The sequence below is a fragment of the Podarcis muralis genome, chromosome 5, assembly GCF_964188315.1.
Source record: "Podarcis muralis chromosome 5, rPodMur119.hap1.1, whole genome shotgun sequence".
NCBI classification, from domain to species: Eukaryota; Metazoa; Chordata; class Lepidosauria; order Squamata; family Lacertidae; genus Podarcis; species Podarcis muralis.
Genome location: NC_135659.1, coordinates 65783152 through 65927330, shown reverse-complemented (window position 1 = coordinate 65927330; position 144179 = coordinate 65783152). Strand labels below are relative to the sequence as shown.

Below are 144179 nucleotides of genomic sequence, written 5' to 3'. Positions count from 1 at the left end.
TGGTTGGACACAACTCCAAGACTGGTTGGCAGAAAATCTGTCTATATGAAACATGTATCTTTGTAAAATATGCTTCGTTATATTTGACTGGTCCAAAACTGGCAAAGAACTAAACCTTCACTAAGTAAAAGTGCGATTGAAACCCCTTATTTGCTGGACTGAAGGTGCCTTTGCTCACCTCCACGGATTACCCTACACTGGCTGAAGTTCCTCCCAGACAATACTGAACAGGATTTGGCCACAGCTGTTTATATGCTAGTGTATCACCAGCAGCCACTAACCATGAGAGATACTTAGAGCTTGGATTGCTGAGCCCCTGACTAACCCAAAGGACGCCTTGTGAATATGTGCTTCCTGTACAATGTCTGCACACAGATTTATTTGTGTGGTTTTTTAAAAATGTGAACTTTAAAATAGAATCTTGTGGGATCCTAAGGCTGCAGAGCTGGGGAACCTGTGGTCCCCCAGATGTTCCTGAGCCATTTGCAATCCTAGCTGAGGCTGATGGGAGGTGAAGTCCAACAACTTCTGAAGAGTCACAGGTTTTCTATCCTTGCTGCGCACAGTTACCTGGAGATGAAGTCCAGGAAAGTCAGTGGAATTTTCTTCGGAGTAAACATGCATAGAGTTGTGCCAGAAATGGTTATGCCTCTTTATTTCTAGGAGAAAGCCAGAAGTATTCATGATTCATAGCCATGCAAAATAATTGCAAATCTTGTGGCGCAATCCACTAGGAATGCCTTCTAAACAGTGCCTCCCGGTAACTCCAATTCATTTAAATGAGGTTTGTACAGCAGTAGTTTGCCTCTCCTTCCTTTCTTCAACTGGTTCAAAACAGTTGAAGTTCAATAAGCATTTATTGAATATATGGGAAATAACTGTATACAGCTGAAAACACTGGCAGCATTAAGATAAATTCAACAGTGTAAATAAGTTTTGATGGATGTAATAATGGAATACTGAATGGGATAGTTTTTGTAAAATATGCAGGGATTTATGATATGTAAAATGAACCGTGGAAAGAGAGAGAAGAAGGGAAGTCATTGATATTTTAAGGATGTAAAAACGAGTATTTCAAATTTCAAAACAGAAAATTTAATAAAAATTATTAAAAAAAACAGTTGAAGTTTACCAGAGAACCTTTCCACATCCCTTGTGTATATGGCAGCAGGGCCTGTATATGAAAGAGACCTCAATGGATGCCAGGAGAAGACATGTGGTGCAGGGATGTGCTGGTGGCCTGGGTCAAGTCTGTGCATGGATGGAAGATCATGTGGGTACTCTGTGTACACTGCCCTGACCCCTTCAGGAGCAAGGCAGGAAATAAATAAAACAGAGGGGCTTCCTCTCAAACCACGATTCCAATTTAGGATGCTCCAGCATGACAGCATTGGAAACAGCACAACGGTATAGAAGAGCAGGACATAGGTTTGAGAGAGTATCCTCTCTTAGTTGTCCCGCAAGCTCATTCCAGAGAGGCCTGCTGTATATCTGATTCATGTACTGTAAGTGCCCTTGGAAGGTAGTTTAAAAAACCCAAAACAAAACCTTGAAGTGGGCAAGAAAGTAAATCTATAAATGAGATATATGAATGTGCAACTCAGCATTCCAATTCACAATATCCATTATTGACTATAGTGAATGGGAGGTAGGGGGGACACTTGGAAACAAAGCCATAGTTTAACAAGGAAAGAAATGAGGACAGAAGAAAACAGCCTGGTTGATCCACATTGGCACTGCACATTCAAAGGGCATGCATAGAGATTCCATCTCCATCTGTTTGATTTTGAGTTCAGCTTATGTTAACTCTCAGGCAGTGGATTCCTGAATGAGCCAAGGGGAATACTGCTTTCACAACTCACTGACACAGCCTGAAGCTGCAAATCTATTAAAAGCTCAAGGCGAGGCTGATAAACTTGCCTAATGTAAACTTTTCAATGTATAAAAATCTGGAAAACTCTTGAGGAAGTAAATGCAATAAATTCCTGGTGACACCCCGCACTCCCTCTCTTTAACTTCATGTTCCCCAGAAGTGGTGTGTTGTGGCCACACACAACTCTGCTTTCGCGGTCTTCCCTAGCACTCCAAAGCATGATCTCTGCACATTAATATAGATTTGATTTAATTTATTATTATTTTTTAATTACATTTTTATTACGTTTCCTCCAGGGAACTCAGGGCAATGAACATATTGCCTTCACAACAACCCTGTGAATTAGGTTAGGCAGAGAGATAGGGGTTGGCCCAATAACTGGCACATAATATTTGTGGCCAAATTAGGAGTTGAATCCTGCCACCTAAGTTGCCTTACACTGGCTTTCAACTAGGGATAGATGGATAAATCAGTTTTGGTCTCAGTTTCTCAATTTTCCACTTTCCACATTCTGCAGTTTGCAACTTTTAAAAAAAAAATCCTCTTGAAAATGAATAAGCATTTTAGTGCTAATTTCTCCTAACACACACACACACACACACACACACACACTATTTTCATGAGTATATGTATACTTTACCCTAGCATATTCATTTTTGTACACACTATGTATCTGGGAAACTGCATTTCAAAATTCAGAGGAGTGCAAATTTTATCAGACAGCTGTGTTTTGTTTCATGTATTGATTCAGAAATCAATACATACAATAAGCAATAGCAAAACAAAGGCAAAATAAGCAATTTTGCCTTTAAATGCAAATTGACTCAAATTTCTTCCCCATCTCTACTTTCATCTTACTACTAAGTTACACACACACACACACACACACACACACACACACACACTTTCCTAAGTACTCGTCTCAGTTTTTGTTAGGGTTTCTAGAGTGAGTGTTGGTGAGTGCAAACAGCAGTCAAAGAAAGGTAGCCATGGATGCTGTTAATTCCACACTTTCTTTGCAAATCAACAGCCACCACTTTGGTTATCTTGAGTTCAGCTGGAAAGTCCCAGATATTCCAGCCTATCATGTGAAATGCACTGTAATCTACCAAACCTATGTTTTCAGAGGTATGTAGGGATGCCACAAATATCTGTGATTTTCCGCTCCCAGTGAGAAAACCACACACTGACTGTTGTGGATAACTGACCTGAAAAGGAAGCAAGTGAAAGAGTATTATTGTCAGATCCATGATAACAGTGACAACTGAATGCTCAAGAAGAGTCACAATGAAAACTAATTGTGGATAATAATGTCACATGCAACAATAATTGATATCAGTGCTATGCTGTGCATCTGAATGGGGAACAACACATACAATCAAGCCAATTCATTATAATAACACACAAGCAACTTAAGGGAGACTATGGTAGTGTGGTATAGTGGTTGGACTTTTGTATTAGGACTGGAGAGAGCTGGCTGAAGGTAAATCTCTCTCTCTCTCTCTCTCTCTCTCTCTCTCTCTCTTCTTTCTCTCTCTCTCATGTTCTGAGAACAGTTTTGACAATGTCTAGGAACAGGGGATAACTGCAAGTGTTTTGAGAAAATACCTGGATTAGACCAAACAGGTGGATTCCTTCTCTAGAGTGGCACATTGGAAGAGAGTGCCACAGGGCATTGGACAAAAGATTACATGGACTTGGCAAATCTGACTACCCCCTCACTCTGAGATCCATTGTACGTGAGCCAAACCAAACAGCCTCTGTCTCATTTTCTCCCCTTCTGTATGAATGATATTGGCTCCTGGTGCTTAGATCTCCAAGGAAAACAGGTGATAAGGAGCACTTTCATTTCCAGACCTGCCTGCAGCTGCCAGTTTGCAGTTGCTATTCATGTTTTACTTGCAATGTTCTTTCCTCATGACCTCCTTCTGTTTATCTGCTGCGGATTCTTTGCTGCTTTGGGATGTACCCCGGCAGTTGCGCTTAGAAACTGAGAACACAGCTCTGGCTGAAATGCTGCCTGCAATGGAAAACGAACAATTATGTTTGAAGGTTGTTTGTTTGCCATTTCCCTGAACCACTTCCTCTGGTCTCCTCCTCTCCTCTCCTTGCTCTATGTTCTGTTTCTTTCCATATCTGTCAGCCTCTCCAGCTGTTTATTGTTTTTAGGGACCGCAGCTTCAGGCTGCGTGTCAGATCTGTTCCTTGGATGCTGAGATCTCAGTGTTTACAAAATGCGTCTGCTTTCCTTTTGGGCTAATTACTGAGATCATCTGAGGTGATCCCCATGCGGCAGCTAATTGGACAATGATGGAGATAGTTCTGGCACTGCCTGCCTCTGATCCTGTCACATTTTAGCTGAACTACACAAAAATTGCAATTTGCAAAAAGTATCCACACAAACGTTTGTGCGTGTGTGTGGTGCCTGCAATTCTCATTTAAAAAACAATGTATTGCATTTTTTAGTTGGCTCCAGTTAAATATACTGACATAGAAATAAGCCAATTCATACAATTCACATGGTAGATTCCAGGCAGACTGTATTCTTACATGTCATCCTTCAGGTGCCAGGGTCAGGACTTGGCTGGAGGCTTGAATCCTAGCTGCCAGGTTTAACCCCTCCCCACCTTATATGGGAACAGAGACCTCTGTGAATATAGCCAGTGGTAGATGAAAACTGTTTTACAACCTTAGGAAAACCTTGGAAGCAGCCCCATCTAGCAATAGTGCAGTCGGGCATATTTTTAAAGCCTCAGGACAGCTCTGCGACTGCAGGATAGTAGAAGAAGACGAATAGGAAAAGCAGCAGGTGGAAGAAGAACTGCTTCCAAGTCTATAATAATCATAATCATAATCACAATTTATTATTTATACCCCACCCATCTGGCTGGGTTTCCCAGCCAGTGAATAAGTGTGAGTAAGTCTCAAGATTGATCAGACATATTTTACATCATCATCATGATAAATCACAATCAACCAGAGAATTCTCTTAAACTGAAAATTCCCCCCAGCCATTTCTGCTTGATTTATCAAGATCTGCCCATGTCTTCCATAACCATGGGGGTGGGGATGGATCCAGCCAGTAAGCCAGATAGATCCAGAACTTGGCAGACATCAGTTTTAACAGGTGGGCTCGGTTGGTCACCTGTCAGTCACCTGGCATCATGTGATATCAGGTGATTCAACGTTGCAGGAACAACCCTGAAAGTGCATGCTGGATTCTGCCCATTTCGCAAGGATTCCTGCTGAAATCAGGGGTTACATTCAGCAGTAAATGCAATTCCCCACTTTGGGCAAGGTTCGGTTCCACTCAGGAGTTTTGATCAGAAGCTCCCGAGTGGAACCAAAATCTCAGAATTGTAAGTTGGAAGGGACACAGAGGGTCCAATCCCACAATGTCTTGTATTTGGTAACAAACTTTAAAGATACCTGATGCAGGCCCTACCTTCAGAGGAACGATCTGAAGCACACTCTGGGGCTCCAGATTGCTCCTTTGCAGCCGCTGCTTTATCTGCCATGCAGGACATCATGTGAGCGGGTATGGCTGGAGGAAAATGTCCTTGCAGGCCAACACAGGACCCCTGGTGGGCCTAATCTGGCCCATGCAATGGAGGTTCCCCATGCCTGCCTTAGGTATTAGTGAAAATCCATTGTTACTTTATGTATCCCAACATAGACTGCAGTGATGCGTAGAGTTTATATTTAGTGAAGTAATTCAATATAAATCCCCTGTTCCTCTCCTCTCCCTCATGCTGAAATAACCGTGATGCCCCGACAGCTGTAAACATCAATGAAGCTGTTAGTAGGATGAAAGGGAGTTCAGTTCAATGCAATCTACAAATAACTCTTCCAAATAAATCCACATGGAAAAGAACTCTACTCTGCAGCATCTACGGGCTAAAAAAGCAGGGAAGGTCTTAATGCTGAGGTGGTGACATCTGGATCGGGCGCTCTATACAAGAAGCCATTTTTCTTTCCTACAGCTGTTGCAATGTTTTATGGCATGAGCAAACCTTTCCCATATACAGCAAGTGGCTTCCACATGCTTTGATGGTGGTGCATCAGTCTAATATAAACCAGAACAAATGCTAAGGGAAAATTGCAGGCATTAGACCTACCCTGATGGTTCCTGTCAAGGACCCCATGTGCTTTATTAAGGGGGCTCAGGTGCTGGTGCCAAACTGGTGCCAAGGCTTTGCTTGAGAGACATGGCCTCTCCTCTTCTGATTCCCACAATGGATGCAATTCAAAGAGGTAGATTTACTGAAGGCTAAGACCAAAGATGGCTTGAATTTTCCAATACAGAAATATTTATGTTGGAAAACTGTTTGGGGACGAGGAAACAAAAGGTAAGCAGTTTTAAGTCTCATTGATTTCACTGGGGAATGTTGGGCTCATCATGGTTTCTATCATGGCAAAATAATGGGGACATTTGGCTCAGTTGTGATTTATTATTTGTAAACCAGATTACCACCCATAATTTCAATTCCAGGAGAATTTCCAGGGATATTTGGTCCCAACAGAATTTGACTGGGTTTCCCCTCTTATTTTTTGTTGGTATAAAGAGAGCAATTGAATGGGTTATAGCATAAGATCTATGTCAATTAGTTTTTTTAATTGTTTGTAGTTAATGGCTGTATCTTGAGAAACAACTTTATACTAATACTGATATCGAGTTGGCAGGTCCAATTCCAGTGGCAAAGGGAGTTAAGCAGGGCTGAATCTTGGCACCACCCCTATTCAACCTATGTCAGACCAATGGAGATGCTAGTCTTACAACATGCATATACTGTATTATGATTATCATAACATACATATGTACCTCAGTATGGCAAGATTGGGAAGAGAACTGGCAATCAAGGGGGAAGCAGGGTAGAAGTCACTCTGTACTGTATAACTATATAATTTGCTATATTCTTCTTGCCCTTATATTGGCACATAATCAGCCCTGAGAAGATGATTTTGTAATGAGTACTTTCTGTGGCCATTTGTGAAAGAGTTTTGCAGTAGGACAAGAACTGGAGTCTAGAGGCCTGGAACTGAGGACTGAAAACTGAGTAGTCTAGATTAATGTTCACCCCAAGTTAAAGAATGAACACGCTGATTTATTCTGGTAGGAAATCTTCTATTGGCGCAGGCCTCCCAACATTGCAGGGCTGTTGTGCATTAATTTGAAAACACACCCACTTGTGTGTACAAACAACATGTATAGTAGCTGTTGAGTTATTTATTTCATAAAATTTATATATCGTTTGAGTGTAAAAAAGGAAAAAAAGGTCAAAGTCTTTTACAAAAAGAATAAAACAATGAAATTATTAGTAAAAAGAATTAAAACGTTCAAAAAATAAAAATTGGTTGGAAGGAAGAGACAACCCCGGCTAAAGAAGAATGGCAAATCAAGCTGATACAAAATTAACTGGGAAGCTCAGGAATCAAGAAGACAAGAAATTTTAAAAAGAATGGGAAATGTTTATAATGTATTTACAAAATCATTGTAAACAGTTTAAAACATTAGCAGGATTTTAAACACACTTGTAAAGAAACAGGATGTATAGATAACTTGAAGAAGTATTGATATGCAGTTGAAAATATTGTAGAATCAAAAGGACCCATGGAGGGGATGGGGGGGGGGGGAGTCAAGAAAGTCAGGGTAATCTCGGTATGTGGACATTGTATGGTTTTTGGATGTATGTTTATTTTCTTTCTTTTTCTATTTTTGAAAATCAAATAAAAAGTTTATAAAAAAATAAAATAAAATTGGCAACAAACTAAAAACACACAAGCATTCTAGATATCTGAGCACTCTTATCGAAACAAAAATATTTTTAGCAGGCACCAAAAAATAAAATAAAAAAATACAACAAAGGTTCCTGCCTAATGGCAGCAGGCAGAGGGTTCTAAAGTGCTGGTGCCGCCACACTAAAAGACTGATTTCTCTACAAATGTGGAAATACTTTAGATGACGTTATTGATCAAAGCTGCATACAGTTGCAAACTGCTATGTAGAAGAGCTCACCGTGGGGTAAAAACAAGACTCCTGTGCATTTCAAAGGCTTTCTGTGTCCACCGTCTGACTGAAGTCAAGGCAGCAAGCTTAGGGCAGCAAGTACTAGTCTAAATAAGCGGCTAACTTCCTAGCCATTGTGTACCTTCGGGCTCAGTTCTGTTTATATTACATCTCCAGAGTACTTGAGCCTTTTATGAGCCCTCACAATTACTGCCTGTTTATTGGTTTCTAATGGGGACGCTATCTCCAGCACCACCACTGGGATCGCCTGAAGTCCTGGAGAGGTTGAGAGCGGGCTGTGAGAATCGAGGCCGCCTATGTGAGCAGGACTCATCTGCCTAAAAGGAGGCCCTGGCTCCCTGCCAGCACACCTCGGAAGAATGAATCCTAATCATCTGAGAAAATCACCCGACAACCAATTTATCCCCAAAATGTCACTCTGGGAATGTTAATAGTGCATGATTCCAGGGCCTTGCCTGCTGAAAAATGTGTGGCAGTGCGGTGGGCCTTCGTAGGAAGACTGTTAAAAGGGCACCAAGGGAAAGGGTCAGTGATTTATGGGTGCCAGTTTATATCCCAACGACTAACCTCCCTAGAGCGCTATGCATCTTATTGGCCATTAGGTTGGCAGAGGGGCTAAGCTCCAAAGGTGTGATTTCTGAACAGTGCTCCTGACCACCCCTGTCTCCTGCAGTATCAAATAGGACTCTTGTTTATTGGAGCTGATGGTGGAAACACAAGCAGTTGTCATTCCCTGCTGCTAAAGTGGTGTCTCCTGATGGTGGGGCAAACATAGCAGGACCTGTGGCAAACACAACTCCGACTTTTATGTGCTCCCTGATAATAGGTCCCATATGGTCCTTTGGCAAAGCTAATGCAGCCGGACAAGTATATAGGGGGCAGCATAGTCTTTCAAGTAGTTAGGGTCTTGTATACCAGTACCAAACCTCAGGCTTGACTTGCTAGCATATAGTAGAGTACAGATCTTTCAACAAAGGCTGTTGCATGATAGGAGTAGGACGCTCCTGTTAGCAGTCTGCACTAGCTATGGCTTCTGGACCAAACTTAGTGACAGCACGATATAGAGGACATTGCAATAATCAAGCCTTGAGGTTACCAGCACTGCATAGAAAACGATTGACAAATGAATATTAGTACTACTCTTCTTCTTTGGCGATCATTCGTAGCTGAGTAAGATTGTCTTCCATGAACACAGTCTTAACAGTGAGTCCATAAGTGACTGTGGAGGCCAATTCTGGATCCACATGTCCTTCCACAGTGGAGACATAGGTTTCCAGGCAGGAGTTGATCACGGTGAGGGTTTGCCAAGCGTGCCTTCCTCTTAGCCTGTTTCTCCCTTTCATCCTGAGTTTGAGCATCTTCAAAGCCCATGACACTGATGGCTTCGCTCACAAGGGTCAAAGGAACGTGCAAGCCCATTCACCATGAAAAGGTGATGATCCAACAAGTGAGATTAGTGCTACTAATAAGGCATTGACAACTGTACTCAAGCTATCCCCTGGCCAGGAATAGCTATAGCTGTCATCAAGTGAAGCAGGTAAAAGGCAATCCCAGCCACAGAAGAAACCTGAAGCTCCAGTGACAGAGATGGGTCAAGGAGTGTTCCAAAACTACACGTCTCTCCATTGAGAGGAGTCCAACCCCTTCAGCATAAGCCAGTAGCGCCAGTGGCCAAGGATGATGCTGTCCAACAACAAGCTGCTGTCCAACAACATCAGGAGGGCCACAGGATCCTCACACCAGTTGTAAGGTTAAAAAAGAAGGATGTACGTGCTCTTCTGATCTTTCTGCAAGCAGGGTGGGATAAAAATAAACTCCATAGGCTGAAACACAATTTTATTTATTCATTTATAAAAGTATTTATATACCGCCCTCTCATTAAATACCAGGGTGGTGTTCAGCAGTATAAAAACATAAGAAATCCCATTAAACACAGTATTTAAAGAATCATTCAGATGCCTAGCTATTAAAAAAAGCATTTCAACAACTGCATGGCCCTAAGCGTAAGAAAGTTCTCAAGAGATGCTTGGAAATCAAAAGCAAGGGTGCCTGCTGAATCTTTGCTGGGAGAGAGTGCAGGGAACCAGCAAACTAAATACCTGACTTCTGGCTGAGGTCAGTCAGGCCCCTATAACCTGGAGGAAATTTGGTTACAGTTAAAGAGGGTCTGTATTTTTCCGTGAATGCTGTAGGCTTAAGTGCCTGTTATGTGCAGTTTCCCTTTCCTGCACATTCTATCACAAGTTGTCCTGGAGATCTTGAGGTTCATTTACTGCAAAACGCCCCCTCCCCCATGTCCAACCCCATACCCTCAGAAGCCTTTGCTGTAATCTTCTTGGACCTTTCAATACCTGCTTCACATTTGCTGTGAAGCTTTGATCCCCGATTGGCTATAAAAATGCAAACCTCCTCTCTCTCTCTCTCTCTCTCTCTCTCTCTCTCTCTTTCTCTCTCTCTCTCTCTCTCTCTCCTGCCCCCAGTACAGCTTAATTCTTCCAAATCTTGCTTTTGTAGGATATTTCCCTTCAGTTTCTGATTTGATCAAAGCATCGTTCTTTCATCTCTGGTTGAACTTGCCGGCTGCACTTTGTATTTCACACTTCTTGGGCTTCCATAGCAAAATCTCCCTAAATGATGCCCACATTTATACACATATTTCCCGCACCTGTGCAGTGTGTTATTAATAGATTATAAAGCTATATATCATGCCTGTTATGAAGGGCCTGGCAAATGTTTTCAACTCCATCCTTGTCATATCTTAGCGAGGTTTCAGCCAGGCATTTTCAGCAAAGAATTATAGGGCAGAATTGTCTGGCTGGTCACCCACCACTTTGGCTTAAATGCACTTGATCTCAGTCGGTAAACCAAAGCAGAAAATAAGAGCTCTCCAAAAATGTAAAGGTACTATGACTTGCCCTCAGATCCATCAAATTTTAACATGTTTTCAATATAGTAGGTGTTTCGCTGCATTTTCAACTGCAAAATGTAGTAATAATAATATATTCCTGGACTAACAGACACTGTGATCCAGAAACAGTGGCGTAGCATGGTTTTTCAGTGCCCAGGGGTGTGTGGAGAGAGGGAAACAGATAGAAAATGCATGTGCATTCAACTGCCTAATGCTGTCTGTGTCACCCAGGAGATCGTAGCTGCAGAGATAAGAAAATAAGAGTTGTTCCATTGTCTGGAGAGGTCACTTCCTGTTTCACATGGAGAAGCTGTTTTCAACAGAGCCCAGTGATGGAAGCACACAGCTGTATTGAAGTAGAACCAGGTGTTGAAATTTTATGCCCCTAACAATTTTGTGCCCTGGGCAACTCCCATGCTATTGCCACTGTCCAGCAATCCTGTGGAGATATAAGAACTCTAGTATATTGGCAAGAATATGTTTATATATTCATTTCAATGGAAACAGCAGCTATGCACTTGCAAACAGTGTTAGAAACTGAGATGCTAGGAGCTAAATGGCACCTCAAACCTAGGTTGTGGGCACAACAATGGAATGTCTAGGTGCGCTTTTTAATAGCAAGAATACAAAGCTAAAAATGAATGAACTGCAGCTAAAATATTATGTTCATTTTTCACATGGTCTAGTCCTTCCCCTGCCCACCCCCCTAATATTCTTAAAAGAGGGTCTCTTCTCCAGTCTTCAGAGAGTAGCTGGAAGTGGGGAGGCAGAAAAAGGTCCTCCTTTCTCCTTCCACTCTGCAGTTTTAATCTGAAATCTTAGGCGCAGTACTGCGCCCAGAGCTCAGAAACCGCTCGCGCTAATGAAATTCCCTGTCACAAAATGTGCCTAGAACAATGGGAGTTTTGAGCACTTCTTGCAAAGGACCTGTCCATGTGCAGTTGCCCCTTATAGTGGGGCTCCATATGTTCAGCAGAAAATATGGGGCCTTTGGGTTGTGGAAATATACAGAAGGAACAAAGTCAAATTCTTTTACTGCTTTTAAGATCAGGATATATGCACAGGTCCCCAAAATCTGAGAATGACATATGCCTCATTACAAGAAATAAAGGCAAACCACACGCACACATGACATCAGAGCTGGCCTTTTGAGCTTTTAGCTGGAATTCATATTGTCAAACAAGAACTTATTGATTGTGGAAAAGATAATGCTGTCTCCTCTGCTGACACAACCTCAAAATAAATATCAACGGCCAACAGAACAGGATCATCGGTATAATAAATTTCAGATTATGAATGAGTTTGAAAAATGACTGGTAGGCTACAATTGCCAAGCAACTCAGGAGAGATGTTTGCCTAAACTACTTTGTGGGCAGATGACCAACTCTCTGTGGTTCATTTAGCTGACTACATGATAAAAGAGAAAAGGAAGAAAAAGTGATCTATTCCTATTTCCCCTAAAATATGGGGGAATAAATGGCACAGTGTCTTTTAAATACCCAGCACTCCTTTTATTTCTGTTTCATGGAATCACAGAGCTGGAGGGGGATTATAGGTTATTTAGGCTGCATTGACACCATACATTTAAAGCGCTATGATATCACTTTAAACTGTCATGGCTTTCCTCAAAGAATTATGGGAACTGTAGTTTCTTAAGGGTGCTAAGAGGATACCCCTATTCACCTCCCACAGTTACTATTTCCAGAGTTCCCTGGGAAGATTTATTGTTAAACCACCCTGGTTGTTTGGGATTTCTTACTCTTCCATTTTGGAGAATTCACCCAATTGCCTGCTCATGTCCTGAAAATGATGCACTTCTATGCTGGATTAGCACTTCCATAAAAATAACAATGGAGAAAAGGTCCAAGGATAAAGATGGTCATTTGGCAACTTGGTAGACATGCATCAACATCACATGAGCAACAGCATCACATACATTGCAGCTGTGCTGAACCCTAACAGGGCAGAGAAAGGGGCCTACTGCAATTCTGGAGAGCCACTACAAGCAGTTGAGCTAGATGTTCTGACTCTCTGTAAGGCACCTTCCTATATTCTGTTCTGATCACTGCTGGCCAGACAAGCTAGTGGGATCTGCATGGATAACATAGTGGATGGAAGCACCAAACCAGTCACAGTTGTGCCAGATCTCTCCTCACTTCCTGAAGCTTTTGGCATTGGTGCTTGTGCTGTTGGTATAGTTACCATCCTAGAAGCATCTCCAGAACATTTAAGTGACATGTCTTCTCTCGCCTGTGTGTGGCTTTGTTATTACCACTAGAGGAAAACAACCCCAATGGTTTTTTACAGTCACTTCTCATAATGTGGACATGTTAAATGTCCTCTGGAAGTGCAGCAACGCAGGCTCTCTTGTTACCATTGCTTGTTGTCATGTCTTCAAATCATCTCCCACCAACTGCTTTGCTTCTTTGATATACCCACCCAATAAATTCCTGGTTTGAACACTGCCCTAGCACACACCCTTGGCTCCAAACTCACCCCCCTTGACTTTCTTGTCAGCTTTCTGTGGGTATTGCTCTTTCACTCCACAGGTGCTTTGAGAAGAACATACTGGAAGTGGAAAATGAATTAAGTCAGTTATCAGGGTGTGGGCAGCACACTCTAGACTTTTGCACACAGGGAAGGCTGCAAGGGTGATTCTACAGAGTCAGGCAGCAACATGTGTTTAGGGCTGTGGAATACATTTGGTTTCATTTGCATTGGTTTGCATTTTAATGTGATCCTACCAAATTTGCACTTAACAATATGTGGACTGAAAAGCAGGTCACCCTTCAGAATTCACAATTCTCCGAAAGTTGTGAGGCAGTTATCCAACCAAATAATGTTTTGTCAGGGTTTTATTGTTTAGAACAGGGATTGTGGCTTGTTTCACTCCAAACAAACTATAACAATAAGCCAAGGTTTGTTTTTGAATTCTCAGTCATGGTTAGTTTGAGCGAAACAAACCATGATCCCTATTTCAGACCTAACGCTAAGCCAGGGATCATAATTTGTTTCTGCCTGGAGTAGTTGGGAGGTGTGAAGCGGATGCTATTGGCTTGAGTGTGGTAAACCATTAACTCTGATTTACTGTGATGTATGGATGCTGCCACTGCGTGAAAATAAAAAGTATGAAACGGTTTGGAAAGGATAAGAGTATAGAGTCAAACTAGGCACAGTGACAACTCTAGAGCCGTAATTTAGTCATGCTGTAAATTATTCCAAACAACACTCCCTCCCGCCAGAAAATCAAATGCCCAGTAGCACACATTCATTTAGAACACTACACTGAACATATGAAAATAAGGTTATGATTGCAGACATTGTGGTGTCTGTAGGTAAAGGAAAACCTTGTGTAGGTATAGTTGACTTTCTAGCCACTTCCATCCTCTATTAGCTATGCCTCCTTAGCACCATCGCCTTACATTTTGTCTGTGCCTCTTTTCTAAGCATAGCATTTCATCTGACTGAGATTTGTAGCTGCTGGCCAGCCATTTATTTTGCTATGTATGCACCATACATTTAAAGCACCTGACTTGCCCCAAAGAATCCTGGGAACTGTAGTGTATCCCTCACAGAGGTACAATTCCCAGAATGCTTAACAAACCATAACTGGTGCAAAATTCTAGATCTCCTGCTTACTTACAGGGAGCAGGGTGGGCCCTTGTATTGGTGTCTTAATGAGGCTCCAGCACCGCCTTGCCAACTTCCCATGCATTGGACCAGTTCATAAATGGTGTTGCTGTACAGGTTATTTATGACAGAGGATGAAGATGCAAGTTCACATGCCCTCCGTCACTGCACACAGGGTTCCTAATTAGAACTGGGATTTCTGTACACAAACACTAATGTGAATAGAGACTATTCATGTAATCTATCCAGTCAAATGGTGATAATATAATATATAAATATTTTTTTGCCCTTTTGGTGGCTAATGCTTGTAGGAATGAAAAACGGTTTAAATTGAGTCACCATAAAAAGGATGCTTAAGATAACCAGTTTACCATCCGATAACTGCCACCAACATTTGAATAACATGTTTCTCTGTATAATATGCAGAATGATATTTACCAGACTAATGCTACTGCTACATTTTGCTGTGAACCATGGGCTCAGACATCACCGGGGGGTGGGCGTTAAAATGAAAAGCAATAAATTAAAGAGGCTTCTTGCCACACATAGGAAAATATTTGAAGGCACAGCTTTATAGAGAACATCCATCACACTGGAGGTGATGGAGCTCCTAGAGAAATATAAGCAAGACTGAAGTGTCTATGGACGACTTTAAACACTGTCTCTTGTTATCCTGTGTGTCTTTCATGAATGTAAACTATGGTTGGGCCTAGAGACCCTTCTGCTTCCACAGCCTGTCAATCCAGCACCTTTCACCATTGCTAAATTTGCTATTTAAAAAAAGGGTAAGGGATTACAAAAACAAACATAGTGCTTGCCTGTTCTAGGACAATGGCTAAAAGGCACAGGGTAAGTATGGAAAATCACCTGCCACCCTACAGATGATAAGACTGTTTGCCTTCCTGTACAAGGCTTCAGTGTCTACCACAGAGAAATCATAGGAGCAAAGAAACTCACTGCTTTGGAAGCTCTGTGGCAGCCTTCCCCAACTCAGTGCCCTCCAGATTTCTGGCTGGTGGGAGTTGTAGCCCAAATCATCTAGAGGGCACCAGATTGGGTAAGGCTGCTGTATGGTGCTACATTTCTTTGTGATCAGACTGCCTCTATGCTTATTAGAGATCTCACAGCATTTGGAGGTTCCCACTCTAGGAAAACTTCCGAGGAAGTAAAAAGGATTCTTTAAGTGCATGGTGGAGGGAGGACTGCTGAAGTTTCTCAAGATGTCTGTGTCCTCAAATCCCTAAATTAGCCTTCCCAAAGCTGCTGCTCTCCAAATATTGTTGGACAGTCCAACCACATCTGGAGGGCATTCTGTTAAGTCATTGCTGAGTTTCATTTTTACCAGATTAGTGACATCTATCTTGTTGTTGTGCCTGAGAAACTGGGCATGTGAGGGGATGTTCCTAGTCCATGGTAGACACTTGTCTCACATGCTCTGGGTCTTCATGATGATGAGAAAACCAGTAGTGGTTGATGCCCATTGGGAGTGGTAGGGGAAAAAGCAAGGAGACCAACAGGAGGTGGAGCTAGAGCCAATTCCCACCCTCTTTTCTGCTGAGTTCCACAAGGATGATTCTGAAGAGAAGAAGGAAGGAAGCAGTGCCAGCCTCTAGATTGGTTGTATGCAAGAAGACTGAGATCAAACTGAGGTTGGTGAGGTGGTGCTTCACTCATCCTACTGGATCAACCTCCACAGAAGAAAACAGAGCTTCTTCACCCCACTGGAGACTTCCATTTATTTCCTAAATGGTCTCCAAGCATCTGCTCTCCTGGTTGGCATCACTATTAGTGCAGTAAACTGTGTGCTCACCAAAACATGCTGCGAGTCTGTAGAAATGGTTATACTGCTGGAAATTCAAAATAGAAATGGGGCCCTTTGAACAAGAAGGATCTGATGTGACAGCAGACGACAAGGAAATCAGCTCTACATACTTCCTATTGTGCAAGCGTAGCTCGAGGTTCATTTTCCAACTCTCCTCCCTGCGACCCTCACTGATCCCACAGCCAAGAAGAGGATCAAATTCCTTTTAATGAACAGATAGATATTGGTTTAGCCACAGAGGGAGAAAAGGAACTCCTGCTTATAGGACCGTCAGTTCCGATTGCACATCCCAGGCAATTCATTATGTGGAAAAGGGTTAATTCTAAATTGCAAAACAGTCCAAACTAGTTTCTGTCAGTCAGGGGATATCAAATGGCCAGGAGATTAATGGAACCATAGCCCAAAAGACATGCTATAATGTGATGTTTACACAAGAAACAGAATCAAGAAGACCTTGAGTTTGAATTTTAATTATAATATCTCATTTTCTTAAGCTAGGCCAAGACATGAAACTTCCTGAGTATTAAGAGGGGCGTTGTAAAGAGAGGCACAGTAAAGAAACCACACAAAAATCACATCAACAGGAACAAAGACCTTTTGTTTGTTTGTTTAGACCAAGTGTAAAATTTCAAAAATAGACAGAAAAGCCAGAGGTGCTTTGGATATTATATAGCTCATGTATTTGAGGATTTCACTCATCTCCCTGCACATCTGCTCATTAAGTCATATAGGATGAGGGTATCAAGATGCTTATGTAGTGCAGAAAGTAAGTAAATTAGCTATATGTATACAGTGGTACCTCGTGTTAAGAACTTAATTCGTTCTGGAGGTCCATTCTTAACCTGAAGCACCACTTTAGCTGATGGAGCCTCTCAGTGCCGCCGTGCCACTGCTGCACGATTTCTGTTCTCATCCTGAAGCAAGGTTCTTAACCAGAGGTCCTATTTCTGGATTAGCGGAGTCTGTAACCTGAAGCATATGTAACCCGAGGTACCACTGTATATGCTATCAAGGTTCCTGCTCATATTATGTATGTATTTCCCATTCTGGCAGGACCTGATGGGAATTGGAGTCCTACAACATCTGAAAGGCCACAAGTTCCCCATCCCTTCTGTAAATAGTGGTATTATGGATAGATAGAATGTGGGTGGGATACTCAGCTGAGTATGTTAGCCATCCATCTCAGCAAAACTGTTCATGTATTTTGAGGCATCATTAGGATAATAAATAAATATTTCCAAATGTCATTTCAGAGGGGGTTCACATTAATATGTGGTTGATGAGATAATCCAAAAATAGCCTAAGCCTGACACTCGCCTTCATCTCTGTCCATTTTCAGATTCCTTGTTGATGTTATTGTTCATTCAAACATCTGAAAGCAGCTCCACTCCTTCCTTTCCCCTGCTTTGACATCAGTGTTCAGCCAACCCTTCCAGAAGTTCAGAGGATGACAGGAGATGTGTCAAGAATAATGAAGAAGAATAGAGGAGCACATCGAGCCCGTCAGAAGAAATAAATCTCCTTGCCTTAATCCCTGCCTGTTGTTTGTTTCATCAGAAAGACGTTGACAAATGGCAAGCCAATACGACGTACGCTTCTTCCAATCCCATCTGATACTCATTTCCAAAGAAGACACAAAACACTCCAAGAATGTTACAAGGGCTGTAAGGAAGGAAGATTGACTTCAAACTTTTCCCTCTAACCCTGACCTCAAGGAGTCCAGTCTCCCCAGCATTCAAGTTCTCTCCCTGCCCTGTTTTTCTGTTTTTCTTCAAAATGTCCTGGCCCTTCTCTGATATGAAGAAAGGATGTTAAAAGCTCTTGCTGGTTAACATTCCCCCAGGTAGTTTGGAGCCTGATTTAAACGTCTTGATGCAGTTTTCTGCATGCAGTTCAGATTTTTTTCCTCTTAAGGCTGTGTATGGACTATGCCTTTAAAACACATTCAGAGCACATCCTCTGCCTCAAAGAATTCTGGGGACTGTAGTTTACCCCTCACAGAGTTACTATTCCCAGCAACCTTTTAAGAAAACTACTGTGCCCAGAATTCTTTGAGGGAAAGAATGTGCTTTAAAGGCATAATGTGTATACAGTCTTAGACAATACTGGTCTCTATAAATGAGGCCTGCATTTAAACCTCACCCACCCACTTGCCTACCCTTAAAGCTCCCCCCCCCCCAATGTTCACCTACAGCCCCACCGCTTTTTAATGGAGGGTGGAGGTGCTTCATATTTATTACTGTTTACACTAGAGTTGGCTAATCCTCCAGGACACACACACACACACACACACACACACACACACAGCTCATACATGCAGATCCCCTCTGCATGTATCATTATCTACTTCATTTTTAAAAACTGTTTTGCTTCCACTGCCAAAATCAGTGGGGTATTGGGGTCTGTAATTGGGAGGCAATTGCATAAAGGGGGTGAGGTAGGGCTTGGGAGACTTGATGAATTCCCCAGACAGGGGTGAGCCACCCTGCTCTATGCCCCAGGGTTTCAGACAGGGGTCTTCGCAGCCATTCTGAATATGATGAGCACTGAACCTGGGATTTTCAGCATGCAAGCACATTTCCTGCCACTGAACTATATTCATTCCCCAGCTAATCAAAAGAGAGGCAGGCAGCAGAAAATTCTTTGTGGAAGAAGAAAGACAGACTCCTCGCTATGAAACATTTCACACAGAAAGGCTTTCATTGCTTTGCATTTAATTGTTTTTAAATCACTTATTATTATTTTAATCCAGAGCATTATGGAATTAACTGAACAAATCGTAGGTTGCAATCTGATGCACACAATCCTGGAAAGAAGTCCCATTTTACTCATTGGGGTTTACATCTGAGTAAAAGAGGTATAGGATTATCCTGTTAATAACAGTAATTGCTGTTGTTGCTGGTGAGTGTTTCCTTCAACTTCTTGGGGCTTTTGTTAGCTTACTCCACATCCAGTTATGTGCTTCTTGTCTCTTGTCCTCATAAGGGAATTACATGAAGAACTCGGTGGAGAATGAGGCAACATTTTTCTGTAGAATGAGCCCCGTTGGCTGCATTCATCAGTTGTTGACATTTTTGAGATTCTGAAACACCCGAGGTTGAAGACGAATTGGCTTCAAAATCATTACAGACGGCAACAATTCACACAGTCTTTCTTCAGGACTTCATTAACCACTAGGAAGAGGAGGGTATTGAGGAGGGTCCAAGCCACACAAGGTTTTTCTGTTGTAGCATAAAACTCTGGAAGTACTTCTGCGTTGAAAGTGTGCCATGTAGCTATAGCATATTCATGTTCACTATGTTGTCATTTTGATGCTACAAACTTATTTATTTTTTGTTTAAGTGTGTCAACCTTTCCTGCTTGCTGTGCTGGAAACTCCTTCACTTCTCATTTAATGGTGATTGTGTTCTCACCACACAAAAGGAAATTGGTAGCCAAATACCCAGTTTGGGGGACAATTAAAATCCTGGAAGCTTAATCATAATGAGAAACAGAAAGACCATGCATTCTTTTTATGTACTATAGAAAGCTGTTTGTTTGCCATGGATTTAGATCCCTCTTAAGATATTGCAACCAAATTTTGCTTGATGCTTCTGGTGACGAAGGAGCAGATTTTCATATATGTTTCGATGCAGCTGAATGCCATTTTGAATCAAGATGGCATATTGAACCTTTAAAAACGGCACTGATTTTAAGCACTGATTTTCTGGTTTCTTAGAATTCTGAGCACCACCAGATACAAGGCAGCTAGAAATTTATATTTTCCTGTCAAAAGATTAATAAAATAGTAACTGTAAAGGAAATGTATGGTCACATATTTTCTACAGTGGCGTTACACTCAGGTTAAAAGCATGACTTGGGAATCCCTGGGTCAAATATTAGCTTTCCATTAACCCACCGAGTAGCTTGAATTCAGCCACTAGCTTTAAACCTCTAGCAATAATGCAATAATCTTAAGCATCAACTTGTTAAAGTCAGTATTTTCACATTTTGTTTTCCCCTGCTGCCTAAAATGCCTAAACTAGCAGCACTGATAATTGCGAGTGCTGAAAAGAAAAAAAATCAAATACATAAATTATTCTTGACTACATATCTACCCTGAACCCTTCCCCAAATGTGAAGCAGGTAGCAACGTGAATCTTTCTTGCCACATGAGTAATATTGGTCACATTAACACCATACAGTTAAAGCACAATACATGAACATTTAGAACACATGGCTTCACCAAAGAATCTTGGGAACTGTAGGTTTTTTTTTTACAAATTTATTTACAGTCATACCTTGGGATAAATACGCTTCAGGATAAGTATTTTCGGGTTGCGCTCCGCGGCAACCTGGAAGTAATGGAGCGTGTTACATCCAGGTTTCGCCGCTCGTGCATGCGCAGGCGGTCAAAATGACATCACACGCATGCGCGGAAGCAGCAAAACGCGACCTGCGCAGTCGCAGTTGTGCAGTCACGTCTTACGTTCTGTTCAGGATGCGAACGGGGCTCCGGAACAGTACCCAAGGTACCACTCTATTTGGTTTTTCAAATCAAAAATTTACAGAGGTATATCAAACATAAATCATAAAAATAAGATTCCCAGGAATCTTCTGGACTTCCATCCTTCCCTTTGTGGGTCCTATTATTAATCATTTCCTCTTGCATCTTTTATAATACTCCAGATCCTTACCTCTTCCATTATGTCCAGAATTCAAACTACAAGTGATATTCCAGTCCTATTAATGGTTTTAACTTTTACAATGGTCTTTAAGATAAGTTATAAATTTCCCCCATTCCTTATTAAAATTTTGGTCTTCCTGGCGGGACTGTGTATATGAATCTCACCCCACTGGACCTGCTGAGTTTGGCCTGAATGCATGCCATCTATCCCCATGAGCTGCATGGTTGCTTGTGGGGGCAGCCTATGGGGAGATCATTCTGTTGTGCTGTTGATGAAACCATCTGCTTAATGCTAGTTTTCCCATCACAGAGCTACACTTCCCAGCACCCTTAACACACTACAGTTCCCATGATTCTTTGGGGTGAAGCTGCGTTCTTTAAATGTGCAGTGTGTCTGTGACCCTATTCTCCTTTCCAGTTGCTGTTCTGAGCCCCCCCCCCCCCGGACTTTGCTTTATTTTTTGAGAACCTACTTCCTTCTGCCCCAGGCATTAGACTTCTGACGGGTCACCACTGACAATGGTTAACTTGCCCATCTCCCCAGTGAAGAAATTAGCACCGTTTTCTCTTTATGTGATCCCAGTTTTAACCTTCAAGTAGAAAGTGGTGTTAGTTCAACTAATAATAGATGTGGGAGCCCGTCCTCTCCTTGTGTCAAAGTCAACTGTTGTTTTCCTTTCCCCCTCATGCCCTCGGGTAGCAGACAAATTGCAATGTATCGAAACAACCTGAGTCACATAATTTGAGGCAGCAGAAAATGCTAAGCGTCTGGATTTTGAAACTGAATTTATGCTTTTCTCTCCAAAAGGACCCCCATCCACTAACGAAATGGATTTCAAATGGCAAGTTTAGCATCTGTACCAAATTTAAAGCTAACCTTTTGTGCTGTGCTAACCCCTCCAAAGGGGGCTTTGCTTTCTGTTCCCAAGGACATCTGCAGGCCTCATGTTTGATTTTGGCAGGGCTCTAGCCTGTTGTCAGCCAGTTACATTTCATTAGTTGGTAATGGATATAAATACATTCGCCAAGTTCCTCCACATATATACACATCAGATAGCAGTCTGGGAACAAATATGTGCTATATTTTCCTGTTGCCTGTTGAGAGAAGAGGGATGCGACAACACCCTTAGAAGCAACTCAAGGCGCACCTGTTGAAATGGCCTCACCTAGCTGTGCACAAAGTTGCCATAGACTCTCCTTCATGAATTGTGTGACTGGATCGGGTAATTTGTAGCCCCAAGTGAGGAACTTTTGTGTGGCCAATAGCAACTTTGAACTGCCCCTGTATGCAGTGGAGAAGGACTTCGTTTTCTCAAGCTAGTGCTCCTATACCGGCTTCAAAAGCTTCAGCCGCTTGCGAGGAACATCAAAGGATCATCTAGTTTCCTGGCTGCTTTCCTAAAGTTTTGGCAGATGAGGTCCCTGAGTGTTACTGTTTGGGGTAGAAATATGAAGATAGTTAGGAACTGAGGAAGGGGTGGATGATGTGGAGATTGTGGCAGAGATAACAGGGGGTGATTTTTCTATGCTTCCTTTAATAAGGGGAGGGACATGGTGATAAGGAAGAGGTGGTGGCTGGGATCCAAGGAGATTACAGACAGTTTTCTCAGCAGCATCAACTCCTTCACCCCCTCTATTCCTTCCCTGAGAGGAGTTTCAAAAGCACTTGCAACACAGTATTGGATGCCAGCTGTTCAAAGAAGAAAGGGAAAGATATCACTGGCCTAGTGTAATTTCCTTAGCCGATATACTCTCAGATGATTTTACTGTCCAGCAGTAATATTATTAGTGTTGCGCCAGATTTTTGACAGGGTCAATCTGAATTTGGGGAGGGGGAATGTTCTGGCATGAAGGAGGCAATACTAGCTTGGTACCAGCTTTGACCCATCTTATACTGGAACTAGCACTCATGGCCCCATTCAAAGGTTGCAAAAGGAAGGGGCTGTTCAGCTATTTTGAGGGGGTTTTAAAATCAGAATGGGGGCATGAAGCTCACCAGAATTTCTCCCACCTCTTTCCCCACTGTTATTCTTAATTCCCCCAGAATGCCATGGGACAACACTGTGGGAGGAATTCAGCATAGTGCTAAGGGGATGGCTCCATCACTGCAAAGCATTCCTCCTTGCTTGGTGGAATGATTTCCCCTTCCCTTCCTTTGCACACTGTTCTGGGGGTCCTCCTGACTGCCCTGAGCCAATTGCGGGGGGACATGGGGTAGAGAAAGGGGGAAGCCCTGTTTTGCTAGCTGAAGGCCTTGTGCAGGCCTTCCACTAGTGGGACCATAGAGCTGAATCCAGTTCCTTTGTCAACACTACAGCATGTTGTTCTGAACAGGATTCCAGAGGGGAAATTGTGGTCCCAAGTTTTGGGATGACAAGTATCAGGATTATTTACAACTGTAGGATGCCTTCACCTTATTGTAATCCTGCCTATATTAAGCATTATTGCAGAAATTATTTTTCAGTCAGTCAATAACTTTAAAATACATCTGTTCAGTATATCCTTCAGTACACAGCCATGTATCTCTCAGGCACAAAACAGCCCATTCAGAAGACCTGGAGAAAGAGGAAAGTCTTCGGTGGTACCAGAAAATGACCAAAGCACTTGGAGGGGAGGATGTCCTAAAACTGGGGTACTAGTAGTAAAAAAAAAGGGGGGGGGAGAACCATTTATGCTTCCCTGACTTCACAGGGGGAAGAACATGTAGTCAACAACAGCAAGAGTCGAAGCTGCAAAATGGCAATGAGGTTGGCATGGTGCAAATGTCAGTGATCTTGACACCACATCACCTCTCCTGCTCAGCAGCAGTTATACAACCGACTGGAGGTCATGTTGAGTTCCCGTATGCCACCACACCATCTGCTGCTGCATTTAGGTTTCAGCCAAACAGATCCCTCTAGCTCAACCAACCATGAAAAATGTAAGAGGGTTTGCCCCCCTAAATAAATAAATAAATAAATAAATGCCAACACATTTCCAAAAAGCGCATAACAGATCTCTGCCTAATATCCATAGCTCAAAAAGCTTCGAATCCTTGCAGTCCTTTGAATTCAGTCAACTGCACAAAGATGAGCTCCTCCAGCTCCCAGCCACCTAAGTAACAATGGCCTGACACTGGGAGTAAGTAGAAAGGTGATTGGCTAATACCTCTCTCCTCCATTCCAATCATTCAGAGGGTTTTGATGTATCCAAAAACATAGAAATGACAAACTAGATGCAGATCAAAAGGGAGCCCAACAGGACAATGACAAGAATCTGCCAACAGCATACAAATCAATCTGGCTAACCTGATTCAAAAACCCCCACTCACCCCATTCACACATGAAAACAAAGTTCATCATAGCCAATCCCAAACAAACAACCACACCCTAGGCCAACCCCAACCTCTCTCACCACCAAAGGAATGCAAGTAAGTAGTAAAGAGAACGTGCACAAGCGATGCTGACACAAAACCCCACACATACACTAAGTAGAATAGAAGCATTGACCCCCAACCCCACCCCCATATCCCCTCCACCTCTTTCCCCCTTTTCTTCCTAATGTAACACTAATGTCTCAACAAATGAAACTAATCTGCAGAAAATGTAACTTGAAAAAAGAGACATTGCACATACTTTTGTAAACCAAGAAATCTTTAATAAAAATATTTTTAAAAAAAGGGGGGGGGACTGAAGACCTTAACCCCTGCCCCAGGAGCTGTTAGACCAGGAGGGGCTAAATGGCAGACACATTACACTTTCACTACAATTTTCACTCATGCAGTTGTTGCAGCTGAACATCTCTATATCTGGCCTTTCCTTTGAAACCTTCCTCTAGTTTGATATTTTATTAAGAGTCCCAATCCCAATGGGTCAGGGCTGCACAGCAAACACATTTTAAAAAACCTGCCCTTAATAAAAGCCTAGCATCTTAAGGGAGCGAAAGAGAGGGGATTTCCATAGCTGAGATGGTTGAACAGGGCTACATTCTTGGGCAAGTCAAATAAAAAAGGAATCCTCTTGTATTTTCCAAAGGAACTCTAGGAATTGTTGATCTGTGAGACGAATAGGGAGGGTACTCCTAACAACAATCTTCCCCACTCCTGGAAAGAGGGAGAAAGAAAAATTCATATTCCTTCATACACTGACTGAACTAGAACTGAATCATTTGACCCATTTGACCCTTATCAGAACTGCCAGATGTCTGAATGCAAGACACCCTCCTATGATCCTGATACGTTTTCAGGATCGCATATATATATATATATATATATATATATATATATATATATATATATAAAATTTTATTTATATATATATAAAATTATTGCATTTATACCCCATCTTTCTGCTTGAAAGATCAAGGGTGGTGTATTCACATCTCTCCCTCCCCATTTTATCCTCACAGTAATCCTGTGAATTAGGCTGGGCTGAGAGATGGCAACTGGTCCAATGAGCTTCATAGCTGAATGCAGATTTGGACCCTGGTCTTCCAAACCAGTACACACAAGTCGGTCTGTGTGAATGGCAGCCAGGATTTCAAACTGGTCTGTGTAGCATTTCTAGCTCTAGATGCCACATACTGAATGATGATGTCTTGCAAGTACCGTATTTTTTGCACCATAACACTCACTTTTTTCCTCCTAAAAAGTAAGGGGAAATGTCTGTGTGTGTTATGGAGGGAATGCCTACAGGTGGCATGCCTACGGATTTTCCTCCTCTAGAAACTACGTGCGTGTTATGGTCGGGTGCGTGTTATAGAGCGAAAAATACGGTAACTGAACACAGATCACTTTTCATATGCTGGGGTGAGAGTCATTTTCTGAATGTTGTAAAAAGCACATAGACATCCCTCCTTATGTTGAGTCTTGCTTGTTCTGCTAGTAGTCGCATGATCACCTCAGCATGTGGCATTGCAGCTATGAGGCAATTCAGTGATTCAAAATGGAAAGGCCCATGCATATGAACTCTCCGAATCATATGCCGAAAGAGTAGTTTCAGCTCAGGGGGGACTTTTAAGTAATAAAGTGCTATTCAAATTGTTGGTTCCTCCTAAGCAAAAAATGTTTACAGCACCAAAACTTTACTACTAAAGCAGCCTTCAAAGAGATTAGAGCTATCAATTAACAGCCCAATCCACAAACTACTTAAATTGAAATAAGCTGCTTCAGTCCTATTGAAGTTTGTGGATTGAGCTATAAATCACTTCAGGTCTTACCATCTGTAAAAGATGTTCCCCATTTGTAAAATGTAGATAATAGTATTCCTGATAGGGGTGTTATGTGGAAGAATAGATTAAAACAAGGCTTCCTAAACTATTAAGCTGCGAGTCTAGATGGGATGTTGCTATCAGCCAACAAGCAGGCTTAATGCAGGTCACTTTTTAAAAGTACATACATATATACATCATTTTATTTGAATGTTGCCTTTCTATAGTTAAAACCATGCTCAAAGCTGCTTACAATATGAAAAAATACATAACTGCAAGCATAATGAAAGTCATCACAAGCAATAAATAAAACATTAAAAATACACAACCAAATCAAACAATGTCAGCTTAAATCTTAACAAAATCTAAAATAAAGATACAAAAAATTAACATCAATAGTATCAGCTCCCTTTAAACAATACTCCAGCCCAAGAGTAAGCCCAAAAGATGGCTAAAAAAGTCTAAGAAGTTGCAAATATTTTCTCTCCCCCCCCCGCCCCCTCAGCACAATAGCCCCAACTCTGTAATATGGAGAACAATGAACAGCATTCCTCCATATGTTCTCAGTGATGGAACTACGATATAAGGGTTCCGGCAGTCCTTAAGATATACTAGACTGAAGTAGTTCAGGGCTTGTATATTACATTGAGTTTGGCCTGGCAGCATATGGGCAGCCAATACAGATGTTTTACCAGAGGTGTCACATGCTGTCCGCTATCTGCTTCCAACAGCAATCTAGCCACTGCATTCTGCATCAGCTGGGGCTTCGGAACTGGGCCAACTGGCAGCCCCACACATTGTAATAATTGCACCTTTATATATAAATGTTCATCAATACAAATAATGTACCATCTGATTATGTGATCTTCAAATGAGATCCCTGTTACTCCCTTGTTTTGATGGAAGGCTTCTGAATTGTGCAAGATCGTTTATAATTTTGGGTTCTACTGGACTAGATTGTGAGACTGGCAGGTACAGTAAGGGATTGGGAAGGCCAGGCTGTGACTTAGAAAGCTGTCACATTCTCTGGCCTTTGTGCCGTTGCCTCCAAACTCCCTCTCCTCTGACTCATTCCCCTTTGTCTTCTATTGGCCTAGTTCCTCGCCGGAATTATGAGCATACATGAGCAATGCAATCACGACACTTCATAAAAAATTCTTTAATCACATTTCAAAACCTCTTTTCATAAACTGTCTGTGGCATGTTTATAAACTTCCTCAGAATTCCTTTTAATTCCTCGATGTCAGAAGGAAAGACTCAGCTTTGGCAGAATCAGTGATCAAGGAGAAGTGTCTGGAATACCCATGATGCATGAGCTTTACTCGAGGAAAGAATCTACTCACTCAGTATTCAAATGTTCATTGACTCAGACTACTAAATAATATTACACATCGGAGAAGTTGCACAGTCAAATGTAAAAATCTGACATGCTTTCATGCACTTGGTACAAAGCATATGAAAAACTTGCCTTCATTTTTTCATTGTACACCGACCAAGTCAAAGGATATAACAGCAACAACAACAATTTATTATTTATATGCCACCCATCTGACTGGGTTGCCTCAGCCACTCTGGGTGGCTTCCAACAAAACACAAAAAACTCAAACATTAAAAACGTCCCTGTACAGGGCTGCCTTCAGATGTCTTCTTAAAAGTCAGTAGATGTTTATTTCATTGACATCTGATGGGAGGGTGCCCCTTAGGGCAGGCACGACTAACAAGTAAGGCCCTCTGCCTGGTTCCCTGTAACCTAATACTTAGGAGCAATTAGGTGGCTCACGTAACATTATTTCTTAGGTAATAACTTCCTCTCACTTTGCTTAAGTTACATCAGGGGTGGGAAAGCTTTGGCCCTATAGATGTTGCTCAACTACATATCCTATACAGGTAATCCCTGGCCACTGACCATATTTCCTTGGGCTAATGTGAGTTTTATTTCAGCAGCATCTGGAGGGCCAAAGGTTCTCCCCACTTCTGATTTACATGGATATTTACAGTTGCAGGTCATGCCTATCCTTGCTTTACTAAGAAGTTAATTTCAGTTTCTCTTAGTTTTTCATCTTTCCAGTTTAAGTTCCATTTACCTCATTTGTGCAGATGTGATTTTTATTTTAAGTTCACATGAAATGGTGCATGCATTTTCATATCCTTTCATTCTAATATAGACATTTTTATACACTTTTTGTAATACATTCAGCCAAGAAATTTCCACCTAACAGAATGGATTTATGTATGTTCATTTTCACTAATGTATGCATTTGTTTGGACTTTCCCCTAAAATATACATTTTTTCGTACACATTCTTTGCTTCAAGAACTACTTGCAAAATTCAGAGTTTTGTTCACTTGTTTGGGAAATAAAAAATGTGTAGGTTTGTTTTAAAATACAAACAGAATGAATCTTGGCTCAATCCCTACTCTGAAGTCGATATGACTGATCACAATGAAAATGTCCTAGGTAAGTGTTCATTGAATTGCAGCCCCAGAAACAGTTTTTATTTGCTTTACTGGTATGAATTTTATTTTAAGTCAAAGATCACAAAGCCTTCTTTGCATGATATGTATGCTGTTTCCACTTTTGAAAACTTATTATACTGCTGGGAACTTGAACAGAGAGATAGATGTGAGGTTTCCTTCAGCAGGTTAACAACTTTTAGCTTTCAACATTTTAATGTGTGCAGCTTTCCCAGAAAGTTCAGTTTTTGTCAGTTAAAAGTCATTAAAGCTTCCATGAAGATCCAGGATATAGAAGTTGGTTTAATGTGGCCAGACAATAGGCTGTTACTCATAGGACATTAATCAATTCATCCTTTACCAATGCAGCCCAAATTAACAGGGCGATTGGCCAAAACATTCTGTGTCTCCTTTTCACTCCTTGTCAATAATTTCCTTTGTTGGAATGCTGAGTAATGCAACCATGGTTGCTCTCTCTTTTTAAATGTGTTAATGTTATTGGCTAATAATCTGGGATGACAAAGGCCATTTGCAAACTTGGCTTTAGTATCAGTTACAGATAGGTAGCCGTGTTGGTCTGCTATAGTCAAAACAAAAAAAATTCCTTCCAGTAGCACCTTAAAGACCAACTAAGTTAGTTCTTAGTTAGTTCTAAGAACTAACTTAGTTGGTCTTTAAGGTGCTACTGGAAGGAATTTTTTTTGGCTTTAGTATCTTATCCTCAATTACAATGCTACCTCATCTGGAGTAATGCGCAACACCTTCTCTTCAACAGATGTTGAATAATCTTATAAAGAAGGCTTGTTAGTCATGAACTGGTTTGCTTCTGATTGAGCCATCTGGTTTTATATTATACTGAAGCTATGAGAAAGTAGGTCTGCCCACCAGTGGAACATTATGAGAAACAGAAAGTCCAAGACTTCTGGAGGGCATGAGGTTGGAGAAGGCAGCTCTTAGAGAACCAATGTCATAAAGAGTGAAGATGACAAAGTCTGGATGGTGGCTTCTATCCTAATATGATTTGCTCTGGAGGGTATTTTTGAATAAACAAGCTCTGGCTTCTTGGAGAAGTGAGCATCAGTAGAACCCTGCATTGTTGTTGTTTTTATTGCTGGTGGTGCCTTATGGGGAACATCTAAGATGCTCACACATGTATGTTCCTGTCAATTGATTTATCTCCTACTGCTTGATTGCTCAACAGTTTCATTTTGATGGTGATGAAAATGTATGGCTGGAAATTGAATGAATCTTGTGAAGTTTGATCTGTGATGGCTCTTTCACACATCATAAATGTGATCATAAAGTGATAAACATGCACATGCAAGAGTGCTTAAAGTAATGCATTTTAAGAAGATACATTACATTCCCCAAGTGGGGAATAAGACCTTGGATGAGAGTCCTTATGGTTGAGGCAATTTTCACAGATGAATCTGTAAGGAAAGGCCGCTCTTCTGATTTGCAGGCAGGAAGAGATTCTGATGTGCCAACTCCCTCCAAGACACGCAGCACCCTTCTACAGAATGCATTACAGTGATACCTCTTTTGAACAGCTTAGTTCACGAACAACTTGGAACCTGAACACTGCAAAACCGGAAGTAGGTGTTCCAGTTTTTAACTTTTTTTTTGGAAGCCGAACGTGCTCTGTTTTGAGTCCCCCTGTGTTTCCTGTTGCGCTGCTAATTTGCGGCCCCCCATTGTAATTCAATCCTATTTCCTTGTTTCCTGTTGTGCTGCTAATTTGTGTCCCCCCATTGTAATTGAAGTTTAATTTTAATTTTTATTATCTACAGTACTGTTTTATTTATTTATTTTATAGTACAGTACATTGGTTATTGCTTTCATTTTATGGATCGATGGTCTCATTAGATAGTAAAATTCATGTTAAATTGCTGTTTTAGGGGTTGTTTTTAAAAGTCTGGAATGGATTAATCCATTTTGCATTACTTTCTATGGGAAAGTGTGCCTTGGTTTTGGAACACTTTTGTTTTGAAACAGACTTTTGGAACAGATTAAGTTTGAGAACCAAGGTTCCACTGTATTCTTCCTGGGTAGATTAATACAGCAGACTGGTAGAACTGTTGGGGAATTCCAGTCAGCACAACTGACATAGCCCATAAGTGGGAAGAGCATACAAAACCTCATGTAATATGGGCCTTTTATTATTTGCACTCTTGTCAGCTATTCTGGTTTGGCATTTGCCTCTCATTGGCCAAGAAACTCCTGTTTTATCCATGTGGCTTTATTTATTTATTTAATTTTTATCCTTTCTTCCATGGCCCATAAGGCAACCTGCCTAGGTTTCCCAGGCAATCTCCGATCCAGGCACTGACTTGACCCAGACCTGTTTAACTTCAAGCAAGGCTCCTGCTCCATCTGCCTTCTAGACCATGCTCCAGGTGCACGCTCCATGTCAGCAGAGGGTGACATGCCTGCTTCAGAATATGGGGTGGAATCAGCCTGGATAATTTTGCATCCCTTCAAGTCTTGCTGAAAGTACATCTCCAAAGGTCAAGGGATGTTAACATGTGGACAGAATACAGGATAGTTGAGGTGAAGGATTTCTCCTCAGCTGACTCTGCCAATAAACTGAACTGAGTATGATACTGGATTCTATTTCGTCCACAGAAGAGGGGATTTAAAGAGGACTAGATCTCTGTAGCAGAGCTTGACAATGTACAGCCAGAAATTGGCAAATTTCTGCCCTAAATTATACCTCGGATATATTTCTCCAGACTTTTGTTTTTTAAAAAGTAATGTCAGCAAAGCAAGCTCTACAGCATCCTTGGTAATGTGTTCCATTGTCTTATTATGCTTATGCTCACAAAAGATGATTTCAGAATTGGCGTTTTAATTATTTCCTCCTTAGGTTTAACTTAATTGCCCCTTAGTGGCCACAAACTATTGGCACATGTGTCACAATGGCTGACGTATTGGAAAGCAGATCTCATAACCTCAGCCTTCCCATGCCATTTGCCACTTGTATCAAAATGATCCCAAATTTCCCCCTCCTGCCCCCACTACTGTTCCTCAGAAGTCTTGAGTCATTGCTCCTTTATTTTCTGAAATCCATTTCCCAATTTCTCAGGGTCAGTCTTAAACCTTGGAGCACCCAATTTCTCAGTCACTGCTAAGGGGACATCCTTAACTAACCTGGGTAGATGCAGTTCAGAGGTAAGAGATCATGAGAGGAATAAAATATGTTCAAGTCAAAGCCAATCAAGAAAGAGAAGGGGGAAAAAACCCCAGGGGAGGGAAGAATAAATCTGTAATTTGAGAAACTGAGGCACAATAGCACAAAGAATTCAGTTACTGCAAATATTACACAAAAAGGGATGTCAGCTGTATTGGCCCATAAGAAACCTTCCAAAATCTGTATTAGGGCAATATGTGCATTATGCTACCCAAAATATCACAAGATACTCTACAAGCTTTTGAGTTCTCCAGAACACTGCATCAGGCGAGATCTGCCTTTGCCAACAGTGCCCCATGCTGGCTGGGGCTAGGTGAATTGTAGTGAAAAACATCTGCCATGCTGATTCTGACTGAGTCAAAAATCCGCTGGCTGGGGCACCAGGTTGGCAAAAGCTGATCTAGATCTGTCAATCTGGGTGCCCTCCAGATATTTTGGACAACTCCCACCAGCCCCAGCCAACAATGGAACCATAGTCCAAGACATCTGGACGACACTAGACGAAAAACAAAACAGTGGGGGGAGATTTTTTGAGGCTGATGCTGAAACCATGGAATCTGCATCTGGTCACAATCTTAAAATGGAATAGGGAAAGAAGTAAAAAACTTTCAAATGTGGTTCTTTGAGGTGCCATCTCTATCCTTAGGTTAAACAACAGCCAAGCTCCTTGAAAGGTGGAAAACAGAAATCAAGAGTAGCTAGGCAGCCCTTATTTGCAAAGGTGAGAATTAATTTTAGGTGTCGAGCAAAGCATAAATGCTATTTGTAAATGCAGAACCGGCCCAATCCATTTTGGCACCTGAGGTGAACCACAAAATGACATACACCCCTCCCCAACCAGGGAAGATGGGGTGAGTGAAGATCTACATCAGGAACAAGAGGGGATTGAAGATCTACATTGGGATCAAATCAGATGGGAATCAAAAGTCATCATGGGCGGGAAAGAGGCCCACTCTGAATTATGCCAGGTGTGTGCAGAGCCCAGGAGAACCCATAGGGCTGCCCCTACCATTTCCTCCCTAGGGGTAGGAAAAGACCAGTGCTTTTTATTCACTGAGAGGCCGCTGTGGAGGTGACATTGACAGCAGCCTCTTGGCAAATAGGAGGTGCTACTGGTCTCCTCCTACTCCTAGGGCGTGGGGTGGGGGAGCTGCTGAGAAGGTGGCAGATCCAGAATCCAAGAAGCGTGCTGCAGCCATTGCTGCTACCACAGCAGCAGCAGCAGCAGCAGCAGCAGCAGCAGCAGCAGCAGCAGCGGGCGATGCATTCCTTGGAAGTCGGATCTGCTGTCCCTGTGGATCCTGCTGCCTGAGGCGTTTGCCTCACTTTTCCTCATGGGTGGCTCAGCCCTGGGTAAAAGGGCACTGTATAATGAATATGGGGGTGGGGGTGGGAAACCCCTTTGGGAGCCTCCTCTCATCGGCTAAGAATTGGAAACCAAAACCAAACAGCTATTTCACCACCCAAAGGCACTTAGGAATATTATAAACAGTCCTGTCAGTTTATAAGGCTCCAGAGATGCCTTGAAGCCTCCCAACTCCTTCCCGCACAAAGTTTATTCTTCCCACCAGTCAGTTATGAAAGATGGGCTTTTGGCAATGCTGGGGAGTAGTGTTTTATTCCTCAACAGTATCTCGGCACTGTTGGACGTTCTTCTGTTGCATCCAGGTTGTGTAGTAATGGAATCTTGGAAGATTCCGCTTTTGGGGTCTGTGTGAGTCATTTCTCCAGAAACACAAATTAGCCTGCAATTAGTTGTTTCCAGCATTCTCAGAGTAGAATGTGAACATGGAGTTTGCCAACCGTTTGGAAACACAAGATTAACCCTTTGGCCTGAGCTGCGCTGTTGCCATTCCCCACAACATTTCTAAAGCCAGTGCAGTGCTTAGCCATGAAGTTTACTTGTTGCAACTTTGGTCAGTCAGTATTATTCAGTCTGACCTACCTCACTTGGTTGTGATGAAGGCAAAATAGGATATGTCCCTATATTTTTCCATTTTGTTGAAGAAAAGTCAGGAGCGCAAACAATATGACAAACAATAAATTGTTGGGGACATGCAGGCAGCACTCAGTCCCAGAGTCCTGGGAATGAAGACAAGGCCACATACATCTGACTAGAATTCCCAGGTACCCAAGTAAATCCAGAAGTCTTTACAGCATGACATTGAAGAAGCTCTAGGTAACTAAGCAATAGCTAGAATTTGAGGCAGCAAGCTGTGGACCAGAGAGAGAGACAGGCTTGAATTTCCTGGGCAAAGCCTGTCTGGATTCACAGAGAGATCTACCTTGCCATCCCAGAAGCCAGGCAAGATTCACATGGTCAATAAGCGAGCTTTATGCAGAGGAAGGGTCATAGTTCTGTGACAGAACACTGAGTTTGCATGCAAAAGGCCCCTGGTTCAATCCTAAGAATCTTCAGATAGGAAATGGAGAGAACCCTAGATGGAACATTGGCCTAACTCTCTATGACAGGTAGCTCCTTATGTACTTTTTGCTGTATGATAGTTTTTTCACACACACTCCTTTTCACATCTAGGCAAGCAAGAGGCATCAGAGTTCAAGAACACAACACAAAAACACTTGAGGATGTGACCCAAGGCTGTTGAGGGGTATAGTCTGGGAAAAGAGGCTGTTGCTGTGGAGTTCCTCACCCTTCCCATATGTGCTCACCATATCAACCCTTGGTTTTCAAGCCAATCTAGTGTATTCAAGAAAGCGGGTGAGCTCAAATGGTATCCAATGATTGAGCCTGAACTAAGTTCTATGACACGTTGGGGCCATGCCTGAACAAATCCCCCTCCTTCCCTTCTCTTATCTGGGCTGTGACCCTAGGCAATTTCTCAAAGTCAGAGTGACTGAACAGTTTGGCTTTTTAAAGAAGGCAGCCCATTATCCTCGATCTTTGCCCACAGATTACTTCCACATAGGTCACTCAAGGGCACCAGACAGCATTACTTAACTGCGATGTAATACACCGGGTAGTCTAAATGGGAGGATCTATATTCCATGCTCAGAACTCAGGGCTTCTTTCTCATTTTGAGAAGTAATACATGGTTCATACATAGAGAACACCTACTTCATCTTGAATATATTCCTAGAGGCTCATCCAAATAATCTGCTTTCTAGGTCTTGGAACTTGCATGGTAATCCAGCGATTGTACCCAGTTCATAGTATTACGAGATTAGGGACTGAGCGGTCTACAGCAGGGATCAGCAAAATTTATCTTGCCTGGGTCGGATCACGATTTTCGGCGTCTGCGCAGATGTGATTTTTGGCGCCGTGGAAGCGAGTCCCTGTGCCATGCTGCACTGGTTTAGCATAGCTAAACCTGGTCTACAGGGTCCCTTCTAGCCAAGAAAAGAATGGTTTAAGTAATGAAATCTGGTTGGCAAAGCTCATTCCTTTGTTAAGCAAATAGAGGAGATATGGTGCCATGGGAATTAGACCATCTTTCTGAAAAGGGCATATCTTTCTTTCCCTTCTTTCTCCCTCCCACCTAACATTACTGTAATTCATTTGTTGACTGTAGTTTTGAGTCAGAAGCTGAGAAAGCAAGTTTTAACTCTGTAAAAGCACCCTAGGGTGCTTGCTGTTCCCCTGGAGTTCTGACGTGGGAGTAGCGACTGTCTTTTGGAGTGTAAAAGCTGTGCCTCCACCTATGCACAGCCTGTATATTTGTAAACAGACAATATATTTCCAAAATAAATATTCAGTTACCGCTGTACTCCTGAAACGCCTCACTGTTCAGACAACTCTAGTGCACACAGCAATCTATCTATCATCTATCATCTATCTATCTATCTATCTATCTATCTATCTATCTATCCATCTATCTATCATCTATCTATCTATCTATCTATCTATCTATCATCTATCTATCTATCATCTATCTATCATCTATCTATCTATCATCTATCTATCATCTATCTATCTATCTATCTATCTATCTATCTATCTATCTATCTATCTATCATCTATCTATCTATCTATCTATCTATCATCTATCTATCTATCTATCATCTATCTATCTATCTATCATCTATCTATCTATCTATCATCTATCTATCTATCTATCTATCTATCTATCTATCTATCTATATCTATCTATCTATCATCTATCTATCTATCTATCTATCTATCTATCTATATCTATCTATCATCTATCTATCTATCTATCATCTATCTATCTATCTATCTATCTATCTATCTATCTATCTATCTATCTATCTATCTATATCTATCTATCTATCATCTATCTATCTATCTATCTATCTATCTATCTATCTATCTATCATCTATCTATCTATCTATCATCTATCTATCTATATCATCCATCTATCTATCTATCTATCTATCTATCTATCTATCTATCTATCTATCTATCTATCTATCTATCATCTATCTATCTATCTATCTATCTATCTATATTTATCTATCTATCTATCTATCATCTATCTATCTATCTATCTATCTATATCTATCTATCTATCTATCTATCTATCTATCTATCTATCATCTATCTATCTATCATCTATCTATCTATCATCTATCTATCTATCTATCATCATCATCATTATCTATATCTATCTATCTATCTATCTATCTATCTATCTATCTATCTATCTATCTATCTATCATCTATCTATATCTATCTATATCTATTGTCTATCCATTTACTTCACTTCAGTTACAGACCTGTGGATTTTCTATAATTTCAAAACTGGACCTGGACCATATGCAACAAGTCCCACCACAGCGTTTCCATTGCTCATTTGTGGTGTTTTGTAATCTTTATTCTGGAAGTTCAAGTAGCACTGTACATTCTCATTACAGCATTTTCTACATGCTTGCAAACTTTCATTTCCCATGTTCTGCCCTGAGCATGTGGTCCAACCTGGCGTCATCACTCATTTTTGTTGTCTTATCTTATCTTGTGCATTTGTACCACAAATCCAACACTACTATTATGTGAAAGTATGCATTTTCGGGTTGGGGTGGTAGAATGAGAAAATACCAGAAAACCTGCAAAAATCAAAACCCAGACTCAACAGAAACACTGAGGTCTTTCAGCATATGACTCGTGAGATAATGAATACCCTGGACTGACTCTTAAATCACTCTGAAACTGGAGTTCTGGGAGGGGGAAATTGGTCTCCTAACAACTCTCAGCACCCTTAACAAACCATAGCTCCCATGATTCTTTGGGGGAAGCCATGATAAAGTGGCGTGATACAGCCTTAAATGTATAGCAAAGATGAGACTTTATTTTAGAGTTGCTATATGTCCCCATCGGGAACCATGCCCGGGTGGAAATCGCTGAAATGTCCAACCCTTATTGGAAGAGCCGATTTCAACAATTTTGCCTAAGAAAGCTCAGCAACTTTTGTGTTCGGATTTTCACTCTCTGAAATATGGCAACCCTGCTTTATTTATAGCACTACTTTCTGCCTAATATACAAAATAAATCTCAAAGCAGCTTGCAAAAGATTAACAACATTTTCTTTAAAAAATAAAGGTAATTTCATATAAGAATGCAACAACATTCAACAGAAAGCTAAATAAAAGAAGAGAAAATGATATGTCATAAACAAAACTGAGCAAGGCACAAAAGGAAAAAAAAGAAGTTAAGAATTAGGACCCGGAGTCAAGGAATGTTTGGGTTAACTTATATCTCTTTAAGAGGCAAATAGCCAAATAGACTTGCCTGGTGTAAGACAGCGTCCTACATTTTCTTATGACATTGTTATTTACTAGATAATTGGACTGTACAATCCAGATAGCTCAGAGTAATTTGCTACAGATACAGTGATGCTGAGTCTGTGGCCCCAGCCAGCATGACTAACAGTAGTGGGTGATGGGAGCTACAACTGGAGGTCTGCAGTTTCCCTACCCCAATAGATGGCTGTGGCTTGAATCTCAATCTGTCTGATGTAGGACATTTCTAGGTCAGTCATAAGGCAAAATCGTTAGGATCTTGCTGCCTTCAGGATGAACCAGAAGTGATGCAGATAATCAACATCCATTAGGGGCCTATAGAAATAAATAATTTCAGATCAGATCACTATATGTTAAATACCATTGGGTTTTTTTAAATTTATTTTTAGGATCTAGAGGCAGTTTGGCTCTTCTATCTTGGATTGCAACATGTTTTTAGTGGGGGGTGGGAATTCCTGAAAGACCCAGGTTCTTGGAACTTCATCATTTGCAGACTTCTTCCAAATTGGAGCCTTAAACATGTTAATAGGCAGAGTGTAATTGGGATGGAGGAGCATGACTGATAGGCCACCCATGACACACCCTTCATTTCTATTACCTAGAGTGCCAGCAGATTTATAAACTCCACTACGTGACTGACAGGCCAGGGTCTCCCACAGAGTGTAGGGACTGGGAATCCACATTTTTGGATCCGATTCAAGGAATTTGAAGCCTATCTTGTCAGAGCAGGTTCTAAGGAAGAGGTTGCCAAATCTCACTAACCATAAAAATGTTCCTTGAGAAAAAAAGGTCTGGGTGAGAGGGGACTATCCACAAGCATTGGATCTTGCCCTGGTATTTATGACATGCACATGTAGAGGGTTGAAAACAGAAGAGACATTTTTGCAAGTCCATAAAATGGAGAGAAAGAAGAAAGTTTCGACTTAGCAAAAAAAGGAGTTGTTACTTTGAACAAATTGAAAGCAATAAAAAGGATCATTCCATTGTTTTAAGATTTCCATAACTCATTGTGTTTAAGCACATAAAAGCATAGGCATTTGGCAATAAAATTTGGATCATTTGGACAATAGATCAAAATGCAATGTTTTTTTATTTTCAAGAAGAGTTTTATATGGTTCTGAAAAAAATTAAAATATATTTTTCTTGGTTTTTGTGACCAGAAAAAATAGCCTTACTCTGGACCAGAAATCTCTAAGGTTTCCTTTTAATCCTCAGCATCTGTGTCCAACCCATTCACTTCTGCAGTTTGTCTTTCTTATTTAGTTTTCTGTATGTTTACTTGGAAGTGCAGACTTTTCCCAATATACACATTTAACATTTCCTGCTGGGCAAAAAAGTGACTGAAACTAGAAAATGATGCTTAAGTCTCTGTTGGATTTCCACATAGAAAGAGGAAATATACACAACTGTGTTCTGCATTGATGACAGCTGCCTGTGCACATTTTCTCTAATTTAATTTTTCACATCACCCTGGCATAAATTTGTGTAAAACTGCTGTGAATATCTCATTGATTTTAATGGTCTGGGGAGGCAATCTTGATTAGCTCGTGCAGAATGGAAAGCTGGGGAAAATTAATTAGGAATGTATTCTGTTTTTTTACTTATTTGCAGACAGATCCTAAACTCCATCCCCTTAGAGCTCTTTTGCACATTACACAGAAACAAAACTGGTTTGGCAAGGAAATCTACAATTAACAGGGAGCTAAAGTTAATATGGCCTTTGTAATGGGCATACAGGTATGATATATGTGTGCTCAAATACATGGTTCTGTTTTGTACTTTGCTTTGTCAAACCAGGCATAAGAGATGCTGCCTCTTGTTTCTCTTTTCTTTGTACTAAAGGAACATAGGAAGCTGCCTCATACTGAGTCAGACCCATTGTCTAACTCAGCTTTGACTGGCAGTGGTTCTCCAGTGTTCAGGCAAAGAGAAATTCCTAGCCCTACATAGAGATTCCAGGGTTGAACCTGGGACCTTCTGCATGCAAAGCAGGTGCTCTACCAATGAGCTATGACCCTTCTTGACATCTAACTCATATATGTGATGTTATCCCAGTCCCTGCCCCACTCCCATTACAGTGGTACCTCAGGTTACATATGCTTCAGGTTACATATGCTTCAGGTTACAGACTCCGCTAATCCAGAAATAGTACCTCAGGTTAAGAACTTTGCTTCAGGATGAGAACAGAAATCGTGCTGCGGCGGTGCAGCAGCAACAGGAGGCCCCATTAGCTAAAGTGGTGCTTCAGGTTAAGAACAGTTTCAGGTTAAGAATGGACCTCCGGAACGAATTAAGTACTTAACCTGAGGTACCACTGTATTAGCTGGTGAGGGCAGAGGCAGGGAGATGCACATCAACACATTATTTGTTCCAAAGAAGAGAAAGAAGAATGGCAGAGTCTGTTCCACTGTTGAACAGCTCTTACTATCAGAAAATTCTTTCTGATTTTGATCTCCTTTCTTGAAATTTGAATCCATTGCTTTGGGTTCTACCCTCCGGAAAGGAAAACAAGCTTTCTCCATCTTCCATGTGACAGACCTTTAGGTATTTGAATATGGATATCATATTTCCTCTCACTGTCTTCTTTTCCAGGCTAAATGCAACCAGCTCCCTCAGTCGTTCCTCATAAGGCTTGGTTACCAGACCCTTTATCAACTTGGTCGCCCTCCTCTGCACATATACCAGCTTGTCAATATCTTTTTTACAGTAAATTGTGGCGCCCAGAACTGGACACAGCTAAGTTGAAATTGCTGAAATACTGTAGCTAAGTTATTAGAAATGAAATGGTTGGGGAATGAAACAGGGTCACCCCAAAATAAGTTACTGCCTTTTGCATACTCCCTAGGTATGTGGAATTATGCTAGTTTGTAAATTTAAAAGATTTCTTAAAAAACCCAATGGCTCAATAAATATCTGTGCTCAGGGACTTCCAATGCCTATGGAATGCTGAGATCGGCTAATTCACAGACAGTTGAACCGAGAACAGAATAGAATGAAAGGAAAAGGGAGAGGGGAAATAAGAGTATTGGCTTGCTTGAACCCCTAGTAGAACATGGAGGTGGTGTAGGAACAGGATTGTTTGTACTAGCAGTTGAGAAATTCTCTTACCCCCAAACTGTGGGGAAGTTTCAGGAAACAAAGGAAGAGAAAAGAACATTTCCCCCCTTTCTCACCCCCTGGAAACTCCCTTTGCTAGGTTCAGTGTCAGGAGCCCTTTACTGCAATACAGCTGGTGACCATTTCACACGTGGGTTCTGTTCCTGGCCCCTGTGCACATCGGCAGAGTATGTATAAGTGCTCCCTGCACCGTTATGCCCCACCCTACGCCTGTTCAGTCCCCATGCAGCCTTCTTCTGGGTCCAAATGGACCCATGCATTGGTCATCACACATCAATTGGTCGCGCCTAAAATGGTTGCCACCTATATAGCACAATGGGGGACAGTTTCAGGATGATGGGAAAGGGGGGAAATGACATTTTTCCTTCTTCCACTCCTAAGGCTCTTCCTCTGAAATCCCCAAACACTGCTAGAAGGTTCATAAGCCACTTGACATGCTATTCAAGAGCATTTCTGGGCCTACACTATAAAAATTTGTTGCAGATTCCCACTTGTAATCATGCATGACTCCATGACACTGGATGAGTCCATGGAACAAAAGGACGTCATTGTCACATAAGTACAACAATGGAACATCATCCTCTGCTTTTGTGTTAACAGCTGTCTGTCACTGTTACTTGCCTAACTTCTGAATCAATGACATCATTGAAATATAGGCAATCTCATGCGTGCTGTCGAAACAATTCCTTATGCCACAGATATAGATATGATCATGACGTGTGTGTTTACAAATGTATCTTTGCCATCAAATATCACATCCAATAGCACTAAATTAACTTGACCTGTCTGCTTTAAGAGTAATAATAAAGGTGTATATCAAGAATGGATAATGAGTGACCCTCCAGATGAAGATGGAGTCCAACTCCCATGGGCCTATGGAGCAAGTCACCATCACCATTACGTTTGCATTATTATTATTTTACCCCAAAAAGCATCTGTATAGATCTGATTATGCTATGACTATCATCCCTTGCAATTTGTGGCATTGAACAAGCAATTATGAGATTATTTCTCAGTTCAGAGTCTGAAACTCTGCCAGACTTTTTGAATCTGGACATCAAAATTCAGCTGCAAGATACAAAGCTACTAAGAGGTGTGAGTTTCTCTGCATACATACAAGCCTGCAGTTGCCTGGTTTTGCTCATTCCCTAAATGCTCTAGGAGGTAGAGTCTGGTTACTCCACTAGATATTGTTGGGTCAATCAATGGGGCAAGAAGCAAGTGGGGCATTACTTGGGTCAGTTCTCACCTTTGTGGCTAGTTCTCTTTTGGCAATACCACCGGTAAGTTTAATATTTTCTCAACATCTTTCCTATTATTATTATTATTATTATTATTATTATTATTATTATTAAATATTTAGTTTGGTTGCACCATGTTATTGATTGAAGGGGGAAAATTTAAATTTTGTTTGCATTTTCATGAAAATAATCTAATTCACACTTCTCAAACCAATACACAAATCACAGTGCAGTACTCCTTTGAAATTTGCACTTCCGGGAACTTTGCAATGCAGCTCTCCTACCAACCAATATTTATATATTAGCAAATAGTGTGCCAAAAATGCATACATTAGTAAACATGGCATGCGCAAATGCATTGAAGAAAATGTCAATGACAATCAAACTTGGGAACAGAAATGTGCTGATTAGGAAAAAATAATCCTGAAATGCTGAGGAATTTCCATGAGAATTTCTCTCTCTCTCTTTTGCTGTGTAAATGTTGAGAACTGAATGTAATATTGGAGAGATGAGAACTTGAGAGAAATCAAAATTGACAGATTTGTACACCGCTAGCTCCTAGTAACTAAAGTCAAGGCCATCTTGACAATATGGGCACCACCCATCAAGTTTATGGCCCTCCCTCCCCTGGATGGCTTGCTTGGCACCTACTGGGTATTTTGTAAGTGCCAAGCAAGGGAGAGACTGTACCTCACTGTTAAATTTCATGCCTTGCATACAGAAGGTCTGGGGTCAATCCTTGACATCTCTGGGTAGGTCTGGGAAATACTGCTGTCTGAATCCCTGTACAGCTACTGCCACTCCGTTTAAACAGTGATGGATCAATGGCATCACCAGATAAAACTGGGAAAAACCTCTGAAACCCTGGATAGTGACTACCCCTAAGTTCCAACAATACTGAGCTAGATGACCACTGACCCAAGCTGGCATAAGGCAGCTTGATCCAATTCCAATTAAACTTTTTATTGCACTAGCCATAGGCCATGGCATCATTCAGAAGGAGAACAACAACAAAAAACCCCCACAATAACCATAAAAATCATCGGGCACAGACATACAATAAAACCATGGTTACAGCTACTAAAATTATGTGTTGCATTAAATAGAATAGCAGAAGATTCTCAGGTAAGATGTGCCAAATTAAATATCCAAATCTCCTTTGCAGTTGACCGCTCGTTTGTCTAGTTCCTTCCTCCTGATCTTCTTATCTGCCAGTGCATAGACTGCTACTTTATAAGTAATAAAGTCGTCGGTGTCACTCAGCAGCCATTTCACCCTTTCCACCCTATTCAAATGTGTTCCATTCGTAAACAGGGTTTTTATAAATTGGTCTCTTGGGTCTATATATAACGGGCACTGCAATAAATAATGGCACAGGTCCTCGATGCAGGGTTGTCCACACAGACACAGACAGGGTTGTCTTCGTAATGTACTTTGCCGTACCGTCCATCCAACACCGCTGAGGGCATCAATTGGAATCGTAGTTCTGTAAAAGTGATTCTTAGTACGGCAAGTGGGAGCTTTGTCAGGTATTTGGCTTGGGCATGCTCCATTTTGATAAGTGGGAACCATGGTGAGCTCTTGGTAGAAGCAATCATAGTTAGATCCCTTTCTGCATCGGATCGAAAGAGACAGTCTCTTAAGTGTTGTGTTCTTTCCATCCAAGCCCTTTTAAGCTCTGAGCTCTAATTGCTTCAGTCAGATGCTTTTAACGGCTGGTCTTATTTTGTACTTATTATTTATCTGAATACTTCTCTTTGTGAGAGCAGGATGCTGGCCTAATGGGCCTTTGGCTCTTCTTGTACTTGTTGGGAACTATCCTGGGAACCAATTGGTCGAAAGGGGCATCTTTTCACAAAATAAATGAGTAAAGCACTGTTGATACAAAGCACCCATTAAGGAGGGTGGGCACGGAAGAGCAAAATCTACCTCAGCACCGACTCCCGACCTTCAGAATTGCTGAGGCAGGTAACTGGGGTGGGGGAGGGGTGGGGGGACGGGAGGTTGGAGACAGGAATGGTTCCTATCTGGCTGGGATTTCAGCATTATGGATTCATTTCAAGGTGCTGTCAACTTCGATATGTTGAAGAGTTCCTTGAATATTGCAAGAGTCTTTTTTGCATAACAGACACTTGTCGGCCTTTTCTAACCTACACACATGGTTTCCTGCCAGATAGTCCCAAACATCCAGAAACCTCTGCATCTGGTCAAACAAGGACAAACAAACACTCTTCCTTTTTAATTATTTACTTGCATGATTTATGGTTTTGGGGGATTTTTTTAATTTTAAAAAAAGGTCTTTTACATTTTCCAGAGCACCACCTGATCGGTGGAGCTCAGCAACTGTGTTTACTGTTTCAGATTCCAAAGTCTCTCCTGTCTAAATGTCTTTAAGATGTATTTCCTCATGTGCCATTTCTTCTCTTGGCAGGCAGGTCTTCTCAGGAGTATCTGGTGTATGTCAAAACGGGTATAAAGTTCTTCGTTGTAAAGGTTGGACAGGGAGAACTCCGTGTTAAAATTCTTATCACATAGAATCCTGACAGATTTAAGCACCTTTGCTTCACAAATGTGAAAACTAATTCCCAGAGCACACAGGTAGGAACCACACTGTATGAAGGGAGGATAGTGGCCTACCATGATCTCAGTTATTCATCTGCTGCAGGTCTACACAGCTGGTGACTCACCAAGTCAAGTGCAGCCCATAGCCATGGACTGTAGCCTAGCTGGTGCTAGGATAACCTTGCAGTCTTGAATGCACAGCCATATCATCATCATCATCATCATCATCTGTATACCACTATATACCCACAGGAAATCCCACACAGTGAGCTTGTCACAGCAATATTTGAGAATTTTAATAATTTAAACTTGTGAAGTTGGCCAAATGTGCGAAAATTGCTTTACTTCTTGTAATAAAACTGCATGACCACAATGATCAAAGCAATTTTGTGGTCTCCCTCACCCTGTCCTCTGAGAGCTGCCTAAAGTAGGGGTGGCCAAAGTGTTGCTTGCCAGATATTGTTGGACTACAGCTCCCATCATCCTTGATCGTTGGCCATGCCTGTTGGGGCTTATTGGAGTTGTAGTCCAACCAGCAACAGAAATCTGCAACATTGACTACCTCTGGACTTAAGTCTCCTTGCCACCATCCCTCTTTGTATAGAAAAGCAGTAGGCCAGACTCCTACTCCATACAGTAACCGCTCTTTCCCAGTCTCCTTGCTTTTTATTTTACTGCTGCTGCAAAACTATATACTATTTTATGGTTTGTGATTCTGCTTTCCTATTAAGTGCTTGATGTCTGTTACAAGCAACATTAGAGTCAAAGTAAGAAGGCTCTCTGTTTTTCCCCAGTGGTGACTAGAGATGGATAAAACTGTCTATTTTTGTTCTCTCGAATCTTAAATTTGGTTCTCTGCCTTTCTGCAGCAATTTGTGAATTTTCTTTTTTTTAATCCTCATGGAAATTCTCCCAGTAAACACATTTATGCAAGCAGTTTCTCCTAATATAATGATTTTTTAAACTTATTTTCACTAATATATCTATTTCAAGCACACTTTTACTTAATATATGTATTTTGGTAAACAGTGGTTGGTTCAAGAGCTGCACTGCAAAATTTGGATAAGTGAGAATTTCAAAGGATGGCCCTGCTTCAGTTCTCATATTATTTCAGAAACTGTGAATTTTGTGAATTTGGCTTTAAATGTGATCCAAATTGAATCCCCCCTCCTGTAGTTAGTGGTGACTATGGTACTGGTTGGTATCAAACTGGCAGGAATTTCCTTTTGCAACAGAATCCCTCCTCATAAGATCCCTCCTTCTTATAAATGCTTTTTTCCAGACCCATTGTATTTCTCCCCCTCTCTTATTCTCCATCCTGTTTTCTGGGTCATTCATTCTCTCTCTTATCTTCAGTGAATTTTTGGTGCTTATGAAAAGTGTTTGAACCAGAGTCTCAGGAACTTCACACAACACCTTTCCCCCCTGCGGATAACAAGCTGAACGAGTTCTGTTGATTTCAAGGACCTTTGGATTAGTCATGGGAAGCAAAGCGATATGTTCATAAGTTGCTTTGCTTTCTGACATCTTTTAAAATCTGGTCTAAGATTACCATAGTGGTGGCGGCGATGAGGAGCAGTCTCTCTGCTCTTCATTTCCAATAACAGCAATCTCATTAATAAGGCAATTCTTAACCTTCCGCTTCAGATTTAACATTCTCTCCTCTCTCTGCAGTTGTCTGTGACCTCCGAAACACTGCTCTGGGTGGCCTTCCTGAGCAATGTGGGATGGGGCCAGGAGTCCTAAATGACAGTCCAAACCACTCACCCTTACAATCACACCCCCCCCCCCCGCTAAGATAAAACATTCATACAATAAAAATAATTAGGGATGCACTGCAATAATTAATGCAGATCTCCACATGTTGCCTTTCAGATAGATCTACTGTTTTCTGTGCACATACATGGGTGCTCCAATACCTTCTTTCAGAGTGACTTCAATTGTGTTCTCTGTGAAGTTCCATTGTATGTAACAGAACTTGCACACCATTCCCTTGAAACTGAAGCACTTCGTGTTTTCAGTGTTTGTAAATGCTTAGCATTCAGTGGCTAAACAGCTCCCCTTGCATGCTGGTTGGCTGAAGAAGAAGAAGAAGAAGAAGAAGAAGAAGAAGAAGAAGAGCGGAGGAGGAGTTTGGACTTGATACCCCACCTTTCACTCCCCTTAAGGAGTCTCAAAGCGGCTAAGATTCTCCTTTCCCTTCCTCCCCCACAACAAACACTGTGAGGTGAGTGAGGCTGAGAGACTTCAGAGAAGTGTGACTAGCCCAAGGTGACCCAGCAGCTGCATGTGGAGGAGCTGGGAATCAAACCCGGTTCACCAGATTACAAGTCCACTGCTCTTAACCACTATACCACACTGACTCTCTAGAATGCTGGGGACAGGGACTCTGCTACAGAAATAGTGGCAGGTCTTCAATCTTTACAACCCCAGACAACTATGACACTAGATGAGCTGTGAAAGCTGCTAGGGAGAAGGGAATGCAGAACTATTCTTATTATTATGACTATTGTTGTCACTAGAAACTTTCCCATATTAACTTATATTAGGATGCAAGCTAAAGTGAATTTTCAGATTCAATGGATTCAAATGCTGCTGCTATTAGTAGTAGTAGTAGTAGTAGTAGTAGTAGTAGTAGTAGTGGTATTTGAATTTATATACTGCCCTATACCAGGAGGGCTCAGGGTGGTTCACAGAACAAAATCAAAATATAAAACCACAACATACATAATCAAATTAAAAACAACAACCCAATAACACCCCCCCCCCAAAAAAAAAACATTTTAAAAGGGCATAGGATGTCAATCAAATCAACCAAAGGCCTAATTAAAAAGGAATGTTTTTGCCTGGCGCCTAAAGGTGTATAATGAAAGTGAACTTCCCTGGGGAGAGCATTCCACAGACTGGGAGCCACTGCAGAGAAGGCCCGTTCTCATGTTGCCACCCTCCAGACCTCTTGTTTAACTGGAAGATCTGCCCACATTTCACAATCTTCTCTGGATTCTGAATGTATTGGAGTATATAAGAGCTGCCACCTACCCATTTTTTCACCAGCATAGTTTGCCTTGTGGCAGGACCAAGGTTTGACACAGGTGCTCAAATTTAGGAACACCTGAAGAAATAAATGCACAAATGGATTAGGATATGCTGCTTCCTGATGTTATTAGGCTCATTCAGTTTGTGGTGACGTTGCTCCATTTTGGAGCTTAGGTCTACAGTCAGAGAGAAGCAGAACAAGCACATGGATGCTTCAAGTGATAGGAGAAGGAAATATTGCTTGGACCAGCCATGGCCTTTCACCAGCCATGTCTGCCAATGGGTCTTTCCTGAGCTGGATATTACCCATCCCTCTGTGTGCATGAGGTTCTCGGGTGGACTTCTATCTAGTCACTGACCAGCCACAGACCTGCTTAGCTTCAGGAAGATGGCTGCATCATGTGCCCTGTGACCATTTAATACTTATATTAATAATGCCATGCAGGGCTGTTGTGTTAATGAGCCATTTGTGAGCTTCCCATAGGCATCTGGGAACAGGATGCTGACCTTTGGTGTGATCCATCAGGATCACTCTTCTGATGTTCCTAGCAATACAAAATGTTCTGTTGAGGATGGATGGCTTTTGTTGTGGTTCTATAAAGGCCTACATATGTAAAAGAAAACTCTAACAATTCCCCCTGTATTGTTGTTTCCAACATTGCTTCCGGCTGTCTCATACCAAAGAGATGAGCTCTGTTGGATACAGCTTAGACATAGTTTTTCTCAAATATTTTCTCTCTTCAAAAGCTCAATAGGATTTCTTTGTGATATGCCTGAACAAGAACACTCAGCAAGCGTTCATGTTTTGTGCAGCAGGTCATGCTAAAATTATACATAACCCCAGAAGTGAGATTCTCCCCAGTGCTGCTCTCAAAGGGGAATTTCTAACCCTGCTAACATTCTCGCATTTTGATTATGCATCAACTCAATTATTTTCATAGCGGTATGGGAACCCTTGAAGTCCATTCCATTGTAACAAAGCAAGTAGATGATTGTGTGTGCATTGTTACACTCACATAGACCTTTCTCCTCTGTTCAAATGAACTGGAGTACTTCTTGTGTGAGCGTCGTGTGTGTATCTGAGGGCTAAACTAGACCCGGTGTTACTCCAGATGTGGGGAACCTGTGGCCACCTAGAGATTAGTGATCAGCTTCAGCTATCGTAACCAGTGGTTGGGAGTGATGGGAGCTGTAGCACAGGAACATCTGGAGGACCACAGGTTCTCCAAAATTAACTCCCTTCTCCAAATAGTGGATCTAATTTGGCTATTGCACCTGCAGTGCTAGCTTTGCTTGCTTGTTTTTTAAACGTGTGCATGTCAGAGTTCGTTTGGTCTTGAGTTCACACAGGGATCAGGATTGGATGCCACATACACCCGTTCCATCCATCAGATGATGTTGCCATTGATTCAGGATTTCTATGCATGTAAATGTATGCCCCCAGGCTGTTTTACAGTTAACACACCACTGCCTAATGACAATATGCATGTTCAGTTGTTTTTCGATGCATTTGCTGCTCCAGAGCCAAATAAGACTTTAAAATAATATGGGCTTTAAAATGCATGCAACATTTTGCAAACATCACTCGGGAAATTCTACATGCGTATTTATTTCACTACAATAATGCAGATATGCCCCAAAGTCACTAGGTCACCCCCACCCCCTTGCCATCATTCCATTACAGTTCCCTTCATGGTGGCCACTTCATGGTAGAAGTAAAACATGTCTACCTATTAAGTCTGGAATTGGTGCATTCTGAGGGTGTAGTCACATAGAGATACCTAGATTAAAGTGAGAAGAGATCATCAGGATAATTTATTCTGACTGCTTGTTCTTCCTAGTCCACAGAATTCCACTTAGCAATTCCTGCATGAAACAGGATTTTCTGACAAAGACACAGTAATGGGATGGCATGGCCATGATCAAGGAAAATGCTGTCAATTCTAATAAAGGAATGTACCCTTCTAGCACTGCTTTCCCTAGTGGACTTTGAGCTGCTGCTATTGCTGCTGGGCCAGGCTTATCATTGTTTTAAAAGCACATGACAGAAAAATATATTCATAGAACTGTAGAGTTGAAAGAGGCCTTGGAGGTCATCTATGCAGAATCTGCGAGGCAATATGCAATTTCAGCATCCCTGGCCAGATGGCCATTCAGCCTCAACAAATGCCTGCAACCAAGGAGAGCTCACCATCTTTCAAAGCAGTCCGTTGATAAGTTTTAACAATAAAATTGGTTGGCTTGTATGTTGTTGTTGTTGTTTAGTCGTTTAGTCGTGTCTGACTCTTCGTGACCCCATGGACCAGAGCACGCCAGTCACTCCTGTCTTCCACTGCCTCCCGCAGTTTGGTCAAACTCATGCTGGTAGCTTCGAGAACACTGTCCAACCATCTCTGACATCCCCTTCTCCTTGTGCCCTCAATCTTTCCCAACATCAGGGGCTTTCCCAGGGAGTCTTTTCTTTTCATGAGGTGGCCAAAGTATTGGAGCCTCAGCTTCACGATCTGTCCTTCCAGTGAGCACTCAGCGCTGATTAAGAATGGATAGGTTTGATCTTCTTGTAGTCTATGGGACTCTCAAGAGTCTCCTCCAGCACCATAATTCAAAAGCATCAATTCTTCAGCGATCAGTCTTCTTTGTGGTCCAGCTTCCCAGAAAATATCTGAAAGCAATTTCACAATAAAAACCATTAGCAATAAAAAGAATTGCAAAATTACACAATTACACAATTTAAACAATTAAAAAGACTTTTTCAATTCCAATGCAGATGTAGTTCTCTGTGTTCTCTGGACACAGTTCTCTGTCTTTTGGTCTTAAAGCAACCCATGAACTCACTCCATTGGACTTGCTCTAAATTGAGTCTGTAAATCCTATCAGCAGCACTGGCTCCTCCTATCTCTGGGATCTCGATGTCCTCCACTATGGTGCTTGTTCCTACCTCCTTCTGCCACAATCTGATACTTTCTCCTGCTAACATATACACAAGAAATACCTGCATGGCCTAAAGCTGCAGCTGCATAGCTTAAATAATATTATGTAACTTTGGCCTTCAAGCGACTACAAGCTATATAGTTTTCTATGCAATCTCTTTGTCTGTCTCTGTCCACTGATCAGCAGCTCCTTCTCCAGAACATTGCCCTTCTTGTTCTAATACTGCTTGAAGTGGGCTTCTGCAGATCATAGAAGATCTGGACACCCCATATAAAGATGAAGAAATGTGTTTTGTACAAAGATCCCCAAGCATGATCTGCAATTCAGCCTTATTTTCCCCCTCATGGCAATGAATTTACAGTCCTGGCCAGCAGCCTCTGGACTTCCTTGGACCCTGGCTTGGGTCTCCTTCACCTGTGTGTGGGCCCTGCACATACCCACTTTTATGAGGAGAAACATCTGACTAAGAAAACATTCCCTATAGTCAGTGGTCAACACCAGAGAAGATCTCACCCATGGGATGAAATTAATTTCATCCCACAAATCTAATTGAAGCCATTAGTGAATATTCTTGCCTTTCAGACAGGATCAAAGCATTCCATGAGCCAGATCATTAACTTCTTTGCAAGGCAATTACATAACTTATTGTATCAATTAGTTCACCTCCAGCTGTATGAGTTTATCTCTGCCTATTGGGGCTAATCTGCAGCCGCAAAGAAAATCAGCAGACCAGATTTGACTCAAAGGCCCTTTGCTAGGTTTCTCTCCTCTGTTTTGCTCCTCTTATTAGGTAACATTAGGAGAAGTCATCTTTCAAACGCAGCCTTCATAAAAGGACTTGAGCTCTTCCATTTTGTGAAATAGCTTTTGAAGATACAGTCGTTCCTCGGGTTAAGTACTTAATTCATTCCGGAGGTCCGTACTTAACCTGAAACTGTTCTTAACCTGAAGCACCACTTTAGCTAATGGGGCCTCCTGCTGCTGCCGCACCGCCGGAGCACGATTTCTGTTCTCATCCTGAAGCAAAGTTCTTAGCATGAAGCGCTATTTCTGGGTTAGCAGAGTCTGTAACCTGAAGCGTATGTAACCTGAAGCGTATGTAACCCGAGGTACCACTGTATTCTAAACATAGCTGCTGCAAGAGTTCCAGGGCAGTGAGTGAGGAACCTTAGGTCTGGGGGCCAAATGAAGCTCTCCAGGGCTTTATATCCAGCCCAGGACAGTCCCTCTCTTCAGACCTCACCATCACCGGTGCTGCTCTGCCCTCTCCCCTCAAGGACTTTCCCCTGCTGGAATAGAAACACAGGGAATATAGGAGACTGCCTTCTACTGAGCTGGACCATTGGTCCATGTAGCTTAGCATTGTTTACATTGGCTGGCAGAAGCCTGGAGATGCTGAGGATGCTGCAAATCAGAAGCTCCATGACTCTGCAAGAATCCTTCCTCCTATATGTTCTTGAACTCTGATAATACCTCCAGCTTGATTTCACAGAGGATGTAAAGGGGTGTGGGGTGGAAAAACTTCTGAGTTTTGTGTAGCTGCATCCATTGCTCTTACCATTTTTGCTTTTGACTCCACCCAGCAAGGGTATAGTGGAACCTTGGTTGTTGAACGCTTCAGAAGTCAAACGTTTCGGCTTTTGAATGCAGACAACCAAGATTTTTTCAATGGATTTTGCTGACTGGCCATTGCGCCTTGGTTGTTGAACATTTTGGAAGTCAAACGGTCTTCCGGAACAGATTACGTTTGACAACCAAGGTTCCACTGTATATAGCCCCTGGAAGCTAATGATGGCCCCTGGGCTGAAAAGAGTCCCCATCCCTATTCTAGGGCATGGTCTTTCCCCATACACTGTAGTCTTCACAATCTTCCATGCCATTTGCGACTCATCTCATTTCTAAGGCAATGTGTGCATCCTACGTAATGCTATTCATACTCTGTCCTAACAGCAGCTCAAGCTCTGTGCCTAGACAAGTGCAAATTTTGTGCCAAGGAATGTTGGATTCCGCAACCTGTCTATGTATGGAACGCCCAAGCCTGGCCATTTTGGCATCTTTAGCAGCTATGTACTGACGCCTCACCAAAGAATGGTAAGAGATTACACGCCTTTGAACACAATTTGTGTATGATAATTTTACTTACTTATTTTATTAAAAAATACTTACGTTCCACTGTTTCATAAAACATAAAAGTGGTTTACAACAAAAGTACATAAAACCATATAGTAAAAGCCATATTAAAAAAAGATAAAAATCAGACTTCAATTAACTATTGTGGAAAGTTGTATTCTTAATTGCCTGGCAGAATAAAAAAGTTTTCAGCAGGCACTTAAAATTTGAAACAGAAGGCGCCAGCTAAATCCGTCTTGGCAGAGTATTCCACAATACTGGGCCAATGACACTAAAAGTTCTGTATCTTGCTGTTGTCAAGTAAGTTTCACCAATGTGGGGATTGGGGAACAACCAATGATGTTCCTGTAGAAGATCTCAGTGACTGAGCTGGGATATAAGGGTTCAGGTGATCCCTAAGTTGTTCGGGGGCTTTGTAAATTAATGCAAGCCCCTTGAAAAAGAGAACTGACAGAGGCAATATGGGTAGATAGGTTTGAATTTAGAAATAATTACTATAATTTAAATAGATGCATGTTTATTTTGTTATTTAGATATTTATACACCACACTTACATAAAAAATATAATCAAGGCAGTGTACAACATAAAAATATAATATTAGAGTAAATAAAAAAAAATCCAATAAAAACCAGTTGGTAAAAAACAAAAAAATTATGTACCAAAGATGTGTCTGAACAGTCCAGTTTTATTAAGATACATAAAAGAAGGCAGAGATAATGACTGCTTGACCTCAACTGACTTAGAGTCCCATAGGGCAGGGCCTTCAGCGTTAAAAGTTTGCACCCTGGTAAAGGCAGACTGAATCTCAAGAATTAAACAGAAAATAAAATAATAAGAGTAGACCCTGCATGACTAAAGACACACCTGGGGTAGTATTTCTTATTATTTCCGTAAGTTAAAAAGTTGGAAGCTTACATTTTTCTTTTTCGAAATTTAGAAAAGGCACTTTGAATATCCACAAGGCAACACCCTGCCTGTACATATAGCCCTGATCCAGCTGTGGAGGGGGGGGGGGAAACGCACAAAAGGCACTTCAGATCTCTCTCTTTTGCCCCCCCCCCGGCACACTCTCTTGCTTCAAGGCCAAAGAGTTAGATAAAAATGTCTGCAAGTAAGCACCACACACATATCAATAGTTGAATGGGGCAAGTATACGTATATAGTGGGTTGGGAACTTGTAGTCCTCCAGATCAATGGTGGCTGGTGCCCATGGGACTGGTAGGGCAAAGCACAGGGAGGCCAATGCGAAGTGGAGTGGAACCAATGAGGCAGGACAAATTAATTCTAGTTTAGTCAGGGCAAACTAATTCTAGTTTAGTCCTCCTTTTCCTCCTCCCCCGCTTCATTCTACAAGGGCAACACTGCGACAAAGGAGGAGAAAGCTGATAACCAGTGCCACTCCCTGCCCTGGTTGTAAGAAGTCAGGCAGTGGTTGGTGAGGCACTTCTAACTTTGCCCTAATGGACTAGCCTCCACTGTTCCAGATGTTGCTAGGCTCCATTTCTCATCAACCCTAACCAGTATGGCCCAGGGTCAGAGATCATGGCAGCTGGAGTCTAAGAATATCTGGACTTCCCTTCCCTGATTTACAGGCATAGAATGAATGCCTTCATGGTGTGCGTTGCAGGATTCATCAACCTTTTTGTGGGTGTTTGGGCCACGAAATGGTATATAAATAAAACATTGTGGATAAGCAAATATTCCAGAAACATCTAAAGCATGGGTAGGAAAACTAAGGCCCGGGGGCCGGATCTGGCCCAATCGCCTTCTAAATCCGGCCTATGGATGGTCCGAGAATCAGCGTGTGTCCTTTTCTTTAAAATGCATCTCTGGGTTATTTGTGGGGCATAGCAATTCATTCACCCCCCCAAAAAAAAATAGTCCAGCCCCCCACAAGGTCTGAGGGACAGTCGACTGGTCCCCTGCTGAAAGAGTTTGCTTACCCCTGATCTAAAGGGCCACAGATTGCCCACCCCAGCTATACACTAAGATTTCAAAGCATTTACAGCACGATAAGTGAATGAGCCCTGCTTCCATGGGGGCTGTTTGAAAGCCCTGCCAAAAGAGGTTTGAAATGTAAACTTCAAAATGTGAGTTTCCCAATAATTCCAAAAAATCGCATTTTCACATTTGGAAATTGCCATGCATTCTGCATATTTGTATCATCACACAACATTAAGCTCTCGACATATTAACATTTTTTGTACAATGTCAGAGTTCAATGCACACAAGCAAAGTCACGGGAACCACATGTCAAGTGGGGTCAGCTGACTTGCACAATGATGGTTGAGCAAGCTTCAGAACCCGTCTCAGTTTGGGACACACCAGCAGCTGATATTCAAAGGGTGAAAACCCATAGTGCATATGTCCACTTGGTCAATAGATAGGTACAAATGCAGATACAAAGTGCTTATTTGTGGAGCGGGATATGGGGCAAGGCAGCCACAAGAGAGGAGTAGCCATTGAATGGGTCAGTGCATATGGCTGAGTGGCTGTTGTTATGGATAGCTATATGTCTGTGCCTGTTTTCTTTGTGTGGCTGTTCGCCTGTCTGTCACCTCTTGTGTCTAGTTGCAGTTGTGGTTCCCAAGCATAATGTGGTGATCAATATGTAGCACAGGCTGGACAGCCATCAGCCAAGGGTGTTGTAACTGCATCCTGTGTTGCATGCAGATCCTGCAAAGGACACAAGTTGGATCAGAGGGACTCCAAGGTTTCTTCCAACTCTATGATCCTCTGGGAGGAACTCAATTTCACGCTCCTCCGATCATTCCATCAGCTTGCCTGACAAAACAATCTGCCGTGCCACCGGAGCACAATTTCTATTCTCATCCTGAAGCAAAGTTCTTAACCCAAGGTACTATTTCTGGGTTAGCGGAGTCTGTAAGCTGAAGTGTATGTAACCTGAAGCGTATGTAACCCGAGGTACCACAGTATTTTTATGCTGGGAACTGCCCTGATATCAACAGATGAAGAGCAGTATACAAATTTAATTAATAACAATCATCATCTTCATTATCATCACCACCAACAACACTAGAAAGTATTCATTATCAGTATTTCCAAACAGTTTTAAACACATCACAAAACTTGATGGGCATTCTGGTGAATTTTTCTACTGCAGAGTTGCATTTGAGCTTGCCTTCTGCTTTAACTTTATTGTGAAAAACACTTAGCTTTGACTGTAAAACTATACCTTTAACTGGGAGTATGCCCCATTGATCTCAACGTCACTATTATTTACTTATTTATTTATTTGTGACCTAATTCAAATTGACAGATATGGCTTTTCTGAGCACGTGCCTCCGTTTCTACAGCAGAATGTATGTGTATTCCTGCATTAGCAGCTAACATTTCTCTCATGAGATTGCTTGCATGCTTCTTTCCACAAGGGAAATCTCAGTAATTTCTTCTGGATCTCACACGTCTTCACCACATCGTGTGAATCTTACCAGTTTCATGTTCTAAATGTTAGTAATCCTACAATTCAAGATCGTCGATATACTAACTGGCAGCGATTCCCCAGGGTTTCAGACAGAGATATCCAGCTCTACCTGGAGATACCGGGGATTGAACCTGGGACCTCCTGAGTGCAGAGCAGATGTTCTTCCACTGAGTTACAGCCCTTTCCCATGCAACCATAGCTGTGTGTGGGTAGGCATCATCTGTAGCTGCATCTCTGCATCTCCCCCCCTCACATAAAACACCTCTTCAGGAGAAGCCCCTTGCGCTGAGCTGTGAATTTTCACCTCTCAGCTCATCAACTCGCCTCCTAGTCCAAACTTGTCAGGCATTTCCCCCCTCAGGCTGGCAGCCTGCTCCTCAGCCCCTAAGTGACAGCCAACATTCCCATTTCTGCAAGCCCTCCACAAACAAACCTCCCGCCGCAGTGACCCTTTGCCGTCAAACACATCTGACCCTGGATCCTAACACACGGCCTACCTTGGTGGCTCTGGGCCCCGCAGCCTTTACAATAACACTGGTGCTGTTCTTTTGTGTCCCAACAGTCGGAACATCCCCAGTCACAGTTAGTAAAAGGCCCATGTTTACCAGGCAGCACTGTGTCTAAGATTGGAGAAGGGTGGGTGGGTTATTAATCGCCGCCTTGGCCAATTATTCAAGCACAAGAGATTAATCACCCAGCAACACACACACTCTCTCACTGCCTGTGAGGCGGACAAGAGGCAGCTGTGGACAGAAAAGCTTTACTGGTCTCCTAGAGCGAAGTACTGAGTTGGGGAGAGGCACGCAGAATGAGTCTCCTCAAAAGACAGTGAGCAAGATGAATTTGAACGCAGCAGAAAGGGGGGCTCCTGTTCACAAATCAAATATGAATGCCCTTTCCCAAGGCAGCAGAACAACCACAAGAATAACCCACCCATTAAAAATCACTATTTAATAAGTCTACTACTACTAAAAGGTAAAAGGTAAAGGACCCCTGGATGGTTAAGTCCAGTCAAAGGCAACTATGGGGTGTGGCACTCATCTCACTTCAGGCCAAGGGAGCCAGCATTTGTTCACCGACAGCTTTCCAGGTCATGTGGCCAGCATGACTAATCTGCGCAACAGGACACGATGATGGAAACCAGAGCGCACAGAAATGCTGTTTACCTTCCCACCACAGCGGTACCTATTTATCTAGTTGGACTGGTGTGCTTTCAAACTGCTAGGCTGGCAGTAGCTGGGATAGAGCAACAGGAGCTCACGCCGTTGCAGGGATTCGAACCACCAACCTTCCGATCGGCAAGACCAAGAGGCTCAGTGGTTTAGACCACAGTGCCACCTGCATCCCTTTACTACTACTAAATACTATTAGTTCTACTATACTTCTCCAGCCTTTAGGTCCCCTGTTGCATCTCTTCCAATTCAGGACTGTTGCTCATTGCCGATATACTGGAGTGGTTTCAGCTAGGAGCTCTTAGTGACAATTAGTGTTCTGTCATTTTCCTTCTAGGACTTTTCCTATAACAAGTTATTCCTCTGCATTAGGTTTTTTTTAATGCATTATTATTCTGATTCTTACAACCCCCTTCAGCAGCAGGTCCCAGGGTAGGTTATTATTTAAATTATAATTCAAAATTCAGAATTGAAAACAGTTAAAACAGATTACTGTCACAGGTGGGCCCTGAGAGCAGATACCTCAGATGTTGAAGTCCAGGGTAAAGAGGCGTCTCTCCATTATTCACCAAAAGCTGTACAGTGAAGAAGCCACACACACCTCTGTGGGGAGGGAAGTTCACAATTTAGGGGATGCCACAGAAAATTACCCTCACCTGGGCCACCCCCCCCCCCCGGACTCCTGAGGGAAGCAGACCTACCAAGAGGGCTATTAAATCTACAAGTGTCTGTAGGAAAACTGGTGTTCCTCCAGATGTTTTCCAAGGATACAGATTTTGAGCATCTTTAGGAAAAGCAAAAACAAACACCAAAGTCATTTGAATCTCACATCAGGAAGAATGCATTTACAATTTGCAGGTGGGTGGGTGGGGGTGATGGAATTTGCAAACTTCAACTTTGCCAGAAAAACAAAGTTGAGCTCCTGGAATTTCACAAGAAATTCAGGTTTCACAAGATTCGTGCTCATCCACAAGCATTTAAAGCATAAGTCAATAGCTGGGACTGAGATAAGTACAGTAAACTTGATCAACAGTTTCCAAATCACCTTAATGTCACTGGAGTCAATCTCATGAAATGACAGCATGCCAAAGTAGTAAATTGAGACTCTAGAATGATTCCTCCAATGCAATTGAATACAGAAAAAGTGGGTGGGGGGGGTATGGAGATGATTTTGGCTTCTTTGCACTAACCCATCACATGAAATCTTTTCATAACACCACTCAGCTAAACTACGGTAGTCAGCTGGACCATAAGGTGGGCCACTTGAGTCTGCCATTGGTGGAATTATATAAACTACATTAGTAATCAAGCCTATTTGGTGATGGAAACAGATATTCCACAGCCAATATAACTTAGCTATGATCTAAATTTTAAACAAGGAGATGTAATAAATCTACCAGTGATGGACAGCTTCCTTGCTCATTAATGCTGAGTGGGTCAAAATCTTGTTAAAACATGCCACATTTGGGATCCTTGCCCAATACTTGACCAGAAAATAAACAGAGAGCAAAGCAATGCATGAAAACACAAATACCATATATTATTTAATTGAATTATGCAAGATGTGCCCAGTCCTGATTCATGGAAGATATCCAGAATAATTGTCTTAGCAAACCAGGGGAAAAACAGGAGGACACTGACTCTTGGGCTGGGCTATTGTTTACAGGTTTTTGTTGGGGAAATTATTATTATTTGTATCTTTATATTTGGATCTTATTGTGATTTATGTGGAAATTGTTAAATTTTGTTGTGTACTTTTGTTATGCTTGTAATTATGCACATCTTTTCATGTTGTAAGCCGCCTTGATCATGGTTTTAACTATGGAAAGGCTGCATACACATAAGATGCCCATTACTATTACTAATCAGTACCTTTTAATTATTAATTCAAGCAAAACATTTAAATCAAATTATGTATGTTCAGATCAATAATCAAAGACATATAAATTTCTGATTGATTGGGTGAGCTTTAAATATTATATATGTCTGTCAAATCCATAAAATACCAATTGTCCTTAAATGATACTAAGGCTTTTGATCAAATTCCAAAGAACAAGTCAAAAATTTGGAATAATTATGGGGGGGGGGGAAATATCCAGAAAATCACAGCAATTAGAATAATTAGGTATCTGCTTAAACACATAGAGAGAGCATGAGAGAGATATTCAGAAAGCCATAAGCCAAGTAGTTAGTTTATTTAACAGATGTTTAGCATACAATTTCCCGATGTTTGACAGTAGACTTATCGGCCGATAATTGGATGGCAGCTTTTTGTCACCCTTTCTAAAGATTTGGATATTTATAGTTTGCTGCCATGAGTTAGGTATGATACCAGATCTATCTATCATAGTGAATAGTTCCGCTAGTATCAGAGCCCACCACTCTGGCTTGACTTTGATCAGTTCAGATGGAATAGCATCAGGGCCGGCAGCCTTTCCTGCATTCATCTGGTCAATTAAAGTTATAACTTCGGTGATGGAGACAGGGGGCCACTCATCCACAAAAGTAAAAGTGGTATGGTCTTGACTATCAGGTGGGATACAGTCATCGAAGAAAACTGCTTTAAAATGCTCTACCCGTGACAAAGATGGAATCAATGTCAGCGAATCATCCTGTGTCTGTGGGGAGTTTGCTACAATGGAAGCCGTAAGTAGTCATGTAGCATTTCTAGGAATCACTAAGCAGGGCCTTTTCTCCCCCCTACTCTACATGGCTCCATTTGCCTCGAATCTATAGGGCTCTAGTGCCCTATAGTTTACCCCACAAGTTGCCAATACAACACCTGTGGGTCAGCCCTCCCTGGCACCCACAAAGTCCCCTCCCACTGCTGAAATTAGGCTTGTGAGAAGGAGTCTATTGTACCCAATAGATCACAGTGTGTGGTGCCCAAAACTGTTTCTCTAGATTGCAAATGTGCTCATGAACCCCAATAAGTTAGTGACCCCTCATTTCCTGCAGCCACCCAAGTTTCTGCCAAATTTTCCAAACCGTATTTCACTTAGGCCAAATCAAAGTCATCAACATTGGCTTTGTTTGGGTTGGAGATGAGAGAGATTTTTAACACAATCTTTTAACACAATCTTTTTTCCTCCACCCCATCAGCCTTCTAGCCTCCATCTTCATCCTCCATCCTTCATCTTCCATGCGCCCCTGTGCTGCTAGCACATCAAAGCCCTATGAAGAGCAGCGCATCAACTCTTCTTGCATTCGTTCCATCTTTAACACTCACAGCTCATGATAACACTGAGGATGAGAGGTATAAAAGCCAGCTGGACATATTTTATCCTTGGCATGGCCCAATGTGATCCATATAGTGAAATTTCCAGGAAGAAGGGGTGTGTGGGGAGAGAGAGAGAGACTTGTGTTAAATGCTGCTTCTTTCTTTTCTTCTCCATGCCAAATATTATTCTAAAACAAAATGGTTTTAAGGCTGTCCATCCCACCCGCATCATGTAATTAGGTTTTTCTCCATTGATTTTCTAAACAAACGCCAACCCTCTGCGCTGCTCGGTGTTTGGGGCTGGGAAAGATCTGGTTACACTTTCTCTTCAGGATGGAATTATTATGCTGACAATAGGAGAACAGTCGCTGCTGATGTTGGAATTTCCCTTAGTAAGGGGGAAAAGGGGCTCTGGAGCAAAGAGATTTGCCCAAAGTGAGTCAAGAAACAACTACACATTCCAGGAGGGAAATAGTCTTTGTTGATCCTAGATACATACGATGAACTGTATTACAACAAGCACAAACCAGTGGGGGGGGGGGGGGATTTGCATCCATTGGGACTGTTAGGGAGGAAGGCAGGGAGCCCAGCAGTAGAGGGAACCCGAGTCATTAACAGGCAGAGCCAACTAATTCTAGTTTTTCCCCCATCCTTCTTGCTACAACAGCAGCACTGAGATTGAGGAGGAGAAAACTGACAGGCAGTGCCACTTCCTGAACTGGTTTTTAAGAAAGAAGGCAGGTAGGTTGGTTGGTTGGTGGGGCATTGTCCTTTTTGTCCAAACATTGCTTTCATTGGCCCTTAGCGAAAAGTTTTTACAGAAAGCTGTTATAGAGCTTCACCCAGTCCCATGATCAGTCTGTGATGGTGGGAGGATGGCTTTAGCTCTTTCCTCACCACCCTGTTTCCTCACAGACATTGCCCCTTAAGTTGCTCCCGGCTCCTTGCCATTGGTGCTCTGATCGCGTTCATTCTGTGTGCAGCCTGGTATCTCTCGCTCCTGTGTGCCTGGTGAAGAAGTACACCACATCCGGCCTTATCTCAGAAGCTAGAGATAGCAGGCTGCGCACAGCAACAATTCCAATAGCCATTCTGCATTTGAGAAAGTGCTGTGTTTACCCGGCTGCCTAGGAATAGAGGTATGAAGTCGCCTCTGGCGGGATGGGCGGTTGCTTGCGAAAGACGAACCAGGCTTTTCAAGAGCAGCTCTGTGACGCCAGGAAGCTTGTGTCCTCATCACACAGAGGCCTAAGGAAAAAGTGCCATAACTCCCATTAGCCTGTTTGCATCTCTGCACCGATTGGGGAGTGAAATAATAACCTCTTTCTGCCAGGTGGAAAGGAGTAAAAAGCATCTGCCTGAACAATGCTGCCCTCTGCTGACCAGCATACATTCTTAGAGACATTTTCTACCCAAGGTACAGTGGTACCTCGCAAGACAAAAAACTCGCTAGACGAAAGGGTTTTTTTGTTTTTTGAGCTGCTTCGCAAGATGATTTTCCCTATGGGCTTGCTTCGCAAGACGGAAACGTCTTGCAAGTTTGTTTCCTTTTTCTTAACACCGTTAATACAGTTGCGACTTGACTTCGACGAGCAACTCATAGAACGTGGTGTGGTAGCCTTTTTTGAGGTTTTTGAAGACTTTGGTGATTTTTGAAGCTTTTCCAAAACTTTCCCGACACCGTGCTTCGCAAGACGAAAAAAATCGCAAGACGACAAAACTGGCGGAACGAATTAATTTCGTCTTGCAAGGCACCACTGTATCTTTATAAACAGGATTTTTATCTGGGTATCTTTATAAACAGGATCTGTTAGAACTTCCTTTGAAACAGGATGCTTCTGTGGACCTCTGATCTGAGGTGATTGTGGACACAATATCCTGGCCTTCAGTGATGGAGAACTCTAGGGCCAGGTATCTGGGGAGATTCTGTTCATGCCTTGGAGATGTGAAAGTCAATGCATGGACAACTGGCCACTACAGTGGCCACACAGATTTTGCTACCTGTTGTCGATTGGGGGAGCTCCTTGCTGGAAGACCCCTTTTTGGACAAGGGTTCCTCACCTCAAAGAATTATGATAGGCTGCCACACTTGTCTGTTTAGTGCTTGGGATGTTTCTAGGCCCTACTGCCCCACCTATTGATCCCAGTAGGTTTGTGTCCCCCCAAAAAACTCCACAGAACCGAACCCAAACTTTGTGAAATATCCTTATGAAGTATAACTTAACCATGTGATGTTAAGGTTTTAGTGAGAAATTCCTCTTTGATTCAAGGAAGCTCAGTGTTTAAATATTTTTTTAAGCAGTTTATCAGGGAAATGGGTGGGGGTGAGGAAAAAGGAAACACAAGCAAACACACACAGAGAAGCTTGCAAATAAAATGAAATAAATTTAACTTTCTTTGTTATATGTTATCTGCTTAAGCAGAGTCTTGGGTTTCAGAGCATGTACCTTGCAGAAGAGAGGTTCTGAAAGTGAACATCTTTGGACATCAGATATTTCCAGAGACTGAGGCTAAAGCCTCACTTATTTATAGGCATCTGAGCCCACCATAAGCTGTTTTCTCCAGGGGCAGAATAAGCTCCATTTCTGATGTCAGTTGTTTGAGTGGCCAGTGATAAATTGACTTAGTGGAAGATCCACCTTCTTAATGGACTGCATTTTCAGTATAAGCTGGCCAGTTCCAACCATCTTAGGTATTATTTTAAAAGAATTTGTTGGAAAACAAAAGATAGGGAGTTATAGCCAGTTAAGGCCCACTAAAACAAATGGTTCTAAGTTGTCATGCCCATTAATTTTAACTCTGAGTACACCTAACACAGGATACAACCCAGGATGTAGGTCTGCTGCAGTCTTTCCAAAAGAGTGCCCTGGTGACTGGCACTCTAGGTGGTATTGTAGAGCTACATCAGAATGCAGGACTTTACCACACCACCAGAAAGAGCTTTCTACTTGTGTTCATTCGTTCATCCAATTCCTACATTCCCTAGCTACAGAACTAATGCCACAGAATGAACATGTCAACTTAAGTCAATTTCTAAGGTATCAGTTGGAGGTTCATCCATGTGTGTTTATGTAGGCACAAACACACTTTTTGACACCAGTTCCCCTTTGTCACAAGTATTAGCCATCAGTTTAGCTTGTAGTCTCCCAGCTCTAAACTTTGGGAGTTATTAGGATGTTATTGGTGACTGCTCCCAGGCTTTGGTACTCCTTCCCTAGAGAAGCTACACTGGCTCCCTCCTTGCTGTTCTCCTGCCGGCAGGTGAAGACCTTTCTACTCCAACAGGCTTTTCAGAACTGACTGCTTTTAATGAGAGACCTGGTGCTGTACTGTTTTTATTGAAATCTTGGTATGTTTTAAATAGATTTTAAAAATGTAAATGGGGTGAGCTCCCATTGCTCGGTCCCTGCTCCTGCCCACCTAGCAGTTCGAAAGCACGTCAAAGTGCATGTAGATAAATAGGTATCGCTCCAGCGGGAAGGTAAACGGTGTTTCCGTGCACTGCTCTGGTTCGCCAGAAGCGGCTTAGTCATGCTGGCCACATGACCTGGAAGCTGTATGCCGGATCCCTCGGCCAGTAAAGCGAGATGAACGCCACAACCCCAGAGTCAGCCACAACTGGACCAAAAGGTCAGCGGTCCCTTTACCTTTACTTGTATGTATGTATGTATGTAGCTTTAATTCTATCAATGTTTAATTGTATTTTAATGATTGGTTTTTCTGTGTTTTTATCTGTAAGCTACCTTGAGTCCCTTCAGGGGGCAAAAGGCAGAGTATAAATAAATATGTAACAATAATAATAATAATAATAAGTCAATTTATCCCATAGTAAGGCACCAGTAATCTCAAATGCAAACCCCAGAAATGGCCAACTTAATTCTCGCTTCTGCTAGTTGCAAGTGATTGCTCTGTTACTTGCTGCCAAGGAAAAATTATTCTCTTCTGGAGTATCCTAAAAGCTGTCAACAGCACACTCAGGTCCCAAAGGCCCCATTCACGCCCCTGCAGTAAGCATGTTGTGACTTGACTATGGGACAGCAAGGCGCTCTGAAATTTCTCCTCCCCTCCAAGTGAAGCAAGTGCCAACACTGTTATCAATTATCAGCATTTGTTGAAAACCTTTATTTTGTCCCAAGCCTACCCAGATTAGTCAATTTTATTTCTGCAGTTTTAAATTCTTGTCTGTTTCTGTGTTTTAATACTATTTTACGACATACATCATGTTTTATATTCTATTTCTGTACATTACTCGGGTCTTCTCTATATGAAGAATGCTTTATACATTCTGAAATAAAATAAAACAAACATTTCAAATAGTCAACTCTTTTTGGCCACTGGCATTTGGTTAGAGGACTGAGCAGTGAACAGTTGGAATCATATACTGTGGTTGGAAGGGACCCTAAGCAAAATTTGGCCATGCGAGTGAATTGATATGGAAAGGCTGCTCTCTGGTGGATAAGCCATGAAAATGTTTCCAGAGCAAGTTTTCATCAGAAAGCTCATGATTAGCGCCATTGTTCTAGAAGTCATAGCAGGTTTCAATTAATAAACTGGCAGGAGAGGGTCCACTGTGACAGAATGGGCAATGTCAACGTATTCAGGGAAAGTGCCTTTCAGCAACCAATATTTCCTTTGGCTGAAGTTTCCAACAGGCAGCTCTGCAGAGCAAGGAACATTCTGTAAGTCTGGTTTAAAGGTTGTAATTTTCACGAAATCATGAGTCACAAATGCTACAGACTGCCAAATACTAGGCCAGTCAGTTTCCTAATCCCTCTGAGAACTTCCTATGACCTAGAGCCACAAGACCCACAGCCTCCAACATTATTTCACCCTCTGCACTCCCCACAAGTTTCTACTCCCTCCTTGATCCAATGCTAACTCCTCAGCTGTCTCTCTAGCACCTGCCAGATTTGGGCAATTGAGCCTCTGTCCTTGACTCCCAAGGATCCTATTCCACTCTCATCTTGTAGACTGTATGCTTAGCACCCCTTTCCTTAGGAGCCAACTTCTAGGGACCAAGGTCCCTTCAGCCTCCCCATTAAAATATTTAAGGGGGCTACTGCCCCAGTTGATGGGCATTGCCATTCAAACAGTGTGTGCATGCCATGTCTTGTGATCGATTATGCATGGTGGGGCTTAACTGTCCCCCCCCCCATATTTTATTCAAGTTGTCACCCCCTTTCCACTAACCTGCTCCCTCCTTCCTCCAACTCAAGCATAAAGAGGACAGGCTCTGTCATACTCCTGGTACAGGTACACAGGCAAAGTCTTCACCTGCTCAGGGGCAAGATGTGGCTCACGACCTGGGCCTGGATACAGAACATACCAACAAGGATGAGGAGATGCAGCTGGACCAAAACTCACCACCACTGGTCATTGACCATGCTAGGTAGGGGTGATAGGGGTTGGGCTCTAACAATGTATTGTTTGTGGGTGCCAGACTTTCTAACTCCTGGACCCAGCAAGTCCAGGCTAGTTTCCTGATGTGGTAACCACTCGGGATGATGGGCCATTCAGAAGAACAAAGGAAAGGTGATGGGCCATTAAGAGAGCAAAGGAGAGGGGACTCTGGCATAGCAAATGGGTGGGGGCCTTCCTCCATCTCTCAGCTAAAAGGAGAAAACCTGAGTTTTAGAGCAGAGTTTGCTGTGATGTGACCTAGAGGGAAAAGCTGCAGGTTGGAAAGAAGAAGAAGAAGAAGAAGAAGAAGAAGAAGAAGAAGAAGAAGAAGAAGAAGAAGAGTTTGGATTTGATCTCCCGCCTTTCACTCCCTTTAAGGAGTCTCAAAGCGGCTAACAATCTCCTTTCCCTTCCTCCCCCACAACAAACACTCTGTGAGGTGAGTGGGGCTGAGAGACTTCAAAGAAGTGTGACTGGCCCAAGGTCACCCAGCAGCTGCATGTGGAGGAGCGGAGACGCGAACCCGGTTACCCAGATTACGTGACTACCGCTCTTAACCACTACACCACACTGGCAGAGAGCGAGGCATGGCTGATTTCTGCTTGAACCCAAGGCTGTGGCTATGGGAAAAGCAAGACCCCTTTCGGGTGTCAATGCTGTGAACCCTTCTATGATAAGCCCCGGTTGTATATATGTGTAAGTAAATAATATATCCCAAAGACAACCACAGTCTCTGCTGTGCCTCATTGATTAAACCCATAGCTTCTTTGCTTATTTGTAGAGCTGTAACCTAATTCCTCCAGTGCAGTCAGGCAACTTGTATTTTAGTAAACTTGCGTTTCAACCTGAAAATTTTCTAGCTGCTCAGAATGTGCAATGAATATTTTTTTGTGTGTTTATGTCAATTCTATGCCTATGCGGTCTGTATTCATCATAATCAACTTCATTGAATGTCCGTGGGTTCTAGTGTTAAGAGAGATGGAAAATAACTTTTTTCTAACCACTTTGTCTATAGAAGTTGAAAAACTTTAATCCAGTTACTGCTTCCTCTAAACTAAAAAGTCCCAAATGCTGTAATCTTTCTCCTATATGTTGGTAGCTCTGCAGGGGGGGGGGGGGAGGACCTACTGAGGTGGAAATTCTACTGAATTAAGAAAAATACCAGTCACCTGGAGAAATAACATTCAAGAGATAAGCCTAAATCCAAGCGTGCCTTTCAATCCCCTCATTTTAAAAGTTGCAAGAATATATGTCTGCCAGAGTCAACAGAGAAGCATGTATTATTCACAACACAAGGTGGCATAAGAGAATTATTTTTGAACACTCCTGGACTGGAAAATTATGGCTCTCAGAGCTGCAGACAAGTTGCTGCACAAATCAAGACTCTGCTCTAACAATGAAGAGAGTAACTGCAGTAGGAAGTAACCTCTGCTAATTTTATCTTCCCAACAACCCTCTGATGTAAGTTTGGGTGAGTTACATATTCTCAGCCAGTTATCCAGTGAGTTTCAAGACCAAATAGGGATTTGAACATAGGCTCCCCAAGTCTGACACTCTAACCACATCATCCCATGGTCATAGTGCAAGAAGTCTAAGAAAGAGTCAGAAGACTGGAATTTTCCTAGTCATAAATATATTTTTAACTTGTCCCATCATCCAGTAAAAAAGAATTAGTTCAAAGTCTCAGACTCTGACTTCCGGGACAGTGCAGACACTGTTTTCTTCTTAGTGTAAGGAAAGAAGACTTTGGACTAAACTCCCCCTCCCCCTTTCTCTTGAGTAATTGTCTGTGAAGAAAAAAAAATCCTGTATGTGAGCTGCAAGAGACCAAACAAAATAAGGCAGCAGCATAGAGATGCTCTGTCGGCAATCGTCTCTTTGCTTCTATTCCCATAGTTTCAAAGCAGGTTGCAGAGTTGCTCTAAGGCTCCTCGGAGTCATAGCTCTAGAAAATGGGCTGGGTTAAGTGGATTGCCACAGGTGAGATTAATACCTTCATAGATTTGAGTGCTGGATGGTAGAAAGTGGTGGGTGGAACCTTAACAGGCTTTTGATGTTGTACGGATTGTTTTGCAACATTCCAGACCAGGGAGAGGACTTTGCCTTATGCAAAGTCTGACTCCACCCCCAGAAGTGGAAAAAGAATCAGGTTTTATGCAGAAGTGTGATCAAATAGGTGGAAATGAGCTGACCAAGTGCCCATATCCTCTGCCAAGTGCTGGCACCTAAGCACAAAAAGTTCTGTACAGAAATTTGTGTCATTGGTTGCAATCTCAGATGTACCAAAGTTGCAGATAATCTTTAAGGTATGCACCTAATGCACCCTCTTACAAATGCACACATATTTCCCAAGGGTGCTGGCTCACTGCTGCATGATGCAAGACTGAGGAATCAGAAGGTGCAGCGGAAATGAAGAGGTGTGGTTCCCTACCCAAAAGCTGGCTGGAGAGGTGCCATCACATCATAATGTTATGTTGCATGGCAATGGTTGGCATGGATGTTGGTATAGAAGAACTCGGAAGAGTAAAGACTAAACTGCCCAGAATCTAAGGACAAAAGTGGTGGCAAATACTGGCAGCATTCCTACCAAGTAGTAGGGAGTTTCTTATTTTTGTTTTAAAAGCTTTGCCCCTGCTATTGCCAGCTACTGGAAGTGTTTGCACATTTTTATATATGTCTTTCAGACATACTACAGCTAACAAAATGCCTACAAATTGCTAGCAAATGCTTCATGGCTATCCAGTAAAAACATTTCATGATACAAGCAGCCCAACCTACTTCTCAAACATGTTTTTGCACAATATTCACATCATAAAAATATAACCCTTTGTTGATAGTGTAAACGTTTGAAGTGTTTAATGCTGCCAGTTATAAAAATGGTAAAAAGACTGTGCTTCATACATTTGACTTTACAAATATACCAGTGTTAATGATAATACTAGATTATGCAGTTTTCACTTCATTAAAATATATTATCATCATTATTATCCAGGAACTTCTCCAGCGATACAGGATTCTGAGAAGAATAGACATGTTGTTTTTTTCCTGCATACACTCAGGTCTATAGAAAACCTACAATACTAACACTAGATGTCTTACTGGATTAGCTGGGAACATTTTAATAGTTGTGTTTAGCTTAATCTCTGAAGACAGACTACTGGCAAAAATATAAATCTCCTCTTGCCTTCTCCCTTCCCACCATCCACTGTAGACTACAATACTCTGTGCATTTTCCTAATAATATTATTATTTATAAATCTCTATCATATCAAGATACAAGTTAGTCTAATTCCAAGGAAAGATTTTAAGGGCTGCTACAATGCCCTTATAGTTCATGATTCACAGAGATACCAATAAGAAACCATTCACCCAGTATGCAGCTGCACAGACCATATTCAGAAACTTGTACTGCACAAATGGACTGTTTGTGTGCTTTCCTAGTTGTCTATAAGACATTCTGGAGTACTGTTAGTGTAGGGGCAGCCAACTGAAATTACGGCACGCTGATTAAAATTTAAGAGGTATATGGTCAAGTGGTATGGCCTCCTAGTCTCAGAAATATCAGTCACTTTGCTAAAATACTTCAATATAGCTTAGAAATAAAGTTTAGAGTAGGAGATAGTGGAGTCTTGAAGCAGCATCAAGACCTCGTGTCCAGTGCAGGAGAAGACAACCTCCCCACCAGGGAGGGACCTTTGCAGAGGTCCAGATGTCAGTGTGACCAGAGCTGCTGGTGGGCAGAGCAAGAACTGCAAGTCACCAACACCACACAATGTTTCTGGCTCCCTGAGGGTCTTGAGAGAAAAAGAAATACTTTGTGTTTGTGTAGATGACGGAGAAATTTCCTTTTCTCCTTGCAGCACACACAACTTTTGAAAATGCTATACTCTTCTCAGGGAGGGATGACTTTTGCAAGCATCATTAATTTCCATGGGTTTACTTTGAGAAAAACTTAGCTGGATACAACCCAACGTTACTGCTTTGAATCATCTAGCACGGATCCCTATCTTTCCAGTGCTAAAACATGCATAGAACTGACCAACCACTTCTCATTTCAAGTAATGTTAAGATCATTATCTCAGAAGATTCTGCTCTCAGAGGTTCTACATACAAAACAGCAAAATATGTGAAAAATATTTTTAAAAACTAGTGGAACACTTCCAGATTTAATCTCACCTATTTTCTCTCTCTACATATAAAAAGAAATGAGTACTTGACTGGGGGAAAAATGGCACCCTGATTGCTTAAATCCCCCTCCCCTTTTATTTTATGTTTACATGGTCACATAGAAAAAGCTCAGGATGTACAAAGCTCCCTATTAAGGCCAAATGTGCCTGACAGTGCAGCAACATAACTGACTTGGTTCCTAAGAGGGAAACAATTGGCCGGCCTCTGGAACATTTCATTTCTGCTGATAACAGAACTACTGGAAAGGATTAAGGACAGTGGTTATTTCAACATTCATGATTCAGAGAGGAATCTGGGCTTGCTTCAATTGGACAATCACTTCTGGTTTTGCAGAGAAACACATGCATGGCTGCAGTGCAGCTTAAGCTCAGGCACTTCTTAGGAAACGTCTGTCTGGAATCGAAGTTTGCATGGAGTGTATTTTGCTGCATGATTTAAAAGCAACTGCTTCATTGTCATAGTCCACTGGTCAGCTCCCAGCACAGGAAATCAACTGCTTCTCTGCTTGTTTGATGTGCCTGCTGCCGTTAAGACACCTCGAAGATCTAGTGTTTAAAGGTTTGTACACAAGTTGTGTTATTTTCTATATACCATAAATCAAAAGGAAAAGTACACTAAACGTGCTATACAAATAGATCTTGTTACTAGCCAAATAATAAATAACGTAAATTGGATAAGACAGTGTAGCAGCTGTTTCAGCTCTAGGAATGGCAAACACTTGGAATGCAACATTTTTGGAAGCTAGCTACTGGTTGGCAATAAGATCTCAATTTCTTTCCCATTGGCTACAACAGGATTGCTTGAGCAGCTACTTGCCAAGTCCATAGGAGAACCCAGAGAAGATGCCTGAGAGGAGGTTTTAGTTGGTGGAGTGGGACTGGCTGGAGAAGGAGTCAGTCCAGGTTTCTTGGGAGGAATTGGTGGAGGGTTCCCTCTTTCTCCTCTGGGTATGGTCGGTGATTTAATTCCAGGTGACAGTGGACTCAACGGGCCAGGAACCTTGCCTGGGCCACACTCACTTTTGGGGCTCAGGGGAGTGACCAGGCTTCGGTAGTCTGTGCCAAAGGGGGAGCTGTTGGGAGAAACTGGCTTGATGGGACCCTGCTGGCTGGTGAACCTGGAGAGAACCTGAGTGACTGTATTACGGGCAATCTGCTTTGCGGCAGAATTATCCACCAGGGTGGGTGACAGATCCCTAGATGGAGGGCTTTGGAGACCGCTTGGCTGGTGATCTTGATCAGATTGGGATTGGAATTTGTGACGTGCCGCATGGAAGCGCTGGTTGATCCCCACTTGGTATGAAGATTGGTAGCTGGGGCTGCTGACTGATGCTCCAACCAAACGTTTAGTCATCACTGGGGAGGAACATGGGGAGGGTGTCAGAGATGAAGAAGCTGTGTTGCTCGGAGAAAAGAATATCCCACTGGAAGGGACTGGTGGGGTTGAAGGCGAAAGGGAAACTGTTCTCGCTGGGGAGCTGCTAATTTCTGTGGCCCTCTCAGCTGCTGGTCCAATCGGCTCATTCTTGGGCAGAGCTGGCTCCATACTTGCTTGTACATGAGCATCACAATGTCCATTTGCCTTGGTATAAGAGTGGGAAGCAGTGGCAGAGATAGGCGATAATATAGGTGCCCGTCGAATAGTACTTCCCTGGTTGAGGCTCTCTGTCCAGGGGCTTTCTGTCTGGCAAGTGACTGACCTACTTGAGCCCTCTGTGGCAGTTGCTGTGGATACCTTTGAGATCTTTGGTGGCGTGTGCTCTGCTTTGCCTCTCCCAGCTTTATATGAGGCGTCTAATTCTTTTAGAGTTGTCTTCAGATTCTCTACTTCTTCCTTCAGGGCCTTGGTGCGATTCTCTTCCCGATCCAGCTTGGCTCTCAGCTGCTCCCGTTCAGTGTCAAACTCGGACAGCTGCTTCTCCACTCGCGCCTCCATTTGCAAGCCTCTCTTCTTCTGGGCTGCTAGCTCTCCCTCCAAGTGGCTTACTTTGCTTCTTTCCTCAGCTAGCTTCAGCCTCAGCTCCCCAAGCTTCTGTCCTTCCTCTGCGGCTTTGGCTGTGGCTTTCTTGCACTCCAACACAAGCATGGCAGAAAGCTGCTGCTGGCGGTCATGCTCCTCCTCCAACTGGTCCAATAGCTTCTTCTGCTCTCTTTCAAACTTCTTCGCCTGCGACTTCTCAAATTCCAGCTATAAAAGGAAGGTAAAGAAGCTCAGGGGGGGGGGGAGTAAGTAAAAAATAGTTTTGTGCACACTCCGCACACACAAAGATTCTCAAAGGCAGTCATATCAGTTAGTGAGTGGATGGATGTAAGGATCACTGTAGATAAAAATTAAGATTCATGAGCAGTCTGCACTCCCAGCTTAATGTGTGCACAGAAAATGACCATATTAAGGAGTACACACATTAACCATAAGGTGTAAAGTCAACATAATGTAGATTAGGGATGGGGACCTTTTATTCCACCCCCCGCCAACTGATAGCCACATTCCCTCAGGCATAATCATGGCAAGGGTCTCATATCTATGGTGTGCAAGTGTGGAGCAAAAAAAATAATAATTTTGTGGTTACCCACATGTTCTCTCCCATCCATTCCCCAACCCTTACACACACCAGTTCCATTGTGCATCTACTATTTGCCTTGTGTGGGTGAGGAAATTAGTGGCATGGTAATGGAAGAAAGTCCCAGTGCCAAACTGCAGGCATGTGGTTCCCACTGCAGCCCCATTTAGAGTCTCCCTGCTGCGACTTGCAATTTGCATTGGAAATAAACCTCTTCTTAGAAACATGATTTCCTTTTATGCTCAAATGTTATTACATCTCTTGCTTCTGCAGGCTACTTTCACACACTGGACAAAAATCTCACTCTAGTAAGTCTAGTCTCTCCCTGGCGGTGGAGAATGAAGCTCTCAAATACACAAATACCAATGCTAGCCATCAGTTTCCCCACCCATACAAGGCATGTTTTCTGTGCTAAGCAGCAATTAATCATTCCTCTCCAAGAGCTGACTAACTAGTGAGAAGGCATACCTGTTGTGCGAGCCGCTCTCGTTCCTTTTCCAGCATGTATGTGACATCATCTCCTTCAGCAGTATCTTGGGCATGCCGCCGCCTCTCTTCCTCAAGATCCAAGATTACCTTTCAGACCAGAAGAAGAACACCATCAATCACCTTTAAATACAGCATCAATTACAAATGTATCCAGATGTACAGGCCAGGCCCCTTTCTGCCTAAAGCAACATTTCAAGCAAAACACACAAAAATACAGACATACAGAATCTTTGACCTTTACCTAGTAGCATAAGGCTTCTGAACAACGCTAAAGTGTCACTTCATGGTGGAACAGAGGAGGAACAGGAAAACAAACAAATTCAGATGCTAATTCTTTACAGGTACAGAAAATACTTCATGACCAAGTAGAATTGAGAATTGAGAATTGAGAATTGAGAGCAAGTTCTCAGTAGAACCAAGAGGAGCCAAACAGCACTTGGTTCCCAGTTGAACCAGTGGAGTGCTCCATGTTGTCTCATGTCTCTGTCAGCTGTAACTAGATCTAACTGCTGCCAATATTGTTCTTCCAGTAACTGGAGAGCACTCAATTTTTCTTTTCCCATTTTTCAGCACAACAGGCATTTCTACATGCAAGTTTATGGGTCTTCCTCAACTAGAAATTAGACCATGGCAAAAGAGATAAAATGTGTAAGCTTCTGCTTCTCCCAAGCCCCCATGTTTGTTCTGGAGTTTATGAAACTGTGTAACTGGGGTAAATCAAATCAATTTGGACAACTCTTTTTATAGGATTGGGACAGATATATTAACATACAATAGGGCATGCTAGTCTACAACTCAAGACCATTTGGAGAGGAAGGAAAAGATTGATCTGCATCTTTCTAAATTATGAACTTGGGGAAATGACCAAAATGCAGGACAATAACTGAACAAAAGAGGTTCTAGTTTGTTAATGTTCTAAAAGGAAGTGGTTGCTTCCTTTCAGAATTGTCAGCAGCTGTTTTTCTAGGATATTTGTAATTATTGGGAAAGCACATATCTGCAGATTTGAAGCTGCCTATGATCAAACTGCAACCAGAGATCGATAATTATCATATTATGGGGGCAGAAACTTTAAGGTCAAAGCGCTAAAATTGGTTAACTGAACATCCAGCGCAACAGGGAAAGGAGAAGCTGGATGATAACAAGACTTTGGTCAGTTCTGAAAAGTTTTCTACATTCCAATAGCAGCATCAATAAAAAAAACCAGCAACGTATTTGTGCTTTACTAATTGAAGTGTGCTTGTTGGGAACTTCATAAAAAGATTGTTAGCACTGCAATGCTATTTTAATCAGCTAAACTACATGGCTGAGACTGGGAAATGTGCAAAACCATGAATGTCACACACTGAAAGTGTCACATCAGGATGGAGAAAATGTGGTTCAACATGCAGTGTTAAACTGCTCTGCAATGCCAAATGATAAGCAGGAAGAATTTTATTCCTTTGATCAAAGTACAAAGGTCTTGGAACCCACCTTTCTGTGCCTGCTCTCTGCTGCAGCTAGTTGGAACAACATTTTTTCTTGCATATTCTTGCAATGCTTCATCACTACCTTCAGGATGGACAAGGGATTGGTACAAACAGGCTGCTTATCCTCACGATTCTCTTCATTCAGTGCTTCAAAATCTCTCTGAAGAGCCGTAAATGGATTATTAATGTAGTATTGTCCATAGCGCTCTTCAATGAAAGTATCTCTGCGCCGGGCCTGAAACATATGATGAAGTTTTCTTTGTTATTAGCTACCAGAGGGGGGAAATAGAAATAAAATGTAAGATAAAATCCTGTCACCTCATGGAAACAGGAGTCATGAAATACTGGACAGGCAGGAGTGCAAAAACCAGCACAACTGGCTGGTTGTGAGTGGAATAAGTGACTGTGAAGGACATGGGAGGGGGAAAACAGCATGAGAGCTACTTATTACAGCACTGCCTTACTACTATACAACAACAACTTACAACAACAAGAGAACTTGAGAAATGGGAGGTTCCTTCCATTGGGATTGACAGAATGGGGTTGAAGAGAGGAGGATACCAAGTGAAGGAAGTGAGAAGGCAAGAAAGCAGCCTTGAAAGAAGCAGGGGCCAAGGAAAGGCTGTAGCTCAGTGGTAGAACATCTGCTCTGCATGTGGAAGGTGTCTGGTTCAATCTCTGGTATCTTCCAATAGGGTTGGGAGAAAATTCCACCTGAAATCCTGGAGATCCAATGTGCCTGATTTGGGTAGCTTCCTATGCTCTATAGGGTAGTGTTGCAGTAAACAAAGAAAGCATGGGGGTTCTCTTCCTGAGCCACTTCAGAAGAGGAAGTGAAGAAGCTGAGATCAGCACTTGCCTACGCAACAGCCTCTCTTTATGGCAATGTTTCCATACCCGTTCTCACTACCTGTTAGTGTGGTGATAAATTAATCTAATGGAGTGCATGCTTCTTTATATGGACTCATTCACTTCAGAGGCATGGGGATTTAATGTTAAGATTAAATAGTGGGTTGTTGTTTTTAAAGTACTGTTACTGAGTAATCTTTAGGGTGGCTTCGTACTTCTGACATAGACCACAATGGATAGGGATGCATGGGGGTTAATGCTATGTGGCATTGGAATTAATATCTTATTACAAGACATTACAAGAGCAGAAAGTGACTGCTATCCTTTCCTCTCACCATGATCTCGACCATCATTAACTACAGCCATCAATTTACATCCTCACTTTTCCCTGCAGGAAACCATTTGCAGGAAAAGGAAGCCCAGTTTCAAAATGCAGAGGTCTGTGGTATTTTAATTAGTGCCAAAAAAGAAATTCCCAAGATCAACACAAAAGGAACCCTTTGAACTAAAGAACCAAAGTACATGCACAGCCCCATGACCCCTTTGTGTTTGCTTATGGTGGCTGATGAATACATCAAGGTCAGGCAGTTGCTGGTTATACAGCTGCTTCCTTCTCCATTGTTGCCAACACTGGCCTACAGATTACAAATACACTCACTTGGATCTATTACAAAAAAAGAAAAAAAATACAACATAGTAAAGCAGATTGGATAATTTGTCAGGATTCCGGGATTTGGTTCAGAAAAGTATTAAGTTTCCTTTGTGAATAGGGTTCAAACAACTTGACAAACAGGCTAGGGAGGAGGTTTCTTCTTCACTCTTTATTCGCAAACACTCTAGACTGGCAGGGGTAGGGAGCCAAAGGGCAGAGCAGCTGGGTTAGTGTAGAGAACAAGGAGGAGAGAAGAGGAAACAGCTTTGTGCACAAGTGCACAGAACCACCACCTCACCACCACCCCACTTCTCCATGTTCCATCTAAGTCATCACTGATGTGCTACATGCATGGTGAGACACAGAACTGGTTCTGGGAAAACAACTAATTCAGATACAGTTCAGCTATTTCTACTAGAAATGTCAGCCCTGATTATGACTTTAAACATTTGGGTTAGTATTCCACCACTTTAAAAAAAAATGTTTTTAAATGTCATGAACTATTTGTAGATTGCATACTGTCAAATAGTACTGTAGTTAAGTATTTAGATACGTTTTGCAATTAGCATAAAATGAAGCACAGCTTTTTTGAAGACAAATCTCTCCTAGAAACTTTCCAGACCACTCTCCAGAGACCTTTCCTCTATATTGGAAATCCAACAAGAATTGAGGGCAGTCCTGGCCTCCGGGCTCATGCAACCTGCACTGATGAGAGGACTGTACATTGGCTTCCTCACTGCTCCTGAACCCTGGCTAAATTCAGAGATGCCTGTAACTGCAGAATGCATATATAGTCAGTAGGAAAAGTCATGCCACGGGGCATAACTGAGAAAAAAAAGGGGCTGAAACTTTCTTGAGAGACAGCAGGGAATCACTTCTGCTATATGATTGGCAAGGGCATATGAAACTCCACTATAGCTAGAAAGCATGGGAAGGGCTGGAAGATGTCCTAAGTGTTGGAACATTTGTTTTGCATGCAGAAAATCCCTGGTTTAATTCCCTATATCTCCAGGTAGGGCTAAAACCCTGGCTAAAATGCTGGAGAGATACTGCCAATAAGTATAGGCAATATTTCCCTAGAGGGAATGTCCCACTCCTGCTATGTCCCACTCCTGCCATCTGATGACACAAACATAAAGGTAGAGTGTCACTTACACAAACGCTTATTGATGTCAAGGTGTATTTGACAGGTCAACTTTTGCTCTCCCAACTCCAAATACAAGATAATCAGTGGATTGTCTTTTACTTCACTTGCAGCTTAACTCAACAATACCATGCTGCTGACATTGTTTCAGCTCAAGGTTGCTCCACACATTCCATTTACTGGCACACGCTTGACATAGGAGCAAGGAACAGTTCCACTTCTAGCATTTTAGCTGTAGTAGATACACAGTGTGGGTCTATAAAGTTCTTGTTAAAGTAACAGTGAAGCAGCCTTCAGTCTTGAGGCTGATGGAAATACTTTGCTTTCAGACTGTTCTGGGAAATTTATTTCAGAATCTCTTTCCTTGTTCAATACCAATAAAAGCTCTCTACACACAAAACAAGTCCCAGTTTACCAGCTGAATCACATGTTCCGAACTACAGACAACTCTGCTTTCCCACTCTGGGATGAGAACACTGATACTCATTCAGAATTACTGAGCACAGAACAACATGGCATTTCATGAATGGCTTTTGTAACCGGAGAGGAAAAATACTCCAGGAAATTCAAGAAGCAGAATGATGCTTGCCTAATCTCAGTCCACACAAATGCTAAATGAAAGAGTGGTGCATTTTCAATAAATTTAATTGTTCAGTAAATTTAATACCACTCTGGAGTTTAGACTGCTGATCCATCATATATTCATCTTTATGAGGACTGAAGTATGCATAAGCATTAATCCTACATGGAATCCCTGATTAATTTATACAAAAGCAGCCAAAAAATTAATTCATGTCACTATTTGTCTCGTGAAAATCTGTTCTTACAAACAGCACAGAACCAATAGCATTTGCTTCCTCCCAGCACAGCTTGCAATGTCATTTTGACCAAGCCTGACCTGTTTTGACTACTGTAAACCTAATGAATAGGGCAAAATTATTTCTTCAGACAAGAGCAATTATCCAAGCAAACTCCAGGTGAGCTCCTGGGACCTGTGAAAAATCAGACTCATCTGTTCCCAAAACAGACAATTTAAACCCAAGGGTGAACAATGTTTCTGTCTGTCAAAGGGTGCATAACCCTGGTGGACAGAGCCACAGCTGATGCTTAACTCAGAGGCAAAAGTATTCTGAATTAACTAATCTGGAATAAATACTGCCTGGCTTCAATTTTCACCATGGCACTGTAATCTGCTGACAGTTACTGGTATCATTTTCTACTCCATGTTGAAATGACTGAATTCTTTCCCACATCGTTTTCTTCATGGCAAGAAGTTCCGTAGCTCAGCTTTCATCAAGCTAAGTACAGACATTTGCTAACTGAAGGCATGGGAGCCTCTTTCCCACGCATTTTATAGCATAGGATCTTCACCGCACGCCAACCTTTCCTTTTAACCCTCCTTTCCGTTCTTCCTTCCCTCCTCTCACCATGAACCTCTCTGCCTCTTGGCCACCTTTACTCAGTATGCAAGGAATCTCTGGTGCAGACATTGGTCCAAGCAAGAGCTAGGATAAGCTATGGCACTGAGACCAGTCTGAAAGGGCACTGGTGGGTCCCAGCTCACTGAGATACACTGGCTGGAAAGGATTACTGTAAACATCCAACAGGAAACAGGAAAAAGAATAGGCAAACAACATACTGAAATATATACAGGGGATTCAGGTACACCAAGGAAACCACAGAACAATACAGCTATATTTATTAATGGCTCAATGACGCAAAGAGGGGTTGTATTATTAACTTGCTGGTAAGAAGTCTCTTTCTTCTTTTCCTACTCCAGAGTGCAATGCACTTTAACAGTACAGCATAACAATTCTCAAATTTGAATATCTAGAATCCTTATCATCATGGCTTCTTGAGAATGCAACACTGTCTGTCATCCTCTCTAGGCAGGAATTATCAAAGACATTCTGCAGAGAAAATTTTCCAACAGGTTCCTATTCGACTTTTAAAGCATCAAAAATCTTGAGATGATTTAAAAAAAAACCCAAATGGGGTACTTTGCAGAGGAACTGCAATCCCAGAAGAGGCTGCATATTCAGAAAGGTGTATTTGTTTTGCAGTCATGTTGTCATATTGGCCAGAGAATGAAAGCAACAAAAATAATAGAAGCGGGGATCATGCTTTTTCTTTCAGCACCATATAGTAAGAGCAACTCCTTTAAGCAAAACTATTCCTGCTTATTGTTCACAAAACACTTTGGGATTAATAGGATGGGGTGCTATGTTGTTGTTGTTGTTGTTGTTGTTGTTGTTGTTGTTGTTGTTGTTGTTGTTGTTGTTGTTGTTGTTGTAGTAGTAGTAGTATTTAAAAAATATTGTAGTTCTTGTGGCAGAGTGATCCTGTCTCCTGCAAGGCTAATACTGTAGCTGTATTAAATGATGGCTGTGCTTGCACATCTGGGGGTCTCCATGAACACAAACACATGTTGAAGCCATACCAAGTTAAGTACAGTAGCCCTTTCAGCTTCAATAAAGACTTTAATTTTAAACAGTAGCTCTATAAAGCAACAGCTCTGCTGAGTCTCTGTTCAACAACATACAGCAGTTAAAACTACAGGAAAGCAAGCTATTTGTATAGAAGGCAATAATGTCCCCTTTACAATCTGTAACATTTTGTTGCTGGATCTAGTTCACTTGTTAAAACAGAATGTGCCACTATTAGTAAGGAATGATTTAAGCGTGTTCCAGGATATGGTCTGAAAGCTCATGAGGTCACCACCTTCCTGAAGTGATTGCCTGAAAACCACATGCACACCACCTTGGGTTCCCTGGTAGCCTCAGAGGTGGGATATGTAATAGAATTTAAATAAATATGTAAGAAAACATTTTCACTGAGATTCTGAAGAAATGAAGAGACTTCCCAGTTTGTAAGCGTTTTGGACAGGGACCAAAGAATGTATTTTTCTCAAGAAGAAAACCATAGCTATGTTTTCGCAGAAGCCTTTAAAACAACCTTAGATTAAAGCAATCTCAAAATACCAATATATAAAATAGACTTGTGAATAGCTACTCTTCTGGAACGAGTGGGAAGTAGAAATAACTGTTTGTATGTGTGTTCAATTTTATATTTCTCCAGAAATGGAACAATTGTTTACTTCAAAAAACTGTTCAATTCATGGGTTGCTATGAGTTTAAAAAAACTACAACCACAAAGCAGGAAATCCTAAAAGACAGATCTTTCTCCAATATGGAGTAGTTTGTCCGGGAGAACAAATCTTTAAAGCCTGATGAGATTAGGAAAACAGGAAACAGACAGATCATGAGACGTTGACTCATTTGAGAGGATTATTTTTTTAAAAGAAAGAACGATTATGCATATTTTAAATTACTGGTCAATTATAGTATTTTCCATTATATTGCCATGTAGAGATCAAAATGCCTGCAAGAAAACCAGTTTGTTCAGATTTGGAAGATATGGCAAGTGGTAGTTAATCTAAAACCAAAGTGAAAACTTCCCATTTCCTTGCAGCCACACTGATAGGGAAGTCAGCACTGACAAACTTGTTGAGTCTGAATGAGAGTAATGAGCCATTATTAAGCTTGCTTGCAAAAAGGAAAATAGCTAAAGAGACAAAGGCAGTTGCCTTGAACACTTGCATTATTTACTCTAGAGAACATTTTCCTGAGAGAAGAGAACTGCTTAGACCCCCAGCATCAGCTCCAACACTGTTTCCCGAATGAAGGAAAAAGGACTCGATGGAGGCATGGGCAAGTAGCAGCTGCAGTAAAGAGCAGGGCAAGGAGCAAGAACACAGATATGGAAAGATGCCACTGAGTACAGGGCACTTTGCTAGTGCAGTGGTACTTCGAGTTACAAATGCCTCAGGTTACAAACGCTTCGGGTTACAAACTCCGCTAACCTGGAAGAGTTACCTTGAGTTGAGAACTTTGCCCCAGGATGAGTACGGAAATTGTGTGCCTGTGATGCAACAGCAGCAAGAGGCCCCATTAGCGAAAGCACGCCTCTGGTTAAGAACAGTTCCAGGTTAAGAACAGACCGCCAGAACGATTTAAGTTAGTAACTAGAGGTACCACTGTATCGAATTAAGAGTTGTTCACTGCATGAAACAAGCTACACTTTGAAAGGAAGACACTTTAATTATTATTTCCATACTGCCTTTGGAGAATACTTCCCACAGGGTTTTTAACATTTATTGGATGGTCTTTTTACAAGGGCTTAACAGAATGTTTCCTCCTGATCTGCTACACATCCTCTAGATCTGTTAAAAAATGTTTAGTTGCCCCCGTATTTCTGTATTGATTTATTAAACAAATTCCATACCCTGCTGGTTTTACCTCTTATATAGTTGTGAAAGTTTAGTCAAAACCTGCCAATGGGTCCAAAGAGGGGGGGGAGGGGAGAAAGCTGGATATATAAATTGTTCAATTAAGATTTGTGGAAAATTTGTTGTTACAATTTGAAAATTCAATAAAAAATATTTTTAAAAAGTTAAAAATGTTTAGTTGCTATCAGTATTTCTGAAGCAAAGAAACAGAGTTTTACCATCCACTGTGTTTCTTGTCCCTTTATAACATCATACATGTAAGCTGCTTAAATACCTGGCTTCACTATGCTATAAACAGTGCTTTTTTTTCTTAAAAAAAATATTTAGGGGTACTCTCATGGTGACTCAAGAAAATCACCATTTTATAGTTCAAACTGAGAAAAATAAATACAGTAAATGGATGAAAGTAAAAAGATTCACAAAATGTTTAGGGATATGCGTATTCCTGCATACCCCCAGAAAAAAGCGCTGGCTAGAAGATCCTACATTTCTCAGGCTGCTTTCATCATCATCATTACTACTACTATTAAATTTCTATAACACCCTTCATCCAGAGCTCACAGGGCGGTTTACAATTCAGTGCCTCTTCTAGATCACAGAAAATGCATCTTCTTTAAATAGCATACCATGCAATCTTGAACTTCCTTATTGCTAGTTTTTTCTCTCCTAGAGACAGACGTTTGAAAATAAACACAGACTGAGGTCATAGCATGGGGGTAGAGAGAGAATGAGACTAGATTAATGCAAGTAATCTGTCAGCCAGATACTTGATAAAAGACTGAACCCTCTTATCTCTAGTCTGCAGAAGCTCCAAATCAGAATAATGTTGTATATAATAATGGCTAAAAGTTGCCAGTGTATTAAGAGAAAACACAGACACACAAAGCTTATTTGTCTAATCATGCCACTTTCTCAATCAAGTGATCAATCTGCTTTATATACAAGAATAAGGTGTGGCACTTTGTCTACACTTTACCACCTCTGCAGAATGAAATTTGCACCCAATGACTTTAGATTACCATGAACCTGCTACCCAGGTAAATGGAGCCTTTAATAGCAAAAAATATGTTTACATTTTATGGGAAAGTTTTCTAAGTTGTATTGCTTACCACAGATCTCCTCTGAAGGTTTCTGGCTCTCATAACAAATTCTGAGCTGCTGCCATTAATTCTCTCCCTTCTCAAGTTCTATATTAGTAGTGTCATAGATCTAGGGTACCAGGGCCTGTTAGTGGATGGTAGAAATTAATAAAAAGCTGTGGGAGCTAGTGGAAGACAAAAGTGCCTGGCGTGCTCTGGTCCATGGGGTCACGAAGAGTCGGACAAGACTAAACAACAACAACAAGTATTTAGATACTATTTGGGATACAAGGGAGAAATGCAAACCAGCCTGGGCAAGCTAGCAAAATACAGAACCATTGAACAACAATGGGGACTCAGGTATTGGGCCATTAAGGGCAATTGGCAATGCAAAAAGTGATCCTTCCCCTCTGCTCGAGGAGTGGACAGAGATAGGAGATTTGGGAGGCTGTCAAGGTGATGATGAGTAGCATGATGCCATAGAAAAAGCTTGCTGAAGCTATGAGAGCAGTGAGAGATACTCTAAGGATGTAATGTTCTGCACCCCTTCCACTGAAGACAGGTGTAAACATGTGTAAAATAAACCACTAGCCTCCACTGTGTCCCAATTTTCCCAACAGAAACAACTCTGAGAGAGTACCTGGAATCTTGCTACTACTTGGCAGAGATTAGGGGTGGTGCACAACCTTTGCAACAGTAGATTACTGCTGCACCTTTGATCTGTGATACTGAAGCCTATGAAGGCTTCACCTGAGATGCAAACAGAAGCTTCACAAATTTTGCTGTTGGGACCATAACAGGTAGAGAGGGAATTAAACTCCCCTTTGCACCCCCCCTATAAGGCTGCTATTTGTGTAACAAACAAACAAAAAAGCACTCAATTGCATTAACACAGTTAGTTTCACCCATGCCATATGCTATACAGATGTGAGCAGGAGTAGCAAGGAGGACTTGTGCAGGGTTTTCCTTCTTCAGAGCTGAGCATCTGAAGTAAAGGAAAAGAATCATTTTCCTTCTTGAGTCTTGTGTGCCCAAGGTCTCATTGGCAAGCACAAACAGCTGTTGGCTATAATCCAAGCCCAAATCTGCACGGTTAGTCCAGTGGCATTTGAATGCCAAAGCCATACTAGCTAATTTCAGCATTCTCTGGTTTTCTTTGCAGTATGTTTCTACTAGCGGAAAATGGGCTGCGATATGAGCCAATACTGATTTCTAACATAAATATACCTTGCAGAGTAAGTTTCAAAGATCCTGACTAATTTTTACACACACACACACACACACACACACACACACACACACACACACAAAATACCTGCTGTTCAAATCCTGTTCAGCTTTCAGGAATCAGCTAAGTATTGTCTCCACTCTTGTGTGCATGACTCCTAGCTATCCTGGTAAGTAATCCCGACTGTAGTTCCAATCATTAAAACATTCATCCTAGTTTCTGAAAAGAAAACCACGCTCAACTAGGCAATCTATGGTTTATCATTGCTTAATTCACTTCAAGATTTTATTTTTACTCCTCTCCTTTCTTCATGAAAAAGCTCAAGGCAGACAATCTTCTTGTTACACAATTAAGACTGTTCCTCAAGGCTGAAAGGCTAATGTTACTTTCATCAATTTTCCTCTTTCCTATACCATCAGTTAAAAGTTCAGCTATCCCACTGTGTACTATTTCAATTATTTTTGTCCAGTTCCTTGGAACGTACATCTTTCAAACACTGTATAGCTTGAAATAGTTCTCTCTCTCTCTCTCTCTCTCTGTAAATTCTTCATCTAGACAAATGCTAATTAAATTCATGTGCAAAGAAATTTGCAATGATGCAGGAATTAAATCACAAAGGTGAAGTAAAACAAGACAGGTTTCCCCCAAATGAGCTTCAATTTAAATGAGCAATTTTTCATTATCTCGCAGTATTTGTATAGTTTGCCACTTGAGAAAGCATAATGCCCAGCTTATTGTTCAACTTAGTGATGGGTTCTTATCTATCTGTGTACTTAGTGCAGGTGGCAGGGATGGGTGAATCTGTCAGTTTTAGTTTCTCTCATGTTCTCAATCATAAGCTCATTTCTTCACATATCCATGTCAGGGTTTTTTTTAAATTTAAAAAGTTGTTGAAAATTCATCACTGAATTTCTACTAATATACACTTATTTGTATTTAATTTCACATAAACACATTTTTGCAAAGCAGTTTTCCAAAATATAATTCATTTTAATGTTGTTTTCTCCAATGTATGTATTTTTGCACACAGTTCTACTGGGCAGGAGAACTGCATTGCAAAATTCAGAGAAGTGCAAATTTCAAAGAATGTGTTTTAGTTTGCATCTTGTTAAGGAAAGTGTCCTAGGTAAGTTCACCTTTAAATGCAAACTGAATTTCTCATACATGCATAGCAGGTGAACTTTTGTTCTTAGCTAGCATTGATGCATAACCATATACATAAGTCGGTACGAAATGCCAAATCTATTATCCTAAAGTGTTAGAATGGGAGTTCTTACTTAGTCTGTAAAGCAATTCACTCAAAAGGAAAACATCCTCAGGAGACACTTTTCAGGGGATTCTGAGGGCTGCAGCAAAGGGGGCAGGAAATTCCCCTTTCACAGGCTTCTGTTGGATATAAGCCAGTGTCATTTGCGATTAGAAGTAGTTTCTTGGCACAAATTTTGAAAAGGATGAGCACATGGACTTCCCCATAGTTGGCTGCAGAAAGAGGCCCATTTCCTTCCTTTTCCAAAATTACCAAATGGGAAGACACATTGGTTTTGCTTGCATGTACGAGATAAAGCTTTAATAAAGTCACTAAAATACTGGATTCATTCCTCAGAAACAGTAATAAGAAAGTGGTAAATAAAAAGCATGAAAAAACAAAAAGAGGAAGAAGCCAAGTGAAAGGAGAATAAAGCGTCCTTTTTTATTTTAAAGACAGCCAGCTCAGACAGAACCAAAAATCATTGTCTGCTGAGGAAGTATTGCACATATTTTGCAGAAATGAAATCAGTTTAGTCTATACCACATGAAAAACCTGAAACTGGAACCCATATCCGAATCTCTCCCAAGAGAAAAGAGACAAGACAGCATTATTAAATGGTTTTATTCAAACAGGTTTACTTTTTTTAAAAAAAAATGTTTGTGCATACATTCAGCATTTATCCCTCAGTATCCAGAGCAGTATAAGCAGTAAGCACCTGATTTTCCTCTTCCTAATATGTGGAACAGGAACTTGTTCTGTTTGGAACAAGATGAAGAATCAACTCAGGTGTAACTGAGACAGCCAAGTCTGTAGCCTATAGACTACAGCTGCCATATGCACATCAATTACCTATGTTAAAAAATGGAAAGGCAGAAAGGGAGCTTGAAGAGAAGATCTGAAGGAGTGTCTCCACCCGCATCGTTCAGCCCAGACACTGAGGTCCAGCTCCGAGGGCCTTCTGGTGGTTCCCTCTCTGTGAGAAGCAAAGCTACAGGGAACCAAGCAGAAGGCCTTCTCGGTAGTGGTGCCTACCCTGTGGAACGCCCTCCCACCGGATGTCAAGGAAATAAACAACTATCTGATTTTTAGATGACATCTGAAGGCAGTCCTTTTAGGGAAGTTTTTAATGTTTGACGTTTTATCGTGTTTTTAATATTCTGTTGGAAGCCACTAGAGCGGTTGGGGAAACCCAGCCAGATGGGCGGGAGATAGATGATTGATAGATAGATAGATAGATAGATGATAGATAAGCACCAGAGCATCCCCTCTTCCTTCTGTATTGGTAATGCCTCCATACATCTTTGCATCCCTTCCCACCAAAAGCATGCAGCCCCTTCTTTTTCGAGGCTTTATAGGCTGAGAGTTTTAACTGCCAAGTACTTCAAATATTTATGATAATTCTATGACATTCCTGTACCTCTGGCAGTGACAGTGGTGGGTCGGTGTGCAGTGGGGGTACAGGGTGGATTAAGAGAAGCCAGAGCACTTACAGGTTTCAAAGCGACTAGACAGGTTTTCAAAGATGGCATCTTGTTTTCTTTCTTTTCACGTTTGTGAGACTTTTAGCAAAACTGATATTTGTTTTGCTGATCTGTGTTTTGATTTGATCTCTCATGCAACTTGCTGTGGCAACAGCAAGTGCCCAGACTACTCATTCAAATGCCTTCTAATTAATTTTAATACAGACAAGTGGGGACTTGCAACAATTCACAGCAGGTAAAGGCAGTGGAAAGGAGATTTTTTGTTGTTGTTCAACAACTTGATTCCCTGAGTGGGTTTGTTTGTTTACAGATTCCCATGAGGCTGGCAGACAGAAAGTTCCAGCTGCTGCGCCCCAGAAGAACCCAGGATCTAACAGCATAGCAGCAGTGGATGCTGCAGCAAATGTTCTGCAAATCCGATCCCTGGTTGCTTTTATTGGGTGTTAATTGTCTTTAAATTCCTTTAAACAATCACATGTTTTTACACTGGGCCTAGAAGATATTGAGGTAGAACAGTCTTACAGCAGTAGCAGTAGCTCTCTTTTAGCTTTTAGGCAGCACTAAAACATTCATTACAAATTTTGCCCTTGCCTGGGTGACTCCATCTGGCACACTGCTCAATTCATACAGATTAATGTGGGAGGTATCTAGTGGAACTCCCTACCTGTTGACAACAGGCAGGACCCCCTGCTGTGCTCTATCTGGCAGCTGCTTAAAACATTTTTTTTTTAAAAAAAATATTTTTGGGCAAACCTACCCAGACATGTAGAATGCAGACATGTGCTTTGGTCTCTTTTTGCTTACAGCTGATTTAAATTTCTTAAGAATTGTTTAACTGTCTTTTATAGATGATTTTAATGTTTTTAATCGAAAGGTCAGCGGTTCGAATCCCTGCGGCGGGGTGCGCTCCCGTTGCTCGGTCCCAGTGCCTGCCAACCTAGCAGTTCGAAAGCACCTCCGGGTGCAAGTAGATAAATAGGGACCGCTTACTGGCGGGAAGGTAAACGGCGTTTCCGTGTGCTGCGCTGGCTTGCCAGATGCAGCTTTGTCACGCTGGCCACGTGACCTGGAAGTGTCTCCGGAGAGCGCTGGCCCCTGGCCTCTTAAGTGAGATGGGCGCACAACCCTAGAGTCTGTCAAGACTGGCCCGTACGGGCAGGGGTACCTTTACCTTTACCTTTAATGTTTTAATTTCAATTTTTGTAAATGGCTTATTAGTTTTATTACAATCAAACAGGATATAAATGTTGTGAAATAATAATAAAATTATAAATACTAATAAAATATACTAAGGTAATCTATGTTGTTACTCATTAATAGCCATGCACAAGTCTACCCATGACATCATTTGTCTTCACATGCTCCAACCCATGCTTATTTGTCTCTTTTACATAACGGGCACCTTCAGACTGAATAAAAAGCTAAGAGGAATGACCTTATATGATTGATTGCCACACCGTTTAACTAAGAACAATGCCATTTTACACAAGCTGTATTTTCGCCACCTCTCCTCTCCTCTTGCCTAGACATTATGTTCAGAATAGCTAGGCTTAAAAAGTTCCTTAAAAAGTTATGTAATTATTATTATTTATTCTTTATACCCTGTCCATCTGGCTGGGTTTCCCCAGCCACTCTGGGCAGCTTCCAACAAAAGATTAAAAATACATTAAAACATCAGTCATTAAAAACTTCCCTAAACAGGGCTGCCTTCAGGTGTCTTCTAAATGTCAGATAGTTGTTTATTTCTTTGACATCTAATGGGAGGGTGTTCCACAGGGAGGGTGCCACTACCGAGAAGGCCCTCTGCCTAGTTCCCTCACAGCGAGGGAACCGCCAGAAGGCCCTCGGCACTGGACCTCAGTGTCTGGGCTGAATGATGGGGGTGGAGACGCTCCTTCAGGTATGCAGGGCTGAGGCCGTTTAGGGCAGTCATAGGCAAACTCTAGCCCTCCAGATGTTTTGGGACTACAATTCCCATCATCCCTGACCACTGGTCCTGTTAGCTAGGGATGGGTGGGAATTGTAGTTCCAAAACATCTGGAGGGCCAGAGTTTGCCTATGCCTGGTTTAGGGCTTTAAAGGTCAGCACCAACACTTTGAATTGTGCTCGGAAACGTGCAGAACACACCAACAGACAAAAAATTGTGCTGGTTCATTCTTCTTGTTTATTCTTTAAGTAGTTAAGCAAATACATACATTTACCAAGCAAGCTTTGTTTTCGTCACCGCCAACCGAAAATGCAAAAAAGGGGTAAGCATAAATTAAATGCGATGAAAACACTTAAAAATACTAGGCGGATAAGGTCTATTGAGAACCAAATCATGCCAATATGTCTCCTAGCAACAGACTTTAACCCTGTACAAATATTGTACTGCAGAGGAGGCCTCAGAAGAGGACTGATAGAAGCCAGCGAGGATGGTTAGGTATTCCAAGGAAATATCTGTATTGCTGCTTCTGCCTGTTGAGACTCCTACAGCTGCTGTTCACCAGGCCATTTTTTTAGAACAACATGCTGAAACATGACAGTTAGAACAAGATCTTCAAGTCGCACTATTCTTCTGTGATGAAATGAGAACAATTCTGATTTAAAAATGATGTGTTTGAATTTCTAATAATCAAGGTGTTTAACCATAGCACTTTCTGTGCCTTTTATCAATTTGGACATGAAATGCCAATATATAGGTGGCTACATACCATTTGAGGTCCAAGACTGCTAATAAAGCCTGAACTGTTGAACAGTCTATAAACCATTGCTAGCGAACAATATATCTTTGGGTAGAAAATGAGGACAGCACCTGCAGCAGCACTCTTGCATAGCAGCTCTTCCAGTAATTTATAGCTTACCTTCAAGGCTTCTATGACAACATCTCGGGCTTCTAGTTCCCCTTCAAGAATGCTAAATAGTGTCAGTAGTTCAGGTTTGCTGAGTTTGTCCAGATTCATCTTGAACACCTGGAGAGAGAGAGAGAACATTAAGCTAGATGCTGTTTTTGAACAGCCAGCAAGCATACTTTTATAATGCCGTAAAGAACTTATGACATACAAGTTTGAAGTTTCCAAGGTCTCAGTCTGGAAGCTCCTTTAAAAAACACCCCCACCCAACACTTCTCCTTTTTTATGGCCAGCGTAATTACTTTGCAAATCAGCAATCCTTCACCGTTTCCCCTGGGCTCACAAGCATATGCACACCCAGATGGCCTGGGAACGACACAACTTTTAATACAGCAGCACTAGCAACCAAGTAACAACCCATTTAACTAGGATAATGAGAGGGCTCATTAACCAAACTTGGCATTTAGACTATATAGCTAAATATCCCATTGAGAACCATTCTAAAGCCCTACAATTTTAAACTTAAAAATTAATGTTTGAAATACTACATAGAGTGTGGCAAAACCACATCCTACATACAGACACTCTCTGACAAAGTTTCAAGGCGTCCACTCATGCTGGAATCACTAGGAGTCATCCTACCTAATCAATTTGAAGCCCCATCTATTAGAAGTCACTACGATACCAATCACTTGAAAGCATATTACCCAAAGTCAGTTTTCTTACACATTTTGAGTCCAACGACTCACCTTGTTCCATCAAATAGTCAAAAAATAAATTACAGCAAGCCAGCATCTTGAAATTATGATATATCTATCTCAAAGTTTCTGTATGCTTAAGAGACTATTGCATGCAAAATGCTCCACATCCATTACCACTTTGCAAGTGATTTGTATTATTCTATGCTGATCTAAACAAAGACACATTTAGATTTGTTTAAGGCATAGTAGTGATCCAGCTGCTCAGAGAAGATGCATGAATGTACTGAATATGTCATAAGAAACTAGGCCATCTGCTGAATTCTCACTGCATTCATTGGATCAGTCCCATACTGGAGTTCAAGATGAAATATTAGGTTCTTCAGCAGAACATTGAAGATGTCAAAGGCAGGGCAGGGAGAGTAAAGACACTGCTGGTCTCATTAGAGATTCTTCTCCAAATGAATGCATATGTATGGCTCTTTGTGGTATTGTGGCAGCTTGAACCCAGCATAACTGCTCATTACAACAGTCATCATACCATGTACAGGTACATTCAGTACTGCAGATAAACAAGTTGACTGTCTAGGGGGAAGTTTAAACACTTTGGAAAACTCACAAATGCCTGCTTTCATAATTTCCAACAAGACCAGACAGACCTAAATTGGTACCGACACAACAGAGCAGGTGATATGTTGATCTTGAAGTTAACAGCCACATTTCCCTGCTTTCTGAACTCCTTCCCTCAGGCACACATTTGCACTGTTACTATAACTTCCTGACAACTCCAACAGGCCCTTCAGGAAGGCACAGCTACATAAAGCAAAATATGATGGACCACAATTTACTTTAAAATAGAGTGGTACAGTACCTTGGGTTAAGAACTTAATTCGTTCTGGAGGTCTGTTCTTAACCTGAAACTGTTCTTAACCTGAGGTACCACTTTAGCTAATGGGGCCTCCCATTGCCATGGCACTGCCGCTGTGCGATTTCTGTTCTCATTCTGAAGTAAAGTTCTTAACCCGAGGTACTATTTCTGGGTTAGCGGAGTCTGTAACCTGAAGCATCTGTAACCTGAGGTACCACTGTAAACCATTCCAAACCTTTGTCTTGGGTATTTACATCTACCTGTAGAGTTTGATGAGTTGCATAGAGTTCTCAGAAACTTGACAAGAAATAGCACTTCTCTACAGAAAAGCTGTGAGATAGAAGTAGCAGCAAATGGTTGGTAACTGAAGTTCAGAAATGCTTTACTCAACAGCAGTAAACAGATGACAATATATTCCACTGATTGTAATATAAAAACCCAAAATCTGACAGATATTTTCATGTTGGGAAGGGTTGACATCTATACTGTAAGCTGAAGCTGCTTCTTGTTCTTATGAGCATTTCTACACCACACTATAATTTATACACTTGTAGATTTACTTTAGGTGTCTTATACTACCTACCTTTGAATCCATTTATTATTTTCACAGTTACTAAACTGAGAGTGGGCAGGGAACTATCCATTGCAGAAACATAGACCACATAATTTTGTGAGTATACTTTCTTCTTCTCTACCCTGCGGCTAGTAAGTTCTGTGCTACCCTCAAATTTTTAAAATGTCACCAAGAAATGCACACGCATTCTAGCCAGAGTGAAGCAGCACAATTATTTTGTGAAGACAGCAAACTTGCATTTCATTTGTAGGCCGAACAGGAATTACTGTCAAAAGCCTCCTTCATGTTAAACCTAAACAAACCATGACTATTGCATCATAATTCAATAAGAATGACATTTCTGAATGATATTGTTTCCACAAATGCACCAATCAGAAAAAACACTGATTGCAGCGTTTCTGAAAGGCCAGCCCAATATGTACCAGCAGTGAGGGTTTTTCTTTTTTAAGATCTGTGTTTGAAGGTTTTGCCTCAGATGCCTGGTGCTATTTCCTTGGCATAAACTACAATAAACAGAGGCCAGCATTTTCCTGCAATTATTGAAGATATTTCCTGTGCTTCTAAACTCTTTGACAACACATACCTGTTACTGAAACAAGGCTCCTCTGTGCACAAACCTCATTTAAATTCATTGTATCCAAGTAACTCTGGAATTTTCAGCACTTCAAAAACTCCCCTATGTGCTAGCTGAGGATATGCTGTCATTTTCATGTAATGTGGAATGTATTACTTCCTTGTGGTATATATGCAAACACAGCAATGTCTACAGAGGTTTACATGTATAGCACTAATTCAATTTATCTGTACAGTGGTACCTCGGGTTAAGCACTTAATTCATTCTGGAGGTCCGTTCTTAACCTGGAACTGTTCTTAACCTGAAGCAACACTTTAGCTAATGGGGCCTCCTGCTGCCGCCGCACCGCTGGAGCATGATTTCTGTTCTCATCCTGAATTAAAGTTCTTAACATGAAGCACTATTTCTGGGTTAACGGAGTCTGTAACCTGAAGCATATGTAACCTGAAGCATATGTAACCCGAGGTACCACTGTATACTTTTGAGATTAAAAAGTTATTTCCATTAATCTATTGCTAAAAAGTGTCCACAACCCACTTACTCTAGGGCAGTTGTAGCATCCTTAAACTGAGTAATTTTTAAGTAGACTGTGAGTGCAGCCTAAAAACCACAACTCAGATTGTGTTTACCCAGATGTCAGAAGCCTCAGAAGAAAATTCAGTTGACGTTAATAAGTAAATATATAGGGCAGCAGCTTAAAAGCACAGTTCAATGCATGTCTACTAAGAAGTAAAAAATGAGTAAAGCATTGTGGCACATCAAAGGCTTTATGGCACAAAGTATTTACACTCTACATGGTATAGAATGCCAAGTATACAATGGGACTCCAAAAATGTTATTTAGGCAGCAATCTTATGCCCACTTACCTAGAAGTAACTCACAATCACATCATGCAATGTCCATCTCAAGTCACACTTCAGTTGGGTCTAATTGCTTACTATAAAGTTTCACAACTCAGAACTTTGCATATAAAATCTCGGAGATGCAATTTTCTTCATTTGAGAAAAAAACAGAACTTTCCCACAATCACTAACCCCTTATCTCTGTCTCGTACTAAAGATATGAAGAAAAATGAACCTGGAAAAATCTAAAAGCCAAGTATGTATCCTTGTGCCAAATAAAAAGACAGTGGTACCTTGGGTTACATATGCTTCAACCCTGGCGATCAATGGGGTGACAGATGTCGCAGCCAGATCGCCCTCACATCCAGGGTTACATATGCTTCAGGTTACATACACTTCAGGTTACAGACTCCGCTAGCCCAGGAATAGTGCTTCAGGTTAAGAACTTTGCTTCAGGATAAGAACAGAAATTGTGCTCCGGCGGGGTGACGGCAGCAGGAGGCCCCATTAGCTAAAGTGGTGCTTCAGGTTAAGAACAGTTTCAGGTTAAGAACAGACCTCTGGAACGAATTAAGTACTTAATTTGCTACAGGTACCACTGTAGATTATTATTTTCCCATGCTGACTGATAGCTATTTAAAATAAAGGTCTTCATTTTTTTAAAAAAAAAGAAGAAGAAGAGGGATTCATTCAGCAACAGCCATATAAATATCTGTATGTACAAATCTGATATTTTTTGCTCAGCCTGCAGGTGCACAAGAAATCCAATTAAATGACTTCTCAGTGATTGCAAAGACATTCAGTACTTTCTAAGTACTGATATGGTAAAATCACAGGCTCCTCTACATTTATAGGATGTCTGTGAGGATGCAGTTTTTGTATTTCTAATTTTTTTCTACAGAACTCTTGATAGTGCTGCTACCGCTTTGCTTCAGGTTTAAAATGCAACAATAATCTTCACTGTCTTTTGAGAGGTATTTTCAGAACTTTTATTGAGAAGCAGAACTCCAACTCTAGGAAAGGTACTTGATGCACATTCTTTCCATCATCAGAAAGACATGCCTGTTCTTTTATTTATTCTGTCACCAATTCTCTTGCACTTCCCTCTTTGCTGTCCTGTGAATTTCCAGCACTGTTCTGAGAATCAGCTAGCAATGATGCCAAGTGATAGATCTAAGCCAGCACTTTGTCCATTAAAGGCAGAGTTTGCAACAGTCACATCTATGGGGCCTGTGAATTGGAGGCTGTTCTCAAAGAAGTGCTGTTCATGAATATCACTCACACAGGCCAGGCTGTGTGACTTGGAAGCACCTAAAAAGAGACTAGAAATAGCTAACTGGTGCTGTAAAGAATGAATGCTTGGATTTATCAAGCCAAATCTGGTTCACAGCATCAGCTGGCATGTATCTGCTCACATTCAGCAATGGAAGCAGAACAGATATGATCGGAACTACTCTGTATATGTTTGGTTTTTTTACTTATAGAAGAGGGGTAGCCAACACTGTGCCCTTCACAAGTTTTGGACAATTCCCATCTGCTCCAAGTAGTTTGGCCCATGGGCAGGAATGATAGGAATCAAAGTTAATAACACCTTAAACTGATGAAAGTTACTCCTTGCCACCAATGAACATGCTATGAATGAGGTCTTTCAACGGGAGGGCAACCCATCTAAAACTGGTTGAAAACCTCAATCAAAATCAGCTTGCTTCCTAAACCATGGTTCCTTCAGCCATGGTAATACCTTCATCCCAACATAAAGGTAAAGGTAAAGGTACCCCTGCCCGTACGGGCCAGTCTTGACAGACTCTGGGGTTGTGCGCCCATCTCACTCAAGAGGCCGGGGGCCAGCGCTGTCCGGAGACACTTCCGGGTCACGTGGCCAGCGTGACAAGCTGCATCTGGCAAGCCAGTGCAGCACACGGAAACGCCGTTTACCTTCCCGCCAGTAAGCGGTCCCTATTTATCTACTTGCACCCGGGGGTGCTTTCGAACTACTAGGTTGGCAGGCGCTGGGACCGAGCAGCGGGAGCGCACCCCGCCGCGGGGATTCGAACTGCCGACCTTTCGATCGGCAAGCCCTAGGCACTGAGGCTTTTACCCACAGCGCCACCCGTGTCCCTCATCCCAACATAAGAATGAAACAAAACCAACATCTTTGGATGTGGGGGCTCCTCTTCAGACATTTGTGTGTTTAGTGCAAACATACGAAGAGGATTTCTAAGTGCATTTGGTTGAACAAGTTTAGAAACTTCCCTGTGACTGGGAGCCCAGTTAAATCAGAAATGAAAAGCTTGGATAGCTCAGTTGGCTAGATAGAGCGTGGTGCTGATTGCAGGTTCGTGTTGACTATTTGCAGTATGGTAGCGCTGCAGATAGCTTGCTGGGGAGATCATGCATTAAAAATGAAAAGGACTCAAAAATAACTTAAACAAGGTTTTAATAAGAAAAACAAAAACTCCTTTTACACTAAATACATTAACAACCAAACCAGACCCAACCACCAACCCAAACCCCAGGGTAATGGGAGAGCTAGGTGCTGCTCCTTATATACTAAACCCAAATGCTGACACACCTTAATCAAATACAACTCAGCAGCACCTGCTATGTTTCACAGCTTTAAAGTTGGGTCTCGTTATCTTGCTCTGGCCCTTGCTCTGGCCCCTTTAAGATATACACATCGAGTGGAACAATGATGAACCTTTACATTTAAAGAAACCATTCAACATTTCCCCTGCGGTTCATCATTGTGGAACAAAAACATAAAGCATACTTTGTACATGTTTTTCATGTGTAACCTTTGGAAGTGCTTTTGTAAAAATGTCCGCAATTTGACTGTCACCAGGAACATATTCAAATACAACCATTTCATCAGCAATTAGTTGCTTTACAAATTCTAAACGTAACCTTAAGACTCTAGTGCGCTGCGTATTGGTCTCTGAGCACAGGATAGCAAGTCCACTCTGGGAATCAAGGTAAACTTTTACTGGTAGTGTTACTTGCATCTGTAGGTCTGCAAACACTTGCAGATACCATTCTACATCACGAGTGGCCTGAACGCATGCACATAATTCACTTTCTGTTGTGGAGAGACAAATAATGGTTTGTGTTTGGGACTTCCATTCAAATGGACAACCGTTATAACAAAACACCATACCAGACACACCCCTGCAATTATTTTGTTCCATTGCATGAGATGCATCGCAGAAAATTTCAAAACCTTTGTCAATACATGTTGTAAACTGCAACCTATAATGTTTGGTATGTTTAAGGTACATTACCACTCTCTTAAGAGCAGAGAAACATTGTGTAGTAGGCTTTTCCACAAATTTTGCCAGAAAGTGAAAAGCATAAGTTATATCTGGTCTTGAGATTCTTTGAATGAAATTTAGCTTGCCTATAGCAGAACGATACAAAGTTTTGTTAGGAAATGGCTTGTCTTCACCTGTAAAGGTGAAACCACACACCATAGGTGTTTCCTTCCCATTTGCATTTTCTAAACATAGCATTTCAACAAGATCATCAATTTTTGCAGTTTGATGAACCAGAAAAGATCCATTTTTGCCTTTCTCAATTTGCATGGATAAGTAATTTTTAGCTATGCCTAATTCCACTACATCAAATTTCTTCTGTAACTGTGATACCACCTGTTCATATTCCTGTTTAGTTTTTGTAGAAATTAATACGTCATCTACATACACACATATTTTTGTTACAGAGTTTGCCCTTTCCTTTATGAACACACAATTGTCTGCCTTTCCTTGTGAAAAACCAATATCCAGCAATTCTTTTGCTAAAGTTTGGTGCCAATTCCTTCCACTTTGGTGCAGACCATAAAGGGATTTGTTTAATTTGCATACCAAACCTTCAGCGGCGTCTATGCCTTCAGGAACACGCATAAAAATTTGTTCTTTTAAATCTGCAAACAAATATGCAGTTTTTATATCTAGGTGATAAACGGAATGTCCACGCTGTGATGCATCTTTTAACAAAAGCTTAACTGTTTCATATTTTACGCTTGGTGAATAACACAAATCATAATCTTCGCCTGGAATTTGTTGAAAACCCCTAGCAACTAATCTTGCTTTGTACCTTACAACTTCATTTTTGTCATTCGTTTTAACTCTATAAACCCATTTCGAATCAATAAGTCTCATATCTGGGGTTTGTGGTACAAGAGACCAAGTGTTATGCTCTTTTAAAGAAGCTATCTCGGAGTTCATAGCTTTATACCAATTTGCAGCTTGTTGCTTAGGTAATTTCTGAACATCACTGTAGCTTTTTGGCTCAAAAACTACCTTATTGGCATACACAGTATTAAAATGTTCATCTGCAAATCGTTGTGGCTTCTGTCTCTTTCTATCTGAACGTCTCAGTCCAGAAGGAGAGTCAGACTTCTCAGACTTAATGGGACTAAGTAAACCACTAGTTTCAGGTTGTAAATCATTGTCAGATTGAAGAGGTGCCTGTAGGCTAAGCTCTCGGTCAGAAAAATCAAGAGAATCTAACCTCCCCTCGGGTGCCTGTGACTTTAAATCATCAAACAATTTATCAGACTCAACAGGCTTTTTGTCTTTTCCCATTAATTCAGAAGCACTATTTCCTGCTGCTTCTTCTGCTGTTTCTTCCTCTTCTTCCTCAGTATTATCTATACCATCAGTATCTTGGAAGACAGCAACTCCATTCCAATTTACAGTTTGTATCATGCTTCTGGTAATATGAAATTTGCCAGTTGCTGGTATGTAAATTCTGTACGCCCCCTGCTGGTAGCCCATTAATTTTCCCTGGACGCTACGTTCACCCAATTTTTGCTTAGCAGGATAATGCATAATTACATCTGAACCCCAAATGCGGAGGTATTTCAGATTAGGGCGTTTTTTAAACAGTTTCTCATAGGGGGTGACATCTAAACTAGTATGATAACTGCGATTTCTAACGTAACAAAATGCATTAAGTGCTTCAGCCCAAAAGTCTTTGGGCAGATTAGCATCATGCAGATACGTTTTAACCCCTGCCTGTAGGTCACGCTGCACAACTTCAACAAGCCCATTTTGCCAGGGACTTCGGGGGCAAGATAACTCATGAGTAGTCCCCTGCGCTTCCAGGAATTTCTCAAAATCCTCAGAAACAAATTCCCCGCCCCGGTCAGAAAACAGGTTCTTAATTGGTTTGTTAAAGTGCATTTTTACCCAGTTGCAAAAAACTTTATACTTTTCAAATGCTTGGGACTTCTCAGCTATTGCATAAGTCCAACAGTATCTACTATACTGGTCTATCAGAGTAAGCCAGTACTTAGAACCTCCTAATGATGGTGGGAGTGGCCCAACTAAATCACAATGTACACGCTCAAATGGTTCAGTTACTTTCCTATCTGAGCACCTACCCTTGCGTGCAACCTTAATCTTATTCTTGCAACAGGATAGACATTGCATAAAGAATTTACATGGTTTTAAGTTGAGGCCATTAACGATATTCTTTGTCTTAACTACATCAGCAAAATTCAGGTGTCCCAGAATTCTGTGCGCCTCATGGACACACCCGGAATGAGGCCTTACATTCCTCAACCCCTGGCTTGACTGTGCTGCTCTGCAATTTATAGGCGATTGGGAGTAGGTGCGAAAATACAGTCTATATAAACCATCAGAGTCCCGGGCATACAATAAACGTTTGTTCCCATCAAAAAACTCACACATTGATTTTAAGAAACGCACAGTTATGCCTTGACGAGCAAAGCACCTTACTGACAATAAATTGTCCACTGACGGGCAGTAAATGCAGTTTGCTATTGTAATGTTTAAAGAGTCAAGTTTAACAGTACCTCTGCCAAGCGACTGCAAGACTTGTGAATTGGCTAAATGTACATTACCAATTTCCTCTTCGAAAGAAATAAACAAGCTTCGATCATTGCAGATGTGCTGAGATGCTCCAGAGTCTATAATAAAAGACTTCCACTTGGCATCTTTAATTCTTTTACGATTTGTAGTCCAAGCATGAAAAGCTCGCGGCTCGTTTCTGTCTTTACTATACGATGTCTGCTGTTGGGCTGACAACCGTGACTGACGAACAGAAACAGACTTGGGAGTACTTTGCTTTCTTTTGGCTCTGCAGTCCTTTGCAAAATGTCCTTGCTTATTGCAGAACCAACAACGCTTTGCAGCTTTAAATGCAGTTGTATCACCACAGGTTTGCATATGGCGTTCCTCATTCTTTCTGGAAATAGGAGTGCTTATGGCACAAGCCTCCCTTCTATCCAACTCGCCCATTAATCTTGCCGTTACCCCTTCCACAGTTAATTGTGCTGGTGGAACAGCAGATATCTGGCTAGCTATACCATCAAAGTCCTCATTAAGGGAACAAAGGATGATAAAAACATACTGAATATCAGGTATCACCATGTCCCTTCGAATTAATTCGCCGCGTATTGCCTCCAGACGTCTCAAGTGTGCTGCCAAATCACCACCAGGCTGCAACTTCGTCTGGTACAACTGCTTGAAAAACGTCAATGCAGATGCTGACTCTTTTCTAACATGCACTGCTGCAAGACTGTCCCACATTTCTTTGGCAGTTTTCTTATTTCTTATATAGACTACTTGCTGGTCGCTGACTGCCAAATTAATTATCGCCCTGGCTTTTGCATCTCCTTTCGACCAAGCATTAGTCACAGGGTTAGGAGGGTCATCAGTTACATAGGTCCATACTTCTCTAGAGGTCAAAAGCGCCTCCACCCGAAAAGACCATAAACTATAGTTCTCATCTGTTAGCTGTGGGAAGACCAGAGCCTTCTCAGCTTCAGGAACCCGGTCAACCATTCTGGAACTCTTCCAGACCCACAAAAAATTACACTAACAGGAGAAGGAGTTTTCAAACCTTTCTCAGAGTCCAAAAATATGCAGTCATCCACTCAGCAGCTGGGCCCATAACCAAAGATGTTGACTATTTGCAGTATGGTAGCGCTGCAGATAGCTTGCTGGGGAGATCATGCATTAAAAATGAAAAGGACTCAAAAATAACTTAAACAAGGTTTTAATAAGAAAAACAAAAACTCCTTTTACACTAAATACATTAACAACCAAACCAGACCCAACCACCAACCCAAACCCCAGGGTAATGGGAGAGCTAGGTGCTGCTCCTTATATACTAAACCCAAATGCTGACACACCTTAATCAAATACAACTCAGCAGCACCTGCTATGTTTCACAGCTTTAAAGTTGGGTCTCATTATCTTGCTCTGGCCCTTGCTCTGGCCCCTTTAAGATATACACATCGAGTGGAACAATGATGAACCTTTACATTTAAAGAAACCATTCAACAGTTCGATCCCTGTTTGGGAAAGCTGCATATTCCTGCATTGGGGGGGGGGGTGAACTAGATGATTCTCAGGGTATCTTCCAACTCTACAATTCTATGAAGATGAGTCCACGCACTTGAGGTGGTTGGGTCAGAGCTCCAGATAAAATGTTTGAGCACAGCTTATGTCTTACTGGAGGAAGTTTCAACTTGTTTGCCTTCATCCAGCATAAAATGATGGGCAGAAGCAGGGATTTAACAGTTTGTTGCCATCTTGAAATTATCAGAGGCACATACCCTGAGTAAAATATAGATAAATGGCAGCATCCTTGTTTCATAAACCATATAGCTAAATGGCCATTTTTATAGAAAGCTGCACGAAACCTACTGTAGCATACAAAGCCACTGCTGGTTTACCTTCTTCCATTCTCCAAACTGAAGACAGTAGCTTCAATTCGTTTCTCACAATCATCCCCCTAATAAAGAGCTTTTTTCAGTTCACGTCATATCATATTCTGGAGATTCTAACTGGATATCATTCTGCCTAATCCAGGAACTGCTAAACATTTACTCTGAGATACCAGCTAGCCTTTCAAGGGCTTTCCGCATTCATCCTGGTACATACTCTTAGTAGTTGCAAATGAGTGAAAGGCAGCTTTTGCAAATGAGTCAAATAGAGCCTTTACCAGGAGTGGGAAATGGACTGCTCAGTGTCCCCCCAACCATTCTATATCTATAATAAAATAATGCAAAAGGGGACCTTTTACGTGACATGGCATGAAACCCAGAACTGAATCAAGGGCAGACCACTTGGACTTCACGAGCAGGAAGACATACGCCATCCTTCAGGAGGCAGCCATGCATTCTGATTAATTGTGCAAAGTTACCTCCCATGCACATGAACAATTGTTTCATTCTCACTTTCCTCCACACCTCCCTCCACCCTTACTTTACATCTTGGATTTCTCAGTCAGAAGGACTGTAAGAAAAAAATTCAGTCTGACACAACTTTTTTCCAAAAGAGGCAGACAGTGTTCAGTGTGGAAATCCCCATTTTAGTCTGCCTGAGGTAAGCCAGCTGGAGACAGCAGCAACAATGAAAGCTGGAAAAGGCATGGGGAAGTGAAGAACACACAAGATTATCTAGTGGTGTCCTAAGATAACATTAAAGCCATTAAAGCTATGTCACTAGTGGGTCCTGGAATAGTCTGTTGCATTATGGGATCTTGAGAATTATAATTCTGAGTGTAATCCAGATCACTGTTTGCTGCCTGAAACATTTAGAATGGCCATATGGCCATCTGGTTTCTTTCCATTTCCTCCATTGAAGTCACTGGCATGCGTGTAGTGTTGCACGTGAACAAACTATAGTTGCTGCAACATTTCTGCTTAATATTAAAGGCACAATAGCCAAAGCGATGAGGATAACAAATTATCAAATTTACAAAATGCATAATAGCAATAGTTTTGGGTGGTGGCAGTTAAAGAGATCTGCAGGAGCATATTTGTATTTTTATAGTCAAAAGGAAATACATACACATCTGTTCATGAGCATAGGAATTAAAAGTTTTAAAATCATATTCTTCAATATATCCAAATCAGAACCTCAGTCTTTGTTTCCTGCCAATCCAAATGAATTTACTGCTAGCAATTGTTAGAAATATAACATCTTCATTTTTAGAAAAAAACTAGAACATACAACTAATTTCCTATACAACAGTGTGTTTGCTTTTAGAATTCCTGCAAACTTATGCTGTCAGTGCTGTTATGGGCACTAAACACACCTTCAACAAACACAGATTCAGTATAGCAGTGGCATGCAAGAGCAATAACTTTAAAAGAAGCAGAGATATTGGAGGTAGTGGCTAGAGTAAGTTACAGTGATGGCAAACCTTGAGGAACCATATCATACATTAATATTGATTTTTGAAAATACTAATAAGTCAATTTTTAATTACTAAATTAGTAATCTCATTACTCAGAAGAGTTTTCTAAATAAATAAAAAATCGTTCTAGGAAGAAATGCTTTACAATATTCTCTAATGTCATACAAAACTACATACCACTGCAGGTGACATGTAAGATCACTATAATATTAGCTGAGAGGATGTCAAAACATAAAGTGATTGCCAGAATCCTTCATGGAGTCATGAATAAAGTTTGACATACAGTAAACAAATTGTCATGTACTGCAAATGTTTCAATAGTCCAAAGCAGCCCTTTATTTAAGCAGTCAATATAAATACTTTCTATTTTTGTTTCAGCCATTTGCTTTTCCTAGTCTCGATCTGTTTCCAGAAAGACGTCCTATCAAACACTATCCTGGCACCCATTAAAAAGAAATAAAAACCCTCAATTCTTTTCTGATACTTACCAAATTGTTTTCAAGCAGATCTAAAACAACCCAAAACCAAACATTTCATACAGCAATCCTCTAAAGAAGTCTGTGACCACAAGGTTTATCTGACCTGCTCCTGCCAAAAACATACCTTTGTGCTCACGGTACCCCACAATCACCAGTAATTTTCATTCCCCCCTCTTTGTTGTTATCACACCAAAGACTCATTTTATTACCTAGAACAAATAAATACACATTCCAAACACGCTTTTAAAAACTTGCTCAGCTTGTGCATGTGCAAAGTGCTTCATGCTGTATCACCAAGCTACCACAACCATCCTTACACTTCTGAGATTGTGAGGATTCTCAGTAAAATCTTGATCAGCAGCACTTCTCATTTAGGAAATTAAATATGGATTTCAAGACAACCAAACCTTAGAATCTCTCTCTCACATACACACAGCTACCAAGTCCCAGACATGCAGGGTCATTTCACACATTATATAGTTGTAATTGTGTTTTCCCATGATAGGATCTGTTACAACTGTGCAAGCAAACACTAATTTTTGCCAAATGTACAAGTTATTTTTTGCATTAACTTTTATTGATCATCAGTTGCATTTGAAGGTTCAGACTGATCTCTGAAGGGGCCCTACACCCAGTTCCCGCTTTCCCTTTTGGGACTTGCTCAGTGCATCCCCCTCTCCCTAGTACCTCATATTCTAAAACAAGGGCAGGGTAACTTTTTCTGCCAGAGCGCCAGATTATTACCATCGCTCTGAGGGCCAAGTGGACGAGGCCAAACGTTAAGGGGGAGCTAAAGCTGAATGAAAAACAGAGCCTTTAAAAAAATAAAAAAATAACCAGCATCTCCAAACGTAAATGCAAAACACACAGAGAGAACATTTTTAAAAAATTAAAAAATGAGCAGCTGTAGTCTTAAAAAATAATAATCAAAAGCTGTGCTCTCTAACCAAACAAACAGAGAGCATTTCAAACCTGCCGCTCCAAACTTAAACGCAAAGGAAGCTTTTCTAAGCCAGCAGCTCCAAACTTACATGCAAGGCAACGCACAGAAGGCAGACAACGCTGAAGTAGGCAAGCTCCCGATGGAAGACTTTATCAGTGACCGAGTGAAACAAAGCAAACAGCCTTTTTCACCGGGTGGAGGAGGGAAAAACACACAGAGAGAAACAAGCAGCCTTTTTCCCCCCTCCCCTGGGTGGAAGGGTGGGAAACACGCAGAGAGAAACAGGGAGCTCCCTTTCCTTATGCAAAAAGGCTCAGCGAGGGGAGGACCCGGAGAAAGCAGCCCTTACCAGAGCGATTCGCAAGGAGTGCCTTCTCCAGCCTGGCCTGAATGCAGGAAGGAGGAAATAGCGACGTCTTTCTGAGAGCCCAGGGCGTCCTTAGCAACCACCTTAGCGACGGACCCTCTGGCGCCAAATTCAAAAATGCTTCCAGGTAAAGCTTCAGTCGGAGCTGCTTGGCAGAAATGCAGCAGTGGAGGCTTTTCTGTCCCAACCAGTGCTGGATTTACATATAAACTAAACAAGCTGTAGCTTAGGGCCCCACTCTCTTGGCGCCCCCCCCCCAAAAAAAAAGCAAAGGGGGAAAAAACCCAGGATGTACATTTCCAAAATATAAGATAAAAAAACAAATAAAATAAAATCTACATACAGCAACAGTGTTTTGTGTTCTGTAGGCTCCTATGATGTAAGTAATGGGCCCCGCCTGCTAGCCTGCTCCCTAAAATATCATTGATTTGTTCGTACCATATAGCATATATTCAACACCAAAAAAGCGACAAATTGTTGTTGACAAAGGACAGCTGGACATACAGTATAAAGGGCCCCATTACCTTCAGTAGCTTAGGGCCTCATCAAACCTAAATCTGGCCTTGGTCCCAGCGCTTCAGCAAGCAAAAGAGTCTGTAGCATTCTGTGGGGGGGAGGGGTTGCAGCAGGACTGGGCATAGGAACCAAGCCCTAGGGGCCAAGGTCCCTTTGCCACCCCCCCAATAAAATATTTGAGTCCCACCCCCGTTAATGGGCATTGCCATTCAAATGGGGTGTGTGTGCTACATCATGCAATCGATTATGCAGGGTGGAGCTTACCTGCCCCCCCATATTTTTGATGAGATTTTTGATGACACGCACCTAAAAGGTTTATCTGGAAATACTTCCTAAATTGAAGTTAAGGCCGTTGCTGATGCAATTGGTAAGTTTGAGTCTGTGGTATCCCTTCTTACATGGTAAGATATCCTTTTTGAAGTCAATCTTACTGCAAGCTACTACAAAATTAGGAAGATGGTTTAAATTCAGCTACAAACCAGTTGCAAATGACCAATAGTTACCTTGTGGTCTGCAAGTGTGATGAAAAATTTTCCAGCAAGTTCTGATAGGTGCTACTGAGATTGCAAAGCAGCTAGAAATACTAGTACCAAAAGAGACAGAACAAGTTAGAAAAGGAGAAAGAAACTGAAATATGAAGCCTTAGAAGAGGCACCACAAACTCCAAAGAAGAAATTCAAAGCAGGTTTCCACTCTTCTGTCTTAGATATGGCCATACAGTTCTGTGGAAGAGAGTTTCCAACAGCTACAACAATATAATTCTCTATCTGGCTTCCTGTATGATATATACAGTATCAACAAAAAAACTGCCTGAAGATCTACTTAAGGACAGCAATAATTTAGAAAAAATCATTGATGCACAATGGAAGCAAGATATTAATACTGAAGATCTGTGCTGTGAACTTATAGCTATAGCTTGAAGACTTCCAAAGTCCATGTTGCCACAAAGTGTACTTCTTTTCACACTACAACAAAAACTCCTGGATAATTTGTCTAATGTATCTGTTGCTCTAACGATCCTTCCCACACTTTCAGTGCCAGTGGAAAGTGCTGAATGCAATTTCTCAAAGCTCTAATTTACAAAAACTTACATAAGCTCAACAATGTTGCAAAATATAATTGCTTGGCAACTATATAGACTTATCTGCTCAACAATGTTGCAAAATATAATTGCTTGGCAACTATATCAATTGAACACGTCCAAGCACCTGACCTAAAGGAATTGGTAACAAAATTGATGTGGCTGAAATGGAAACTTTTAAGACTCTTTACACCGCTAAAACATGTGTCCTAAAACATTTTCTTTTTTTATTTGAGAAGGACAATCAAAGATTGTTGCATTACTTAATCTTGCAATTTAATTTTGTTAGAAGTTTCAACTTTTTTTCCCTTTCATTTTCCCCCTACAATACTTTAAAAAAATAAATAAATTGAAGTTAGCATTTGTGTGTGTGTGTGCACGCGCCAGTAGTTAGTATTGCCTAGGCAATACTAACCTGGCAATAACTAACCTAGGCAATACTAACCTAGGCAATAATAACCTGGCAGTGGCACTACCTCTAATTACCTGCACCCCTTTTAATCTGTTTTCAGGCCTGGTTTCGGCAGGGAAATTGCCTTGGCCAATGACAGTGGATGAAGAACATCCATGGCTACTAACCCTGATGACTGTTCTAACTCCACTGATAGAGGCAGCAATAGCTCTGAATACCAGTCTCTAGAAACAACAGAAGGGGAAGTTTCTGTTGCATTCAGGTCCTGCTTTCAGGCTCCCCACTGGCATCTGGTTGGTTACCATGAGACGAGGACGCTGCCTAGATGGGCCACTGGTCTGATCCAGTAGGGACTTCTCATGTTCTCATGGAAACTCTTTTGTCTGGAGGGCGTTCTGCCAGGAGCAGAGGTTCTTTTTAGATTGGTACAAAGCAAAGAGCACACCAGTACTGTTCCTTGACAAACATTTAATTTGAGGCAAGATTTAAGGTTTAAGGTGCTGGCTTTGACCTTTAAAGCCCTATGCAGCCTAGGACCCTCGTATCTACGGGACTGCCTCTCGGTATGCCCCGAGGAGGACCTTAAGGTCCATAAATAACAACACTTTGGAGGTCCTGAGCGTCAAGGAGGTTAGATTGGTCTCAACAAGGGCCAGGGCCTGTTCAGCACTGGCCCCGACTTGGTGGAACGCTCTGTCACAATAGACCAGGGCCCTGCGGGATTTCACATCTTTCTACAGGGCCTGCAAGATGGAACTGTTCTGCCTGGCCTTCGGCTTGGACTCACTCTGACCCCTTATATGGGATATGGTATATAAATTTTCCCTTGGCTTTTTTGATGGCGCATGTAGGACCAGCATGGATAGCTGGCTCGGGTGAATATCTGATGTTTCCTCCCGTTATGGTCTTGATTTATGGGCTACTACTAAAATGAGGCTGCATTTTAAGCTGTATTTTAAGCCATATTTTAATTAACTTTTTTATTTTTTCTATTTTTCTATTACATTTTATTGTAATTTATATTCTGTATTAGCCACCCTGAGCCCGGCCCTGGCCGGGGAGGGTGGGGTATAAATAAATATTATTATTATTATTATTAAGATGAGGGGGGATGAAAGAGGGAAGCAAAAGCCAGATAGCTTTGGTCCCTTTAGTTGGTGGAACTCTCTCAGAACAGCAAGAGATGGACTTATTTAATGACCAGTAGGTAGCATCTTTCATGGTCTTGGTCTACACTGAGGTGAGTTCCCAAGCCGCTTTCCTATCTTACATAAACATTGTCTGCGACTACATGACTATACAGCAGTGCTCCTCTAACAGGTGGCTGACATTGAAGCCCTGCCAAGAGCTGCCCCTGACTATAGGACAGATAAGAAATTAGTCACATTATCCGCAGGTGTCTGAACACAGGATAGGAAATGTGGCTGGCTAATGAAAGGGTCCCAGACCCCCCAAATAAGGTCTGTGCACAAGAGGAGTCTTCCACATTTCTATCTGCAAGTCACTCTCTCATGCATCCCTCTCCCCAAATTACCAACAGTAATTGTTTATTTCTTTATGGAAGTATTTATATACCACCAATTCACTTAAAATATCATACAGCTATGCACTATGCATTGCATTTAATTTAACTCAGCAATGTTTCAGTGTTAATATATCACCCTGCTAGGAAATGCCAACGAATGCAGACCAATTTTATTTATGCAGAAGAACTGAACTGTAGAAAACATCCCTCAAACATTAGAAGCATTGTTTGACCACTCCAAAGAGCTGCTTTGTAACTCAGCATCTGGAGGAATTGCCCAGCCAGCTCTCCTCTGGTCCAGGATCCACGTGACAGGAGATGAAAAACAAGCAATGGTTTAACCTATCCACCTTTCTAGACAACATGCCCTGATGTCAGCACATATTAAAAAGAGCCAGTGGCCTGTCTGGGCATAAGTAAAGATGCATGAAATGTATAAATGAGGCTGTCATGAGGATCCTGTGTGTTTGTGTGTTGTGCTCAACTTTAGGAAATGTGCAAGATGGCTGAGGGCTCTTCAAACTTCTCCTTTTTTTAATAAAAAAAAAAGTGCACTCAATCACAATGGGGCTTTTCTAAAGTTTTAAAAGCCCACCCCCACTTAAATTAAAATTGTCATTTTAGGAAGCCTTGTGGGGCTGAAAAGAGCCCTGTGATGCTCTGGGTGAGCATGAGGCTTTAAAAATGTTTGAAGTAAAGGAAATGAACCTTTGGCACTTTGCAAGGATGCATCCCTGGCCTTCTCCATTGTGCTCAGGAATTGGGTGTGTGGCCTGTGCTTGATGGACTCGCATGATCCCTAAAGGAGCAGGTTTGTAGTGTGGGGATATTCCTGGCTCAGTGCTGACACTTGAGGCCCAGGTGACCAGCAGTGTGCATTATCAGCTATGGATCTTGTCCCAACTACAGCTATTCCCTTCACTGTGGTGCTCGTTCTTGGAAGCTCACATCTAGACTATGGTAATGCACTCTATGCTGGGCTTTCCTTCAAGAAGGTCAAGAAATTGCCACTGGTTGAAAATACATCTGCTGGTATATTCACAGGTGCATCTGCATATAACAAGTCAACACCTATTTTGTGGGATCTGCACTGGCTGCCTATATAAATTCTACTGGGGCCAATTTATGATGTTAGTCCTGACTTGGAAAGCAATTTGGGACCTAGTTATTTGTTGCAACACTTCCTCACTTAACAAGTGATCCACACCACACAGTTGGCCAAGTGTGTGCATTTATCCTTGCTATCCTGCCAATGAGCATGGCTCACTATGTGATAATGAGGGACAGGGCTTTCTCTTTTGTAGTGCACTGACTATAATTCTGTCTCCCTTGTAGTGCTGATGGCAATAATCCCACTCCCATGTTTATAACTTGTCTGTTCTACTGGGTCTCTGTAGGAGATGGGCTGTGACTGTTTAAGGCCAAAAGTTTAATTTTGTGCCCCAGTATTTAATTGCTGATTGGTTTTAATAACTGTATTTTATTATTGTTTGAAGTGATGTGATATTGTTTCATAACATGCTGGAAACTATTTGTGATGGACAGCCATCTAGATTTTTTTTGTAACAGAATAAATAAAATCCTATGCACCTGATTTCTGTTGAATTCAGTAGGTCCCTGTTTAATGTTCAGAAAAAGTCAGAAGCTCAAGGCAGTATAAGTTCCTCAACCGTCATGGTTCCTGTGCCCAAGTGGGTGACCCAGGAGGTTCCTCTGGTACCCACGGTCTGAGTGGGACAGTCAGGGAGGGGTCACTGCTGATGGAGCCACTGAGGATTCCGGCCTGAAGTCACCCTGCTGGGGTAACTCAGTCACCGGCAACCCTTCTGGTTCCCACCCTGGCCTGGCACAGAATCTCCCAAAGTACCCATTTCTCTGTCCTCTGGTTCCCCTTGAAGTTCCGTGTTCGGAAGTGCCCTGGCTCTGATCTGGTCAAGGTGTCTCTTCCAAACCAGTCCCCCCTCCAACCCTACCTCATAGGAAACCGGACCTGTACAGTGGGCAATGATACCAGGGACCCAACCCTGTCCGGGCCCATAGTTTCGGATGTACACAGTGTCCCCCGGGGAGAACCCTCTTGGAGCCCCCCACACCACAGTGGATGGCCGTTGCTCAAGAGTCCAGTTGGGGTGCACACGATCAAGGAGGGTAGTGAGCCTCCTCCTCATAAGCAACTCCACCGGTCTCCAACTGGTCACTGCTCTTGGGGTCATAAGAACTAACTGGAAAGTCCAGTCTCGATGCACTATGCACCTAAGCTCATTTTTGGTAGTACGGACCATGTGTTCAGCTTGGCCGTTAGTGGCCGGGTGAAAAGGAGCAGAACGAATGTGGTGGATTCCATTCTTGATTACAATTTCCTTGAAGTAAAAGCAGTCCCATTATCACTCACCAGTGTGTCTGGAAAGCCGTGTGTCGCAAATAGCTTCCTGAGCGCATTTATAGTCGCTCTAGTGGACACCATTGAGGTTGGCACCACCTCGAGACACTTGGACTGCACTCCCCCCACACTCTTCTTCCTCCACCAGTGGTGCCCATCTGATTTAAAAACCCATAGGATAGTACTGAATGAGGGACTGTGGCCAGGGTGATTTGCAAAAACACATACGACATCCACCTGGTAAACAGCTGCCCTGGACACAGAATTGGCCTGTGCCTCCATGGACAGCTGCGAGTCCAAATTGACTCCCAGGCTGCACACCTGGTCCTTCAGGGGCACAGTTACCCCATTCAGGACCAGGGAGTCCCCCACACCTGCCCGCCTCCTGTCCCCCCAAAACAGTACTTCAACCTCAATCTGTTAGCTGCCATCCATCCTCCAACCGCCTCCAGACACTCACACAGGACCTTCACTGCCTTCACTGGTTCTTATTTGAATGAGAGGTAGAGCTGGGTATCATCCACACACTGATGAACACCCAGTCCAAACCCCCTGATGATCTCTTCCAGCGGCTGCATGTAGATGTTAATTTCTTTCCATCGAATACTTCTCACCTAGTGCTGTGCATATTATTTGTCACAGGAGGGCTGCAAGTTTTAAATGCAATAGTGGTTGAAGATCCATGCTTTATAAAAAGGCACAACATTTTTTTAAAAAAAACCCAGCCTGTCTAATCTTTGATATTTTACACACATTTAATTAAAATTATCAGTATTTGGAAAGGGTTTCATCATTTACTATGAGCATCCAGTTGTGATAGTGCGCTTCCCCCCCCCCTTTGTCTAGAAGTAATTAAACTTTCTGTCTGAAGAGCAATGAAACTTAACAACAGTGAAAGCAGAAATGACCTCTACTGTGTATGCAAGTATTAGTTTTCTAATAGGACAGCAGAACAAAATATGTGTCCTAAGCAGAGTTCAATTCCCCTGCCTGATCTTTGTTTGGGTTCCAAAAGCTCACAAGGAAATGACTATCAGATGCAAAAAGAGACTAGTAAGATCTATCAGCTTTCTTTGTGGAACAAAACACCATTTGCTACTTTTCAAATCTTTTCTTTCTGCCACTTTAATTACTTCACAGAAGCAAAACAAAGTGGTCACATGTGTTTTTGTTTCTGAGCTAAAAGCAATCTCAAGAGCTTTTACTCTTGGATAAAAGATGTGTCAAGAATAAATCACACATTCCTTTAAAGCCTGTGACTTCAAAAAACGAAGTTCAGATATGCAGCCTTTATAAACATGGTGCTGTACATAACAGCAGCAATGACAACAACAACAAAAATTGTATACCATGCGTTATCTGTAGATCTCAGTGCAGTTCACAGCATAAAAATACAAGATAAAATATAAAATGCATAATAAAAACAAGAACAAGCCAAACCAAACCAAACTAATAATCCTCTCGCCCCCTCTCTACCCTCTCCAATAAACACATTTAAAAGGTTATAGGATGTTAGTGAGCGAAAGGACTCTTCCTTATACGGAGTACACTTCAAAGTGCTGGTTATGATCCATAAAGCCTTCTATAACTTAGGCCCAGTCGATCTGGGGGTCCATATTCTCCCATACAAACTCACCTGGGCTCTGAGATTTTTGAGGAGAGCCCTTCTCTCAGTCCCACCACCATCTCAGGCACACTTGGTGGGAACAGGCCTTCAGGAACTGACTGAGTTAAATCACTTCTAATGTCAGATCATGGGTCCATCTAGTGAATGACAGCAGTTTTCCAGAGTTTCAGATAGGATGTCATGGATTGAACCTTGGGTGAACTATGGCTCTTCCCAAAAATATACTGTACTGTGTATGATACTATGAATCACACAAAGTTCAATTATGGGACAGTTATACTTCCCAAAGTGCAAAGCTAAAACTAAGATGAATTAGAACAATCATTGGATGAAATGTTTGCTCATTAAAGTTCCTCCCTTTCTTTGAAGGCTAATTTGGAGTACAACAAGCTAAGCTGTGAAACATGAGAGGAGGTATGTGAGAGAGGGTGGGCTTTCATTTTGTCCAATCTACTAACCACCAGCATTACGTTTTCCTTCCTTGCACAGCTAGAGGGGATGGGGCAGCAACAGGATTATTAAATAATTGTCGGAAAGCATGTGCAGCTGTTTTGCAGTAAAGGTTACAGGGTCTGCCTGGATAGGAAGCCATCTGGGAACCATATGCAAGGTGCTCTTTTGAAGACAGGTGGGATGAAAGGACACCAAATGCAAATAATGAGTTTAAGCAAGCAATATCTTTGCTGCACAGAATGGTTTCTATTTTTGATGGAAGCCATAAATCCACAAGTATACAAAGCAAAAGAAACTCATAAGCCTGCTTTTCAGGCAGGCGGAACAGTTTTGAATAGTCTTGCATGCTAAAATAAAAATAGAAAATAGAAGCTAGCTAGCTCTTACTCCTTGTTGCATTGGTTTTCTAACTTCTCGTTGTTTACAATAAAGAGTTGTCCAAAGTGGCCCAGTTCATTCAGCCATCCTCAGAACTCTACTACTCGTCCTGTGCCATTTTTATAGATCTGTTCAAGACTCCATTCCCAACTAAAACATAGAAATCAAAATTAAACATTTGACTTTCTTATTAAAATAGCAGCTATGCATTAACAATGTTTAATTTTAAATATTACATCCCCAGTGTCATCTTTAGACAAGAGAACAGCACAGGAACATGTAACCTTTTAATATGAAATATAATTTTCTTACAATGTCAGCGTGAGAGGAAACTAGTGAAGCCAACTGCATTTGCTCCTGTGTTGATAGTTAACTATATGCTAAGGAAGAAAAGAATATTTACAGTTCATCAATTCCAAATGTGATGTTAGTAGGGTGCTTAAAGAGGTCAGGGTTTGTGGGCAGGTGGGAGTGTAGAAAAAGTGTATAGAAGGATGCATTTGAGGAAAATGGGGAAAAGTTGGGTGGGGTAAAAGAACAGCCAAACAGTGAAATAACTGCTTAGCCAATATCCAAAGCAGTGTTCTCAACAATGTATTATTCTTTACTCCTAGAAGAGAGATGAAGTTGGAGAGGGAAAGAGCAGAGCAAACTTTTTTGTAGATTAAAGCATTAACCAATGTGCTTTGTACACAGGTTCTTGTTCCTTAACCTATTATTTTGTACTTGATGATGCTTATTTGCTTTAAATAGAATTGAGAAATATCCCCCCCCCCCATTAAATAAAACAGAGTTTGGCTAGTAGAACCTTCCAACAGCTGTAATCCTTCAAATCTTCCTTAGTTGCAATAATCTTTTGGTTTATTGTAAAGTACACATTTATTAAGTCACATCAGTAATAAAAAGGTAAAGGTACCCCTGCCCATACGGGCCAGTTGTGTCCGACTCTAGGGTTGTGCGCTCATCTCACTTAAGAGGCCGGGAGCCAGCGCTGTCCGCAGACACTTCTGGGTCACGTGGCCAGCGTGATGAAGCTGCTCTGGCGAGCCAGCACCAGCGCAGCACACGGAAATGCCGTTTACCTTCCCGCTATAAAGCGGTACCTATTTATCTACTTGCACTTAGGGGTGCTTTCGAACTGCTAGGTGGGCAGGAGCTGGGACCGAAAGACGGGAGCTCACCCCACCGCAGGGATTCGAACCGCCGACCATGCGATCGGCAAGTCTTAGGCACCGAGGTTTTACCCACAGCGCCACCCTCACCCCCCACATCAGTAATAAGTGAAAGTAATTATTTAAGAGGTTTTCAAGTGGGATGAAATGTGGAAAGTTCTAGACAGAAAATAAATACATTCTAAAACATATCTCATTTAAAGAAATATTTAAATACACTTGAAGTAGATCATCTGTTTATCAAAACTAATAGTTCAACACTTGCTTTAATTTCCAAGCACCCTTGAAATTTTATAAAACAAACCCAGATGCGGTTTAACCAGTGCTTTTTTAAAAAAATGTTTAGGGGTACTCTCCTTCTGACTTAAGAAAATCACATTTTTATAGTTCAAATCAGGAAAAATAAATATGGTGAATGGACAAAAGTACAAAGATTCACAAAATGTTTAGGGGTATCTGCATCCTCCCAGAAAAAAAGCACTGGATTTAACAATTTCAAGAAAGCCTTCCTGATACTGAAAATCAAATTACAAATGTCAGAAAAGAACATTAGCAACCAAAAAGGCAATAAAATATATCTGACCACTTGTTAGAATAACTTGCAAAGCCCAAATATCTCCAGCTTTCAAACCTAGTTTTGTATATGTGCTTTCCCAGCACTTGTGCATTATAAGACAGAGTATTATAAACTATTCCCAAGATTTAATGGAGACCCCCCTCTCCTGCTATCAGTCCAAATCTTTTAAACAATAATTAATTCCCTGAAAAGGAAATGCCAATCGAAATATTTTGCAAGCCAACCTAACTGTGATACTAAATCTAGTCACTTGTTTGGACAGTTACAGCTTGCAGATCTTGTAAAGATTTTGAGAACCATTTCTGTGAATGTGTACCTCCACCCTGTGACCAAAACCTTGTACTACATCACACTGTTGTGTCATCTTTGTTATGGAAATAGTAATCCTGATCTGTATATTAAGTAGGGGTATGCAACAGCTACGCCTGTACCCCAACTGAGGTGAACTAGGATGATTCCGGCCGGACTCTCATATTCCCAAGTCAGAATGCACTGTTAACAATGCTCTGTTGCCTCATTTTTTCCAGAAGGTTAAATGAATGACGTCCTTTCCCTTTCCTGAAAAACAAAACCAAGCTGACCAGGAAAATGCTCAAGAGGGGAGGAGGTGGAGAATTGAGGGATCATCTGACAGGTCTACTTTTTAATCAGATTTATTTTCCCAGTGCATCCCAGTCACAGTGATTTGGAGGAGAAATGCTGAAGTAAGCAGTGTTGCTATTTACTTGGGTAGCCATCATTCTCCAAGATTTGGCTCTGAGAGCAGGGCATATGTGGCAGGATTAGACTTTGGGGAGAGCCAACCTCTTTCCCAATTTTATTTTTCCTAACAAACAGTTAAAATCATAGCACTCTCTCTTTTTTCTTCATGAAAGCTGCTTCCAGGAAGTTAGGGTTGGGTGCCAAAGGCAACAAAAAAGGACTTTCCCAGATTATTATTTTTAAAAAATGAAGGTAAAATCACCTAGCTCCTAATAGCCACGAGAATTATTTGTCTGAACATGGGCAGATTTCTTACCCAAGGGCAATCCCTCATATCCAGTTTTCAAATTGATTTCCCCAAGATATTTAGAGGCCTGAATGTGAATTCTGTTTTCCATAAGGTTGCCCTTGGGGGAGAACTGCTACACCTATCTTATGAAATTTGACAGGCTTCATTCCCTTTGAAGGGCTTGTGACTGGCATCAAATTCTGGCAGAAAATTAAAAGTGAGACATTCTTTCTTTTAAAATAAACATTAAAATATTTCTGCAGGAATGATCCTGAATGTACCTGTCTGAAATTTGGAGGGCGTAGTCCACTCTGAAGGGATTTGCCTACAAATTTCATCCATTTATCTTGAAAGGGGGGAAAGTTATAACCATTTTTAGATTCCTCAGTGTAGTCAATGGGGACAAAACAAAGCTTCAAATTTAATAGATTTAGACCCAAAGAATAAATTGAATCAGAACAACACAGAGCAGTTCCGAAACAGGCTGGGTTTCTCCCAAACACAGCAGATACAGATTCAATGTAATTTTTGTGGTTACTGCACACCATTAATATCAAGCATGGTCAAGCCAGGATGTGCAAAATAAATAAATGTTATTCAGGAAGGCTTCTTCAATAGCAAAGGGGCTAATGAAAAGGAAACTGGAATGAGAAAGCATAATAAACAAATTTGTCTAGTTACACAACACCTGGAGGTATGATTGTGGAGAGAGCATGCTATAAAAGCTTAATAACTCTACAAGGCTGTAATGATTTATTCTGTGTGACAGCCCAACTTCCATGATAACCATTCTAGAAACACAAGCTATAGATACATATGAATCATGGTTTTCTTCAGCCACTGTCTGCTGTAGCCATCTACAGAACAAGGAAGTCATATGATGGGGTGAATGGGCAACCTTTTTGGCCCTGTAGGCCACATGAGAGGTGTGCATTGTTGGTTGGAGGCCACATGCCATTAGGAGTGACTGGAGGCAGTCGCACACACAGGGTCAGATTTAGGTTTGATGAGGCCCTAAGCTACGGAAGGTAATGAGGCCCTTTATATGTCCAGCTGTCCTTTGTCAACAACAAATTGTCTCTTTTTGTGTGTGTTTGAATATATGCTACATGGTAATTTATGGACCTAATAGGTATCTAATGCCATTTGCACATGACAAAATATGTATTTTATCAAAGTAATTGTTGAACTGAAATACAATTAAGAAGAAGTATATTAATAGTGAAATAATTATTAAGCTCTAACTTAAAATGATTTTTTATTCATAACAAACTTAATAATGCAAACACATTGGCATTTGGCAATAACAAAAGTTCCTTTAGAAACACAATTTACAGAGACTCATAATCTAGTCTCTATAAACTTGCTATAACATGAAATAATAATAGGTGTAAATATATGATGCAAACTACTAATAAATAGCTTTATTAATATGAAATTAAGTGTTATAACCTGTACAATGCAATTGTAGTTAATACAATGCATTTTAAAAATATAATATCAATATCACCATAGTAGTCCACACTGTAGGTTTTTTTCCCTTTAAATTTTTTTGGGGCCCCCAAGAGAGTGGGGCCCTAAGCTATAGCTTCTTTAGCTTATACGTAAATCCGGCACTACACACACACACACACACACACACACACACACACACACACCAGAACTCATTCACATAGACATCAATCACTCAGGTGAGCATACATTCATGGAAATATAGACACACAGAGCGGGTCATCCCTGCACATTTGTTTCGTCATTAAAACCTCACTTCCCAGCCTGCCTAAAAGCTGCTTTCAAAAAAACTACTTGCCAGGCCAGGTTTGTAGTTTTAAGGGCAAGAGAGACACCTAAGTAATCCTCAGACATAAATCTGTCCATTAAAATGCAGAAGACCTGTGATCACCAACAATCTTTACTGGTTTGGGAGCCCTGAATAGAGGAGGGTAAAGTCTTCAGTGGTAAAAAGTGGGTTTTCCGGACTTCCGGGTTGACGCGATCGGCTAATGGCGGATTCCCTCCGAGCTCCGGAGGGAATCGGCTCTGCTGAGGACGGGTCTTACCGTGCCGGCGACGCGGGGACCCTCAGAAACCACAGACGCGGATGCCTGTGGACTTGGTGACTCGGTGGGCACCTTAAGCGCCCTCCTTGACAGTCGAAGAGCCTTTTTAAAGGCTGCGGAGAAGGTACGAGGAGTGGCGTGGTGCTGAGAGTAGACCGCTACCTCAGCGGAGCGAAGCCGCAAGCCATTGCCGGAGAGCGTCAACTTTTTTCCCGACAATTGGATTGGAAACAAATACCCCGTAAGTAGAATGAAATTCGGACTTTAGAAGAAATTAATATCCCTAATCTGGAACGAACGGGGGGGGGGGGGGGTAGTGCTAAAGGGAAGTCCGCACCCCCCCTTTTTATGCAGACAATTGGAAGCAAGGAACGAAAACCTAAGATCGGATTAAAAAATCTTTTTGTGCCTTTTTGGACTGACAAGAGACTCCATAAATTTGTGAGAATAAGTTTTTACTTTTTTATCTTAAAGCTGTGCTGGAGAGAAGAGGTGTTTTCTGAAAAGTTTTTATGGATCCCCCCCCCCCTCCGGGACCCTGGAGTGTCCTGTGTTAACTTAGCGCGAAAGAACGGGAGTTTGACAGCTGTCAACTGAGCTGTCAAACGGCTAGATCAAGATAAGAACATCCTTATATCTCTCTGACACAGAGGTGTTACATTTAACTAGAAGGGACTGGAAATAAAGTAACAACAAGTAACAATAAAGTACAGGACTGTTGGTGAGGAACTTTGAAAAACTTTGAACTTTGAAAAATGGAAATCCCCCTAGGGGGAACCAGTGATATTACAATGGTTGCAGAAGGAAAACTACTAGCAGAAATAGAAAGAACTCTTTTTCTCGTGGGAACTCTACAAGAGCAAGAGATGGTTATGGAAAAGCAGCTGATGACCTTGATCTCTAAAATAAACAACTCTGCTGATGGGAGTGAGGACTCGACTTTGAAAGATTTTACAACTGAACCAGGAAAAACATCTTTGGAGCTGGTGGAAAAGGAGTCTGGAGGGGAAAAAGTGCAGGAATATGAACTTGTGCAGCCAGGGAACAGAGAACTCTTTTGGATTACAAGTTACAAGAGAAGAAAAGCAAAGGAGAAAGCCTACGGACACTATGGAGGTAAAGCTAAAGGAATAAAGAAACATAACTGGGACTTTCTCCTTTTTTCTGGTCTTGCTGACTGTGATTTGGGGGAACTTTTGCTAGAACCCTGGCAGCAAATCCGATTGGAATGTGATTGGAGAGAAGGTGAAGAGACTGTGTTTAACATCCCTCGAGACTTGGAGACCTACAGGAAGGACTACCAACAGAACAGGCGGAGAGAGACTCAAAGGGACTTAAAAGCCTCTGATGTGAGAAATCCGGGCTAAGAGTTCTACAAGAGGACAGTGATCTGGGAAGGGACAGATACCAGGGCAGGGAGGAAGGGGGGGGGGGGGAAATCTCACTTCATCTTATGATTTTTGGGTTTTATTATTTTAATCTAGATTCTAATATGAAAAAGTGGAAATTTATGGTATAAGAACCTGGATCGATCTTAGAAAATGGATTTAATGTATACAAGAGAACTAGATAATTAAATTGGGCCTAGCAAAGGAAATTAAGTTTAAGTATAACAAGAACAGGTTGAAGGAGTGAAATAAGAACTTGCTGAATTATACAGGAGAATTGGGATGCATGGGGTGGGGGTGGGGGGAAGTCAGGAAAGAGGGTTATGAAAGAATCTTTTTGCTTTTGTTTTGTTTTGTTTTTGTTTGTTTTGTTTGTTTTTGTTTTTTGTTATAAAACTTTGAAAACTCAATAAAAATTTATTTTAAAAAAAAAAGTGGGTTTTCCTGGGGAAAGTGGCAGGACAGATGAAAGACTCATTGGACCTGTGCCTAGAAAGTCACGGGACAAGTGGAAAACCATTCTAGTCATGGGACATGCAGAAGTGGGGACGAGCCCTTAGTTATGTCCATCTGAAAAGAAGTGGGATGTGAGTACGCTTCCCAGCCGTGATGTGGGTTTTCTGGAAAACTTACCAAATGGAAATTAGAGTCATTTGCATTGGAACATTTTCTAATGCTCGGGAGAGTATCTAATTTAGCTTTCCTATTTTATTTGTATATAGTAAACAAAGCTACAAACTTTGAACCGCCAAGCTTGCATAATATTTAATTGCAGTTGGCATCCATTCATCGCTACTAATTAACTTATGAGGTGGAAATTTTCTGCAGAAAAATAAAGCGCTGGAAGATTGTATTTGTTGGTGTGCTGCTGCTCTGTATAGTTCTCATGACTAGTAGCTATTGAGAGTGTTATCCCCCATGAATTTGTCTAATCCTGTTTCGGAACCATCTAAGCTAGTGGTCATCGTCAAATCTTGACACTTCATTTTGTGACATCAATAGACTTCAAACCAACCCCCAGCCTCCACCATGACCTATTTGCCTGCCAAGTGCACAACAGGCAATAATAAACACACAACATTAAAAAATACAATAATTTATAGCCCACTTTTCAGGATGCAAATCCTTATAAGGTGAGTTACATGTGACTTAAGGCACTTAAAAAAGGACACAGTAAGCAATAGCAGTACATTAGAAGTCAGGGGGCCGCGCCCTTCCAAGAGACCAACTGTTAGAAGATGGCTCTGTGTGTGGAGGAGAAACTCCAGCCGGAGCAACAGCAGGCTCCTGATGTCTTCTTCACCTGCCATCCTTGCTTTCCTGGGATCCTTACCGCAGGACAGTTTCTGGTTTTTGGCCATGTGGAGTGAAGGGCAAAAACAGCCCAACTGTGGTGACTTCCCCACCTGCCCTTCTTGATCTCCTGTTCTTCCCACAGAGCAATTGGTGGTAGCTGGCATCCAAAGTATAGTTTTGGCAAAAATGGTAGCCTTCAGAAATAAGCAGGAACCCATATTGCAACTGTCTGAAAATGCAACCAACTGACAGTGCTGGATTTGTCAAGGAGATAAGTAGCTCTACAACTTTTAGAAGACATCTGAAGGCAACCCTGTATAGGGAAGTTTGTAATGTCTGATGTTTTATTATGTTTCTGTATATGATGGAAGCTGCCCAGAGTGGCTGGGGCAACCCAGTCAGATGGGCAGGGTACAAATAATTAAAATATTATTATGATTTGGGGAGTAGGTACACATTCTTCAAGGTTGCAGTGAATAAAAATAATCCCCACTCTTAATTCAACAATTGTCTTCTCCGGCATGATCCAGCCTTGTACTGAGATTGGCCTTAGGGACCTGTCCTCCTGACATCTGAAGCTTTCATTGATGGAAGGAATCTGTCATTGGATTAGGGAAGGGTTTGGCCAGTTCTCATCTCTCCTTGATGTGAACTCTGTTGCCACTATTGAATACCATGCAGTGGGTTGTATAAACTAACTTTTACTCAGAGCAGACCCACTGAAATGAATGACCATTACTAACTAAGGCCCATAATTAGGTGGGTCTGCACTGAATAAAAGTTAGGAAATATAAGAAGCTGCCTTATACCAAGTTAGACCATTGGTTCATCTAGCACAGTACGGTCTACACTGACTGGCAGGGGCAGCTCAGGGTTTTAAGCAGGAGTCTCTCCCAACCCCTAGAGATGGCAGGGGTTCAACCTGGGTTCTTCTGCTTGCAAGGCAGATGTTCTATCACTGAACTATGGCCTTTCCACCTTAAGCTGAATACAACCCAATGTAGTCAGGTCAATTAAATACAACCCAATGTGTTTTGTGGGTGTGGGTTATTTGTTGTTTGTACTTTTATACTTCTGAAACTCAAAGAACTTTGGCAGAGGAACAGCTAGTAAGAAGAAAATAAAAATTATCACATTGTGGTTACCCATTGTACTCTAACAGCTCACTGAGTGGCAGTGGAGACGTAAGTTGCATCCATGGCTGTTTTGAGATAGATTTCAACAACTTTACTTCTTTTTTAATGACTATTCTGGTCTTGGTTTATTTTATTTTTTTTGTTTTTAAACAATGTCATGTGCATATTCTTTGTGTGTCTGATTTGCTAGGCTCCTTGAGCTAATGGAAACACACATTTTAAATAAAATGAACAAAATGAAACCATGTGTGGGTCACAAGTGTGTGTTATTATTTCCCTTATATTACATACCAGAAATGTGGCCTACACACAATTTGCTGTGTGTCAACTACCTTCCAATCACCAGGCAGATGAGGCTGGATAAATGCATAGTCCAGATTTTGTATAGTGAAGCACTTTTGAGAAAGATTCATGAGTTAAAGGGGGCACCAGCTGAATGAGACTGAAGCCTCAAATCCTGTGGCACAAAAGCCAAATGTTATTTTAGGTTTTATGAAAAAGAGCGACACTTCCAAGGCTAAGGTAAGCACACAGTTCAACACATCATTGGTAAGTCTTCAGCTGCAGTTCTGCATTTGGTTCTCGATGCTATAGGGAAATGTTGTAATGACAAGGAACAGCATGTGACTGATGGAGCCCATATTTCCTTAGTATAATGCTATCACCACAACTGGTTGAGTTTTCTGCCTTTCAGCTACACCACAGTTGTCAAGGACCGAGTTTCTTTATCTCTGAGATACACAGAGTCGCTATTTTCCAGAATCAGTCAACAGATGTTTCCTGGACTGCAGTTCCTGCTGGCTGCTTTGCTTGCTTTTCTCTTCTTATGGTGCAAATTCTCCTTGGCTGACAATTTTATTACAAACGAAAGGAGAAAGAGAAGCACTGCACAGAATGGATCTGCGGCAATTTATAATGTTCTGGAAAGCTTTCCTTGTATCAGTGAATTCCATCACAGAACATGTTGCACTGCAGAGCCTGACCTCTCTGTCCTGGCATTTGGATTGAGGGTTTGAAGCTAGAATAACTGTCCAGAATCACAAAGATGAGAAAGAGAGGCAACAGATGCAGACTTTCTAAAAAGCATTTTGTCAGCATACTGTATGGTAGCCCCTTGCTAAGAGGGATGGTTTGAGATATTTTGGTGCCTGACGGAGAAAACCCCCCAGACGATAACCATTTCACTGGTAACAAGCTAAACGACTGACAATTTGCTTCCCTTTGTACCCTGTGATGCAGGCTCCTCACCCTGCCCATTGATGGGGCCACTCCTGTGCTCCATGTGGAATTGCTATTCATATTAGCTGGGAGACCATGGAAACATATTGATGACATATGAACGGCTTTGGAGAATGGCAGGGTGTTGAGGTTAATGTTAATAAAATGTAGTAATGTGTTAAGAGGTTGGTAAAATCCTTGTTCTCCATGGGTGCAAACACAAGTATCAAGCCGCTCAGTTGTCCTCTCCTTCGTAATATTGGGGAAACAACACACAATGCCAGTTGGATTACGGAGTATATGGGAGAAGATGCCTGCCCCACTCAGGGTTGTTTGCCTGACACAGTCAACTTATATTATGTTATCCTTTGTTATAGCTGCATGAGAATCACCCCCACTGAAATCAGTGAGAGTTGTTTCCAAGTCAATATGAGTAAGATTGGAGAGTTTGGGGCTGTTGAGTCTCTCTCTCTCTCAATCTCTCTCTCTCTCTCTTTCCTCCCTCCCCACCCTCACAAACACACACACCAGTCTATTGATCTATCATCTATCTATCAATCAATCTATCTATCTACATATATATAGTGGGTGGTGGAGGATTGAGATTCTTTTTAGTGGTGAAGATTTGGAGTGGCCACCATTTTGTTTTCTCCAGTACTATGAAATAGTCCAGAGAAGCACTCTGAATTTATGTTTGCTATTCTATTCGTTATATCAATTTGCTTATTTTTTTTATAAAAAAGAACTTTGATATTGCTGTTCTCTTGAGGAAACAAGTACTATAAATCAGGTGTCAAAGAAAGAAACTAAAAGGAATAAGAAAATTGGTTCCAAACAGGGTGCACCTCACCCACACCAACATGAGAAAGAAGGAATAAAAGATGGATACAAAAATATTAGAAAATAACTCATCTGTCAGGGCTGCCATTGTGTGTGTTGGGGAGGGAGGAGAAAGCTGGGGGGGGGGGAAGGAAATATCCGGAACAAACTCCTGTGAGGGATAGCCTTTTCTCTTTGAATATTGTAAGGCATCCATCCTTAGTATTGGGTCTTATCTTGCTTGTCACATTGGGGGCATTTTCAGATTCCCATTAAGCTCCTGTCCAGACCAGATAGGTTGATTTGTGCTACTTTTCATGTGTATACAGTACACAGAGGCTGCACCTGCCAGAGCTGTGGATTCAAGTTTCTTTACAAACCACAACAAACCAGCAGCCACTCCACTGATGCATTTGCACACAGAGAGCAGTGTACCCCCTACCAAAGAAATCATAATTGTTATGCAATATACAAAAAAGGGAAGGGCTGAGAACATCTTGCTGTACATGTGCAGAGACCTGCAATCCACAAAGCTGTCTGATGTCAATTTTATCAGTCCACAGGCATGATCAGATCTAGAGTGATTCTGAGCTCTGTTTCAGATCTTGTATCTGTCAGTATGAAACCCATCATATTCTGCTATCCAGCCTGGAAGTGGAGACTTCCACAAAAATATATACCAGAAGTGTCCCAACATCTTAATGCTTATGACCAAGGGTCATTTTCAAAGGGAAAATAATGTATATCTATACCATGTTTGGCTTGTCTAATATCCAAGAGCACTACTCTTTTTCCTAATTATATGCTTGTATTTGAATTAGTAGACAAACTGACTTTGATATGCTGGAAAGAGCACCTTTTAATTTGTATGCAACAGGTTTTATTGCAGCATAAAGCTGAACATTTCCCTCCCCAGGGCAACATTGAAATTGGAAATGAGTTAGCATGAAATTGTCTTAAAGAATCAGTGAACATTTAGAGTCATTATTAGTGCAGTGGAAACCTAAGGGTTCCAAAATAAAAAAATAAAAAATAATCAGAGAAACAAACTGTGAGAATGTGAGGTGAATAATGAAAAATTACAGATCCGCCCCCCCCCCCCCAGTCAGTCCTGTCTACAACTGCAGCCGAATGGTTCTGTGGCCTGTTTCAGATCTCGGATATGCCAGTATGAAACCCATCATATTTTGCTATCCAAACTGTGTGCCGTGTGTCGTCTGCAGTGTGTAGGTGTGTCACGTGAACACTCCCCACGCTCCTCATGGGGCTAGAAAGGGGTTAGTTTAACCTCCGGATTGCTAGTAAAACTGAATTACTGCGTTGTGAAATGACGCATGTCTAATAAGTGTGTCACCAACATGAAAAGTCTGAAAAGCTCTGCCTTATGGGCCTGCTGTCCCAGTTTAGACCAAGCCACAAATGCTAACAAGATACTCTGGTTGTGCTTATTTCTCCCCAGGCCACTTGGCATATTCCAATTAGGTTGGAAGGGAAGAAAATATCTATACACGTGGTTGGAGCTCTTTGGACACTACTCATCTCCTTCAGCTTGCTTTCATGTTTCCTCAAACACTACCCAGGAGGAGTCAAGAGTTACTTTGGAGCAGCATCAGTACACTCAGTGGTTTTACTTTTCAGGAAGGTTCTAAATTTTTGAGAGCATGTATTTGAAGGCCATATGGTGCCTCTTCTTGACTAGATGCACTGAGATGCTCATCTAGGCTTTTCCTCAAACAACAGTCTTACAGCAAAAGGGACAAACTTCAGGCTTGCACAGCCTACATAGTGTTTGTGTGTTTTATTAGAACCCTGAGGTTCACCAACTGGTGTCAGGTTCAGACAGGTGGGCATACAAGAAACAGGGTTCCTCTGAGCACACACATAGACTAGGAATTTGTTCTCAGTACCAGAAATCCACCAGTCCTTTCACATAAAAATCCACTGCTAGCGTATTTTTCAGCAGTCTAGTTGCTTTTGGGGTGGAATGAGAAAGCTTTTTTTAGTGGTTGCTAGAGACAACTGGAAATAAGAAACTGTTACCAATCTACTGTAAATCACTCAAACATCTACTAGTACACCCTGATCCAATTTCTGCCCACCTCTGCCTTACACTACCGCAGGAGCATGGAAAACACAGAATACAGAAAGCATTGTCTCCAACTGTCCAGAAAATGCCAGGACTGTCACGAAAACCCTTAAGCCATCACAGCTTCTCACTGTGTCACACAGAGTCCTGAATATGGGGAAAGGGGGCAGAGAAAGGGGGGAGCAGGATGAGGAGGTGGAGGTGGCCTGGCCCCTCACGGTGGTGGAGGAGGACGCATGGAGAGGGGAAGGGGCGGAACTCTGCCAGTCAGTAGGCTACTGCTCAACGCTTCCAAATACAGTGATGGTGGCAGCGGGAGTGGCCTAAAGGGGTCTGCTTGTGCAGGCCCACAGGAGCCCTTCGGTGGTCATAGCTGCCCACCATACATACTATGCTTCTGGCACAGAAGTGCTGCCTTGTAAACATCCAGTGCAGGTGCCTCCTCTGGCACCCAAGACAGAGGGATGAAAGCCTTGTGATTTTACCATGTATCACCTAAGGCTCCCGCGTACAACCAAGACATTTGCCGGTATGGTATTGTTACATACTCCTCTTGCTAACAGCCATTAGGGCAGCTCAGCCAGCCCCACCCTTTCCCCATATTCCATTGGAATATAGGGGGCATGGGTGGGGGGACGACACTGATGTACAACAACAACAACAACAACAACAACAACAACAACAACAACAACAACAACAACATTTGTATACTACCCTATACTCGTAGATTTCAGGGCAGTTCACAACAAGAAAAGAATGTTATTATTTTCATCTGAGGAATGTTGGAGGGTATGCAGAAAGCAGCCTTATACCAAGTGAGACCATGAGTCCCTCTACCGGTAGTTGAGAATTTTCTACATTGGTTGGTAGCGATTGTCCAGCGTTGCAGACAGGATATTGCCAGCCATATCTAGAAATGCTGGCCATTGAATCTGCGAGCTTCTGCTTGCAAAGTCGCTGCACTGCAACTGACCCACAGCTTCTCCCTACAACATGGAATCTTTAACAGCTGCACTGTACTGGTTTTCTTATGCAGTCTCACTATGTGTGTGTAGGTGTGCATGCGTGTGCTCAGGTTGTGGGGTGGCTTTCTAGAGAAGGAAATAGCTTTTGTGTCCCTTCCTCAGCACTGGAGAAGCAGGCCATTTCTTGGCTGACTAGGCTACTGAGGCAGACTAAAGGAGCATCCAGATATTTATAGCAATGTGACAAAGACACATGCAATTCTCTGACTGAGATGCAAAGCCAGATACTAACCGGCAAGTAATGGGTAATGCAAAACAAAGTTTGCTTATCTCATAATTTGCTTGAGCAAAAAGGCTGGCAGGAACAGTGTGTCTCTCTGTATTTGCAGCTAGGCTGCTGATAGTGATCATTTCCATGAGTCTCCTTGACACATCTGGCTTTCATGAACTTTACAGTTACTATTTCTCCAGAGCAATGAGTCTGGTCATCTTTAATATCACCTCAAGACAAACATGTTTTTGTTTTCTTAAAAAATGAACAATACAAATTGTTTAAAATGGAAAATCCTTGAAGAACGGTAATGTCATAGAATTTATTTCCCCCCTCAGATTTTCCATGATTATACTTGGAATTTGATTCTGGGTGTTTTGTAGGTAGTAGAAGTCATCTGAAGGACAGCTGCTAAGCCTTGCAGGTAGACATGAATCATGTCTGAACAAACCCATTTCTCCTCCCTTTCTTAAGAGACAAAACTTGCGTAAGATAACCTGAGCTCAAACGTAGGCAATGGCACAAGTTGTTATAGCTAAGTACATATGTATGAAGAGCCCTGCTGAATTAGACTAACTGTGAGACCAGAGCTTCAATGGAATCATTGGTTTTCTCTGCTTGAAAATACCGCAGAGCATTCAGAAACCACCACCTTCCATCTGTCTCAGACAGGTCCACCACACCTGCAAGGGAATTGTCACCACCAATCCCAACTTCACCAGATGATAATCATAATGGACTGTCTCTACCTTCAGAACACCCCTCACAACATTTGGGGGAAAGACTTACATTGAGGTTCAGGTAGGTAGCCATGTTGATCTGATGCAGTCGAAATAAATGAAAAAAATTAAAAAAATTGTCCAGTAGCACCTTAGAGACCAACTAAGTTTGTTCTGGGTATAAGCTTTAGTGTGCATGCACACTTCTTCAGATACCATTGAGGGTATCTGAGGGAACTTACATTGAGCGTATGCCTTGCTTGATGTCTTGGGTTGGTGACATGGTTGAGTTGGTTCCATGGTTGCCATGAAGTCCTGATTTCGTATCAGAAATCTCTTTGCTCCTTGACAACCTAACCATACTGATTAGTCAGTGACTAAACAATGTAGTGTAGAACACAAGTGAATAGCAGAGAACCTGCACAAGCGACGCTGACACAAACCCCCACATATATTAAGTAAAACAGAAACATTGCCACCCGACCCTACCCCCATTCACCTTTCCCCCCTCCACCTCTTTCCCCCTTTTCTTCCTAATGTCTCAACAAATGAAAAAATATTACTTGGGAAAAAAGAGAGAGACATTGCACATACTTTTGTAAACCAAGAAAATCTTTAGGTAAAGGTAAAGGTAAAGGTACCCCTGCCCGTACGGGCCAGTCTTGACAGACTCTAGGGTTGTGCACTCATCTCACTCTAGAGGCCGGGAGCCAGCGCTGTCCGCAGACACTTCCGGGTCACGTGGCCAGTGTGACGAAGCTGCTCTGGCAAACCGGCACCAGAGCAGCACACGGAACGCTGTTTACCTTCCCACTATAAAGCGGTACCTATTTATCTACTTGCACCCGGGGGTGCTTTCGAACTGCTAGGTGGGCAGGAGCTGGGACCGAATGACGGGAGCTCACCTCGCCGCGGGGATTCGAACCGCCGACCATGCGTTAATAAACGTTAAATAAACAACAACCATGTAGTGTAGTACTTTCAAACAGTGGCTAACTGGTGTGTTTTTAAGTAGTGGCTAAGTGTGAATTGTGCATAGGGATGGGGAAGATTTTCAATTTAGTTTGCATTTTAATGAGATACTACCTAATTTGCATTTCTTGAATCAATGCACAAACCAAAACACAGCTATCATTATTAATTCAGGCCTTTCCAAATTTTGCAGAGTTGTCCATCCAAATAATGTATATAAAGTGTATATTGAGCAAATTGCGTGCGCACGTGCGCGCACACATGAAAATGTCATACAAAATGTAAGCTATATTGCTTGAAAAAATATGAAAATTAGCCAAAATTGTACACAAAAGTTAGAGAAATTCACACTAAAATGCTAATGAATTTTTAAGAGGATTTTTTTAAAATTCAGAGAAACTGAAATAGACAGTTTCATCCATTCCTAGCTGTGAAATATTCAATACAAATCTCACCTCAGACTTGATCTCTCTAGAATGGCTTTAAGCAAGTCAAAGTACCTCAGGATTAGGCCCATCTGTTCCCATTCTGCAACACAGGGATGACAATACTGACTTGCTTAATGGATTGTTGAAAAGACTAGTGAGAAAATGCACACAAAGGGATTTAACTTCCAACAAGTGCAATCTGGATGCAAAATGTTATTATTATTAATAATAATATAACAACAACAATAACAAAGTGAGACCTTGAATGGTTGGGTTTTTTTCTTGCACACAGTGTTTTCTTGCAGCCCCCTTTTCCTATAAACACTCTGCTGTCAAAAATAACCTTCAAGCAAGCGACAACACCATGTTCCCGAAATGATTCTATCTGATTTTTGTGGCATGGCAGTTATGAGAAAATGACTACCTCTTCCAATCCATGTGCACTAATATCTGAAAAGTTATTCATTGCTTTAAGATTGCCCTAGATTTTTTCCCTATGCAATGAAAGCAAATTATAGGGTTGTTTCCCCCCTCCCTGAGATCTGTTATTACAGCTGAAATGCTGCATGATTGTCGAATTGATAGATCCTTACTGCATGCAAAATATATCAAATAGCCTATGGGACAAATGAAAGGACTGGAATGCAAGTTTGTGATCAGTTTTCATTTAAGGGGACAATTGATAGGGCAAGTCAAGATGGAGCTGCATCTCTAGCTATGGGGGCAGCTGTTGAAAAGTGATCTGAAATGCAGCACCAGAGCAGTAAATGGGATTTGGCAAATGGAGGACAGTATGGAAATATTATGCCAGCTTCACAGGTTGTGGTCTGTTTCCAGGCCTTGTTCACAGTGCTAATATTGACCTTTAAAACTCTGAATGGCCTGGAACCAGGACATCTAAAGGACTACCTTAAGAAACTACTTGTTCCCTTAGATCATTATTGGGTAAGATTCCAGCCAGTGTAAGATGACTAACATTTTTGGCCTGAGGGACACACTAAACCTTGGCTAGTCCTTTGGGGGGGGCACACAACAGACAGAGCTAGGTGTGAGTAAAAGTGGGTGTGGCTACACACACATGTGCAAGCACACACACACACACACACACACACACACACACAAATAAACAGGCACAGATCCTTCTCTTGCAGCTCAGCAGAGGAGTGAGGTTATCATCCCTTCTCCACACATTAGATCAGGGGTCAGCAAACTTTTTCAGCAGGGGGCCAGTCCACTGTCCCTCAGACCTTGGGGGGGGGTGGACTATATTTTGGGGAAAAATATATGAATGAATTCCTATGCCCCACAAATAACCCAGAGATGCATTTTAAATAAAAGCAATCTACTCATGTAAAAACACCAGGCAGGACCCACAAATAACCCAGAGATGCATTTTAAATAAAAGGACACATTCTACTTATGTAAAAACACAGATTCCTGGGCCGTTCACAGGCCAGATTTAGAAGGCGATTGGGCTGGATCCAGCCCCCGGGCCTTTGTTTGCCTACCCCTGCTCTGGAAGGCTCTGGAAGATCACGGATCTGATGACAGGAGAATGGATGATTTTCACCCCTCTCAGGCTCTCTACCCCCTGCCCCCAAAGCAATTTCTGTACTTTCATCCCCTGCCCTCTTTTGTTGCCATTGCAAAACGGGTGGAATCTTGGTGGACCAGAAAATTTTCTTTGAGGCGGATCAGATCATCCAACTGCTGTATATGTGTGTGTGTGTGTATATATATATATATATATGTGTGTGTGTGTGTGTGTGTGTGTACATACATACTGTTATTCCCAGTAGTAAAGTATGGAAGTGAGAGCTGGACCATAAAGAAGGCTGATTGCCGAAGAATTGATGCTTTGGAATTATGGTGCTGGAGGAGACTCTTGAGAGTCCCATGGACTGCAAGAAGATCAAATCTATCCATTCTTAAGGAAATCAGCCCTGAGTGCTCACTGGAAGGACAGATCCTGAAGCTGAGGCTCCAATACTTTGGCCACCTCATGAGAAGAGAAGACTCCCTGGAAAAGACCCTGATGTTGGGAAAGATGGAGGGCACAAGGAGAAGGGGACGACAGAGGACGAGATGGTTAGATAGTGTCTTCGAAGCTATCAGCATGAGTTTGACCAAACTGCGGGAGGCAGTAGAAGACAGAAGTGCCTGGCGTGCCCTGGTCCAGGGGGTCACGAAGAGTCGGACATGACTAAACGACTAAACAACAACTGTTATTGCAGGGGGATAAGAGTTCGGTGGAAGAGGGATAACTCAAAACACCCTGTTCTCTATTATGTTTTGCTGTTATTTTGCTCTGTCTTTTCTTAACTGTTGTCATCATTATCTCTCATAACATTTTAAATTTATTTGTTAGATGTTTCTAATTTTATAGTTGGTGATGCAATCTATGTTGTAGCGGCTTCCATAATGGCCGTGGATGAGATAAAAATAGGTGAATTAATGTATACACTCAAGAGGAAAAAGAAAGTGTCTGGCCAAACTTTTCATCTTTAAATTGATCAGATTGATTGGGAGGAAACAATTAAACAATGATCAGCAACCTACCCAATTCCTTGGTACTAAGAGGGAGCTTATAGCTGGCTACAGGATGGGGTAAACTCCATGAAAATCATAAGAAGTCAACATGTTGTCCATGTTTTGTGCAGGGATTTCCACAGTCAGAGTGAGATCCTCAGGCAGTCAAGTAAGTGGTTCTATTGCAGTTTTGCTTAGCTCAATATATACCAAATATTATACTACACTCTGAATGCATGTTATAGTGACTAAGAAAACACAGATATTAAATTCTTACAGTAAAATGTTTCGCCTACCATCTTCTTCAGCTGCTCGGATGTAAATACACATGCACACACACATCAGGTTTTATCATTTTGAATTTCAGAATGAAATGCACTTGGTTTCCGCACCTCTTTTGCTTTTTCTGCCTGAATTATTAAAATCCATGTCCATTTCTCTGCTTACACAGCTGAAGTTGCTGTCTCATTACCTAAAATAGGGGATTTATTAGCTCCAGCAAATACCTGCAGGGCAGACACTGCAGATGAAGGTTATTCAAATCTGAATGTCATTATTTTGCCTTGTAACTTGGAAAAAAGTGTTTTTTTCTCTTTTCCCTTTTTTTCTGAGTGTCATCAACTACTGTTTGCATAGCTGGCTGCAGCCTCTGAATACTAATATTTACCGGTAGTTTCTCTGGTGTGCACACTGCAGTTTCCTCTTGCTGTAGATGTTATTTGCAGCATTTTTCATTTTAAGTGTGTAGCTAAGGGTCAAAACAGAGATTTGTGATTAGAGCCCTTAACATTTTTTTGGGTACTGTAAAGAAGCAATGGGGGGTGTAAGGGGAGAAGAGTTTACCCTTTCCTTTACACCAAGGATGGGAAACTATTGGCCCTCCAGATATTGTCGAACTATGACCGTATAGTAAAAGCTATGGTTTTCCCAGTAGTGATGTATGGAAGTGAGAGCTGGACCATAAAGAAGGCTGATCGCCGAAGAATTGATGCTTTTGAATTATGGTGCTGGAGGAGACTCTTGAGAGTCCCATAGACTGCAAGAAGATCAAACGTATCCATTCTGAAGGAAATCAGCCCTGAGTGCTCACTGGAAGGTCAGATCGTGAAGCTGAGGCTCTAATACTTTGGCCACCTCATGAGAAGAGAAGACTCCCTGGAAAAGACCCTGATGTTGGGAAAGATTGAGGGCACAAGGAGAAGGGGATGGCAGAGGATGAGATGGTTGGATAGTGTTCTCGAAGCTACCAGCATGAGTTTGACCAAACTGTGGGAGGCAGTGGAAAAAAGGAGTGCCTGGCGTGCTCTGGTCCATGGGGTCACAAAGAGTCGGACACAACTAAACGACTAAACAACAACATGACTCTCATCACCCCTGAGCATTATTGGCCATGCTGGCTGGGGCTGATGGGAATTGGAGCCCAACAACATCTGGAGAACCAAGGCTTCTCATCCCCACTCTGCCCTGTTTGCCCAGTCCAGCCTCTCCTCTCACCAAAGGCTGCAATTAGTCCACTGGCAGAAAGATGCAGGTGTGATACAGGTGACTAGATCCCATCCCTTTCACTTAGATTAATGGCAGGTCCAGGGGGAGGGAATTAACCCCTCCCTCAGTGCTCACCCTCTGATCACAACGGGACATCTTTTCACAATTGCTGTTGTAAAGTACATACAAAACAGGTCAGGAAATCTGGTCACAGATTTTCCATTCCACCTCTGTTTTGGGCCTTCGCTATAATACATGCTACTTTTATAGTCCACTGACTCGTTATGTTATATAGTAGAGCAGGAGTGGAGAACCTTTGACCCACCAGATGTTGCTGAACTTCAACTCCTGTAAGCTCTAGCCAGCATGGCCAATGGCCAGGGAGTTGTAGCTCATCAATAGTTGGAGGCCAAAAGGTTTACCACTGCTGCTATCCTGCTCCTTTCCTTCTCCCTTTCAGTAACCAGTAGTGATGTTTTTATTTTATTGTGTAGTGTTGTGTAGCGTTTTATGTGTAGTGTTGTTAAGACAAGTCAGCAATGTAGCCCATCTGGTGTCACCCTGCCAGCTGGTACTGATTTCAGAGAAGGTGTCTGTAGGTGGACGTGCACCCCTGGCGACCTTTGGTGTGGGCACATCCTAATGCCCATGAGGTGCTTTGAGCGCTTCTGCTAAGTCAGTAGTGCTATTTGAGAACAAAGTATTATTGTAATTACAAAAAGAACGGAATACAAATACATTGAAAGGATTTTTGGGATTTGGGGGTGAACACTGCTCTGATGAGTGTTAATGTGTTATTGCCGTTTAAGAAATAAGATGCAGAGGAAAGAGGGAAGAGGAAGAGAAAAAGCTTACATCATTATGGGGCATAGGGCTGGAAGTCTTTTGTGGCTTTTGCAGAGCCATAAAAGGTGCTCTTGAGTAACAAATGCATTTATTTATCCTAATCTCATCCTTTTTTTAAGGTTGTGCTTCTACCAATCTGCTTTCCACCGGGATAATTATCTGTAACACCTCCCAAATATTTGAAGACTCAGAAACAGTTTTACAGATCATGTCTGTGTTTACTGAGACTATTTCATCTCTTTTCCAAGCACAGTTTCTGCTGCTCCTGTAACTGTGTGGCATTTTAATTAAAATATTCAAGCAACAGCCTCTTTTCCTTTCATTCCCATTTTTTATTGGATTGATTTTTATGCAAACTGTATTTGACATTATGATTAGTGATTTATTTTCTGCCACTTACTTCGGTAACAAACAGAGATACTGCTTAAAGTGCAAAGGACACAGGGAGCCTTGCGGTAAGAAATTAGCTGAAAAGCAAGTTATCAACATGCATTTTAAAAACTGAATAACATTTGTTAGTTACCCTTTCTGTATGCCAGTAATTTGAAATCTGGGTGCCTTAGGGTAGAGCTAGACATGATGCTAGATGTACCATTGCGTTTAGCATGCAGGTTGTTGTTTTTTAGAAATGTAAATAACACCAGATTTTTTTGGGGGGGGGGTAATTAATGGGTACCCAAAGCAAATACCAGCTTCAGAGGAGGTATTTTCCAGCAGCATAAGAAAGGGTGATATTTCTTCTCCCTACCTCCTGTGATCCTGATAATTATCATTATGCCCACAGAACCTGCTATTTGCATTTGGAAACCCCGGCATATGCAACAATAAATCTAACTTCATGTCTAATTCAGCCCTTCGTTTCAGTTAGGCAAATATGCAAGTCTTCCAACACTCTGAAAGATTCCCAGGCTCTGTGGAAGACACCACAATGACTTCTCTTCTCCCAGGAGATTCCACTCCACATGGCTTCAAAGATTTCAAGATGCTGGGAAAATAGGAAAGCAAGTATAACTTGCGTCAGTTCTCTATCCCCCCCCCCCCCTCAATACAGAACACTAGTTCTGGAATCTAAGTGACCTGGCTGTAAGGCAATGCTTCTGTTTGGGGTCTACAGATCAGAAGTTAATAGCCCAAGCTCTGCATCTTGATCAACAATAATAAGAAAGTGAATCATAGACTCTTAGAATTGTAGATCTGGAATGGATCCCAAGCATCATCTATGGCAGGGATCCCAAGGATCATCTGTTCCAACCCCTTGTAATGCAGGAAACACTTCTAAATAATCCCTGACAGATGGCCATCCAACATCTGTTTAAGAACCTCCAATAAAGGAGAGTCCACCACCTTCTGAGGGAGTCCGTTCCACTCATATCATCAGAAGGTTTTTCCTAATGTTGAATCAGAATTTCATTTCTTGTAATTTGAATTCATTGGTTCGAGTCCTACCCTTCGGAGCAGGAGAAAACAAGCTTGCTCCATCTTCCAGTGTGACAGCCCTTTAGATATTTGAAGACAGCTATCATATCAGCTCTCAGACTTCTCTTCTCCAGGCTAAACATACCCAGCTCCCTCAACCGTTCCTCATAAGGCTTGTTTCTAGACCCTTTATCATCAACTTCCTCTGCACACATCAGTATCCTAGCTTGTCAATCCTTTACTTTACCTTAATTTTATTTTATGTAAATGGTCCATCAGACTACCTTTCATTTCCCCCCCAGCCCCACATAACTCACCCAGAGGTAGAGAATCCCCAATACCACCTACCATCAGTTCCCAAGGGAATAAATGGGCAGAAGACATCCCATGCATCTGACTGAAGTTTATGACAGCTGTCTGCTAGATGCCTGATGATAGTCATTTTAAGGAAAAAATTGTAGAACTTCCGTTTGTACATCTTTTTTTTTTTTAAATCTATCCTTCCACAGAAAGAGTTTCTACTTCTTAGAATTAGTTCCTTAAATAAGTTTCTTGGTTTGTTTCCCCACAGCAATAGTCTCTTTCAAAACTTCAATAAGAAACAAACAAACAGAACTAATCTATGGCCAAGTTCAAGGTTAATATTTAAAGAAACCTTTTACTTAATGGCCTGGAACAAATGAACATTTGACCCATCCTAAGCCGGCTGGGATTTCAAGGAGCCGAGAGTCTATTCGACTGGAACATTGGATTGTTGAGCTTTGATACTCATTAATCATATTGTCATTATTATGCAGTGCAAAAAGGTTCTTATAATGAATTTGGGGGTAATGCTATGAATTAGTTACACTCTAATTTGCTCTGAAACTTGTTAACTTGTTTGGGAGTTTAAGCAACAGCAATACTGTTAAAAAAAACCCCAACCAGACAGAAAGTGCCGAAAACGTTAATTCTGCTAGGTTATATGGAATATCGGGAAGCGGGTGGCGCTGTGGGTTAAACCACAGAGCCTAGGACTTGCTGATCAGAAGGTTAGCGGTTCGAATCCCCGCGACAGGGTGAGCTCCCGTTGCTCAGTCCCTGCTCCTGCCCACCTAGCAGTTCGAAAGCATGTCAAAGTGCAAGTAGATAAATAGGTACCGCTCCGGCAGTAAGGTAAACGGCGTTTCCGTGCACTGCTCTGGTTCGCCAGAAGCGGCTTAGTCATGCTGGCCACATGACCCGGAAGCTGTACGCCGGCTCCCTCGGCTAATAAAGTGAGATGAGCGCCGCAACCCCAGACTCGGTCATGACTGGACCTAATGGTCAGGGGTCCATTTACCTTTACTATATGGAATATCAAATGCACTTTCTAGAATTTGAGCCATTCCCTAAATGGATTGTGTCACCATTCCATTTGAAAGGGATCTTTTGATTATTGTGGACAGACCTTTTTCATATTGGGAGCTGCAGGAGTAAGATAGACTAACTGCTGTGCTAGAAGGTCCTGTTTCTGGTGTCCGACAAGCATCAAGTTGGTCACTATGAGAACAGAATGCTGGACTAGATATGCCCTTGGCTCAATCCAGCAGGTTTATTTTATGTTCTTAATCTGGGCACATACTAGCCCCCTTCAGTCGCCCAAACACAAGAAGGATATGGCTGTGTAGAGCAGTGGTTCCCAATTAGGTAAGTTTTCCCAAAAAAACCAAGCGATGGGCTTCTTACTTTTGAAAATGTTGATATCTCTGTGGTAGTTTTCGTTATGTGAATGTTGCCACTGACTCTCTGGGTGGGTTACACAGACCACCATTTGGGAAGCTAATATGGATTTTGGAAGTTTACTTATGGGCCAGCATCACTACCTTTGCTTTTTGGGTGGCTCTAGAAAAAAGAATGAAGAAAAAAAGTATGTGTGTGTGTGCATGTGCATGTGTGTGTGTGTGCCACAAAAGTGCCTTAGTGAATTTAGAACCTGTAGGAAACCATAGCAAGTCAAAACTGTCTCTTTCATTTGCTACTTAACCAGCTGTTGTGAAACACTATTTCTACCTAGATTGGCTTTTGTGAAGCCAAGCAGAGAGCCCTTACCTATTTAGTTGTTTCTGTATTTCATTTCACCCTGACCCTGCTGAGCTCCCTTGGTCCGGTTTAAAGGCTGCTATGTGTCCCATCACTTCCCCCTGAAATGAACATACTGTGCTCTGTTGGAGCAGACAGATGAGCTCTCAGGGCAGCCTCAAGAGCTGATGTGTCTCAGGCTCACACCAGCACAGCAGAGAAATTGAGTGTCAGGGCTTTTTCTTTTCCCTGATTTGCCAAATGAAACGTTTCAAGACTGACCTTGTGTCTCATTAGCATCATTCTCCCTTCCTCAGATGTCTGCTGGAAGAACTAACTTGAATCAGGGTGAAAGCAGCAGTTGCTGGAATCTTTAACGGGCCCCTGCCTCTGATCTTCTGTTTCACAGAAGTCCAAAAGGCAGATAGAGAGTCGAGATATATTTGGGGATTATATAGGGAATCTATCATTGCTGTGGTACAGATCACTCCTTGTTGGTTGTGTGTCATTTGAAGTTCTACTATGAAACAGAGGGTACCAACTAGAAGAGAAGGAACAGAAACAAAAATAGTGAAACACAAACACAGAGACCAATTCCATCTACAGCAATGTCTACACTGTCAGGGTCTCAGACAGGGGACATTTCCAGCCTAACTGGGAGATTATTTATTTATTGGCTTTATATATTGCCTTTCTGCCAAGACACCCAATACATTATCCGTAAGTTGCCTTGAACCCTTTCAGGGGAAAAGGTGGGGTATAAATAAATCTATAATAATAATGAATGACTGAAGACTGACAGAGTTCTCTCATGCCAACTGGGAGCTGGTGGTATGTGTGCTCCCTGGCCTGGGCTCCTTTGCTTCTGCCTTCTACCAGGGCACACAGGTCTACAGCAGCTCCCAGGGAGATGGAGCAGGGGCGTTGCTCCAAATGTCGGACATTAAACCTAGGAACTTGTGCATGAAAAGCAAACGCTCTACCACCAACCTACGGCCCTCCCTCCCTTGCTTTGCTCTACGAGCACCATGTTCTCAAAGAAGTGAATCTAATACTTGGAAATTGAGGAATTGCCTCCAGTCCATTGAAAATTCAGTCTGCCAGATTTGTCTTCTTTCCATTTTTGTTTTGCCCACTTCTATACTCGCATGGAAAGATAAATTAGCTATTGAAATTTCACTTGGATGGGTAAAGACTTGTCATAGATTTTGTTGCTAAATTTAAGAAAACAAAGTGTCCGCCCATCCCCCAATCCAACTAAATCAAATGATAGCTATAATTGGGAATATTTGCAAAAAAAGAAAAGAAAAGAAAGATTAAAAGATTTACAGGAAATTGAAATAATTTCAGCTCTAATTTGGAGATGGACGACATGGTCAGGAATTTTAAAGTGATACCAAGTCACGCTGAAAGAAGGTCCTAAGATTGCATACTACAATATTTGCAGGACCCTTTGGAATACAATGATGGCCTGGTGTTAGGGAAGAGTCCAGCAGATGGTGGTATACAGCTGCAGAATATTTGGGGTAGACATACCACCTGCTCAGACTTTTGCTTTTTGGGAGAATCAGAAGAAAAGGTCTGAAGATGGATCATGATGTCCGGATAAGAGAAAACCACAGAGAAGTATAGGATAGGAGTCTGCCTAACTGCTTCTCCCATTGTAAAGTCTGTAAGAATTTTTTGCTAATGAACAAGTGATTAAGAATTACTTAATGCTGATGCCTTTGGCCATAGCTGAAGGAAGCAAAGAATCACATTTTCCTGCCCGGTGCTGCTTTGAGTAGGTACCAAAAGCACACTATTTTGGGTTTATCAATCAATACAAGTTCTTTTAATTTCCAAGGACAAAGTATGCAACTTTACTCCTGCAGGTCTACCTTTGGGTGACAGTACTGCAGTGGCTGACATCACTCCAGGTAACAGAGTGGACAGAAGGCTTTTCATTACCTTCTGTGGTTCTGCTTATAAAATTGCCACTGGAAAATGTAATTGCTTGACTCATTCAAAATTAGTTTTTCTGAATGCATTTGCCCAGAGGAAGTCAGACTAGGACTGTGAAAAATTATGATAGAATTGGCTTAGGAAACATGGCAAAAGTATGTTAAGCAAGACAGTGAAAAATACACACACCAATTTTGTTTGCATGTAGTAGCTCCTGTGCATCAACACCTTTCTAGGTTCTTGTCATGTGAATGAAAAGGTATAACATTTAGAGGTCTAAAAAAGAAGAAGAAGAAGAGTTTGGATTTGATATCCCGCTTTATCACTCCCCGAAGGAGTCTCAAAGCGGCCAACATTCTCCTTTCCCTTCCTCCCCCACAACAAACACTCTGTGAGGTGAGTGGGGCTGAGAGACTTCAGAGAAGTGTGACTGGCCCAAGGTCACCCAGCAGCTGCATGTGGAGGAGCGAGGAATTGAACCCAGTTCACCAGATTACGAGTCCACCGCTCTTAACCACTACACCAAGCATTCCCATTTTGTACGTTTTGTGTTTTAAAACCTCTGCTGAGGCTCTCTCTAACCAGAGAGTGTTCTGCCCTGTGTTTGGATCTAGGGATCCAGTGAATTCTTTATTTAACCATCATAACTGACACAAACTTCACTACAAGCATAAGATGAATTTCAGGTTACAAAGTCAGGGAGCATTGCAAAGCTCTAAGTACCTATATGGCTAGGCAGAAGCTAAGAAGAGGACCAAAAATTTGGCATAACCCCTAATATCTCTTTTCGAAGAGCAGGACAGTAACCTTCATTCATATGGTTGATGTTCTGGAGTTTGGAACTAAATAAGCAAGCAAACACTTTGCTGAGTAGGCTGAACATGTGAAGACTTTCTGTGATGATACAGATGTCTTTGGGTTCTTGGTGATGGGGGTGGAGATGACAGGGCTGAGTCACTGTCAGATTTATCTTTCTGTCCATCCCCTGAAGGGAGAGGCTGTATGTTGCCAGAGGGTGCCACATCGATCAGTTTGGATGCTGCACTTGGGGTATCCAATGATCCAAAGGTGAGCTATTCTCCTGACAGTTCACACAGCTGTTTCCTGGATTTGGCTCCTCCAGTTCCCCAATCTCTTCCCACTCTTCCACCCCGTCTGACCATTCCCACCAGGACATGTCCATGGGGTTCATTAAACACTTTCCCCTAATATATGCATTCTTGCAAACATTGCGTGAAGAACTTCATAGCAAACTTTGGATAAAGATACCCTGCCCGTACGGGCCAGTCTTGGCAGACTCTAGGGTTGTGCGCCCATCTCACTCAAGAGGCCGGGGGCCAGAGCTGTCCGGAGACACTTCCGGGTCACGTGGCCAGCGTGACATCGCTGCTCTGGCGAGCCAGAGCCACACACGGAAACGCCGTTTACCTTCCCACTAGTAAGCGGTCCCTATTTATCTACTTGCACCCAGGGGTGCTTTCGAACTGCTAGGTTGGCAGGCGCTGGGACCGAGCAGCGGGAGCGCACCCCGCCGCGGGGATTCGAACCGCCGACCTTTCGATCGGCAAGCCCTAGGCGCTGAGGCTTTTACCCACAGCGCCACCCGCGTCCCACACAAACTTTGGATAGGTGTGAATATTGAAGGGTAGCTGTGTTTCAGTTTGTATTTTGTTTTGGAAAGTGGAAGTGGATAGATTTGGCTTTAAATGAGTACTGAATTGAATTTCTCCTCCATCCCTACCTCTGGCACAGTCTGCGCTATTACTGCTCCTGTACTGATGAGAGCCTGATGCCACCAATACTGATGAACACTTAATGAACAGTTGCAGTCATTTCCCTCTCCCTCAGTTTCTCTCTTTTTAATATCTGAGTGCACAGTTCCCATGCATCTTCACATAGCTTTGAATGTGGGGTCAGCAGGGGAAAATATGACAGAATATTCTTTAATCACTTTAATCTAGCAGCATTCAAATTATAGCACAGACCAAGCACATTATTATAGCACTTTAATTTTTTTAAAAAATTTCCGAGTCACCTGGAAAGTATGATTAAAATCCACTCATTTTTAAAATCTACTTTTGTATGTATTGATAGAAGAGCACAGCGATACCCAGGAAACAGGAGTAGAATAAGGGAGGGGGGGAGATGATGAATGATTGGCAATGATTCAGCACAGTCAAAACTTTTGAAGAAAGATGCATATGCCAGCATATGCATGGAATCTATCTGAACAAGTCAATGTTGGCTTTACAGCAGAGACAGGGAACCTGTGACCCTCCAGATGTTATTAGAGTACAACTTCCATCACCCTTGACCATTGGCCATACTGCCCTGGGCTGCTGTGAGTTTACCAACGTTTATCTGGAAGGCCACAGGTCCCCCCCCCATTCCTTGTTCTGTCACATCAGTGTAAAGTTTGGCTTCCATGTTAACAGAGACAACATGGGAGCCACATTCCTGTCTGGACTTCCAGAAGCCACAAACCAGTGATGAGCAGAACCAAAGCCAAAAGTAGGCAGAGCAACAATGTGGGTTTTATTGTTAGTACAGTAGGCAAGTTTCTTCACACTCACACACCCCTCTTTGCCCTCTATAGAGGCAAGCAAGAAGCAAGTTCAAAGGCACATCCAGCCAAACAAAAATATTTAAGGAGGGTGCAAAACAGAGTTGGTGACAGGTGTGGCTTGGTATGGTTTGCGGCCTGGACAAAGTCCCAAGAGGTGCCTGGGGAAGTGCATTTGCTCCCAGAGGCTGTGTTTCCCCATCCCTGGTTTACCATGTGTTAGCGGTGATCTTAACTGATCCACCTAATGCCATGCTGTAAACTCTATCCGTTGGCCATCCTTTATGTTATTCCTGAGCAAATTTCATACCATTTGAGGAAAGCTTTCTTGTTTTTACCCTGTGCTACAGTTCCTGCCATTTTGAGTGAATGGATGGACATGTTTCATTCCCTAATTAGACTTCGTCCTTCTCCACTTTCCTCCATAGCATGCAGACTGTTGTTGGTGATAGGACAGTAAGTGACAGTGAAGTCTCCTTCTCTGTCTGATCGTACTCATGTTCTGACATAACAGTAATTTGCTGCTCTCTTTCTTGCCCTTCTTTTCTCCATCCAAGGGTGCTCTGTTAAGATGCCGTGAATCATGTCAGCTAGTATGTCAGTGACAAGGAACAGCAAAAGTAATTTGGGAGCGAAGGATTTGCTCTTCTCTGAAGTTGGAATAAACAGAGAAGGAAAAGCTCTCCTGGGATCTGTGGAGACACCATTACCAATAAAATAGACCGCAGAAATAAGCCCAGACCTAGCTCAAACTTTTGTGGCTTAAACTTTCTTTGTAAAAACCATAATGTCTACAAGCAGAGCAATCCTAACTCTGGCCACAGAGCAGTGGGCTGGGGTCGATGGGTCGAGCTATCACCATCTCTGGCTAGGAAGGGAGAGAAGATGGGGCTAGAACCTCTTGGCTTGCCATGCCAGCTTCAGCCTAATGCAGCAGAGAGGCTCAAATCATTTTAGGGTCCTTGGATGACCCCATTCTACCCACTTCCCTAGAGCCCAACAACAGCTGAATTGTTGCCTCTGCTGCAGTTTCTGTGGCTGCAGGAGGGGCATCACAGCAGTAGAGACCTACCCTCCTCCATGCTGGCAGAGCTCAGTGGAGGTCAGCATATGGGGATATCTGCTGTATCCTAATCCCCCCCCCCCCAGCAACACAGATCAGGGATTAGAATCGCAGCCTTAATTAGAATGCTCTGTTTTGATTTAACTTCAAAGTAGCTTTTTCTCCCTAGCTTTTTTTCTTTTGAATTTTGCAGGAAAAATACCAGTTATTTGCAATTGTCTTGTTATTCAACCATTATCAACATATTTTAAAACTATTTTTCATGCAAGCAGGAAAGCTCAGCCAGCTGTAGATGTCATTCAGATGTACTGCAGACAATGAACACACTTTAAATGGCAATCATTGGGATAAAAATCCTGGTTGTCATCTTTGATTGATAGAGTAAACCTTTATTGGATCAATCAGTGGGTCAATGCTGAATGTTTAAATTGGTGAGGCTGTTAGTCTCAATGAAGACCTTCCCTAAACTATTTAGGTTCTGGTGCATTAGGAAATGACTGTCAAACCATTAAACATTTTTTTTCCTTCTGACAACAGCATTGTGTACTTCCACCAATATCTCAAAACTACATCTATACTGAGGTGTTAGTAATATGCCAGTGGAAATTTAGTTATTCAGCAAATTAATAGGTTACAAGACAGGTGTTTAACCAGTTCAAAATTGTTTAATAGCCCTAATAAAAACATTTGGGAAAGGAGTGCGAAGCCCATAATATAGAGTCTATAAAATAGAGTATGAGCAATCAAGTTCTTCATTCCAGTTCCCTTAAGAGCACCAATAGGTTAAGGAACAGCCCAGCTGATACAACTGAGTAATTCCAAGAGGCTATATCTTTTGCAAAGTATGCACCTAAACACATGGAATGCAATCCAAAGTCTTTAGGGTAGCCATAATGTGCACACAGAGCTCATGCGCTTTCACATTCAAATTTATTTTAAAGGTGATGACAGCTCCCTTAGTGTTTTCAGAGCTGCAATTTTCATTGTGTATATGCCTGGGATGGCTGTGATTCACTGTGTTCTTTGACTAAGGGGTTAGGATCCCCAAAGATGCCTTTGAACCAATAAAAGCATCACTGGGTTTGGACAATTGTCTGGAAAAATTTCTCACTGATTTCAAATGGACAGTTTTATTATACTGCTTTACATTCATATGATCCAGCTTCATCTCAGCACTTATATTTGGTCTGGATTTTCAGAACAGCCAAGTGAAACTTTCAGGGTGGAGCATGCATTAGCAGCTACCAAACACACTTGAACGTCTGTGGTTTGAGTGCTGGACTCTCTGAAATCCATCCCACAATATAAAAACTCACAGTCGTTTCACATAACTAGATGGGAATCTCCAGAGAGATTGTGCTAAGCTACTGCTCTAGAGGTCAGCCAATCAAGTCACCATTCTGTAAAGTCTGCTGAGAAATTTCAGCTGTGTTTTTAATTAGCCAGGAAGCCCTTTTCCAGCAACATTCTTTATTGAAGAAATTACTCATTCTGTTTAATAACATGAATACACTTGTGTGGCTACCTTTATTAATTCTGGGTGAGCATGCTTATATCTGGGAGTTGCAGCTAATTCAGTGCCTATCATCTTCACGCTGGCTGTTATGCATACAGATTATACTCACTCCCAAGTACTGGATGCTGTTTTGGTTGCAAAGAAAGAGAGGTGTGCTGCGCAGGGATTCCATCTCCAGCTTCTCCGATATGAAGCGAGAACTGACCACAAAAGACCTTCGATTAGGGCAGGTATCTGGTGCTTGCAGCAGCGCAAGAGGAAGTGGGGTGGAAACATTCATGAACAGTGGAAAGAGTCTGGGGATATAACTTGACATTATCATGCATATCAGCCTCATGGACATTTGGAAGATTACTTTGGAACTTGCATTTAGACAGCCAAAGCTGAAATACTGAGAACACATTCTCCATCAAATATACTATTTCACGTGGATCTTGCTTAAGCCGTTTTCTCCTCTCCCCTGAGTTATTAAATGGGCTTACCTCTGAAATGGCTATGATTCATATTCCTATGCACAAACTGTGTACACTACATACTACACAAAGCAGTTATGCT

The 144179-nt window shown here is 41.8% G+C and overlaps 1 protein-coding gene across 3 annotated transcripts; it reads right to left on the bottom strand.

Annotated features, from left to right (window-relative positions):
* Nucleotides 1-68569: 68569 nt before the first annotated feature.
* On the bottom strand, nucleotides 68570-103815 carry CTTNBP2NL (CTTNBP2 N-terminal like). Of its 3 annotated transcripts, none has more exons than XM_028734497.2 (5): nucleotides 103735-103815; nucleotides 89249-89356; nucleotides 74439-74669; nucleotides 72945-73052; nucleotides 68570-72103 (listed from the first exon to the last, which is right to left on the bottom strand). In XM_028734497.2, exons 2-5 carry the CDS (start codon nucleotides 89345-89347, stop codon nucleotides 70658-70660), a joined length of 1884 nt encoding a protein of 627 aa, XP_028590330.2. In that variant the 5' UTR covers nucleotides 89348-89356; nucleotides 103735-103815; the 3' UTR covers nucleotides 68570-70657. The 3 variants fall into 3 exon arrangements, with proteins under 3 accessions (XP_028590330.2, XP_028590329.2, XP_077785192.1); XM_028734496.2 differs by lacking the exon at nucleotides 103735-103815 and adding an exon at nucleotides 103474-103702; XM_077929066.1 differs by lacking the exons at nucleotides 89249-89356; nucleotides 103735-103815 and adding an exon at nucleotides 82477-82577.
* Nucleotides 103816-144179: the final 40364 nt, after the last annotated feature.

Bases quoted from the DNA above. Each gene is read 5' to 3' on its own strand.
- CTTNBP2NL (XM_028734497.2), bottom strand. From the start codon at position 89,347: ATGAATCTGGACAAACTCAGCAAACCTGAACTACTGACACTATTTAGC. The intron at 74,670-89,248 runs GTAAGCTATAAA...CATATGTTTCAG, and splicing joins TTGTCATAGAAGCCTTGAAG to GCCCGGCGCAGAGATACTTT. The intron at 72,104-72,944 runs GTATGCCTTCTC...TTCCTTTTATAG, and splicing joins GAGAGCGGCTCGCACAACAG to CTGGAATTTGAGAAGTCGCA.